Below are 144,179 nucleotides of genomic sequence, written 5' to 3' on the forward strand. Positions count from 1 at the left end.
GACGCCATTTACCAAACAGAAATAACAGTGTAGTTGTTTGACTAGCGACATTTCACAGGAACTTCGAATGCCAAATAGTTGCTCTTCTTCGCCTCTCTTATGCAAGTCTCATTCAACAAATGAAGCAGATGAATCGTGGTGGCCACTATTTACCAGTATCTGCCTCTGATTCGAAGAGCGTAGTCCATCCGGCTCCAACCAGTTGGCACTTGATGGTTGCAGACACAATACCGCTTTTACAGTGTTCTACGGACGCCAGTTTACGGACGCCAGTTCATAGACGTTGGTTGCTGATTGGATCATGCCTACGGTTCGATTGGAATTCACCTCACCTAAGGCCGAAAGATGGTGTGCTGAGTTACCAAAACTGGGTGCAATGTAATAAAGTAATATCAAGAACGGCGGCTGTATGTGTAAGTGAACGGCTGAAGACCCGTAGACCATCAATAACAATGATGGACATACAAAAGCTTGTTCAGGAAGCCTGCCAATGGGATTTTTCTGTTAGATAGCCGCACCCATAGGAAAATGGACCCTGTCAATTTATGCAACATACCACAATACCGTCTTAAATTGAAAATAAAGAAGAAACAAATTAAAGATTACTAATGCAGCACGGAAATTTTTTGAATTATTATCTTAAATATAACTATTTCACAGACAACGAAAATTTTGTATGGCGGTGCATGAAAAATTAGTAAAAAAATTGGGGGTGAAAAAATTGATGAATGAGACACTTGAAACAAGCATAACCGACTACATTAGAAAAAGTAAGCACCATTACAGATATCTACAGCTAATTTATTAGTGTTAGATATGATCTAACTTCAGATGATGGGTGGTAATGTCCGAAACTGCTCGAGCAAAAAAGTTTGAATCAGTAAAAGGAGTTTTGTACAAGCAGATTTTGTGGGCATTTACGTGTCAAAAATGACCTTCACCACAGTTTAATCAAATTTGGTAAAACAAACTTCCGTTCTAATATGCTCCTACGAAGATTCGATCACAGCAGCTATAAATTCTTTATACATTGTCCTGGACAAAGTACAACAGTAAACATCTCACTGTTACCACTTTGCAATTGAGTTTCGAAGTGTGCTTAACAAGAATGACAAGCATGATTCCGCACGCTCATGCATATGATATGAGCAACAGGAATTAGTCAGAAATTGCTCCACCGAAAATCTTGTTAGGCTACATGGGAGAGAAGTTGGACGCGAGGTAGAGGAACTTGTGCTGTTCGATCTCCCGAACACGGCGCCAGATCTGCGCAGGGGGTGATGGCGCTGTGACAGTAATTTCTTCCTGCGGCAAGTTTTCCCTTACTACCCTGAGGGGGACACGGCCCAAGAATTCGGGGGCGTGAATATGGAGGAGGCCGGCGGCCGCGCAGATTAGCGCCCTGCCCGGGGCAGGCAGGGAGCCCGAGCAAGTCAAATGTATTCAAATGGCGCCGCCGGCGCTGAGGCGGCCGGCCGGCCGGCCTGCGCTGCTGGGACAGGCGCCGCGTCTCGGAGAGGGTCGCCTCTCTTTGTCACCGCAGAGGGTCGCGAGCTTACCACGTGACGGTAACGTGACCAGTGCTCAAGTTTCTCAGCCCCAAAAAAAGAAAAAAAGGACAAGTGTGAGGTGCGAGCTGGACTCGCACTGTGAGGGCTCAGTACAAACTTAATTAGGTATATCGCTAATAATAATCGAGCAGAAAGTAAAACAGACCCCAACAACTATCCTGGAATCTCTTTATTGACAATAATAAACAAAATTCTGTCTAAAACCCTACTAAACCGAGCAGAACCTCAGCTGGATTCAAAACTAGGAGAATACCAAAGTGGATTCAGGGAAGGTCGATCATGTGATCTTAACTTGAAAAACTCGATGAAATATTCGCATAGTACTTGTAACAAAAGTTATGTCATCACGTTTGTCGACCTTAAAAAAGCCTATGACAGTATAGACCGAGAATCCCTTTTCGAAGTGTACGGCAAGAAGAAAGGAATAAAAGTGAGATAGTGTTAATACCTTCATCCTTCTTTACCTCCTGTGCATTACTGCAGATGACGTGTCACTGAGCACATTTGCACTGTGCATGCATTACACGTGAGGTGCCTCGTTGTTTCCACTGCCCTGTGTGGAATACATAAGTTCTTGCACCCTTCACTAACCTGCTGTCTTCACGATGATGATGTCCCCAGCGCAGAAAACAGCACTCAGGTCGTGGATTCTTTTTCTTAAACTACTTAAACCTAACTAACCTAAGAACATCACACACATCCATGCCCAAGGCAGGATTCGAACCTGCGACCGTACCGGTCGCGCAGTTCCAGACTGTAGCAAACCGCTGTCTTGCGGCATTCATCTGCAGCTACAAGAGTCGTAATTAAGAACTTGCCGGGTCCTGGTGTTTCACTGAATCCTCCACTTGCCAGCATCCTCGCCTCGACCCGCGACCGCCAACCATCCCAGCACAGGAAGTATCCCGACACTCTTCGGTGTACTTCAAAAGCAAACATAGTACTATAAATCATCTGTGGTGTCGACGCTGCCCACATGTAAGCAGTAAGCACAAGTAACAATCTGACATCACGTGAAAAGTAATAACGTAATTAACGCCTAGAGTGGCCAGCTTTGGATGGGCGTATTTACTTAACTATGTACTTACCAGTGTATTTTTCCGGCATTAAAGATGTATAATTTCAATAACATCCTCCTGAGCGTGTGACTGCATCATTATATGTAAGATAAAATCACCGATATTTCGGGTATTGTTTCAGACAGCATTGGTCAGGATGACTACCGGTGATTGGAAGTTATTGCTTTACATAGGCTAGCAGGCAAAATGACATGTCTTTCCACCTGAAGTAAGTGGTCGTCAGGCTGTACCACATGACGTCAAATGTACCGTGATATCTTAAACACATTCACAATAGCCTATATTGGTACGTTAGTAAGCAAGTATTTGTCATCGAAAAACGCCGTTAAATCTGGGGGAGAGGACATGCATGGTGGAACAGCGAAAACGACTAAAGGCTCTCGCCTTCTTGGCTGCCATTTACTGCAGATTGTACTTGCAGCGCAGCGCCACCGCCCGCCGCAGACACCACACTGAAGGCAACAGCAGGTAGCAGTTAGTGCCTTGAAAGGGATCCGTTTCTCGACACCCCCGCCCCTTCACCCCCGCTTTTCATTATTTTCGTATTTCGTAATTTTTACTAGCACGGTCTTGTTGCCCTCCGTTCCATTACCTCGAACAAAAGCTGATTTTTCGCGGAGGATCACAAAGGGATACGATGTTTATTTTATTTTTCTTGAAACCAGCAGCCTCTTTTCTGTGTCCATTGCTTGTTTCCTTTTCTTCTGGGTCCTTTTGAGTTAAAACCAAGGCTGACTATCTTTTTTAATGTCTCGCAGAGGCCAGAGTAGTTTCTTTTCTCCTGAAGTAGTGGTACCAACCTTTAGATTCATGCTCATCTTCTTGTAATTTGAGCTCCAAAGATGCTATGTAGAGGAATAGAGTAACATGTAGAGAATCAAGAACCTTCCCAGTTCTTTCTCGTTGTCCAAAAAGAAAACGTGCAGCAAATAGTAGGCCTTCACTGTTCTTTTTTATCGTCCAATTGTTTAGCCAAGCCGGTGCCACTTCCTCTCGTGGTAAAAATGAATAAAGCGCCAGTATTAACGTCGAAGCAGAGGAGGATTTTTTGGGGAGCTATGCAGCAGGTATTGAATAGAATTGGGGGAAGAGGAGTTTATGGCACAACTTGACCAGATGAAGGGATCGGTTGGTAGGACATGTTCTGAGGCATCAAGGGATCACCAATTTAGTACTGGAGGGCAGCGTGGGGGGTAAAAATCGTAGAGGGAGACCAAGAGATGAATACACTAAGCAGATTCAGGATGTAGGCTGCAGTAGGTACTGGGAGATGAAGAAGCTTGTCCAGGATAGAGTAGCATGGAGAGCTGCATCAAACCAGTCTCAGGACTGAAGACCATAACAACAATAACAATGCAGCAGATCTTGGCGAGTGAATACGCTTGTTCCTTGGGAACAAAAGCTAGGATGATTTCAGTGAGCGAGGCCATTGGCCATCGAAGTATCATGTATACAGGGTGCTCCATTGACAGTGACCGGGCCAAATATCTCACGAAACAAGCATCAAACGAAAAAACTACAAACAACGAAACTCTTCTAGCTTGAAGGGGGTAACAAGATGGCACTATGGTTGGCCCGCTAGATGGCGCTGCCGTAGGTCAAACGGATATCAACTGCGTTTTTTTAAAATAGGAACCAACATTTTTTATTACATATTCGTGTAGTACGTAAAGAAATATGAATGTTTTAGTTGGACCACTTTTTTCGCTTTGTGACAGATGGCGCTGTAATAGTCACAAACGTATAAGTACCTCGTACCACGTAACATTCCGCCAGTGCGAACGGTATTTGCTTCGTGATACATTACCCATGTTAAAATGGACCGTTTACCAATTGTGGGAAAGGTCGATATCGTGTTGATGTATGGCTATTGTGATCAAAATGCACAACGGGCGTGTGCTATGTATGCTGCTCGGTATCCCAGACGACATCATCCAAGTGTCTGGACCGTTCGCCGGTTAGTTACTTTATTTAAGGAAACAGGAAGCGTTCAGCCACATGTGGAACGTCAACCACGACCTGCAACAAATGATGATGCACAAGTAGGTGTTTTAGCTGCTGTCGCGGCTAATCCGCACATCAGTAGCAGACCAATTGCGCGACAATCGGAAATCTCAAAAACGTCAGGTTTGAGAATGGTACATCAACATCGATTGCACCCGTACCATATTTCTATGCACCAGGAATTGCATGGCGATGACTCTGAACGTCTTGTACAGTTCTGTCACTAGGCACAGGAGAAATTACGGGACGATGACAGATTTTTTGCACGCGTTCTATTTAGCGATGAAGCGTCATTCACCGACAGCGGTAACGTAAACCGGCATAATATGCACTACTGGGCAACGGAAAATCCACGTTGGCTGCGACAAGTGGAACATCAGCGACCTTGGCGGATTAATGTACGGTGCGGCGTTATGGGAGGAAGGATAATTGGCCCACATTTTATCGATGGCAATCTAAACGGTGCAATGTATGCTGATTTCCTACGTAATGTTCTACCGATGTTACTACAAGGTGTTTCACTGCATAACTGAATGGCTGTATACTTCAAACATGATGGATGTCCGGCACACAGCTCGCGTGCGGTTGAAGCGGTATTGAATATCATATTTCATGACAGGTGGATTGGTCGTCGAAGCACCATACCGTGGTCCGCACAGTCACCGGATCTGACGTCCCCGGATTTCTTTCTGTGCGGAAAGTTGAAGGATATTTGCTATCGTGATCCACCGACAACGCCTGACAACATGCGTCAGCGCATTGTCAATGCATGTGCTAACATTACGGAAGGCGAACTCCTCGTTGTTGGGAGGAATGTCGTTACACGTATTGGCAAATGCATTAAGGTCGACGGACATCATTTTGAGCATTTATTGCATTAATGTGGTATATACAGGTAATCACGCTGTAACAGCATGCGTTCTCAGAAATGAAAAGTTTACAAAGGTACAGTCGTGCTCAAAAGTATCCGATCGACATGAATTGCATTTCGCCTAATTAGAATGCAACCCACATAGCGCAGCTGTCTAGCAGGTCCTCTAAGCGCCCCTCGGTACAGTCGTTTGACTATTGAAAATGGTTGCAAAAAGTCACCACTAGAAAACACTGCTCTGTATCGCAATAACTCAAGATGTAAAGTAATACCAAGGTACTACAAATATAAGGGAACATCTTATCACAGATAAGACGGTTCTTCAGGCTTGTAAGCTCACATTTATTGCAATAAATGACATACATGAAATGTTACCACTCTCATTATTACGTCAGATAGGTAATTCACGTAGTAAGCTCGTCGTATTCATTATTTCCTCTTCAAAATAACATACCGTACTTATTATTTAACACAAAATGACATTAAAAATTTAAGTTATTCACGAGCAGCTAGTTGAGAATATGTATGAACTTCAAATGACACGACGAACCGTCTCGTTCTGCATATGGATTCAAACCCAGGTCATGCAGACTTAGCAAAGACTTCGTGACTGACGGAAACTAACAGTCATTCCTGACTAGGCATACAGAGAGTGATATACCTCGATTTTAGACAGTATCAGTTAACAAATATCAACTTTAAATTACATAACGTAAACATTGTTAACGGACGCGAATTCCTACCCAGCATCTATTGTCCTTGTTAACGAACTACGAGAGATGTTATCTAAATTGCTTCTTCACAAGTAACTTACTTGAAATGCCGTGAGGTAAAGCTTTGTGTTGGACAGGGATTCCAAACCAGAACCTAATTGGATTGTCGTCGAAGCACAATCAACTGTGACATATCGGATTTTCTCGGCAGTAGCTAGATGTTTTAACTGAAATTACGAGGCGAAACATTATTTTTTTCTTTCCCAGGACTCCAACCAGGCCCCTATCGCTGTTATATTCTAGAGAAAACGAACGTTAAAAATTTTTGTCCACCAGCAGCTCGGAAAAACGTCCTTGAATTTACAATGATTTCGCAAACAGTTCTGTGTCTCACTAGGACTCAAAAAAGTCAGATACCGTTAGTGTTCATAACGAATGAAAATACATTAAAAATCAAAATTATTATCCACCAGCAGATAGGTGTTCTCATGCTAAAGCTTGATAATACATAATGATAGCTTTAGTGCCGGGCCAGGATTCGAACTCTTTCACGCGCAATACATGGAGATGTTGAGGAAAATGCAGTTTTGAACAAACAACAAATTGCAGACGAGCTGTACTTTCACGAAGGGATCAAATTCCGCGTTAAGGGCGGTCTGAGTTGCATTCGTAGATCAGAACTAATTTTATCGACATACCGAAGCTCAAATAAAAAATGGAATAAGTGTCCTGTGACCCTACATAGCGTTTGTTTCATCACTAGAAATAAATAACTAGTATAAGAAAGCATACTGTTGATAGTGTTTCTACTCCTGACTTTATTGTGGTTCGACCTAACATCCATTTGGTAGAGGATGAATATCATGTTTAATATTAATGTCAGACCACAATGCCATTATACCTTCTTCACTTGGCGTAGCCAGAAGAGACCAGAATCTGTCTCTCCTTATCAAAAATCGTCAGCAGAAGTTGGAATTGAACCCAGACCATAAGTATATGAACCTAGCTCTAATCCAAGAGACCACCAAATTCTCTTCTCTATTACTCATTTTTCTATCATGACAATGTTGCGCCATACTGAATGAGAATTCTGTCACACTGACTCCACGTAGTGGTTTGCAGCATGTTCAGAACATTCATTTACTTGGTTCACCGAATCGCTATGAACTAGCTGCCTCGGCTTTCCAGTGCATACATTCGACTGTATCTTGTAATCACCGAAATAAAATCACGTAACTGACACCTACACAGAACTGTCAGCGGTGTAGGATGCAGAAATTTAAACAGGAAGTGTTCCTTTCGACTTGAGCTACTCTATTGCGCTATCTGTCTGTTAAAAACGTCGTGCAGTGCAAAAGAAAAGCTGTAACTGTCTGTCTCTCAGACGTCTAGATCCGGCCATATGCATTATCTCACAGCACTGTGCAATGCGCAAGTTCTGGAGGAATTGTTGTTGAGTTCTGGAGCTGTTGTAGCTCTGTGTCAGCTAGTAGCGTAATGGTAAGCGTCACGCGCTGTTGATAAAACGTCGCGAGTTTGAGTACATTCACTGCTACGTTTTTTAAAACGCCATACTGCTATCTGCTAAAGTTATCGATCTAATGGAACATTGAACATAATTCCCTTCACTTCTCAACCAAAAATAGTCGCATGTGGAAAAAGGGCTAACTTCTGCGACATTTCGTTCTTTTCAGGTTTAATAGATGGCCACGCTGCAGATGCATATCGAAACTTTTGTATTATGTATGGGGAGAGCGTATCGTGCCAAAATACGTCAGAAAAGTATTTTCTACATTATCTGTCGTGTGGCAGTGGCATTTTATTCTTCATAAAACCTTGTTTGACAGCTTTAACTCAGAACAAGTTTTCTACATGCATGTAATCAATAAACTGGATGTGGATTGTTAGACTGTTATAGATAACATCAGAGAATCCGCATATATCGTTGATGATTAATTTCTCTCTCACGTTAACTAATGTTTTAACAACACTAAGAGAAACCGTACGAAAACTGTGCACTGTATTATAAGAAATGCAATAAAACTTCCCACGATAACCTTACGACGAAAGTCTGTTTCAATAAAACTGAGTATCTGTACACAAGCGTGCCTCTATCGGCACGAATTAGTAAAATACTAATCACTTACATTACGATTGGGTCTGTGTTTGATTGGTATGCTCTGTCATGCTCAAGTGGTATGCAAATGTGGAATTTCATAAATAAACTTGTGTATTACTAGAAAACCCAAAATTTGTTTGTCAGCAGCGGAAAGAGGCGCTACCTGTTGTGCAGCAGTGTAAGTTTTTCACCATTGCACTATGAGCCGAAAGTATTTTCTTGCGATTTCCTTATCGATGTGTGATCTGACTGCTTGTAGCTCTTTTACAGAAGTGATAAGAACGTTACAGTCAGCAAGGCTGGAACCGCAAACCATAAGAGACGCTTTCTCTGAGGTTAGCACGTTTCCACAGAGCTAGGGAAGAGGCATGCGTGTAGGTCTCCTCTTACGAGACCAGTAGTGGCTAGAACTCGTAAACCGCTATTTAAAGGACGAGATTAAATGCGATTTTCACGTGCAACGACTTTCCTGGGCTGAAAACCGTAAATTTACAATCTTTTGTTACAGCTCAAGCGTTAATAATAACTCAGATTAGTCAATGAAAATGACAGGAAAAATCACGTGATCTTTGAGGCATAATTTCGTGCACACCAGGAAGTAACTCGTCGACCACAGAGTTGCCAAATATACCTTGCCTTCTTGCCAAATCTCAGTTACATTACCAGCAGGAAGAATACGAACCGATGTGATCCTACAGTGGGCTGGGAAGAGACCATATCTGACGTCTCAAAGACGCGGCTGCTACGGCCTCGAATACGTAATCCGTCTAATTCACATATCTGTAACTGGGTTTACGGACTGGAGCGTAGTCACTAATAATACTCAGAACTGGCTGCAAACTAAGCTTCATAAATCGGTAACTCTCATAGTTGTTTTTATATACCTTTCGTGAGTGTACTCAAAACTAAGAAAATCATTGACGAACGTTTTCGTGCCTCGCCGATAGTCGAGCACAACAAACAAATAAAAATAAAAAGTCTGTGTGCGTGTGTGTGTGTGTTTGTGTGTGTGTGTGTGAGAGAGAGAGAGAGAGAGAGAGAGAGAGAGAGAGAGAGAGAGAGAGGAGAGAGATAGAGTGAGGGAGGGAGATAAAAATAAAAAAGAGTGAGAGAGAAAGAGTAAAAAATTGTTGCAAAGAAACTGAATCATGGTACGTAAAGAAATCCTTCATTTAAATGACACGTTCTACATCACTACGAAACGTCGTATTCATGATCTATGGAACAAGTATTAATCTAATCTAATTTAATCATATCATATTGCTGACTAGTCATGAAGAGGCACGAATTACAGAAATTTTCGCCCATATCCGTAACCAAATTTAAAATTTTTTTAAAAAATAGACGACAGTTTTGTAATAAACTGGGACTCCTTTAAAGACTCTCTGTTAACTAACCACGAAAGACGTGTGATATACCTCCATTCAGAAGGAACAAAGTGTTCATGCATTTAAAGATGAAGCGTATGATGTGAAGTTCTGTGACGGAGATGCGAACCCAACACGCAATCAGATTGTTAACTAAGTAAAATCAAATGTTACGTATCGGTTTTTCTTACCAGCTGCTAGATGTTTGAATTTAAGATAAGGATACAAATTTTTCTTCCTGAGCGACAATCGAACCGCACCGTCCGTTTTTATCATCCACGAACATAGCTTAAGTAACACTTGCTTACTCACCAACAGTAAGATGTGTGCGTGTTTGACCAGAAATAACGACACCTATTGCGATTGTTGGCAACACATGAACAGACATTAAAAACGAACGTTAAATTTCACTAGCAGACTGGTATGCACATGATAGGGCTTGAAATGAAATTATGAATATTTATGTACTGCATCAGGATTCGGACCCACATACTTTCCTTTGGAGGAGACCTAGTGTAGATTGTAGTCTTGGGAAAAGGAACGAAATGATTGAACTATACTGTTCCGAGAGATTCAGATCCTCGAAAGATGAGATACGAATTCGAATCACAGTCCAGCACCAAATTTTTCAACGTCTCTAGTTCAATCAAGTACAAGAAAAATAAGAGCCCTGTTCCTTTAATTAGGTATCGGTTCATCAAATATAATAAAATTTTCTAATGTAAGTAAGTTTACTGGAGACAGTATTTCTGTTTGCCATAACTTCCGCCTATGTCATTTCCCAACGTAGACCGGCTCTGTCCAATTGGTAATGAAGGAACGTGATGTTTAATGCGGATTCTGGATTATAACGCCTCGTCTTGGGGTTCCCAGAGGTAAAGTAAATCTGTTTGTGCCTCTTAAAGGTAAATGCCTAAACCCACGCATTGCACCTGTGATAGTTCGTTCCACCAGATCATTGTGACCACATTTCACAGCCCCAGGAGTGTGCTGTAACGGATGATGTGCTTAGCTTACAAAATTAGTCACGTCGGAAAAAATGTTTGAGTCAGGTCAATCTTTTCGTCTTATAGCACTGCATAAGTATTTTGTCTAAGAGGTATCACAAGTAGTGTTCCTGTGTCTGTGGGAATCATTGGTTGAATACGAGTTTACCACCAATGGGTACAGTACTGCTAAATATTCAAAATGATTATCAACCTAAGTCTGAGTTCATCCACAAACTGAGGCGTATTTATAATAGTGTAGCTAGATTATGTATCCTTGTCTTCTTTGAGTGGGCATTGGAAGACATTTACACACACGTATACAATACTATGAATACTTCGAACGCTGTAGTTATCGTTGCTCTCAAATCTAATTTTAGTAGATCGGAGGATACAAAGAAACAACCAGACCCATGGGTGTGGACAGAAACTAAAGGGCAGATGCGGGCGCTGTGCAGATCTGCGCTTTTTCTTCTACCGATCTATACAAATAATGTGTATAAGTCAGCGTATGCATTGCTTTCATAATGTTTCCCTCTTGTTTAGTCTTCTAATGATGAACTGGTTCCACACCCATGAGTCTGATTGTTTCTTTGTATCCTTCCATCTACTGTCTTTGTTGTTACTGCTCGGTGTTCAACGAGCAATAAATTATGCCTGCTGCCACGAGGTATTAGAACGATGTCGCAAGAAGGATAACGAATTATAATCAAAATATACTGAGATGCCAATTTGTCCGTCTTCATGGTGTTAAGTCGGTAAAAATAGTTGGGTATTATTGCCTGCATCACCGGCATCCCATTGCCGTCTTCTCTTTCGTTTGTGTGCTGCGCATGGTGCAAGAAATATTTGTGTTTTGCCTGCTTCTGTGACGGGTTTCACCCCACTGAATGCGATCAAGCTCACGAATAGACTGCCAATAGAATTACGCAATAATACACTTAAAATGTGTATTTTTGTATTATGTATCCCGATGAAAATGACTGTAAATAGATTATATGCCTACTTGTTTATTAATCGCGCTTCTCGATGCTTTCCTCAGAAAATAAAAAGAAAAATAAAGAGAGGGAGAGAGACAGAGAGAGAAAACAGAAACGTATTTCAAATATCAGCTCGGTGACGCCATGTTCGTCTCGTGATGTAAAGCATGGGTAGTTGATAGGTAGTATCTCGTTGTACTAGCGATATGTGTGGCTACAGGGGGCTCTCTTTTCTTTCTGCAAACAACCAGAACAGAATTCAGTAACAAAGAGGTAAGAAGACCTATGCAGTGCCACAATTAAACACTCAGTCTTTCTTGGTTATTTTATTAATCCTTGACTATCATCTGTAATGCAGTAAACATATTTGATTATTGATTTTTTATTACTACCATTTTCATTGTTATTCGTCGCCTCACAACAGATTTCCTATCACTCACTGCTGCCGATGCACGTTACGAATGGATCAGGATGAATGGAATGTGGGATGTTTCGTCACGGAGAATATACACATTTCTCTCCGCGTCTTATGTTCAGGGTAATATGAAAATCTCAGTACGAGCAGACGACAACGGGATGCCGATGATACAGGCAATAATATCCAACTATTTCTGTCGACTTAACACCATGACGACAGACAAAATGGCGTCTCAGTGTATTTTGATTATAATTCGTTAGCCTTCTTGTGACCTCGTTCTAATACCTCGTGGGAGCAGGCATAATATTTTGCTTTTTGAACACCGAGCAGTAACACACAAAATAGTAGATGGAAGGATACAAAGAAACAATCAGACTCATGGGTGTGGATCCACTTCATCATTAGAAGACTAAACAAGAGGGAAACATTACGAAAGCAATGAATAGGCTGATTAGTATACATTATATGTATAGATCGGAAGATGAAAAAGGGCAGATCTGCGCTTTCTGTCTTAATGGGCATGATTTTTAGTTTCTTCTCTTCTGAATTTTCAAATGAATTGATTATTACATGGCACATAATAATTAGTTAACTGTGTTTCTTACAGCTTGCATTCGGACCAACATTTTTCTACATTCTCGTTCAATTCATGAAATTCTACCTGTGTGATCACAAGACTGCACATAGATGCAATCGATTTCGAGGTGCATAGTCTTTGTTACCTTACTTTTTGTGTCAGGTGGGCAAAGTTTACTTCCAAAAACTTTTTATTGTACTGAAATAATCTTTTGTCACAAAGTAACAAGGTAAGTGTTGTATTTGTATATATTTTTTGGGAAACTGTGATCGTTATGGAATATTATACACCTGAATGTTTGACACAACTGGTAGGAGAAAACGCTGCATATTAACCAAACCACACGCCTCCTCTCCGTATCCTGCCATGACATGAGCATGGGATTCTCCTCACATACCGTTACAAAGCTGTTCCTAGCACAGCTAAGAATTGGCAACACCGTCACAAACATTTGGCAACATTGTGACAGTGCCATCACTTCCACGTATGGTACTGAACTGACTCGCTAAATTCGCTTGATATTCCCTTTCCATTTGAATGACTCGTGCTATATAATCCTCATGTAAACTAAGACACTGAGACTGATAATTCAATTTTTGGCTAAAGAAATGCTGTTCTTCACATAAGTGACAACTTTTATTATCTTTCACGATGTGTTATGAGGCCGAGCGACCAATACCCTGATGGGAGTGGAGTGCTCGCAGCAATGTGTCCGTAGTTCCGTGGTACAGCCAGTGTCTCGTGTCGCAACGGCTCAATGAATTGTCAGTTCTAACCGTGGTAGGAGCCAGCGTGTGCGAGCTTTGTTTCTGATTTATTTGATGGAGCTACGAATTTCCAGAAAAAATTCTGTAACGAAATCGGAAGAGAAACCTTTACACTTCAAGTCCTCTTGATAGCTCGACCCAGTAAGTTGTGTTAATGGTCACAGATCTTGGCTTTCTGACTGTCAAGCTGCTTCACAATACGAGCGTCTCTGAAGAAATTCGAATCGACCGTCAACGATACGAATTTGAATCTTGTTCTTCACATAAGACTCACATGCCAGGGTGACAAGTATGAAGGGAATGAACCTCTTGATTACTGTAGGGCCTATATGCTAAATTTCCATAGTAGCAGTTAGGAAGTCTCTGCAGACATTTACTAACAGCGGCTCTAGCGCCTTAATTTTTCTCTGGGTAGATTCAAATATGGGCAATTTTGTCGCCTTAAATCCAATTGAATATTTTAAATATCACTTCTGAACAGCGTTTACTTCTCCATTAATTAATGTATAGACCTCAAAACAAGCAATATGCCTGAGTGGCTATGTAGCACGTTTGAAAGGTATTGACACTATGTTTAGCATCCACTTACGAGAGGGAATCAAAGAAAGGAACCAAACACATTACACTGCATTTACTCTCTGTGCCTTGACTAACACACATGATTCCATGGAAAAATAAATGATTTGAAGAATCTCTTGTGAAAGGAAAAAGCCGGCCGCGGTGGCCGTGCGGTTCTAGGCGCTCCAGTGCGGAGCCGCGCTGCTGCTACGGTCGCAGGTTCGAATCCTGCCTCGGGCATGGGTGTGTGTGATGTCCCTAGGTTAGTTAGGTTTAAGTAGTTCTAAGTTCTAGGGGACTGATGACCACAGCAGTTGAGTCCCATAGTGCTCAGAGCCATTTGAACCATTTGAAAGGAAAAAGAACAGGATATGACACTTAAATTATAGCGCACTGGATCACAATGAAATTAAATCTGTGCCACATTGATGTATTGCATACTAGTATAATAAAATACTCACCAAATAAAAACGGTTTTATCCCTCCGTTGCAACAGAGTGTGAAACACAAATTGTAGACAGATTTTATGGGTCACCACTCAACAACATAAAAGCATTTCACATCGTCGAGAGTGAGGAGTGGAGCAGACGTCAGCAGAAAGCGAGGCAGCGCAGTGCCGCAGCTGCGTCCGGTAGGCAGCAAACGGGTCGCAGAGAACTATGACGCATGCGGTGTTCAGAGGCGGATGGTCGGCCAAGAAATCTCTCGCTAAAATATTGTTGAACCAAACTATTATTACCAATGTGACAGAAAGCGAAATATTTTGTACTATCGTTTGAAATACACTCATAGCTTCAGCACCGAGAGGAAAGGGGTGATAAAAATTATGTCGACGTGTGCTCTCGGTTGCCAGATGTCGTAATAGCTAGTCCTGCGTTTTACCTCAAGACTACAGTCGCAGTGGAAAATGATGCACTCAGACTGCACTCAAGACTTCCTCCAGGAAGTGACGCAGTCTACAACGTAGCCAGATCGAGCATATTGCCGGACATAGAATTCTGATGGCAGCACGATTGTATTGTCCACCTTACGGACAATTTTCTTGTTTAAGACTGTATTTACAGCACATATTCCACGTTGAACAACCAGAAAAATTAACAAAACAAAATTATTTTATGAGAGCAAAATTAGCTACAGCGTTCGAAGTATTCATAGTATTGTATACGTGTGTGTAATGCCCACTCAAGGAAGACGAGGATACACAATCTAGCTACGCCTCAGTTTGTCGATGAACTCAGACAGATTGATAATCATTTTGAATATTTGGCAGTACTGTACCCATTGGTGTTAAACTCGTTTTCAACCAATGATTCCCACAGCTACAGGAACACTACTTGTGATACCTCTTAGACAAAATACTTATGCAGTGCTATAAGACGAAAAGATTGACCTGACTCAAACTGAGGGAAGTTTCATTTACAACTTTCGTACCTGGATAAAGAGATTTCCTATTTCAGATATCTCTGAACGTTGCTGCATAAGATGATTTAAGAAGAAACTAAATTCCTTCAGCTACGACAATGTTTAAAGAAATCGTCTTAACGGCACTAAATCGTGTTATGTGAATCGTTTACTGGCTGTACTCTGCCGCATTTCGCTGGTTGGAAGGCAAAAAGCTTACTGACAAATTGCACACAAGGAAAAGGGGGACTAAATGTCTCCCACACGAAGGTCATGTTGTTTTATTTAAATGATTACAAAATCAGCTAAAACGAACAGTGAGGCTGTCAGTATAAGCACATTACTGTTGTCAGAATGATGTTGCACTGCCCAGGGCCTGTAATGATAAAGGGCCCGTTTAGGTTGGTTGGTTGGTTGGTTGGTTTGGGGAAGGAGACCAGACAGCGTGGTCATTGGTCTCATCGGATTAGGGAAGGATGGGGAAGGAAGTCGGCCGTGCCCTTTCAGAGGAACCATCCCGGCATTTGCCTGGAGTGATTTAGGGAAATCACGGAAAACCTAAATCAGGATGGCCGGACGCGGGATTGAACCGTCGTCCTTCCGAATGCGCGTCCAGTGTGTAACCACTGCGCCACCTCGCTCATGGCCCGTTTATGTCAGGCATATTGTATACAGAAGTGGAAGAGAGAGCACCACTAAATTCCACAATCCGCCTGCATTGCATACACACAGAAATTACTGTTATAGTGTACTATTGGAGCTCAATGAGTGAATTGCATATTTTCCGGTGAAAAAGAGCACTGGCAAACAGTCTTCGCTACATTAGGTTACTTAAACTGGTGTCACTCTGAGCTAGAATTTATGATCAGCGACTAAGTATAAGGTCAATGAGTCGGTTGCGGCTTTTGCAACAGTGAAATAATTTCCTACATTATACAAGTTAATATTAAATCTGAACTAATGCGAAAATTTTGAACTTGGATAGCTTACAATGAAAATATTTCTGTTTTTCTGAAAAAAATAGATTTTCTAAAACATTCTCTGCCATACACAACTTGAAACAGGTCACGTCGACCAAATCTTGTGGAAGAACTGACAGCGACGTATAACGGAAGACAGTAAGATCCCTTGGCTTTTGGTTTTGCAGTATTCGACAGCCATTTCTAGGCGCAAGCAAATTAAGAGAGGTGGCGCGTTTCTGTTACCAAGTAACGTCTTCATCAATTACTTTAGTTTTAATGTAATCTCCGAGTAATTGCTGATGTTTAATATTAACATGAAAAGGACTCCGTAGACAGGGAAAGAACCTCTTCTTGGGCAATTGCTTCTATAATGACCAAAAGGCATTAAATGATCTTCAAGCACATGTGTTCCAGCAACGGTATGAAGAAAATGATAGTAACATTGACGGTAATAATCGAATTATCCGGTAACTTCACAATTCACAGTGGATTTTCTCGAACTAAGAAATTTGCTGAATTAGTGAATATTTCAAAATGGCTTTACATCGAGGGTATGATGCCCTGAAGAGTCTTTACATCCTGCTGACATGAGAATAGCATGATCTCCACGTCAGAAGATTGCTTGGTTCAAATGGCTCTGAGCACTATGGGACTCAACTTCTGAGGTCATTAGTCCCATAGAACTTATAATTAGTTAAACCTAACTAAGCTAAGGACATCACACACATCCATGCCCGAGGCAGGATTCGAACCTGCGACCGTAGCGGTCTCGCGTTTCCAGACTACAGCGCCTAGAACCGCACGGCCACTTCGGCCGGCAGAAGATTGCTTCTACTTAACCATTTAATATACTCGCATTTTTTCCGACGTAACTAATTTTGTAAGCTAAGCACATCATCCGTTACTGCACACTTCTGGGGCTGGGAAATGTGGCCACAGTGATCTGGTGGAACGAACTCACAGGTGCAATGCGTGAGTTCAGGCATTTACTTTTAAGAGGCACAAACAGATTTACTTTACCTCTGGGAACCTCAAGACGAGGCGTTATAATCCAGAATCCGCATTATACATCACGTTCCTTCATTACCAATTGGGCAGAGCCGGTCTACGTTGGGAAATGACATAGGCGGAAGTTATGGCAAACAGAAATACTGTCTCCAGTAAACTTACTTACATTAGAAAATTTTATTTTATTTGATGAACCGATAGCTAATTAAAGGAACAGGCCTCTTATTTTTCTTGTACTTGATTGAACTAGAGACGTTGAAAAATTTGGTGCTGGACTGTGATTCGAATTCGTATCTCATCTTTCGAGGATTGGAATCTCTCGGAACAGTATAGTTCAATCATTTCGTTCCTTTTCCCAAGACTGCAATCTACTCTAGGTCTCCTCCAAAGGAAAGTATGTGGGTCCGAATCCTGATGCAGTACAAAAATATTCATAATTTCATTTCAAGCCCTATCACGTGCATACCAGTCTGTTAGTGAAATTTAACGTTCGTTTTTAATGTCTCTTCATGTGTTGCCAACAATCGCAATAGGTGTCGTTATTTCTGGTCAAACACGCACACATCTTACTGTTGGTGAGAAAGCAAGCGTTACTTAACCTATGTTCGTGGATGATAAAAACGGACGGTGGGGTTCGATTGTCGCTCAGGAACAAAAATTTGTATCCTTATCTTAGATTCAAACATCTAGCAGCTGGTAAGAAAAACCGATACTTAACATTTGATTTTACTTAGTTAACAATCTGATTGCGTGTTGGGTTCGTATCTCTGTCACAGAACTTCACACCATACGCTTTATCTTTAAATGCATGAACACTTTGTTCCTTCTGAATGGAGGTATGTCACACGTATTTCGTGGTTAGTTAACAGGGAGTCTTTAAAGTAGTCCCAGTTTATACAAAACTGTAGTCTTTTTTTTAAGTTTAGATTTGGTTACTGATATGGGCGAAAATTTCTGTAATTCGCGCCTCTTCATGACTAGTCAGCAATATGATATGATTAGATTAGGTTAGATTAACACTTGTTCCATAGATCATGAATACGACGTTTCGTAATGATGTTGAACGTGTCATTTTAATGAAGGATTTCTTTACATACCATGATTCAGTTTCTTTGCAACAATTTTTTACTCTTTCTCTCTCATTCTTTTTTATTTTTATCTCTCTCCCTCACTCTCTCTCTCTCCTCTCTCTCTCTCTCTCTCTCACACACACACACACACACACACACACACACACACACACACGCACACAGTCGTTTTATTTTTATTTGTTTGTTGTGCTCGACTATCGGCGAGGCACGAAAACATTCGTCAATGATTTTCTTAGTTTTGAGTACACTCACGAAAGGTATATAAAAACAACTGAGAGTTACTGATTTATGAAGCTTAGTTTGCAGCCAGTTCTGAGTATTATTAGTGACTACGCTCCAGTCCCTAAACCCAGTTACAGATATGTGAATCAGACGGATTACGTATTCGAGGCCGTAGCAGCCGCGTCTTTGAGACGTCAGATATGGTCTCTTCCCAGCCCACTGTAGGTTCACATCGGTTCGTCTTCTTCCTGCTGGTAATGTAACTGAGATTTGGCAAGAAGGCAAGGTATATTTGGCATCTCTGTGGTCGACGAGTTACTTCCTGGTGTGCACGGAATTATGCCTCAAAGTTCACTTGATTTTTCCTGTCATTTTCATTGAATAATCTGAGTTATTATTAACGCTTGAGCTGTAACAAAAGATTGTAAATTTACGGTTTTCAGCCCAGGAAAGTCGTTGCACGTGAAAATCGCATTTAATCTCGTCCTTTAAATAGCGGTTTACGAGTTATAGCCACCACTGGTCTCGTAAGAGAAGACCTACACGCATGCCTCTTCCCTAGCTCTGTGGAAACGTGCTAACCTCAGAGAAAGCGTCTCTTATGGTTTGCGGTTCCAGCCTTGCTGACTGTAACGTTCTTATCCCTTCTGTAAAAGAGCTACAAGCAGTCAGATCACATATCGATGAGGAAATCGCAAGAAAATACTTTCGGCTCATAGTGCAATGGTGAAAAACTTACACTGCTGCACAACAGGTAACGCCTCATACCGCTGCTGACAAGCAAGTTTTGGGTTTCTAGGAATACATAACATTACTTATGAAATGCCACATTTACATACATGTTGAGTATGACACAGCATACCAATTAAACACAGACCCAATCGAAAACTAAGTGATTAGTATTTTACTAATTCGTGCCGATAGAGGCACCCTTGTGTACAGATACTCAGTTTTATTGAAACAGACTTTCGTCGTAAGGTTATCGGAAGTTTTATTTCATTTCTTATAATACAGTGCACAGTTTTCGCACGGTTTCTTTTAGTGTTGTTAAAACATTAGTTAACACGAGAGAGAAATTAATCATCAACGATATATGCGGATTCTCTGATGTTATCTATAACAGTCTAACAATCCACATCCAGTTTATTGATTACATGCATGTAGAAAACTTGTTCTGAGTTAAAGCTGTCAAACAAGGTTTTATGAAGAATAAAATGCCACTGCCACACAACAGCTAATGTAGAAAATACTTTTCTGACGTATTTTGGCACGATGCGCTCTCCCCATACATAATACAAAAGTTTCGATATGCATCTGCAGCGTGGCCATGTATTAAACCTGAAAAGAACGAAATGTCGCAGAAGTTAGCCCTTTTTCCACATGCGACTAATTTTGGTTGAGAAGTGAAGGGAATTATGTTCAAAGTTCCATTAGATCTATAACTTCAGCAGACAGCAGTATGGCGTTTTAAAAAACGTAGCAGTGAATGTACTCAAACTCGCAACTTTTTATCAACAGCGCGTGACGCTTACCGTTACGCTACTAGCTGACACAGAGCTACAACACCTCCAGAACTCAACAACAATTCCTCCAGAACTTGCGCATTGCACAGTGCTGTGAGATAATGCATATGGCCGGATCTAGACTTCTGAGAGACAGACAGTTTTGCACTGCACGACGTTTTTAACAAACAGATAGCGCAATAAGTAGCTCAAGTCGAAAGGAACACTCTTGTTTAAATTTCTGTATCCTACACCGCTGACAGTTCAGTGTAGGTGTCAGGTACGTGATTTTATTTCGGTGATTACAAAATACAGTCGAATGTATGCACTGGAAAGCCGAGACAACCAAGTAAATGAATGTACTGAACATACTGCAAACCACTACATGGAGTCTGTGTGTCAGAATTCTCATCCAGTATGGCGCAACATTGTCATGATAGAAAAATGAGTAATAGAGAAGAGAATTTGGTGGTCTCTTGGATTAGAGCTAGGTTCATATACTTATGGTCTGGGTTCGATTCCAACTTCTGTTGATGATTTTTGATAAGGAGAGACAGATTCTGTTCTCTTCTGGCAACGCCAAGTGAAGAAGGTATAATGGCATTGTGGTCTGACATTAATGTTAAACATGACATTCATCCTCTACCAAATAGACGTTAGGTTGAACCACAATAAAGTCAGGAGTAGAAACACTATCAACAGTAAGCTTTCTTATACTAGTTATTTATTTCTAGTGACGAAACAAACGCTATGTAGGGTCACAGGACACTTATTCCATTTTTTATTTCAGCTTCTGTATGTCGATAAAATTTGTTCTGATCTGGGAATGCAACTCAGACCGCCCTTAACGCGGAATTTGATCCCTTCGTGACAGTACAGCTCGTCTGCAATTTGTTGTTTGTTCAGAACTGCATTTTCCTCAACATCTCCACGTATTGCGCGTGAAAGGGTTCGAATCCTCGCCCGGCACTAAAGATTTCATTATGTATTATCAAGCTCTAGCATGAGGTCACCTATCTGCTGGTGGGTAATTATTTTAATTTTTAATGTATTTTCATTCGTTATCAACACTAACGGTATCTGACTTTTTTGAGTCCTACTGAGACACAGAACAGTTTGCGAAATCATTGTAAATTCAAGAATGTTTTTCGGAGCTGCTGGTGGAGAAAAATTCGGTAGCTGACGTCTCTTTGTGTGCAGTCAACAGCGATATGTATGGGGCTCGATTCCCAGTCAGCACTGAACTCTTCGTCATATTATTTCTAGTTCAAACATGCTCACATGTCGCTGCTGGTGTAACAAACCCATTTTTAACGTTAGTTTTCTCTAGAATATAACAGCGATAGGTGCCTGGTTGGAGTCCTGGGAAAGAAAAAATTAATGTTTCGTCTCATCATTTCAGTTAAAACATCTAGCTACTGCCTAGAAAATCCGATATGTCACAGTTGATTGTGCTTCGACAACAATCCAGTTAGGTTCTGGTTTGGAATCCCTGTCCAACACAAAGCTTTACCTCTCGGCATTTCAAGTAAGTTACTTGTGAAGAAGCAATATTTAACATCTCTCGTAGTTCGTTAACAAGGACAATAGATGCTGGGTAGGAATTCGCGTCCGTTAACAATGTTTACGTTATGTAATTTAAAGTTTTATTTGCTAACTGATACTGTCTAAAATCGAGGTATACCACTCTCTGTATGCCTAGTCAGGAATGACTGTTAGCTTCCGTCAGTCACGAAGTCTTTGCGTAGTCTGCAAGACCTGGGTTTGAATCCATATGCAGAACGAGACGGTTCGTCGTGTCATTTGAAGTTCATACATATTCTCAACTAGCTGCTCGTGAATAACTTAAATTTTTAATGTCATTTTGTGTTAAATAATAAGTACGGTATGTTATTTTGAAGAGGAAATAATGAATACGACGAGCTTACTACGTGAATTACCTATCTGACGTAATAATGAGAGTGGTAACATTTCATGTATGTCATTTATTGCAATAAATGTGAGCTTTCAAGCCTGAAGAACCGTCTTATATGTGATAATATTTTCCCTTATATTTGTAGTACCTTGGTATTACTTTACATCTTGAGTTATTGCGATACAGAGTAGTGTTTTCTAGTGGTGACTTGTTGGAACCATTTTCAATAGTCAAACGACTGTACCGAGGGGCGCTTAGAGGACCTGCTAGACAGCTGCGCTATGTGGGTTGCATTCGAATTAGGCGAAATGCAATTCAGGTCGTTCGGATACTTTTGAGCACGACTGTGCATGTATCACATTGGAACAACCGCAATAAAATGTTCAAACGTACCTAAGTTCTGTATTTTAATTTAAAAAACCTACCTGTTACCAACTGTTGGTCTAAAATTGTGAGCTATATGTTTGTGACTATTACAGCGCCATCTGTCACAAAGCGAAAAAAGAATTCCAACTAAAACATTCATATTTCTTTACGTACTACACGAATATGTAATGAGAAATGAGGGTTCCTATTTAAAAAAACGCAGTTGATATCCGTTTGACTTATGGCAGCGCCGTCTAGCGGGCCAACTATAGCGCCATCTGATTTCCCCCTTCAAGCTAGACAAGTCTCATTCTTTGAAGTTTTTTCGCTTGACGCTTATTTCGTGAGATATTTGGCCCGGTCACGATCAGTGGACCACTGTGTGTATTAACCTGCAAGGAGAACAACTGACGCTGGTCGAGAAATTTAAATACCTAGGCTCTTACATGCAAAGTGATGGAGGAGTCGAGGCCGAAATACAGCACTGGATAAATAGTGCCGCGCGGGATTAGCCGAGCGGTCTATGGCGCAGCGCCCGCATCTCGTGGTCGTGCGGTAGCGTTCTCGCTTCCCACGCCCGGGTTCCCGGGTTCGATTCCCGGCGGGGTCAGGGATTTTCTCTGCCTCGTGATGGCTGGGTGTTGTGTGCTGTCCTTAGGTTAGTTAGGTTTAAGTAGTTCTAAGTTCTAGGGGACTTATGACCACAGCAGTTGAGTCCCATAGTGCTCAGAGCCATTTGAACCATTTTTTATGGCGCAGCGGTCATGTTCTATGCGGCTGGTCCTAGCGGAGGTTCGAGTCCTCTCTCGGGCATGGGTGTGTGTGTTTGTCCTTAGGATAATTTGGGTTAATGAGTGTGTAAGCTTAGGGACTGATGACCTTAGCAGTTAAGTCCCATAAGATTTCACACACATTTGTACATTTGATAAACAGTGGATGGGTGAACTGGAGGAAACTGAGTGGAGTACTGTGTGATAAGAAAATAAGTTGCAGAATGAAAGGAAAGCTTTAAAAGTCTGTGGTGAGGCCTGCGAAGCTGTATAGCGCAGAAACTTGGCCAGTTACAAAAGTGCAAGAGAAAAAGATGGAAGCGGCAGAAATGAGAATGTTGAGGTGGATGAGTGGGGTGACACGAAAGGGTAGACTAAGGAATGAGTACATCAGGAGAACAGTGAAAGTGGGCCCCGTAGGGAAGAAGTTCCATGAAAATAGGCTAAGATGGTGTGCAGAGAAGAGGGGAGTAGTACTTGGGAAGAAGAATTGAAGACCTAGAAATCGACGGACCAAGGAGAAGAGGAAGACCGAAACTCAGGTGGAAGGACAAGGTAGCAGTGGACCTACGGGAGAAAGGATGGCTCAGAGAAGAAGCACTGGATATACCTTTATAGAAGAGAAGGATCCAGCAAAGCAACGCCGACCCCACATGACGTGGTAAAAGGCTGAAATGATGATAATGAACTGTTTACAATAACTCATTTCCTGTCTTAGCTCCCTATTCATGACAAATCCTTCTACCGTTATTCCATTTTTTCCGGATGCTGTTGATATTACCTTAAGTTCGTCAGACCAGAAATCCTTATCTTCTTCCCATTTCGCTTCACTGACATTTCACACACTCCGACTGTAAAATGTTATCCTTTCGTTAGTTATTCAGTGTTTTTCTCATTTTGACCTCCCAAATGGCTGTCCCCTCACAGAGATCCGAATGGAAAAGTAACCCTGAATCTGCTGAAAATTGATCGATCATCATGACGCCCTGACCCTTTTTCACTTGTAGGACACATGTCCTGTGGTTATACCTTTTGTATAATGCAGTTGTTTTCGTCGTTGCTGAGGATAATTTTTGGACTATACAGTGTTGGGATAGGAGCCTGCAACTTGTGTCGAAACCTACAGTTAAAATTTCTGCGACGGGGTCTTTTTCAAGACATCAACGCTCGAGAACTTGTCACCAACCTTGTGAACGTGTTCTACCAGAATGGAGGCATCAACCGAGTGCAGTGGGCTGCAATATGTGCTTCTATGAACCTTACTGGGTATGTTTGGGACACGTTGGACAATGCAGTGTGTCACCACAGGGACGGTTCTCACGCATTCTATAATCTCAAGCCGCTGTCAGTGAGTAGGACATGCTTGAGCTGCAACGTCTCCGCTGTCTTGTTGAGAGCGTACAAAGGAGGATCCAAGCATGTTACAATGCGTGGCTTGTTTCAGTCTCATATTGAATGTTATCCAGCAACAGACCTTAACATTGTACAAAGAAGCGTGCTTTAGAACAGCCAGTATTTTGCTTATCATTTCTTTATTTTGCAGCAAGTGAATTTTTTTAGTTTCATAAGACCTAGTCTTTCACTCCCTCCTCACTTGAATAGGAGCCCACTACATCCGCAGATATGCAGACGGTGAAAAAATTTTGTAGCAGTCTACAGTTATTGTATCAAAAATGCAGTTTTACCCGACAATTGACGATCGTAAGAAATAGAACTCCGTCAGAGAGAACTTTGGAGAATTCAAGACCCAAAGCAAAAGAACAGACAAGACGTTCAAGTCTCGAATATTTCTTTGCCAGAAAGAATTGACACTTGGAACACTGTTTCGCCTGCTGTGTTCAATAGCCAGGCGCGCTCACGACGATAGCGAATTCATGACATTAAAGAGGCGTATTTGTGGTAACAAAGTGGAAACCAAAACTGCTGATTTGGCGTGAGGAGGGTGTGAATTACATAAAGCACGAAAACGCACAGTTAACGATAGTGGGTATCCAGTAGGTACCAATGTCACAAAACCTGTTAGCCAGTAACTCGTAGAAATTTGCAGCAGCTCTGTACAACACTATGGAGCAGCAATGCAGATAGCGCAGTCCCAGATTCTGTGGAGACCTGACGAAAAATGAATGTGTCCCAGTCAATATTTCACTCCGCAGCAGAGCGTGCGCTATTTTGAAACAATCTGCCAGTCTATATACTTGTGTCCCGGAACTCGAACCCGAATCATGCTTTTCGCATTCATTGTTCTCAATCTTACTCCATGGCCTAGGATTTTTTTCCAGACTGAATCTTTCACTCTGCAGTGGAAAGAGGTATTTGCAGAGCAGAAGCTTTGGAAAATGACAACGCCTTAGCCGTTAATAATCACATAACTTTGAGATTATTGGGAAACCTTTGGCACAAACAAAATTTTGGGTAAACAATAAACAAATGAGCCACTACAGCCATCCTGAGCCACCTTAAGATCTACAATCAACAGTATTATGACAGTCAAGGCATCGCACTGTCATATAATATAATAGCGAAATGAACAACATGCAGACAGAACCCCACATTTCTCAACAAGGGACGCAGTCATAAAACACAGTGTGACGGAACTGACCTGGATTTCGTTGCCTCCCGTCGGTGGCACCAATCTGGACACCTCGAAGCTGAAAGTCTACGTAAGTGTGCAGTGATGCTCGTTTAATGATGCACACGCCAGCAACATTTAGATTGCACTATCACACGCCATTACTCCTTGCGAAGTTCTCTTATTAAATACCATGTCCAGTTCATATACTGCGAAAACTTACTAGCTAACTTACGCAAAATCAGCTCCCACAACGCTTAGCAACTACAGTACAGTGGTGAAGCTTAATGCTTAATTGTGGCGCTAAACAATGTTCCTGTTTGTAGGAAAATATCACAGCTCCAGCGTCTTTGATCAGTAATCAAAACGTCCTCAGTTCCGAGTTCGAACAGCGCCACCACTTAGATTTTGAATGAAAGTCATCAGCAATGGTGCCGAAGACTTCCGGCATAAAAAGTCACCCTTATTCAGCAAAAATCCTTGTGAAGGAAAGCAGAGGAGCGGATAGAGGTTCAGGGCACTCTCTTGCTTTTAGGGTGGGGAACTGCCCCTAAAGACGGGAGAACCACCATGTGGGTGCAGAAGGCAATAGAAACCAATGCATTAAAGACACATTATGTGTATCCACAGGCCGTTGGGACTGCAAACGAGAAAATGTCATGATGATCTCTCCATTGGCAAAAGATACCGGGTCAGTCTCCCACTCGGATGTCCGGGAGGGGACTGCCAAGGGGGAGTTGACCGACAAAAAAAGATTGAAGAACTAACGAAAGAACAACGATCCACGAGTCAGGGCGTGGAATGTCAGAAGTTTGAGCGCGGTAGGGAATCTAGGAAATCTGCAAAGGGAAATGCTAAGGCTCAGTCTAGATACAGTGAGCGTCAGTGAAGTGAAATGGAAGGAAGACAAGAGTTTCTGGTCAAACAAGAAAATGGTATAGCGGGAGTAGGAGTCGTCATGAATAGAAAAGTAGAAGTTACTGTGAACAGTTCAGTGACAAGGTTGTTCTCCCCAGAATCGACAGCAGACCAAAACCGACGACAATAGTTCAGATATACATGCCAACGCCGCGAGCAGAGGATGAAGAGATTGAGAAAGCATATGAGAATATTGAACAGGTGATTCAGTGCACAGGTGAAAATCTAATAGTCATAGTGGATTAGAAAGCGGTTGTAGGGGAGGGAGAAGGAGAAATGGTTACAGTCGTATACGGTTGATTAAAAACGAGAGAGGAGAAAGATTAATTGAATTTTCCTATAAATTTTAGCTAGTAATAGCAAATACTCTACTCGAGAATCACAAGAGGAGGAGGTATTCTATTCTCAGTGAAAGCAAGAAGAACTGTAGGATGTGTTAAATGGAATGAATAGTCTAATGAGTACAGAATATGTATTGAGAGTAAATCGAAGAAATGAGAAGTAGAAGAAATGAGAACAGCGAGAAACTTAACATCAAAATTGGGGATCACGAAGTTTAGAAATTCTGCTACCTAGACAGCAGAGTAACCTGTGATACATAGAGCAAGGAGGACATAAAAGACAGACTAGCACTGGTAAGGACAAATCTGCTGGTATGAAACATAGGTCTTAACTTTAGGAATAAATTTCAGAGAATGTACGTGTGGAACAGAATTGTATGATAGTGAGACATGGACTGTGGAAAAACCAGTACACAAGAGAATCGAAGCCCATGAATTGTGGTGCTAGAGAAGAACGTTGACAATTGGGTGGGCTGATAAGGTGAGGAACGAGGAGGTTCTCCGCAGTATAGGCAAGGAAAGGAATATTTGGAAAACACTGACAGGAAGAAGGAATAGAATGACAGGACCTCTGTTAAAGCGTCAGGGAATGACTACCACAGTACTAGAGGGAGCTGTAGAGGGTAGAAACTGTAGAGGAAGCTGGAGACTGGAATACATCCAGCAAATAATTGAGGACGAAGGGTGCATTTTTTTGTGCTACGCTAAGACGAACAGGTTGACACTGGAGAGGAATCCGTGGCGGACCGCATCAAACCATTCAGAAGATTGATGAACAGTGGCTCATTTAAGTCAGTTTGTAACACGAATTATTAGGTCCAACAATAGTTCTCTCCGATGACAGGTACATTCCCCGCTCTTGTTAATTACAACACCGTTCAGTTCAAACATTTAATTTAGCTTACAGAATTCACTGAATTCACTTTTAAGTATCTGAACGTTAAAGTTCTTTAGTTCCGCAGGTCACCGGTGCGCGTATTTTCCCTTATGTGATGGACATGATTGTGACGGGAATTAACGACAGCGCGCTCGAACGTGGAAGTTATTCGCTTACTTGCCAACGGCGGACTGATTCTCGTGGTAGGAGTGAGTCTTATAAAGAGTGGTGTAAGAATAAGCCGCTGTTTTGAAAATTACTTATTTTTAAAAAATTTGGCTAGTTGGAATTTACTCTCTTTCATGAACTACAAAAACCAGTAGAATTTTGGATGAGCATAGCAGTTAGTACATCACAATTTTAGAAAAATTCATGGATACTATTTTTCTTATACATTGTGAATATTCTCATTTTTATGTACGAGCATTATATTTCGAGATAAAATTTCATTTAATCCGTAATTAGTGCATTAATTAAACGATGGTGTTTGTCATACTGAACAGAAAAATTAAGGTAATAGTATGTTGTCGAAGTCCAGCATCTCACAGACAGCATTTACAATGGAAAAGTGGCAGAATCCCTTAACTTAAAATTCAGTTAAGAGGTAAGATAATTAATTTCAGAAAAAATAAAATAGGATGTTTGAAACTTGAAATATTATACTATAGAATGTTGTAGGTCGTTATATTAAAATATGCATATTACCTCATACAAAATCTGTAGAATTGTGCTGTATGAATATTTCCAATTAATGATTTTTCTAGATAACATGCTTCCCAGCCAAACTAATTATACGAATGGATGCAAAATGATCGGAAGAATGTGGTGATTCATGAAATAAAGTTAAATTAGGCTTCACTATGAATTTGAAGGTTTCATGCATGTAATGTACATTACGAAAATGGCTGTTTTAGGAACTGAATTTTGAAAAGAAAGGCTGATTCCACGAGCTGTAACATTGTCGCAAATGTAACAGTGATCCAGAAAGTTTAGAGTAAATTTCTTGTATCTTCCTTGTTGTTTCATTATTTTTGTATTTTTTCGCTAGCTTTGTAATCTTATTCTTGTGTATCTTTATATTTTTGTTTAAAATCACAATAAGAGTGTCTCAGAATTATATACTGCGACTTAACCATTTCCTTTATAACAACTGTAAATTTTACATTAATTATTTTTTAAAGTTATTACATTTTATCTCTCTAACAACTTATACACTTTATAAACCCACAATAGACTTTACCTATTGTATTCCTTAATTTCATTGCTTTCAATAATTATATAATTGACAAATACGTGTAGTCTTAGAGTAGCGACGTCTAATGAGTTCACGACAGAAACATATTTCGTGGCTTGCGTACCGCAGTATCTTATGAACAGAAGCGTTGTCTTGGGCCAAACAATTTTGTGATCACAGATGGAAATATTTTTATTCTAAAAATATGCTAATTATTTTTTCTATTTTATTCTAAAAATATGCTAATTATTGGAAAACTTAACAAATGGGGGCTGCTCGACTTGCATTTCAAATGGACTCGTACACATGAGGATGACTGTTCAAATCCCCGTCCAGCCTGGTGTTATTGGGGCTACACCAATTGAGAATGTGGGGTTCCCAGTACGTGCTCACCATTACACTGCTACATCATAAGACTATGTTGTTTTGCTCGCTTCTGTGATACTAGAGATCTGAATACTGCTCTCGGTAATCGAAAACAGTTATTATGTTATTCGTTACCCAAAATGGTGATTGTGCCAAATGATTGTTCCATGTCCTCTGAGATTCCCACAAGGGGTCAGACGATGCATTTGCGAATGTGGATCGGCCATGAGACGTACCAGGATAGTCCGCGCAGTTGCTACAACGCTGTGTCTCATATGGCGCTGTGATTAGCGTACCAGCATAGTAAGCAGGAGATCTCGGGCTCTTGTCCCGATCCGGTACACGTTTTCACCCATCGGCGCTGACTCCGTGTAATGTCTGACAGCAGTGGTCCTCTCCCTTTCCTTTGAAAGTTCTCCCCACCTTCAAATAGCGTATAATGTTTAACAGCTCCGGATTCTACGTGGCTTCTATTCTTTCGGACATGTCACGCATTCATATAAATACTGCACGGGCACAGTCGTTGCCTCGGTGAATCTTCAACAGAGTTCACTACCGTACATGTCTCTCTGCGTCTAATAATCTAGTGTACACTCTCGTCTGAACACTGGGTACTCTGCAGGCAGTTACTTGGTTTGCGTTGTGCTGTAGGTACTGTACTTTCAGTATTTTCAGTTGCGAAGCCCGCTGTGAGCAAGTGAATTTAACGGAATCAGAACTAATCGTGAAATAGGCGCATCCTTGAGAATCAGTGATGAATTTAACGTATGCAGCGGATTTACTAACGGGATAAATCATTTTGGACCTAGTAGTGAATCTTATAGTGATGAACTGGCATAATATTCATCACTGAAAAGATGTGACAATAAGTTCAAGATTTAAATGCACCTTACGGATTATTACAAAAAACATTTGAAATCATGAAGCATTCAAAACCATTACGGAATTATCAACGTTATTATACATTGTTTCCGACGAGAATTGCAAAACTAATAAATGGTTCAAATGGCTCTGAGCACTATGGGACTTAACATCTGAGGTCATCAGTCCCCTAGAACTTAGAACTACTTAAACCTAACTAACCTAAGGACATCACACACATCCATGCCCGATGCAGAATTCGAACCTGCAACCGTAGCGGTCGCGCGGTTCCAGACTGTAGCGCCTAGAACCGCTCGGCCACTCCGGCCGGCTCGGCCACACCGGCCGTCGCAAAACTGATATTATCAGTTGGCAAAGTGGGGTGGAGTTGCTTAATAATCTCGCACCGGACTATGTGAAATGTCTCGCAACCTGACTATTTGACGATTACAGTGGCTGACTGTCTGAATCAAGAACCGAAGGATCCTAAAGATCTGAGGTTACACTGATGAACATGAGACAGTGAACCTATCATGAATCTAAACCTCAAACTCTTGCTCGTCCTAATATGCTAGAGGTGTAAGCGATACTCATCATAATCTTCGGCGTAATACGAGCAGAGTGAAGGCAGCGCACCTCACTGCCACGAAGCTCATCGCTACGATAGGTCGGCTGAAGATTCAAACACTGGAGCCCAGATGGCTCCTCCAGTTGGTGGCGGAGTCTGCAGGGTGCCGATCTGTGCACCTCCAAGTAATGCGAAGGCTGTACTTTAAGTCCGTGCAAAGCTGCTTCTTCGCTTATCCCCGCCAACAAAATGCGAACACCAGTCTTAACACAATATTCTGCCAAGAAATGGGCAAACGTCAATAATCCAATGAATTGAATTTCCTTCCGCCTTCTCTAAAAAACTTCCTACTCAGTATGAAAGATGCCAGGTCCGTTAGGAGTAGTACCCTTTCTTAATTATGATCGTTACAGGGTTTGCTTATCAATTTTTGATAAGATATGTTTGATGTGACAGTGACTGCACACTCTGAGGTTGACATTTGGTTTCTCTGTAGGGTATGGATCATTCCTTCATTTGAATGTTGTTTCCTTGGTCTGTTTTGCTGCTGCTATATGCAGAGGGAAGCACATTATCATGAAGTGTTTACCATGAGGTGTTTTGGGAGAGTGACGGCCAGAAGAAAGGGGCTCCATTAAGGTTTTTGGTAAAATATCGAAATATCGATATTATTGCCAAAAAATTCGATATGTACAGGCGCTACTTTTTGCACCGACATATCGGTATCAGAACAGCAATGTTGACTGCCGATGCCTTCAATTTATATTATATCTTTTTCACAATTTTCGGTAAACATTTGCTATAGTTCTTTTGAAATTGTAGTAGAACATAATTTTACTTTCACTGTATGAAGGAGTCTTACTTCTTTTTGAGCTTTCATCACGTCCAATCTTCATCTTGACTGAGTGAAGCTAGTATATGTGGTACAAAAGAAGAAGTGCTATTGCACTAGACGATGCTACTGTCAGTGAGACACAAGATTTCCGATGTGAGGAAATAGTGCACCAGTTGCTTTAAAGAACAATTTCTAATGCGGCTAGTGTGTCATTCCTTCGCGTCGCAATTCTGAAAAAAACAGGTGCCGAAAATGATAAACAGTATTTTGAATAACAAGATTGGTCTTTACGGCGGGCGGAGACGTGTGAGGGGGAATATTGACGTAATCGGCGCTCGGCGCTCGGCACTACCAACAGAAACTGCAACTTTTAGCTTCACCACGAAATTTCGACACCATAGCTGATGGGTCGTTGGCACTGGACGAAATGAAAAAAAACTGGGAATTCCACACGAAGTTTTCCGGACAGATCCGATACGTGACGAAACTGTACGACGGACCCATCGGACACCTTTTATTGTGCCACTTGCATGCAGTTACTATTGTTAGCAAAGTGGTTACGCCAAGCGTGAATGTGCACTGTTTTCGTTTCAGTTACTTCTCTAAGAGGGACATGCAGACTGCTAGCTTGTTGACGAACAGAATACCTAATAATAAATCAGTACTTAAATATACAGCTCTAAAACAGGAAATTTACTTGCAATGTGTAGCCAACATTTATCTGCCGATATATCGATATATCGGTACATTTCTGTGATATAGGGAATGGATAGCGATAACCATTATTTCAAATATCGATATATCGAAACCACGATATTTTGTAAAAATATCAACAGTCCTAGTTTCCACACAACAGGTGAGGGCAGTGCGGCTCTTTCACTGAAACTGGACCCCAAACAAGGAGAAAGAATCAACAGCTTAGCCGAATGGGACTTGGGAGTGGCCCAAGGCCAGGGAGGAGACATCCAAAACGTTTTATGCCGAAAGACGACTGCCTTGACTCTCTCTCTCGGTTTTTGACAACGCCTAGCTGCAGTGACCCCTATCTGCAGGCACTGTCACAGTTCGATTTCCAAGTAAAAGCTAGAACCACACAGTGGGGGTGGCCGACAGCGTGTCGTCCAAATGGATAGCATATTTTTTCTGTTTTCTTTTTGGTTCTCATGCCTAGTGATTTCCCGTTCACGCAACAAGCGAGAATTTAGGTTGGAAATCAGTTGGTGATGTCAGAAGACGTAACGAGGCACCTCTATGGGAAATGACTCTATTGGGTGAGTGACTTCTGCCCATCTGCAGGAGAAAGAGAGATTGGAGATATTTGTTTACGAGACGTGTGGAGATATACCACCATGTGCTATTAATAGATATACGTTTTTGACTGTGTCCACATGGAGTAATTTTGGAGTGCAAGGCACACCGTGACAGGAGTTTTTGGGTGGAGTCAGTGGTGGGAAGCAGAGGGGGAGAGTCGATGGTGAGAACCTGAGGTGAAGAGTTGGCGAGAAGCTGAGGCCGAGAGTCGGTGGTGGTGGCACAGTCCGACGTTGGCGACTGATTGCAGGCAGCCCTTGTTGCAGATCTGCACCTCATCACTCATTCGACCTGTACTTGAGTATTGCTCATCAGTGTGGGATCCGTACCAGATCGGATTGATGGAGGAGATAGAGAAGATCCAAAGAAGAGCGGCGTGTTTCGTCACAGGGTTATTTGGTAACCGTGATAGCGTTACGGAGATGTTTAGCAAACTCAAGTGGCAGACTCTGCAAGAGAGGCGCTCTGCATCGCGGTGTAGCTTGCTCGCCAGGTTTCGAGAGGGTGCGTTTCTGGATGAGGTATCGAATATATTGCTTCCCCCTACTTATACCTCCCGAGGAGATCACAAATATAAAATTAGAGAGATTAGAGCGCGTACGGAGGCTTTCAGACAGTCGTTCTTCCCGCGAACCATACGCGACTGGAACAGAAAAGGGAGGTAATGACCGTGGCACGTAAAGTGCCCTCCGCCACACACCGTTGGGTGGCTTGCGGAGTATAAATGTAGATGTAGATGTAGATCACAGTGCTGAGCACCAATTCCACATGATGGCAACACTCTGTGGTAAATATATCCACAGCTGCGGCATTCAGGGATTTCTACAGTTTTGCTATTTATGCTCACCGTGACGTGTTTCTGATTTAGGAGCAGTAGCCTATCAGCTTTTGCGTGTACTGCAGCCGACAACTTTTGCAGTCCACAGTCACTGTCTCGCAGAGTAAAACCAGTCAGATTGCGTTGCCAAAAAAGTTCTCGCAGTAGGTGACATAGTGTAATGCATTCGAACAGGATAGCTTTTCATATAAACTTTGCCTATTGAACATTTCAGTTCTCATTATGTGAGTCATTGATCGGAGATAATTCTGTATTACGTTGTTTATGACAAAACACCAATTCTCAAACGTTTTCAGAAAAATAAATCTATCTGACAAAATGAAACTTCTCTCATGTCAACATCAATAACTCCTACAGTAACTTAATTTTTGGAATTATAATTTGCTTTGTGTGATATTTCACATGATATAAACACACACACACACACATACACACACACACACACACACACACACACACACACGTAGTTAGGTTTCGTTGGCGCTTTGTATAACCTGTGGCATCCCCGAACTCAGTTTTCGGATTGTCGCTGGAGAAGTGTGCATAATTTATTTAAAGAAGCGCTACCGATTTTGCAACGACAGTTACATCACCAGGTGAAATCAATTACAACGTGGTACAAGTGAAATTTTTGTTAAAATTCCTAAAATTTTACTCCATTTAAAAAAATCCCCCAGTTACGAGAGTTTTAATCCATTTTTAAAAAATGTTAATCAAAAATTTATGACAAATATACTCCAGTTGTGATTCACTTCTCCTAATGATTTAACAAACTCTACGAAACCATCCTTCTCAAAAAAAGTTACCCTATAGCTGCGGTGGTATTTTTACTCAACTTGAAACTTTTAGCTGCAGATGCTCCGTTAAGTAAACCTGTGTGTTCAATTTTCGAAGGCAGATCGCGTTGTTAGTGGGTCGTATTCAGTGGCTGGGGGTCTATTTAAAAAAGTGTTGCAATGGCTCTAAGCACTATGGAACTTAACATCTGAGGTCACCAGTCCGCTATACTTTGGACTACTTAAACATAACTAACCTAAGGACATCATAAACATCCATGCCGGAGGCAGGATTCGAACCTGCGACCGTATCAGCAGCGCGGTTCCGGACTGAAGCGCCTAAAACCGCTCGGCCACAGCGGCCAGCGGTGTGTTCAAGGGCACAAACACAGATGATTGTCTAGTATGAACATTCAAGTATGATTTCGAAAGGAGTGGCAGGCTTAAGTGTATCCCGCAAACTGAAGTTACTCCCGATACCAAATGGTTCAAATGGCTCTGAGCACTATGGGACTCAACTGCTGTGGTCATAAGTCCCCTAGAACTTAGAACTACTTAAACCTAACTAACCTAAGGACAGCACACAACACCCAGCCATCACGAGGTAGAGAAAATCCCTGACCCCGCCGGGAATCGAACCCGGGAACCCGGGCGTGGGAAGCGAGAACGCTACCGCGCGACCACGAGATGCGGGCACTCCCGATACCAACAGGTGTGATTCGGCTGTGTATCTACACGGAATGCGGCACAGAGAGTGCAACGATCGTAACAGGACAACTCGCCGGTTCAGTGGAGAGTAGCTTGGAGTAGAGAGCCCGGGAGAGAGCGTAGCGCGACGCCCCCCACGGCACCGCCAGCCGCTGCCGCCGCCCCTGCGTCGGGCGGCAGTGGTGGCGGTGACGGTGACGTCGCCCACCATCGGGTCACCGGGTCAATCGGCGGCGCAGCTCAGCCCGCGCGACACGGCCGCCACTCCCCCTCTCCCACCAAACCCCCGAGGGCCGGCGCAGATAAAAGGAAGGCGTCCCCTGCGAGTGGCGCTGATAGGCGCCAGATTAATGTCGCGCGCTCCCCTCGCTCCGGCTTCCAGAGGAGGAGAGGACATCGATTAAACGGGACGTCGATGCGGCGGCAGGCGGCGTCGTGTGCCGTGAGCCAGCGCCGCGCAGCACCCCCACACGCCTGCGCCTCCCTCTTTCTGTACCGTAGAGCTTCCTCAGATATCGGCAAGTCGTCTTGCGACGCAACAGCATCCCTTGGATTTCATAATACACTACAGGCCATTAAAATTGCTAAACCACGAAGATGACGTGCTACAGACGCGAAATTTAACCGACAAGAAGAGGATGCTGTGATATGCAAACGATTAGCTTTTCAGAGCAGTCACACAAGGTTGGCCCCGGTGGCGACACCTACAACGTTCTGACATGGGGAAAGTTTCCAACCGATTTCTCATACACAAACAGCAATTGACCGACTTTGCCTGGTGAAACGTTGTTGTGACGCCTCGTGTAAGGAGGTGAAATGCGTACCATCACGTTTCTGACTTTGATAAAGGTCGGATTGTAGCCTATCGCAATTGCGGTTTATCGTATAGTGACATTGCTGCTTGCGTTGGTCGAGATCCAATGACTGTTAGCAGAATATGGAATCGGTGGGTTCAGGAGGGTAACAAACAACGCCGTGCTGGATCCCAACGGCCTCGTATCACTAGCAGTCGAGATGATAGGCATCTTATCCGCATGGCTGTAACGGATCGTGCAGCCACGTCTCGATCCCTGAGTCAACAGATAGGGACGCTTGCAAGAAAACAACCTTCTGCACGAACAGTTCGAGGACGTTTGCAGCAGCATGGACTATCAGCTCGGAGACCATGGCTGCGGTTACCCTTGACGCTGCATCACAGACAGGAGCGCCTGCGATGGTGTACTCAACGACGAACATGGGTGCACGAATGGCATTTTTTCGGATGAATCCAGGTTCTGTTTACAGCATCATGATGGTCACATCCGTGCTTGGCGACATCGCGGTGAACGCACATTGGAAGCGTGTATTCGTCATCGCCATACTGGCGTATCACCCGGCGTGATGGTATGGGGTGCCATTGGTTACACGTCCCGGTCACCTTGTAGCCTCCCCGCAAAAATTATTAATGACAATTATTAAATGTTAATCGTAATAGAGCCCAAGTGTGACCTACCAGCAAAAATAAAAGAAAAGTCTATAATAATGAAAACGTGCCAAAAGTTAGTTCCCCACAAGATTACTGAATAATAATGACCCAAATGTTGTTGAGCTCCCACAAAACATCGTAAAATTGAAATAAAAGCGACTGTACCTTCGCTACAAAAATATTGAAAAATAATGGCCCAATGTAAACTCGACACAAAAATTGAGAAATGAAATTTAATCATTAAACCCACAATAATAGGGCAGCAGCGCTGACCTTAGGACCTGTGCAATAATTAATCTGATAAATTGATTCTGGGAGGAAAAGCATAGGAAATATTGTTTCAATTCGAATGATTCTTTTCTTAAAAACGATTGCTTTGAAAACAAAATTATTATTGGGGCATTTGTTGAACAAATTAATTACAATTAACATACATTACATTATCAGATGTGCGCAATGCTGCTTCATTACCTTATTTAACAATATACCTCGCCCCGAACCGTGACGAGAGACCCATGTCGACGCCCGCCGACTCCTCTCACACAACTCCCGACTGAGTACAGCTCGCAACTGAACTCTCACGCAGTCAAGCGCAGACTAGACACGATAAATAACTCTCTGGTCAGAGATTCTGTCATGCCTCGCCATCGCTGGTAATGAATACATATGAAACGTACGCGTTTCAACCTCTTGTTCGCATTGACGGCACTTTGAACAGTGGACCTTACATTTCAGATTTGTTACGACCCGTGGCTCTACCCTTCATTCGATCCCTGCGAAACCCTACATTTCAGCAGGATAATACACGACCGCTGTTGCAGGTCGTTTATGGGCCGTTCTGGATACAGAAAATGTTCGACTGCTGCCCTGGCCAGCACATTCTCCATATCTCTCACCAATTGAAAACGTCTGGTCAATGGTGGCCGAGCAATTGGCTCGTCACAATGCGCCAGTCACTACTGTTGATGAACTGTGGTACCGTGTTGAAGCTGCATGGGCAGCTGTACCTGTACACGCCATACAAGCTCTGTTTGACTCAATTTCCAGGCGTATCAAGGCCGTTATGACAGCCAGAGGTGGTTGTCCTGGGTACTGATTTCTCAGGATCTATGCACTCAAATTGCGTGAAAATGTAATCATCAATTCTAGTATAACATATTTGTCCAATAAATACCCGTTTATCATCTGCATTTCTTCTTGGTGTAGCAGTTTTAAAGGCCAGTAGTGTAAGTTCCTACGTTTGATACACGGATCCAGTAAGAAGAAACTCGTACTTTGCAATAATACATTAGATAATTAAATCACCAGTTCTTCAATCAAGAAATCAAACAGCTCACTCCTAAGAATTACGATGTATATTCCTTAGGGTGAGACAACATAAAATCTCCCAAACGTGTGCTACAGCCGAAGGAGCCACTCAAACGAGAGACATGAAGCACGAAGAACAACTTCAAGTGAGGGCAAACTGTACGGGACACTGGCGAACAGAGCTTCCACAGCAGTATGGATCGCGTACCCATACCTGTAATCCAGTCTCAGTTACACTCGATGCCTAGCCGAATTTCAGAACTTGTTGCTGCATGAGGTGACAACGCCAAACGTCGCAACCTGTATTGTTCCAAATACCCTACGAATTTATTAAAAAATTTAACAATAACATTATATATGCAACATAACTAACTGTTCATTATTTACTGGCATTCTGGTGTAATTTTAATGGTCGTAGGCGTATAAAAGGTGATTTTCGATATACAGTCAAAGATATAACAAAACTACGCATCACGAATGGGACGGTAGACAAACAAATGATCACAACTGCAGAAAAATTCGTTGATTTATTCAAGAGAAAGGGTTTCATAAATTCAGCAAGTCGATAACACGTCGATCCACCTCTGGCACTTAGCCAAGCAGTTGTTCGGCTTGGCGTTGACTGATAGGGCTGTCGGACGACTAACTGAGGGATATCGTGCCGAAGTCTGTCCAGCTGGCGCGTTATATCGTCAAAATCCCGAGCTCGCTGGAGGGCCCTGCCCGTAATACATCAAAAGTTCTCAGTTGGGGAGAGATCCGGCGACCTTCCTGGCCAACGTATGGTTTAAGCACGAAGATAAACAGTGGAAACTCTGGTCGTGTGCTGGCGGTCATTGTACTGCTGCAGAGTAGTGCGGGATGGTTTGCCATGGAGTGCAAAAAAACTGTGTTTAGAATATCTTCGAGGTACCGCTGTGCCGTAAGAGTGTCGCGGTTGGCAACAAAGGGGTCCTACTATGAAAAGAAATGGCACCCCAGACCAATGCTCCCGGTTGTCGGACAGTGTGGCTGGCGACGGTCAAGTTGATATCCCATTCGTCAGGGCGTCTCCAGACAGCCTTTTCGTTTGAAATGTCATTGACTAGAATGGAATTGTCTTCAATGACGAGTTCCGCTTCGAACTGAGCCCCAATGATCAAAGAAGACGCGTCTGCAAACGCCTAGACAGTGGTGGGATACCAATCTGACTGCAGGACACCTTTGGCTGTCATACGCGGCGCTCCTGCTCCACAGCGTATCTAAAAGGTATACTACGCTGTGTTTTGTTTCCTTTCGTGGCAAGCCATCCTGGGTTTACACTCAGCAAAGTAATGTCCGTCCGCTCCGCACACGGCGAGAGCTTCTACTGTTCCCTTCCTGCTTACCAAACCCAACCTTGGACAACAAGATCACCGGTTGTCTCCCCAGCTGACGACGTTTGAAGTATTGTGGACAGATACCTCAAAACAGCTCTATATGTTTTTGGACAGAATTCGACACGATGCCTGAGTAAGACATCCAACAGATCTATCGCTGTCAAGCTGATCAACTGCCTGAATAAGGGCCAAAGGTGGACCAATGCGTAGTTGACTTGCTCAATTGCGAAGCCCGTTCTCTTGAATAAAGCATCCAATTTTTCTGGAGATGTAATCTATTAAAAACAGTCCTGATCACGATTTATTTATTAAGGTGACCGGTTTCGACCACTACTGTGGTCTTCTTCAGACCATTGAGCTGAAACCTCTTTCTGATGGAGAATCACTAATGTGCATGCACATTACATCTGCCGATTTCCATCCCATTCGGTTGATTTCTTTGTAGTGCGTCGTCTATCTTATTTTTTATTTATTTATTTAATTTTAGAGTGTATATTATACAGGAGCACAACACACTGAATATGGGACTCTAGACATCGGACTGTAATAGGGGTAGTCATTGAGTATTATCACATATTGCTGATGGTGTTAGTCCTTCTCTACATATTCATGCCTCATTTGTAATGTATTTCTTCGACAACAATGGATGACTTGGCTGGGAACTTAGTTACCTAAGTCTCGCTATTGAGGCAAGATGCACCTCGTTTTCGTTATCCTGGAAATGCCTTCCATATTATGATTTCTCCCGACAGAAGGAGATGAAATAACCGTGTGTCATGTCAGATGAATACGGGGAGTGAGACAAAATTTGGTAGCCCAAAGCAGCAGCAAGTGCGACTGTGCCCAATGCAGCAAGCAAAATGAGGTGGGTCGTCGTCATGGAGACACTCTCGGTCAGCCTCCCACGACGCTTCTACATCTACATCCATCCTCCGCAAGCCACCTGACGGTGTGTGGGGGAGGGTACCCTGAGTACCTCTATCGGTTCTCCCTTCTATTCCAGTCTCGTATTGTTCGTGGAAAGAAGGATTGTCGGTATGCCTCTGTGAGGGCTCTAATCTCTCTGATTTTATCCTCATGGTCTCTTCGCGAGACATACGTAGGAGGGAGCAATATACTGCTTGACTCCTCGGTGAAGGTATGTTCTCGAAACTTCAACAAAATCCCGTACCGAGCTACTGAGCGTCTCTCCTGCAAAGTGTTCCACTGGAGTTTATCTATCATCTCCGTAACGCTTTCGCGATTACTAAATGATCCTGTAACGAAGCGCGCTGCTCTCTGTTGGATCTTCTCTGTCTCTTCTATCAACCCTATCTGGTACGGATCCCACATTGCTGAGCAGTATTCAAGCACTGGCCGAACAAGCGTACTGTAACCTACTTCCTTTGTTTTCGGATTGCATTTCCTTAGGACTCTTCCAATGAATCTCAGTCTGGCATCTGCTTTACCGACGATCAACATTATATGATCATTCCATTTTAAATCACTCCTAATGTGTACTCCCAGATAATTTATGGAATTAACTGCTTCCAGTTGCTGACCTGCTATATTGTAGCTAAATGATAAGAGATCTTTCTTTCTATGTATTCGCAGCACATTACACTTGTCTACATTGAGATTCAATTGCAATTCCCTGCACCATGCGTCAATTCGCTGCAGATCCTCCTGCATTTCAATACAATTTTCCATTGTTACAACCTCTCGATATATCACAGCATCATCCGCAAAAAGCCTCAGTGAACTTCCGATGTCATCCACAAGGTCATTTATGTATATTGTGAATAGCAACGGTCCTACGACACTCCCCTGCGGCACACCTGAAATCACTCTTACTTCGGAATACTTCTCTTCTTTGAGAATGACATGCTGCGTTCTGTTATCTAGGAACTCTTCAATCCAATCACACACTTGGTCTGATAGTCGATATGCTCTTACTTTGTTCATTAAACGACTGTCGGGAACTGTATCGAACGCCTTGCGGAAGTCAAGAAACACGGCATCTACCTGGGAACCCGTGTCTATGGTCCTCTGAGTCTCGAGGACGAATAGCGCGAGCTGGGTTTCACACAATGTCTTTTTCGAAACCCATGCTGATTCCTACAGGGCCTCCCTTTCGCAGGAGATTCAGACAGTACGAGCAGTCTATCCCTGCTTGGCTCGAGTAACACTAAGTAGCTACGGCCGGACGACTTGACTGGCGTAGCGGCAATAAATTATGTGCAGAAACCTATCTCGCAAATCATTATGCCTATCAATGAAACCCGTACCAAAATCCTTACATTAGTTCCTAAAATTAGCTTTCACAACGAGACAGAAAAATGGAGCAGAGGACTGTAATGTAGTAATACGAAGTGCATTCAATAGTTAATCCAACACATTTTTGTCTGAAAGAATGCTGATTTTGTTCAGGATTCCAATAACCATTTCTTTACCCCCTCTTCTGACTACAAAAAAACAATTTTCAACATAATCTCCGTTCAGTGCGACAGCCTTAGCCCATCATAATGGCTGGGCCTTTATGTCCGCATGGTACCACTCTACTGGTCGACGTTGGGGCCAACGCCTTGCTGCATCAATAATCTCCCCATTATCAACGTACTGGTTCCCGCAGAGTGGCCAGACACATGGGAGCCGGAATGTGCTAGGTCTGCGCTGAAGGGTGTATGAGGAGGAACAGTCCACTGAAGTTCTGAGAGCTCCTCTCGGGTGCGCAAATTGCACGAGGCCTTGTGTTGTCATGCAGGAGTTCGTTTGCAACGAACACGCTGAAGTCGTTTCTTCAATTTCCTGAAGGTAGCACATTACACTTCAGGGTTAATCATTGCACCCTGTGCGAGGACATCAAACAAGATGACCCCCATCAGAGTCCCAGGAGACCCTCGCTATATAACTTTCCTGGCTGAGGGTGCGGCTTTGAACAGTTTCTTCGAAAAACAGGTGTGTTGCACTAGTCAATGGATTGCCGTTTTGTCTCCGGTTCGAAGTGACAAACCCATATTTTATTGCAAATCACGATCAACCTCGTAACGCCCAAGCAACCACGCACAGGTTATCTTCCATCCTTGCTCTTTATTGTCTTCTGTTAGGTGGTGAGGAACCCCAGCGAGCACTTGAGTACACCAACGGTGGACTGGTGTTACAGCACAACCAACAGAGCATCCACTTGAGCGGCGAGGGATTTGGTAGTGATCCATCGATAACCTCGACTGAGAGTGTCCGCACGTTCGAATATTGTAGGAGTCACAGCTGTGTACGGCCAGTCGGCATGCGGGAGGTCGGACATGTTTGCGCGACCTCGTTGCGATGATGACAGACGCTTCGCCCAAGCATTCACCGCGCTGTTTTTCACTGCCATGTCTCTGTAGACAAGCTGCAAGCGCCTACGAATATTTACGATACTCTGGTTTTCCGCCTAAGGCAACTCAATGGCAGGGCTCTGTTTGGAACGCTCATCCGTTACAGACACCATTTTGAAGACTACGTACAGCGCCGTCACCTATCGCAACTTCATGAACTTATAGGTGCTGAAACAGGAATATTCCACGATATCCCACGACAAATTCCGCAGGTTATCAACGGAACTTGGGCGAGAAAAAAATTGTGCATTACTTTTTGAAAACCCCTCACATGTATAGATTCTCCTCCGACGGCTTGTCCCTTAGGATCATTATGTATTAGCGCTACAACGTGGCAAAAGTGGGGGATCTGAGCACTATGGGACTTAACTTCTGAGGTCATCAGTCCCCTAGAACTTAGAACTACTTGAACCTAACTAACCTAAGGACAATCACACACATCAATGCCCGAGGCAGGATTCGAACCTGCGACCGTAGCGGTCGCGCGGTTCCAGACTGTAGCGCCTAGAACCGCTCGGCCACCTCGGCCAGCTACAACGTGGCAGCTCCAAAAAACACCCGTCACTTGCAGGAAGACTGTTCCATCTCTTCAGGACGCCGAGTGGTATGAGTGCAGTACGGAAGAGATGGTTGTGTCAGTGGCGATTCAGACTCACAAATACAAAGAAAATAATACCTGCGTTTATTTTAGTTATGGTTTGCAATAGTACCCATCATGCAGTATGGAGCTATTCCGTACGCCAGTCTCTTGGCCGACAGCGGTGAGTGATACAATGTAAAAGATATTCGAAAGGAGCGGTGATATTTCGAGAAGAATGCGGAATGATACAGGCAGAGACAGACGCAAGTTACAAGACAGACAGAGGCAGCTGTGAATAGCGAAATAGTTCTGATACTCCACGAAGAAGCGTACTGCATACTCCCTTTCTGAGTACTCTCGGTACTAGTCAGTGTCTTTTATGTATTCCCGTCCGCAGCTCGTGGTCGTGAGGTAGCGTTCTCGCTTCCCACGCCCGGGTTCCCGGGTTCGATCCCCGGCGGGGTCAGGGGTTTTCTCTGTCTCGTGGTGGCTGGGTGTTGTGTGCTGTCCCTCGGTTAGGTAGGTTTAAGTAGTTCTAAGTCCTAGAGGACTGATGACTATAGATGTTAAGTCCGATAGTGCTCAAAGCCACTTGCACAATTTTTTGTTATATATTCCGCCTTTTTTCGAACTGACACTGTAGTGATACATTTGCCAGAGTAGCGAGGCAGTATGCGAGCTCGGTTTGTGAAACCTAAGCCTTCTGCTCCCTCCCATATGTCCTGTTGATTACTGCCATGTCCTCCGGTCAGAGGCCTCACATTCCCACGCGAACTGTCTGTCGTCGCCAGTGTGCCACGACAAAGTTGACTTGCAGCGTAATTTCAGCCTGCGGAATTTGTGTCTGGCGCTGCCTGCAGTACATTTAGCTCCCCCTCCCATACGGTGCAGAAGCGCGTTTTGTCGGTGTTTGTTGTCCAGTACCTATTGTCCGATTCTTAATCTGTGCCCAGCTGACATCCGAAGTGGTAACGCTGCTGTACCACGTTACAAACGTGAAACAGCAGGTAGTTTGGAGCTGACTGTAAAGCCGTCGGGCCAGCCGCGGTGGCCGTGCGGTTCTAGGCGCTCCAGTGCGGAGATGCGTTGTTGCTACGGTCGCAGGTTCGAATCCTGCCTCGGGCATGGATGTGTGTGATGTCCTTAGGTTAGTTAGGTTTAAGTAGTTCTAAGTTCTAGGGGACTGATGACCACAGCAGTTGAGTGCCATAGTGCTCAGAGCCATTTGAACCATTTTTAAAGCCGTCGGCACACGGACCGTGCATCCGAACATTGAGCGTTGAGCTTGCCGAGTTTCTGACGTCATAGTGTGGAATAGCACGGTCGGGAGTCTTTCCGAACGTGCAGAGCAATATCGGGCATCTCAGATATTCTGAGCGTGCGTCTGAGCGTTGAGCAATGAGATGGCCAAACGCCACCTACGTCACATGCACGCCGTCTCCCTTCAACACAGAGTTGTGAGGCGCCATATTGGCATTCATTTCAAGCCTATATATATATATATATATATGCCGTTTCTGAGCACCAGCAAATTAAGAATCACTGGAAAACTCGTTGTTACTTGTGTGATTCGTTCCAATAAAGTAATGGGAAACATCATATTCGTGGCAAAATAATTATTCTAAATTGCATATTATGAGAGTAGGCTATTTGAAGGCGGCGACACACTGAAGATTTACCCAAAACGCATTGTTCTTGGTGCAATTTGTTATAATTAAATTTCAATTAGTAACATAATTATCTACGATTAACGTTTTTAGGAAAGGGTAACACAGTATGTTTACGTCCGAAGAACCTGCTGTCGCCGGCACGGTAGCTCAGCGTGTTCGGTCAGAGGGTTAGCTGCCCTCTCTAATAAAAAAACTGAGTTAATCGATCAACAACGAACTTAAACGCATGTCTTACGACGTCCGCCCCTAGCAGATGCAACGAACAAAAGCGAACAAAATGACAGGAAAAAAAGAAGTTAGTTTAGCGTAATGAGTAGAGTCTCTGTCTGCAAAAGTGTTTTCATTTGAGCGGTGGTTCGCGTCGTAACACTTCCCACGATTTTTTTTCCTAACATTTGCGTATTTATTAGGTTCTGATACTTTATTAATAGTTTACTATAAATATATGCTATAATATTTGAGCCGGCCGCGGTGGCCATGCGGTTCTAGGCACTTCAGTCCGGAACCGCGTGACTGCTACGGTCGCAGGTTCGAATCCTGCCTCGGGCATGGATGTGTGTGATGTCCTTAGGTTAGTTAGGTTTAAGTAGTTCTAAGTTCTAGGGGACTGATGACCTCAGATGTTGAGTCCCATAATGCTCAGAGCCTATAATATTTGATGTTATGGAAATATAAGTTCACTTTTTTTTTTTTACTTTGTTCGATTGGCTTAATCTACAGGACAGCTTGCGCTACTGGTATAAAGATATTTTGCTCCTTTTTTCTTTTACGCTTGCTAATTCACTTGTTACAATGATTCTGCTACTGGGTAGGAACAGTGATCAAGTAAGATTGACCTTGGGGTTTTACTAAAATGTGGGAGTGATGAAATAATGTTTATCTTCTGCGGACAAGTATTCCAAATTTGTACCGCACTGTTTGTAACGGAACTTTTATAAGCCTGTGTCTTTATTCATTGGACATGGTACTTTCCTTTTCGTGGACGATGGAGGAAATGTGCGTTTTAACAGAGCTAACGTGGGAATATTGCGCGCGTCCGTTGAGTTAACAATGTGATTTACGAACTAGAAACATCCCTCAACTGTCGCTGGAGTGCGTTGCGATCGCTTATACCATGTTGGGGCCCCACGTACCGTATGCACAAGTCGCATCGTTCCTGCGCGTTCAACAGCACGTTGAACTTGGCACGCTCAACGTTAACGTTCGACAGCACGGTCCGTGTGCCGACGGCTTAAGTCCTACTCCTCGTCCGCCGCTACCGTCGGTGTGCCACCCCCTGGCGCCTTGCTGGCGCAGACTGCCGACTCGGGTCGACCGCCACGCGGCGTGGGAACGGCGAGGCTGCGGACCGCGCGCCGTGTGTGCCCGCGTGGTGTGGTGTGTGGGGCGGTGTGGTGTGGTGTGGGCCACGTGGCCATATCGATCCGCAGCGGCGCTCGCCCACTGCATCTTCTGCCCCGGGTGCAGCCATCCCGTACAGGAATGTGCGCTTCACGCACCGGCCGCTTCATCCAGACTCCTCTGTTCGTGTCTCGGTACCAGTCGTGTCGAACACTACAATACCTACTACCACTTCCTCGTTCCAACCTGAAATTATCCTACACTAAAAAGCGAACGATCCCCTTTAAATTAAACAGAAAGTCAATAATTAGAGAAGGAACCATACTCAAATGTTCAAATGTGTGCAAACTCCTAAGGGACCAAACTGCTAAGGTCATCGGCCCCTAGACTTACATATTACTTAAACTAACTAACTAACTAAATGCTAAGAACAACACACACACTCACGCCCGAGGGCGGACTCGAACCTCCGGCGGGAGGGGCCGCGCAGTCCGTGACAGGACGCCTCAAACCAAGCGGCCACTCCTCGCGGCGAACCATTCTCGAATTCCGCATTCATGACCTCCAACTGCCGAAAACACTAAAATACCTCTGTCTACCTCCCAGCTGTAAATTAACAGGGAACACCATCTCATCATCTAACAAAAATACCACTATAAAACTACTAATTAAACAAACATATGAATTGCATTAGTCCACTATTATTCACACCCTTGGAACCTTTACCCGACCCTCCTTTTTCTATACCAATGTCGCCCGTATATCTGCACCACCGAGTTTCTGTCAGTCCCACCACCTCAACGTCGACCTACCTGTCCCGATTGCAACATACCCTACCCTTCTCCGACTAGAATCTTTCACCAACTCCTCAAATTCTCCTCCATTTACAAGCAGAACAATAACATGTTTGTATATTCAACCTCTCGTCGCCCGAACCCTACTTAGCAGTCTCGCTATGCAACCAAAATAATGCTAACACTTTCTGCAGTATGTACACCTACATACTGTTCACACACTCTTTCAGCGCAACTACTCTCACCGTAGTGAGAGCCTGTCATATCCAACCCTTTCGCACTATACTTTCACAAATCATAGCTCCATTTTCGTTTATCGTCCTCTCCTTCCCTTTCCATAACCATGTCCTCGCCTCCTTCCTAGTCACTCCTATCCCAGTCCCAAGTTTCCTTCTACCATTTCTTCCAAATTTAAACATATCCACTTCCCAACTGACCAGCTTCGTTTCCATTCCAGTCACACAGCAAAATCCTACCCGAAATCGTTTCCTAGTGCTGCTCCTACAACTTTGATCAATACGGTAAACCCTTTCATTCCTTTTATAAAAACTCTGAACAGCTCTAGCCTCTGAACAGAAGGTAAACATGCTTGAAAAATGTTTCATGTACAGTACAACCGTCGTTTTACTTAATTAAAAAAATAAGTAAATGTTTTGTCGTTTTTAATATTTTAAAATTGCGTACATATATTTCAGAAATGCTGTTGTTAGTACAACGCCAACTATTCCGCTACCAAATCATCTTTGCAGTGATGGGTGAGGGAATGAAATCACAATAAAAGAAAAGCACCTTCTTCCTAACACGACAGTAGTTCGGGAGCACAAGTGCTCCATTGCCGTGATACCCATCAGCCAAGTGTTAATGGGAAAATTACATCCCGAATGAGGAAGGAACTGGAGCTTTCTGGCAGGTTAAAACTGTGTGTCAGATTGAGACTTGAACTCGGGACCTTCGAGTCTTGGTCCGGCACACAGTTTTTATCTGCCAGGAAGTTTCATGTAAACACACATTCCGCTGCAGAGTGAAAACGTCATTCTAGAAGGTAGCTGATTGCGTTGAAACTCGGCCGCGATCAGATCCCGGTCACCTTGCGAAGTGAGCTGCGCGAGGCAAATCACACCACACGCTGCGTAAGGGTCCAACTACATCGGCCGTACATGCGCTTTTTCCCTATTTTAAAATATTAGCACTTGGTGTTTGCATTGAAAATGTTTGCTGAGTGATGGAAGGGAGGAGGTAAGTGGAGAAAAGTCGTTTCATTAGTGTTTGTGAAAAATGTTTCATGTTAACATGAAAGTGTATACGAGATTTCACAGAGCACCATGTACCGGGGAACGCAGTTCTCGGTTGATCTACATGAAGGCACTGGAGATATGGAACAATCATCAAAGAGCAATTATACCCAACTGCCGATTTTTATGTTAGTTTTTTTTTTTAGACATCAGCCAACTCACTGCTTTAATGCGGCCAGCCACGAAATCCTCTCCTGCGGCAACATTTTTATCCCAGAGATGCAATTTAATTCTTCGGTTATTTGCTGGATGTATTCCAATCTCCGTCTTCCTCTACGTTTTCTACCTTCTTTTCAGTATTAACCGTGTATTCCTTTCCTCACCGATTCTCCGGAGAATCTCCTCATTTCTTACCTTACCAGTCTACCTAATTTTTAACATTCTTATGACGCTCCAGATCTCAAATGTTTCGATTCTCTTCTGTTCCGGTTTTCCCAACGGCCATGTTCCAATACCGTACAATGTTGTGCTCCAAACGTACAATCTCAGAAACTCCTTCCTTAAATTAAGGCCTATTTTTGATGTAAGTAGACTTGTATTGATCAGGAATGTCCTAATTGCCTGTGCTACTCTTCTTTTCATTTCCTCTGCTCATCATGCTTCATTTTGCTGCCTAGGTAGCAGAATTCTTTAACTGCGTCTACTTCCTAATCCCCAGTTCCGATGTCAATTTTCTCTAATTTCTCATTTCTGCTACTTCTCAATACATCTTTTTTTCGATTTACTCTCAAACCGTATGCTGTACTCATCACATGTTCATTCCGTTCAACAGATCCTGTAATGCCAGTCGATGTGGCCGAGTGGTTCCAGGATGCGTGTGATGCCTTTAGGTTTCTTAGGTTTAAGTAGTTCTAAGTCTAGATGACTGATGACCTCAGATGTTAAGTCCCAAAGTGCTTAGAGCCATTTGAAGATCCTGTAATTGTTTTTCACTTTCATTAAGGGTCCACAACACTTTGCAACAACACACTGTTTACCGCTCTGAGAGTACTGACCAAGGACACAGAACAGAAAGCACACACACTTCCCCATCACACACAGAGACATAAATAAGGAACAAAAGTCGTAATTCCCACTACAGTTTTCATAGCCTTCTCGCAACATGAGATACACTTCTCGCGACACACGCGAACAGTGAGATGGCGTAATCTTCTTGATCATAAACAAAGTGCGAAAGTTTCTTTTTTCTACGCATAGAGTCAGCTACATGCCGTCCAACGAACGTGAGTACTCGAATAACTAAATAACAGCCCAGTACACACCAAAAGTGGTTTCCATAACACTACCACAACCCAAAGTGTATATTGCTGACATACTAAGTTCACCTTTTAGTATTTGTTTACTAGCAGCCGCTCACACAGTTGCAGATGACATGGTATATGCTGAGAAAAAACAGCAACAAAAAAAAGCACAGCAAATATGCCGCAAACAGTGACAATAATTCTTAAAAAACATGCATAACATACAATAAATAAGGTATTATGAAACTATCCATAAAAAACTATATTTCAAAAAGACGACAGTAAAAATGGAATAATGTGTTACTGTTTTTGTATAACTTTGCTATTTTTTGCATGTTTTAGATTTTAAAAAACCCACTGATGATGGTGATATTTTGTCACCGAAACTGGCTTAAGAAATAAATAAGTGAAGGAATAACTAGGTGTTTTGCATCAGGGCGGACTCAATTCTGATATCGTTGTTTCCCTAAGGGTATCAATGTCATCAGCGAATCTTATCACTGATATTCTTTCACCATGAATTTTAATTCCTGTCCTCAATCTTATTTTTATGTCTGTCATTGTCAGTGTTTCTCCTATTTATAGACGTCCCTGTGCTACATTCCTTATTAATTCAAACACTTCATTCTTGGTTTCCTACTGTTATGGTTCCTTCTTGATCCTTATACGTATTACATATTACCAATCTTTCCTTGTAGCTTACTCCAGTTTTTCTGAAAATTTGGAACATCTTGCACAGGTCCACACTGTCGAACGATTTTTCTAGGTAGACAAATCCTATGAATGTTTCTTGATTTTTCTTCAGTCTTGCTTCCATTGTCAACCTAAATGCCAGAACTGGCTCCCTGGTGCCTTCACCTTCTCTAAAACCAAACCAATCGTCACCTTACGGATCAATTTTCTTTTCCATTCTTCTGTATATTATTCTTGTGAGCAACTTGGATACTTGAGCTACAAAATAAAGAAAATGTATGAATGTATCAGGGTCAATCTTAACATTGTGTCCCTTCTCGGGTGACGTAATTCTTACCGCTATCCCAAAGGCCAAATCCTCGATTTCGCGAGCTCCAGACCGATTACCTTAAGCGTTTCAGTCAATCAACCACAGGAGTAGAATGCAGGCATTTCCATTGGTCATTTCCTGCTCTAACTAGTAACACTTATCTGCAAACTGCTGCTTGCCAGGGCTCTACAAAAGTTTTTTGCAACAGGTGCTGGAAAACACACACGATAACGACGAAGTCACTATCTCAGAAGCCAGCATAGTAGGCCTTTAGAATAATCAGTTAAAAGGATTACAAATAGTCCAACCTATCATCGCCAGACAGCCTGGACAAAAGACTTCTTCCTGTCCATATCATCAACCGAACTGACGTCCTAAATATCCAGGAGGCCACTATCTCTCACATTTCATTTCCGTCTCATGACTGATTACTGAAAGACACACGAGGAAACTGTTTTGAAAATCATTATAATTACATAGTGGGAAGCATAGAATCGCAAGGAGAATGTCTTCTCCCTAAACAGGTGGTTGTTCACAGAAGTACATCTTGATGCATGAAGACATAAGAAATTAAAATGTGTTCTACTATTGTGAGCCGGATACGCTGCTCAGTACAAATCAATGATCAAATAAATTACGTGGAATATAAACACAAAACCTATGATCATATAAACTACGTGGAATATGAACACAAAAACACCGGTTCTGTGTACAAAATTGCGTAGTTTGTCATATTCTTCGAGCAACGTCCTTTTCCTCCCTTCCTACCCCGTTCGCTAAAAGTGCTCGGGAAGAACGATAGGAAGGAGGAAGAAATACACTCCTGGAAATTGAAATAAGAACACCGTGAATTCATTGTCCCAGGAAGGGGAGACTTTATTGACACATTCCTGGGGTCAGATACATCACATGATCACACTAACAGAACCACAGGCACATAGACACAGGCAACAGAGCATGCACAATGTCGGCACTAGTACAGTGTATATCCACCTTTCGCAGCAATACAGGCTGCTATTCTCCCATGGAGACGATCGTAGAGCTGCTGGATGTAGTCCTGTGGAACGGCTTGCCATGCCATTTCCACCTGGCGCCTCAGTTGGACCAGCGTTCGTGCTGGACGTGCAGACCGCGTGAGACGACGCTTCATCCAGTCCCAAACATGCTCAATGGGGGACAGATCCGGAGATCTTGCTGGCCAGGGTAGTTGACTTACACCTTCTAGAGCACGTTGGGTGGCACGGGATACATGCGGACGTGCATTGTCCTGTTGGAACAGCAAGTTCCCTTGCCGGTCTAGGAATGGTAGAACGATGGGTTCGATGACGGTTTGGATGTACCGTGCACTATTCAGTGTCCCCTCGACGATCACCAGTGGTGTACGGCCAGTGTAGGAGATCGCTCCCCACACCATGATGCCGGGTGTTGGCCCTGTGTGCCTCGGTCGTATGCAGTCCTGATTGTGGCGCTCACCTGCACGGCGCCAAACACGCATACGACCATCATTGGCACCGAGGCAGAAGCGACTCTCATCGCTGAAGACGACACGTCTCCATTCGTACCTCCATTCACGCCTGTCGCGACACCACTGGAGGCGGGCTGCACGATGCTGGGGCGTGAGCGGAAGACGGCCTAACGGTGTGCGGGACCGTAGCCCAGCTTCATGGAGACGGTTGCGAATGGTCCTCGCCGATACCCCAGGAGCAACAGTGTCCCTAATTTGCTGGGAAGTGGCGGTGCGGTCCCCTACGGCACTGCGTAGGATCCTACGGTCTTGGCGTGCATCCGTGCGTCGCTGCGGTCCGGTCCCAGGTCGACGGGCACGTGCACCTTCCGCCGACCACTGGCGACAACATCGATGTACTGTGGAGACCTCACGCCCCACGTGTTGAGCAATTCGGCGGTACGTCCACCCGGCCTCCCGCATGCCCACTATACGCCCTCGCTCAAAGTCCGTCAACTGCACATACGGTTCACGTCCACGCTGTCGCGGCATGCTACCAGTGTTAAAGACTGCGATGGAGCTCCGTATGCCACGGCAAACTGGCTGACACTGACGGCGGCGGTGCACAAATGCTGCGCAGCTAGCGCCATTCGACGGCCAACACCGCGGTTCCTGGTGTGTCCGCTGTGCCGTGCGTGTGATCATTGCTTGTACAGCCCTCTCGCAGTGTCCGGAGCAAGTATGGTGGGTCTGACACACCGGTGTCAATGTGTTCTTTTTTCCATTTCCAGGAGTGTATGTTGGTTGACTCTTCTTGGAATGTACCCTCTTTCAACTTTCGCAGTGAAACACTCCGTGATGCACAACACCTGTGGTGCAGCACCTGGCGCTAGAACTGGATGACCATCTCCATGACGTCTTACACTTGCTAAACTGACCCACGAGTAAATGCACAGTTAACGTTCGGATCGTCTCCTGTATTGAGATCATCAGATGAGCAACGGTTAATTATCAACAGAAAGAGAGTTTTGTGCGCTACCCTGTTTGTGAGTGAACTGTATTTTCTTACCAGTTAGTTTTTTCCATATCTGTGATGACTCTGCAAAATGCAATGTGCCCACTGGACAAAAGACTGCACAACAACTTAAAAATATTTGTGTGGGTGCTTGCTGCTCGTGCATAAGTTTGCAATTCGCTGCTTATTTCTATTCAAGAATCCTCTACAGTACGGAAGAAGTCGTTAAGAAGAAATTAATTTATATTTGAAAATCCCTCTGCTTTCTGTTGTACATTTTATTTCTGCCGACAGATAATCAAAGAGTTAATAACAATTTATTTCGCTCCTTTCTCTGCCAGAGTCCCTAAAGGGAAGTACAGAACGGTTTTTCTCTTAGAATCGTGATTGTCTTCATTATTCTCAAAGACAGAAAAGGGTACATGGGACTGATGGATGGGGGACCAAGGAGTGGTTTCCCTCTAGTATAATCCAAAAGAATTTCCTTAGTCCGTGCACAATGGCCCTTTTTCACACAGTGTATCCATCAGATGGACAGGTCACTGTTAACAGTGTTACATGCTCTCTCCTCTTGAATAATGTAGAGAGGCCATTGGCACAGAGTTTCGTGATCATTAACTTTGAACCACTCCCTCTGATACTCCCTCATGCCTGCCAAATATTGATGTCGAAAATTTCTTGCACTACCAAAGCTGAAACAATTACGTCTCAGTCAGATCCCCTCAGGTAGCAAGGCGACTGTACTCATACCCCATGGCAGTATAGTCATTACAGTTTAGTTCAGCTGTTTCACAGGCTATTTTAGGGCTACTACTAAGCCTTTAACGTTATTTGTAGTTGGATTTGGGCCAATGTTACGTTGAAGTTATTTATTTAGCAAGTAAACTTCTCTCTCATTGAAAATAAAACAAAACTTGATGAAGAAAGGTAACCTACTTTTGACTGCAAAAAACATAGGTTGCTGTACTGTTATGATCAAAACCAAAGATCCACAGACTGAATTGCCCACTATGGCCCATTTTAAATTCTTAATGCAGCTCAACGTACAAAATCAGCAAGAAACTGAATGACATTCTCATAGCACATACAAATTTGAAGAGATATTCCCAGTACAATGTAGTTTTGAACTAATTAATTGTATACAGAACATTTGGATTCCTTACAGTTAAACTTATATCGTTTGGCATCACCAACTTCTACACAAACACACCTGTCAGGAAACAATAGAAATAATTAATTACCAAATTTTAACTTCATCAGAAATATGTGAGTTCATTAATATGTTAACACTAGAACTATCACGTAACTATTTTTCTTTTAACAACAAAATGTGCCAGCACAATGATGGCCTAACTATGCATAGGTGCAATGCTAGTTTATTTGCTGATACATTCATTAATGACACAGAATGAAAATTCTTTAAGGAACACGCCCTGATAGTTAATAGATAAAGATACTATAAAATATGTTGATTATATGCTAGTTGGTGGTGCAACAAAGTAATTGAGTATCTGGCAAAAGAAATGAATAAAATACATCAAAATATCACCTTCAGTTTTTAATAGCAAACAATCTAAGGTTTAAATTTCCTTGATGTCCACATAAGTAACTCCAACAATAGACATAAATTTGAAGTATACAAACCTCATATTACGAAAGTATGCACAAAATGGCTTCATACAGAGCAGTGCTCAACAGAATGCACAAAGTCCCACTAGAAAAGGCTGTCCAAACTAATAAAACTAAACTCAATAAAGCCTTTGGTTAAAATCGTACCTATGGTTCAAAATTAATAGGTGAGTTAAATAGCAATACTGTTGTGTACGTAGTTCAACTTAGTCAGCACGTACACAACTTTCCCACTAGAGCGCGCCCCACTAAGCACAACAGCACAGGCTCGTCCGTCTCCACACTACGAGATGGCGCTGCCATAGAGTCGGACCAAATTCTGCTTCCGCCAATCCGCATATTAATATGTAACGCAGCCAATGAGATTGCTGCTTGCTTAGAAACCTTTCCCCTCGCGGATCATACTCGCGCAGTGATACATGAACGGGCGAGGTATTATAACGAGTATACAGACCTCCGATTAGTCAGTCTGCATTTGTCTGCACCAGTCTATAGTCAAGTTTCAGTCTGCGCCTAGTAAGATTACCATATTCCTGCACATAGCCATGAAGATAAATGTATAGACACTTTTGTCAAGTATCAGAGATATATGTGAGAATAAGATAAACATACCAATACCAAAGGAACTTCAGATTGCCAATTGTAAATAGCATCCAGAACCAAGTTAAGTAATTTTTATGCTTGTTATTATTTTAATAAATGTGTGTGAAAATTAATCAAGTTCTGTGTAAAGTTGGTCTCCGCCAATCTGCTACTCTAAGAGTGCAAATGTCATTTCCATCGTCTGACCTAACGGCAGAAGATAAACACGCCACGATAAGACCATGAGACATATTGCTGACACTCGCCTACTTCGTTAGAGCGACAAGTCAAATAATCTGATGGTGTGTGTACCGAAGGTCTTACAGTACGCACACCACAAATACTGAAATAAATTCCCACATAACCAACCACTATGAATAACTAGCACAACACTACATCGCAACTAACATCAAAATATGTGAGTATGGCATTTTTAAGAAAACTGTCATAAAAGTCTAACATTCTGCGTGGTGTCTGTTTGTTCTATATCGTGTCTCCCTACCACTTTCGGGCAACGACGCTCTGAGCGTGTTTTTTTAGGGAATTGACTAGTTTAAACCTGGGGCCTGTTGCTGGTAAGGAGACGCCAGACCACACATGACATGTAGAGTTCAGAAGAGTTCAGTGAGACTAGCGATGATATAATCAAATACTTAATGATTTCAGCGTCAGCTCCACTGCACTTCCTGTAAAAGAATCTTAATACTCACTAAATTTAGTGGAAGGGGTTCAAGGCTTTCCTATTTTTAGTTAGCTGGTAAAATAACGTCGAAAAAGCAGTTAAGTTTACCATTGGAAATTTTATTCTACTCACAAAACATTGTTTATAAATTGCACTATTGATAAAAGGAAATGTTTTAATACAGGATGGTAAAATCCCACTGCGTTCAACAAAAATGTGAACGAATATTCCCTGAATGGGTTTCCAAGTTCTACAATGGATCGAAGGATGACCTATGCCATATCACATCTATAATCTAGGTTTAAATTAAGTTTCACAAAAGAGAAAACTATCAAAATGGCCTACAGTGACCCTCAATTATCTTTAATTACTTATCTAACTTGTCATCAATTACAGTGTCTGATGTGACTTCTCAATAACTATATAACAGAAAAATCATTGCATTTCAGATTTTTACTTCAAGTGGCAAATGTGAACACCATGAGCTTTAATTGACGATCGACACTAGTATTACGCAAAAAAGGGGGTGTAACAGATGAGACTTGTGCAGTTCTGAGTGAAGCTTTATGCGCTGTTATGCGGCGTCGTGTGCGTTCATTACCTTGTCGGTGTTCGTCAGGGGGCGACGGGCAGCACAGCTCCGCTCACCTCGCCGTCTCGGAAGCAACTCTCTCCTAACTTCTCCTTACTACAATTTACCGAAGTTGGTTTAAAAAAAACTATCTGGCTGTGTTTTCATCTGACCAATCAGGGTCTCAATGTTAACCTTAAGATCCGCCTACAAAAATTCTGTCTATACAATGAGAAACGTTATATTTTTCATGGTGGGGCAATGTTTTTAAAGTTTGCAACTTAACAGAGACGCGAAAACGTCTCACGCTAAAACTTGCAGCTGGTGTGGTTCTTTTAGTGTTATCGTAAGATCTATACTGTTCTTCTGGAGGGCTCTATCTTTTAACACAGGCTGGGGGGTGGTCCTGACGTAACAGAGACGCGATAAAGTCTCACGCTAAAACTTGCAGCTGGGGTGGTCCTAGCGGTTAGCTGGCGACGTGGGAGCCCGTCCCTTATCGTAGGGCCTTTCAGCTTAACACGTTTCTGCTCTCGGCTTCTGTTCTCGTTTCTCCCCTCGGAACTGTGTCTGTCTCACGGTGGGAAGGTATGACATGCATTTAGGCATTCTTGTGTTAGTTTTTGGTATTCCATTTGCTCACTCGTTACTCGTATTACTTTGGTTAATTTAATGTCATGATTTATTCGGAGCTATGTGACATACTACTGGATTTGCTTATCATGTCAGGGTTTTCATGGAAGGTGTTGGATTTGCCTGACACCTTACATATCATCACCCTTCGAACTTAATTTTTGCACTGAAGTTAGGCAATGATTGAATCGTTGTCTAAGTCAGTCAAAAATTATTCCGTTATCTAAATTTTGTTGCCTACTGTTCAGCCACGTTATTTTGTTCTATGATAGTTTGAATTACTAATTTATATTTTTATATTCTTCCACATTATTATCAAAAATATGTTTATATTGACAAGCGAAGAATATTTTTATTCTATAATAATTATTATTTTTTAATTATTTTCTTTCTTTATTTAATTGTGAAGTTTGTTTTTTAAGAAGTTTGTTATCGAAAGTGAGGAGTCTTTCACATCGATTTTCTTAGAAATATTGTTTTTATAAATGTAGTAATTAAGTAATATCTATTCCTAACACATTTTCTAAATATCATGTACAAGTAAAATGTTTTTGTTTCTAGACACTCATTTCAACATTGTTACACTAACAAATGAGAATTATTTCCAAGAATTGCTTTGACAAAGAAATATACATACACAAGTTTTGAGATATTATCCTAACAAATGGTACAAATGTTAAAAAAAGGGAAAACATCCAACAAGATAATTTTTTATTCTTTGTTTTTATAAGGACAAAATAAGTAAAATATAGTTATTCTTTTATTTTTATGAGGAGAAAATAAGTAGCACATAGTTTTAGTGTTTATTATGCCTTACTTTTGTTCTTTATATACTGTCCATTTCAGAACTAATGACTTATTTTTATCGATAGTCTATTTTTTTCTTAAGTCCATAGTCAATGACTGTTATTTTGTAGTTTATTAGCTGTCTGGTGTGCTTAACTTATTTAGTTTTTCACACGTTTCTTTTGCACAATTCCTACATCACATAATTTGATTTCACACATTCACACAATCCTATGAATGTTGAAGCATGAGGTTGGCGAATGTTTTTTGCACGAAGGTGATGGACTTGAGCGAGATGGATGTGGGCAAGTATTTGGTGTACTGCTTCGTTCGTCGTTCCTTGTTGGCTTTGCAAGTGTGTGTTGCTGTTGTGGAGGTCCCATAATGCAATGGAGCTGTGAGTGCAGAATCTCGTGGTTTACTGGCTTTGTATGCGTGAAAGTAACGCCAGCTCTGTGAAAGTAATGATGACCTTTTTCTTTGGCTGCAGGGGCCCGCTCCTCATTGACATTCTGGAACACAGCAGCAAAATTAATGCACAGTGGTACGTGTAAACTTTGTAAAAATTGAAGCATGCCATCAACCCCAAACGTCCAGTAATGTTGACGAGCGACATCATTCTGTGGCAAGATAACAACTGCCTAAATTTTATCAAAGTTGTTTTGACTACACTACAGAAGTTCATTACAGAAGTTTTGCTGGAAAGCCTTACACATCACCCATATAGTCCCAATCTATCTCCCCCCCCCCCCCCCCCACTCCCCCCTCATGTGATGTCCATATTTTTGAAGAGCTGAAAAGAGACATTCGTGGTCACAGATATGCGTTGGACGAAGAAGTACACGCCTGGGTACAATCATGGTTCCATAGGCAACTGAAAATGTTTTTTTCATGAAGTCACTGACCTTCTTCTCTCACAGTATGCCCTCTCGTTTTTAATGAGGGAAGCTGAAGAAATGTGCCAAGGCCGAGACTTGAACCTGGATCTCCTTGCTTACTAGACAGGTATGCTCACCATTATACCACCACAGCACTATAGTTAACATGGTTACCCTATTCCAACGCCCTCCCTAACATATACTTCAATTTCCTTCTTCAGCTTATTGTCCCCTTCTTTGAGCGTCACTATTGCCAAGACTCTCCAGTGTGGGAATAGCACCACAACGTTGGATGTAATAGGTAAATACCGCCTTTATCTCACGTGCAGGTGATCCATCATTATCACACATAAAAATGACAAATGTATCGAGAAAAATGTAATTATATCTTTCATTTTTATTTGATAGCCCCTCATATATAGTAGTTTCAAGTCAAGTCAGTCAGTTATTCTACCAATATTCATTGTAAAAGTCACTCTAATAGTCAATTCGTAAACTCTGAGTAAGACGTATAGCATTAATTCTTTTATATAAAATGTGCTATACTAGTCGTAATATTCAATACGCATTGCCCTCAGAAAATTCATGCAAAGCAATTTCACTTTTTAAGTTACACAGAAGCTAAACTTAAAAATATTCAGTATACAAGCTGAACTGACTTCACCAGTAGTTGCAGAACCCCTAAGGAAAAGACATAATTTTTCAATGTAAACTGGCATGTCAATCGACAACGTTCCGGGTATTGCGCGGTTATGTGCAATATACGAAGTAAAAGTGTTTGTGTCTCGATTTTTCAACTGGTAATATGTTGTAAATATATAGTGCACGAAGTGTAGAAGTGTATTACTTAAACAAAATTGTTATTTTGCCCAGGGAAGCTGTACCAACTAAACTGCAGTCGATGTATTTACTATGTGCTAGCTGTAGATTAAATTTGTATTACGCCATCTAAATATGGGCGAAAGGCCGAAACGCTATTTATGTGAATGAAAATACATAAAGAAGTCGCTGATTGCAGTATTTCTCAAAATAAAGTGTTATAAAGCTCTGCAGTGAAACTATTTTAGAAGACAATTCATTGTTCTCCCTTTTCTGCATCATCCTCCGCTTGAGTGCCAGTATGATTGATTGAACGAGTGTGTACGTGACTGCTATCTGTGAACTGATTTTACGTAAGATGTAAACGTCGAGACTTTTTCATCTGTTCCGTAGACAGGTGTTTACTTTCGAATCACTGAACTCTTTTCACATTTCTCTCCTTGTGCTTATTTTAGCTTCGTTCAGTTTTAGTTTCTCACCTAGACTCTGTACTCATTTAAATTTTTGGTGAAAATGTTTTAATTAAAACATCTGTGCAGAGCGACCTTGGTCGATACACAAAACTATTCCGTAGAGTCTCGTCTCAGTCTGCGGCAAACATCTTCTGAGATCTCCTACAATTGGAGACAAAACGTGAGAGAATAATTTTGTATGCGACTACGACCACTCAACACGGAAGTTTTAACTACGTAACCAACGGTCGTGGAAGCGTATACTGCATGATCTGTTTTCTTTCATTATCTCTTTCTACACAGCTATTGAATCACGGTGTCTCATTCCCATTCCTCACTACCTTTATCGCCTACCATACTTGTTTACAGTATACTGTTGGCTGTCTCAAACCGAAATCATTCTAGTACCCTCTAAATTGCTCTCATGAGGCTAAATAAGCAACGTTCCCTACGAGGTGTGTGCTGGACCCAGCGATGAAGAGACAGTCGCCATATCGATAGTCCCTCGACAGCCAAGGTGATCAGCGTCACCATTGCACCGCGCCCACCGTCCCACGGCTCATAACCAATATGTCGCATGCCAACGTTCTGTCTTTGGCCTTTACAGGAGCCACTGCAGAGACAACTCGACGGATGAACAGTTAATGCAAGTTGAGTGCGTAGTCTCTTTACGGCCACGTCAGAATTTGAATTTTGCCTTCCACAGACCTTAATTACAAGACACCATCCATACGTGATGAATCGTGCTGCTCTTCTGTGACTCATTTTTATCTTTTCCACAAATCTCAACTGTAGATGTGGTCGAACAAGGGTCTTATAAGGGACCTGTTTCGAAAGTGGATAATAATTCTTAGCATTCTTGCAATATGGGTCTAGCACATACCTTCCCCATGGCTCGATTTATATGGTCATTCCACCTTAAACCACTTAAATCGCATTACATTATACTAATTTATGTTAAGAGTCGGCTGCTATCTACACCACTTCCCTGTACACCGCTGCATCTTCTGCGAACAGACTCTTAGTACTACATGAGTTATCCACCACAAGATTTATCTTCACTTATGTACTGGGTTCGATATGGGGACCAACGCAGCGATTCTGTGTGGCAGAGATTCGACAAGTCCTAGGGTTTTCCGTACGTAAGCGGTACCACGTGTCTTCACACAGGTTAGGCAATGCCCTTAAATTTCCGGCTGGTGGTTTGTGAGCGCGGAGCTGGCGTCCGATAGCGACCCATAGCTCAATACTGTCTCCACTGGCCGACATCCATTGCATAGTGCATGTATCGAGTAGCCGCCGGCCTGTATGACGGCGTATCTGCTCTAATAAGAAGCTAATTCATTCGACCAGGAAACAGGTCTCCACTGATCCGCAGTTTAGTCTTGTTGCAAGTGTAAATGACGATGTTATTTCAACATGGGAACACATAGGATTTGCGCTGAACGGCGTTCTCTGAAACAGGTGCCTGATAGATCGCAGCCTATTATGTTTGACAAATCAGGCAAGTCTCTGACGTCCACATTCCGTGACGTAGCGCACACATCTAAATCTTTGTCGCCTACTCCTCGTTCCACCGTCCCCCAATCACTTTCCATTGATGCTCACGACAGAGCAACGAACAGCCGACAAGTTTTGCCGTTTAAGAGATGCCCGCCCGCTCCCAAGCACTGGGCCACAACAATACGCTCTTCGTAAAAGTCACATATCAGTGGTATTCTCTGGTTCGCTTATATACTTTCCTTACTGCGTGAGGTGCCTGCAACGCTATTAGGCAGTATTCAGTCTCGCGATGGACAGTGGTCACAATGTCATAAAATGATTCAAATGGCTCTGAGTACTATGGGACTTAACATCGGAGGTCATCAGTCCCCTAGAACTTAGAACTACTTAAACCTAACTAACCTAAGGACATCGCAAACATCCATGCCCGAGGCAGGATTCGCCCCTGCGACCATAGCAGTCGCGCGGTTCCAGACTGAAGCGCGTAGAATAGCTCGACCACACCGGCCGGCCACAATGTCATACTCCATCGGTGTAGGCTATACTGTGTGTTAGGGATATAACTGCAGATATTTCTATTGGTGATTGAGGCTGGTGTACTGAACAGCATCACGTCACGTCAGTATTTACGTCATTTTCAGACTAATAATTATAGATAGGCCTATTATAAGGTGTATGTTTTCAGTTTGTTTGGTACCTCCCAGTACAGAGTGACAATTATTGAGCCGGCCGGTGTGGCCGAGCAGTTGTAGGCGCTACAGTCTGGAACCGCGCGACCGCTACGGTCGCAGGTTCGAATCCTGCCTCGGGCATGGATGTGTGTGATGTCCTTAGGTTAATTAGGTTTAAATAGTTCTAAGTTCTAGGGGACTGATGACCTCAGAAGTTAAGTCCCATAGTGCTCAGATCCATTTTTTTTTTTTTTGACAATTATTGAACTGTATGAAAAAAAACGGAAATTAGATACAAACTACGGTGCGCATACGCATTATTTAACGTGTTAAAGTTACAACAGATTTTCTGATTTAGGTTATGACATGTTCGATATGCCTGCCATTATTGGCGATGATGTGGCGCATCCGAATGGCGAAATTCTGCATGACCCGCTGAAGTGTCGGAACACTGATGCAGTCGGTGACCTCCTGAACGGCTGTTTTCAACTGAGCAATGGATTTGGAGTTATTGCTGTACACTTTGACTTCAATACAGCCTCACAAAAAGGAGTGGCATGTGTTCAGAACCGTAGAATACGGCGGGCAATCGAGGGCCATGCCGTGGCCTCAGGGTACTCCAAGCCAGAATGCGGTCTCCAAAGCGCTCCTCCAGGACATCAAACACACTCCTTCTCCGATGGGGTCGAGCTCCGTCTTGCATGAACCATATCGTGCGGAAATCAGGGTCACATTGGATAATGTACATGAAATAATCTTCCGAAACCTTCACGTAATGTTCGGTAGCCACCGTGCCATCAAGGAATATCACACCGATTGTTCTGTGCCTGGACATTGCACACTACACAGTCACCCGTTGAGGGTGAAGAGACTTGTCGATCGCGAAATGCGGCTTCTCAGTTCCCCAAATGCGGCAATTTTGCTTATTGACGAACCCATCCAAGTGAAAGTGGGTTTATTCGCTAAACCAAACCATATGCGCATACTAATTCCCACCATGCCCCACGGTCAACAGTGCAGTTTGAACGTCCTAATGCAAACCGTTCAGAAGTTATGAAGATTTTATTTCATATAGTTCAATAATTGTCACGCTGTATATGCGACAAGAGCAAGCCATTAAAGCTTTTTTTTTCCCTGGGCGGCAGGTCAAGTGTTGAAGTGTGCACACGTGGATGCAAAACGAGTAGTCTATACTGGCTGGCGTAGTTTATGTAGAGGTGTAGTTGCAGCTGTGCAGAAAACTTCTAACACATGTAAAGTCTGTGACTTGTTTGTGGGAAAACTCTTTGACGCAGAGAAAACACAGGTACCAAATAAAAAAATATTTGCACTTATACCCGCATAGTGAACGGCGATAAACAGACTGAACTGGGTATACCTATGGACATGGAAGCTACATGTTGCCATACCCAGCCTGTCATTAAGAACTGTCGTCGACTCAATGCTGCGGCTGCCATTTACTGTCCGAGACCAGCTTAGCAATGCCATGTGACTTTCAGAGAAAGATTTAGTGAGCGATGAAGGCGTCCAAGAAACCTCTTATAGTTAACGAAGCAGATCGCGTGGTCAATTAGTTGCCAATTACTTGGAAGCTTCATGTTCTTACTTTTTCTTCTAAGGAGTTATTTCAGTAGCAGTTTCGAATTCGCCTACCCCCACCCTCCCTCCAAACCTCACTAATGAAATCGCGAGTAAGAAACTAACACCATTTTTTTTAATCACAGTAAATCATACATGGACAAATTTCAAGTTTGGACTGGGAGACAGTAGTGAAAGATGGCGACGTTCTTAAGAAATCACACCAGCTTTCTCCTCAAGTAATTTATACACTCCTGGAAATTGAAATAAGAACACCGTGAATTCATTGTCCCAGGAAGGGGAAACTTTATTGACACATTCCTGGGGTCAGATACATCACATGATCACACTGACAGAACCACAGGCACATAGACACAGGCAACAGAGCATGCACAATGTCGGCACTAGTACAGTGTATATCCACCTTTCGCAGCAATACAGGCTGATATTCTCCCATGGAGACGATCGTAGAGATGCTGGATGTAGTCCTGTGGAACGGTTGCCATGCCATTTCCACCTGGCGCCTCAGTTGGACCAGCGTTCGTGCTGGACGTGCAGACCGCGTGAGACGACGCTTCATCCAGTCCCAAACATGCTCAATGGGGGACAGATCCGGAGATCTTGCTGGCCACGGTAGTTGACTTACACCTTCTAGAGCACGTTGGGTGGCACGGGATATATGCGGACGTGCATTGTCCTGTTGGAACACCAAGTTCCCTTGCCGGTCTAGGAATGGTAGAACGATGGGTTCGATGACGGTTTGGATGTACCGTGCACTATTCAGTGTCCCCTCGACGATCACCAGTGGTGTACGGCCAGTGTATTAGATCGCTCCCCACACCATGATGCCGGGTGTCGGCCCTGTGTGCCTCGGTCGTATGCAGTCCTGATTGTGGCGCTCACCTGCACGGCGCCAAACACGCATACGACCATCATTGGCACCAAGGCAGAAGCGACTCTTATCGCTGAAGACGACACGTCTCCATTCGTCCCTCCATTCACACCTGTCGCGACACCACTGGAGGCGGGCTGCACGATGTTGGGGCGTGAGCGGAAGACGGCCTAACGGTGTGTGGGACCGTAGCCCAGCTTCATGGAGACGGTTGCGAATGGTCCTCGCCGATACCCCAGGAGCAACAGTGTCCCTAATTTTCTGGGAAGTGGCGGTGCGGTCCCCTACGGCACTGCGTAGGATCCTACGGTCTTGGCGTGCATCCGTGCGTCGCTGCGGTCCGGTCCCAGGTCGACGGGCACGTGCACCTTCCACCGACCACTGGCGACAACATCGATGTACTGTGGAGACCTCACGCCCCACGTGTTGAGCAATTCGGCGGTACGTCCACCCGGCCTCCCGCATGCCCACTATACGCCCTCGCTCAAAGTCCGTCAACTGCACATACGGTTCACGTCCACGCTGTCGCGGCATGCTACCAGTGTTAAAGACTGCGATGGAGCTCCGTATGCCACGGCAAACTGGCTGACACTGACGGCGGCGGTGCACAAATGCTGCGCAGCTAGCGCCATTCGACGGCCAACACCGCGGTTCCTGGTGTGTCCGCTGTGCCGTGCTTGTACAGCCCTCTCGCCGTGTCCGGAGCAAGTATGGTGGGTCTGACACACCGGTGTCAATGTGTTCTTTTTTCCATTTCCAGGAGTGTATAAACGAACGAAAACGCGAAACAAGACGTCCAGACGGAGATTTGAACCTTGTCCTCCAAGATAGAGCAGTGTTTCAACAGCTATGGTAACCCGCTCTACGCGAGTGTATGTGATTAGCTACCAAACGTAAAATAAATCAAACAACGACCACTGTCCAAAGATGACATGCTAAAATGAATTTGTGAAATCAAACTTAATAACGATATCAAAAGACCCTTTGACACTTACCCGAAGTAAAAGTTTTACTTTCATGATTCACGGAGAACAGGGCATTTTTCTGTGCTCTACTCAGATGGAGTTTCGGCTGGCTGCTGTTGCCGCGGTGAGTGGAACATCTTCATCATTACATTCTGTTAGGAAGTTGTCAGATAAACACAACAATTAACACAAGAAGTATGTTGGCCCACGTGTTCTGTTTGTCAAAGAGTCAGTTACGCCACAAAAATGCTGCACGCTGCAGTACAGAGCAGACATCAGCTAGTCACACAACAGTACCTGCAGTAGAAGTACTTCGCAATTCCAAAGCAAGAAGCGGTATGCGGAAGTTGATTAAGAAGCTGTAAATTAAAATTTCATAGCTGCTAACTAGTTGCAACGTGAAACAACATTAAATGTAGCAATATTTTCAGACAATATTCATTGCTATGTAGTTGCTCCTCAGTAGAACCAAGCAAGACGCTCAATAAAAAAGGGAATTGAGATTTTAAAGCCGTTTACGATATTTGAATTAATTTTTAAGTATCTGTTGATTAAAAGTAAGCTTTTTAAATAACTTTAACCCATCCCCGCAGCTGGGATAACTTCCACACTTGTGCGATGAGCATCAAGTCAGAGCTAGCTGAATTAGTTCCATGTCTAGTAGATCATTTGCACCGATCAAATGTGAGCTGTAACTATCGTATAGCAGCGAATTTCGGCATATATGTTAATGTGGAACCTGTTTACAATGGAAAATAATTAGTTCCAAATTTGACCATCAGGTGTAAATCTGGCGGTGTACAGCATCTAATCAACGTCTCCGGTGCTCATATTGAACAAACTGTGTAAACAGCACTTAGTAAGAACAACACGTCTTTCTCACTTGTTTAATCTTTCCTGCACACGTCCCGTTCCTAATCCATTATATATGTAAACATTTCTATACGTCTTTCTTCCAGCCACAGCGCGAGATTTGCACCTGGTGACCAAAATTAGAACCAAATTTCTTCCAGTATAAATCTGTTCCGCATTAATGCACTTCAATATCTACCAAATTTCGCTGCCATACAATAATTACAACTCCACTTGATCTCTGTAAGTAGTTGCACTTTAATTATGAAATGAAATGAGCGTGTGGCATTACTGGCCGGGAGGCCCCATCCGGGGAAGTTCGGCCACCGAGTGCAAGTTACAGTCGACGCCATATTGGGCGACTTGCGTGCCGGTGATGAGGGTGAAATCTCTTTATTTCTCAATTTCAGATTCGAAACTTGTTGCTGGAAGGAGCTTTCGTCTACATGAACTGGCCTGCAAAGAGGAAGAGTAGATATCCTGCAGTTTCCGATCACCCGGAGTTGCACCGAAGCAGTAGGTTCAGTGACAAATCTCTTCACAATGCCTCTTGAAGTGAGGACGTGTGATCCAGGCGATGGTGATCCCTCTTGTACGACAAAGCCGCTAAACTCGTCACCACTCGTTCCAAATTCTCCTTTCTTTGTCATCATCATGAACAACACAAGGTCGACATTATAATCCACATGAACACCACAGAGCAAATTGCTCTGTAACAGCATCTGGCCTCAAATAGACAGGTTTTGCAACAGACCTTGAGCTTTCCGATGCTATACAAAAAATAGAAAAAAATCGTTTATTTATTTATTTATTTTTCTTATGTTGTGAAAGTGTTAAGGTTAAAGGAACGACGAACAATAAACTGGAAATATAGAGACATAAAAATTCTGACACATGGCTTTCACCTCCATTCCACTACCTGCTCACTGGTACGGAATTAGAGCCACTGTAAGCATTAGTAGTTTGTCAGAGAGTGCCCCTTCCGCCCCCTTGCCACTCTGCCCACAGTAATTACAAACTGTGTTCCTCGGTGGTGGCGTGGGTGGCCGCCGCCCGCTGCTTGGCAGCAATTACTGTGGCAGTCCTGAGGCGAACACGGCGCGCAGCTGATTGCTGGCTGTCCACGCAGTACCAGGACGCGTGGCGACCCCTCACTCACCGGCCGGCGAGGACGAAAAGTAGATATTCTGTAGTTTCCGATCACCCGGCGTTCCACGACAAGAGCACCATCCGTCTGACCGCACGAGCACAGCAAGGGCTAGCCTACGCCCAGGTTTATAACACCTCTGAGAAAGACCCATGTCTGCTTATCGGTGAAATCCTTTGGAATGACACACTAGACAGTGAAATCACGGAGAGACTAACTTACTGCAAGAACGAATTATGTGACGTACGTATCATTTCACCTGCACTGCCTGACAAAAAAGCATCCAGAAGGTACTTTCGGTGTCATTGTAACTTCGTCTATCTACACTCCACTGGTGGGCACGTAAATTATTGGAGTTACAGATTTCTGTGAGATGTACAATGGTGTCAGAGTATTGGTCGTGTTTAGTTTTGTTCCTAGGCCTGACAGAGAATCTAACAACTATATATGTTTATTGATCATTGTGAAGGGTCCTGAGATGCCGCGTACTCGTGTGAGACAGTGTTATAAACACTGAGAGCCTCCATGCGACAAGCGAGTCAAAAAGTGCAATATGCAGAATTTTAGGGCATTCAGATGTGACAGTGGCCCAGTGTCGACTGAATGTGAATATCAGATTCGGTCGACCACGTCTGTTCACCACAAAGGAGGATCGCCCTATTGTGCACCAAGCGCATAGTAACCATTACTCATCTGTGCCTGTCATTCCAAAAAACCAATGGCACCTTGGAACGTTCTGTGTCATCCTGCATAATTGTCAGGGACCAGAAGCAACCAGACTAGGGAATTGCCGTCCCGTGTATAGGCTGAAGTTAACGTACAATACCTGCTTTTCCTCTCCAGGGGTACCGCCTTATCGTAGCACTGTCCGTGTGGGCGGAGAGATTCGCTTGTACAGTCATGCTCAAAAGTATCCGAACGACCTGAATTGCATTTCTCCTGATACGCATGCAACCCACATAACGCAGGTGTCTACCAGGTCCTCTAATCGCTCTTGGTACAGTAGTTTGACTACTGAAAATGGTTCCAACAAGTCACCACTAGAAAAACTGTTCTGTATCGCAATAACTCAAGAAGTAAAGTAATACCACGATACTACAAATATCAGGGAACACCTTATCACAGATAAGACTGTCCTTAAGGCTTGTAAGCTCACATTTATTACAATAAATGACATACCTGAAATGTTACCACTCTCATTATTACGTCAGATACGTAATGCACGTAGTAAGTTCGTCGTATTCATGATTTCCTCTTCGTAGTAACATACCGTACTTGTTATTTAACACAAAACGACATTACAAATTTAAGTTCTTCATGAGCAGCTAGTTGAGAATATGTATGAACTTCAAATGACACAACGAACCGTCTCGTTCTGCATATGGATTCAAACCCAGGTTATGTAGACTAAGATTTCGTGACTGACGGAAGCTAACAGTCATTCCTGACTAGGCATACAGAGAGTGATATGCCTTGATTTTAGATAGTATCGGTTAGCAAATATCAACTTTAAATTACATAACGTAAACATTTTTAACGGACGCGAATTCCTACCCAGCATCTATTGTACCTGTTAATGCACTACGAGAGCTGTTAAATATTGCTTCTTCACAAGTAACTTACTTGAACAGCCGTGAGGTAAGGCTTTGTGTTGCACAGGGATTCGAGCCAAGAACCTAATCGCATTGTTATCGAAGCACAATCAACTGTGAAATATCGGGTTTTCTCGGCAGCAGCTAGATGTTTTAACTGAAATGACGAGACGCAACATTATTTTTTTCCTTCCCAGGACTCCAACCCGGCAACTACCGCTGTTATATTCTATAGAAAACGAACGTTAAATATGGGTTTGTTACACGAGCAGTGACATGTGAGCATGTTTGAGCTAGAAATAATATGACGAAGAGTTCAGTGCTGACTGGGAACCGATCCCCACACATATCGTTGTTGACTACACACAAAGAGTCGTCAGCTACCAAATTTTTCTCCACCAGCAGCTCAAAATAGCATCCTTGAACTTACAGAATCTCTCAAATAGTTCGGTGTCTCACTGGAAGTCAAAAACGTCAGATATCGTTAGTGTTGACAACGAATGAAAAATGCATTAAAAATCAAAATTATTATGCACCATCAGATAGGTGTTCTCATGCTAGAGCCTGATAATACACAATGAAAACTTTAGTGCTGGGCCAGGATTCGAACCCATTCACGCGCAATATGTGGAGATGCTGAGGAATCTGCAGTTTTGAACAAACAACAGACTGTAGTCGAGCTATATTGTCGCGAAGGGATCAAATTCCGCGTAAAGGGCGGTCTCAGTTGCATCCCAAGCTCAGAACCAATTTTATCGACATACACGAGCTCAAATAAAAGATGAAATAAGTGTCCTGTGACCCTACATACCGTTTGTTTCGTCACTATAAATAAATAACTAGTGTAAGAAAGGTTACTGGTGAAAGAGTTTCCACATTTCGCCACTCCTGACTTTATTGTGGTTCAACATAACGTCTACTTGGCAGAGAAGGAATGTCATGTTTAATGTGAATTTCAGACCACAATGCCATTATACCTTCTTCACTTGCCGTAGCCAGAAGAGAATAGAATCTGTCTGTCCCTATTAAAAATCATTGGCAGAAGTTGGAATCGAACCCAGACCACCATCATAGAAACCTATCATCAGTTCAACAGTCCACCACATACTCTTCGCTGATACTCATTTTTCTATCATAACACTGTTGCGGCACAGTCAATGAGAATTCTGACACACAGGTTCCCTGTAGTGGTTTGCAGCATGTTCAGTACATTCATTTACTTGGTTGGCCGAATCTCCATGAACTAGTTTCCTTGGCACTGTGGTCTAAAATTCACATTAAACATGATATTCCTTCTCTATCAAGTAGACGTTACGTTGAACCACAATAAAGTCAGGAGTGGCGAAATGTGGAAACTCTTTCACCAGTAACCTTTCTTATATTAATTATTAATTTCTAGTGACGAAACAAACGGTATGTAGGGCCACAGGACACTTATTCCATCTTTTATTTCAGCTTGTGTATATCGATAAAATTGGTTCTGAGCTTTGAATGCAACTCAGACCGCCCTTAATGCGAAATTAGATCCCTTCGCGACAATATAGCTCGACTACAATTTGTTGTTTGTTCAAAACTGCAAGCCGGCCGGAGTGGCCGAGCGGTTCTAGGCGCTACAGTCTGGAACCACATGCCCGCTACGGTCGCAGGGGCGAATCCTGCCTCGGGCATGGATGTGTGTGATGTCCTTAGGTTAGTTAGGTTTAAGTAGTTCTAAGGTCTAGGGTACTGATGACCTCAGAAGTTGAGTCCCTTAGTGCTCAGAGCCATTTGAACCATTTTTCAAAACTGCAGATTTCTCAACATCTCCACATATTGCGCGTGAATGGGTTCGAATCCTGGCCCAGCACTAACGTTTTCATTGTGTATTATCAGGCTCTAGCATGAGAACACCTATCTGCTGGTGGATAATAATTTTGATTTTTAATGCATTTTTCATTCGTTGTCAACACTAACGATATCTGACGTTTTTGACGTCCAGTGAGACACTGAACTATTTGAGAGATCACTGTAAGTTCAAGGATGCTATTCCGAGCTGCTGGTGGAGAAAAATTTGGTAGCTGACGACTCTTTGTGTGTAGTCAACAACGATATGTGTGGGGTTCGGTTCCCAGTCATCACTGAACTCTTCGTCATATTATTTCTAGTTCAAACGTGCTCACATATCGCAGCTGGTGTAACAAACCCATATTTAACTTTCGTTTTTTCTAGAATATAACAGCGGTAGGTGCCAGGTTGGAAAAAAATTAATGTTGCGTCTCGTCATTTCAGTTAAAACATCTAGCTACTGCCGAGAAAATCCGATATGTCACAGTTGATTGTGCTTCGATAACAATCCGATTAGGTTCTGGGTTCGAATCCCCGTCCAGCGCAAAGCTTTACATCACGGCTGTTCAAGTAAGTTACTTGTGAAGAAGCAGTATTTAACATCTCTCATAGTTCGTTAACAGGGACAATAGATGCTGGGTAGGAATTCGCCTCCGTTAAAAATGTTTACGTTATGTAATTTAAAGTTGATATTTGCTAACTGATACTGTCTAAAATCGAGGTATATCACTCTCTTTATGCCTAGTCAGGAATGACTGTTAGTTTCCGTCAGTCACGAAATATTAGTCTGCATAACCTGGGTTTGAATCCAGATGCAGAACGAGACGGTTCGTCGTGTCATTTGAAGTTCATACATATTCTCAACTAGCTACTCATGAAGAACTTAAATTTTTAATGTCGTTTTGTGTTAAATAACAAGTACGGTATGTTACTATGAAGTGGAAATCATGAATACGACGAACTTACTACGTGCATTACCTATCTGACGTAATAATGAGAGTGGTAACATTTCAGGTATGTCATTTATTGTAATGAATGTGAGCTTACAAGCCTTAAGGATACTTTTGAGCACGACTGTACATGTGAAGCTGCGGGCTATGCCGCAGGGAGCGTAGTTACCGGCAGAGTCTCCCAAGCCGGACAGATCTCTGCGGATGAACCAAGGTGCCCTGTAAAGCCCATCTCTTCCCGCGTCCCTTCCCATAATGCTTTCCCCCAATAGTCCAGCACCCGACGGCGAAGAGGACGGAAGTTGAATGTCTCGTCCCTGAGATTCTCTGTGGTAAAGTAAGCGGAAGCGGTCATGCCAGAGGAATTGGCTGGAAAGTGGTGCTCTACTGTCCTTGAGCTCGCGGCAGTTCGTTGCTATTCTGGTGTCCGAAATAATATGCGTCATACCCAAGTGCCGTGATGAATATTCCAGAATCTTAGTGAGTGGGTTAATTACTCCCAAATCGAGGTCCATCCTAAGAAAAGTTACGCGAATGGCAATTTTTCCTCCCATTTACCTTAAATTTCAGTGGCAATGGGATAATGAAGGTGGAAGCTCGCCTGAGTGAGGCTGGAAGCTACTATTCTGGATAAGCATGCTTGCGGCAGGTTTGTGATAGTCGTCTTCCCTAAAACTCGCGTGACCACTCAGGGATCCGGTCGTGCATCTGTGAGTGGCAAGTCTATTTAGGATACCTCTGCCCACACTGAGTGGAGAAGGCTCTAGAAAAGTTGGGCTAACATAAATAGTCACATTTGCACCGGCTGGCAATCCGCACCCAAAAGATCACTCCTAATCTGCGGACTAAAACCAGGAAAGAACAATACGACTATGACTATTAAAACATGGAGTGTCAGGGCTGTTCTGGACTCCCCCACCCATGAGTTAGCTAGATTAGATATAGATTTTGCTACCTCAAGTGAAACCAGACTGAACGGCGAAGGAGGCATCAGTGGGGTGAGCTCAGGGTACACTATCTTTTGGAAACGAAAGAATGCTTGAGAACCAAGTACCCATGGCGTAGGAACTGCAATAAATACGAAAATAGTGAAACAACATCGATTAACCCCTACTGCTGTCAATGAAACAATTATGACTTCGGATTCCCCTCGCTGGAGACATCTACGCCAACCTCATCTGTGCCTGTGGTCCCATATTAGGCAGTGAGGAGCCCACAAAGAAACAGTTATACCATCAACTGAGCAATGTTCTTGTAGATTCTTCTTACTAGGTGACTTCAAAGCTAGAGATGGAGGAAAGAATCGTTTTTGCGGAAACATCACCAGTAATCAAGGTGATGGAAATTGCAACGCAAATGGGCTGCTACTTCTAGGTAGCCGACAAGCAGTTCTGCTTACCTAATCGTTGTAAGACCACGTGAATGCAATCCCACTCTGAACACTGGCATCTCGATGACTATGTCTTCACTCGGCAACTTGACAATAAAGACGTCCTGATCACAAAACAGCTTGAAACATCGATGATTGCTGGGCCGATCACAAACTGCTGATTAGCCATCTGAGGCTCCTCGTCCAAAAAGCACGATATTACTTCTCAAATGTTTTCTACATCTACATCTATACTCCGCGAGCGGAGGGTACTTGGCGGAGGGTACTTATTGTACCACTATCTGATCCCCCCTTCCCTGTTCCATTCACGAATTGTGCGTGGGAAGAACGACTGCTTGTAAGTCTCCGTATTTGCTCTAATTTCTCGGATCTTTTCGTTGTGATCATTACGCGAGATATATGTGGGCGGTAGTAATATGTTGCCCATCTCTTCCCGGAATGTGCTCTCTCGTAATTTCGATAATAAACCTCTCCGTATTGCGTAACGCCTTTCTTGTAGTGTCCGCCACTGGAGCTTGTTCAGCATCTCCGTAACGCTCTCGCGCTGACTAAATGTCCCCATGACGAATCGCGCTGCTTTTCGCTGGATCATGTCTATCTCTTCTATTAATCCAACCTGGTAAGGGTCCCATACTGATGAGCAATACTCAAGAATCGGACGAACAAGCGTTTTGTAAGCTACTTCTTTCGTCGATGAGTCACATTTTCTTAGAATTCTTCCTATGAATCTCAACCTGGCGCCTGCTTTTCCCACTATTTGTTTTATGTGATCATTCCACTTCAGATCGCTCCGGATAGTAACTCCTAAGTATTTTACGGTCGTTACCGCTTCCAATGATTTACCACCTATGGCATAATCGTACTGGAATGGATTTCTGCCCCTATGTATGCGCATTATATTACATTTATCTACGTTTAGGGAAAGCTGCCAGCTGTCGCACCATGCATTAATCCTCTGCAGGTCCTCCTGGAGTACGTACGAGTCTTCTGATGTTGCTACTTTCTTGTAGACAACCGTGTCATCTGCAAATAGCCTCACGGAGCTACCGATGTTGTCAACTAAGTCATTTATGTATATTGTAAACAATAAAGGTCCTATCACGCTTCCCTGCGGTACTCCCGAAATTACCTCTACATCTGCAGATTTTGAACCGTTAAGAATGACATGTCGTGTTCTTTCTTCTAGGAAATCCTGAATCCAATCACAAACCTGGTCCGATATTCCGTAAGCTCGTATTTTTTTCACTAAACGTAAGTGCGGAACCGTATCAAATGCCTTCCTGAAGTCCAGGAATACGGCATCAATCTGCTCGCCAGTGTCTACGGCACTGTGAATTTCTTGGGCAAATAGGGCGAGCTGAGTTTCAGGATAAAATTCAACGTCAACGGCCAGCAGAACGAAACTTTTCGGTCTCTTTTGCAAGACAAACTTTTGTATCGACTTATCAGTATGGTAATGGTCTATTCCAAAAAAATGCCATCAACATGGCTGCAGAGGAGGTAATTGATTGGTTTTGATACAAACAAGAAAAATGGTTAGTTTGATGACAACAATGCAAGTTGTTAAGAAACTTATAAGTGTAAAGCGGGATGCTTGCCAATCTCTCTCTCAGTATCCATCCTCCAAGACAACGAAACTATACATTCAAGAGCTCAGGCACAAATGTCAAACTGAAATAACAAAAATAAAAAGCAACTAGTCGCAACTCCGAAGTCTTTCAGATGCCATGGACTTTCGGAGTTTTCATGCTGGAGTAAAAGAAATAAATGGTCCTGTTCGTTCCTCTTCAGGACCCCTGAAAGCCGCCGTGAGCTCGACCATCCTGGCAGTCAGGACATTCAACACAATCTATAATGGCAGTAAAATTTTTGCTAGAACTCTGTTGAATCGCCTACAGACTCTTTCCGAGACTGTACTTCCTGAATCTCAGTGCCGGTTTCACCCCTCCAAATGAACTATTTATAGATCTTCTGCCCATAACAATTGCAGGAGGAATGCAGGGAACAACAAGTGTTCTATGACCTAGAGAAGGCCTTTGCTACAGTGCCCAGGGAATCTGTGAGGAAGGTCTTGCAAATTTTGGCAGCCCTGAACAATTTTTTAAACTGATTCAAGGTTTCCATGATGACATGTCTGGGCAAGGGCTACACCAGAATGAAATATCTGACAAATATCCTTTTACTAAAGGGCTCAAGCAAGAATTTGTCTTCGCACCAACGTTGTTTGCTCTGTTCCTGGCTGCCATGCTTTATGAGACATCGTCTCCAAACAATGCAGGAGTACAGATTTGACGGAGGGCTATTTAATCAGTACAGACTGCGCTCAAATGGTTCACAAGTGTCACTCAGGTAATTGAACAACAGTATGCTGACGACAATGCTTCTCCAGCTCACACTCCTGCAGAGCTGCAACTGTCTGTAAATTATTTCAGTACTGCGTATAAACGGATTGACCTGACCATCAAAATCCAAAAAGTAAAGGTACTAGCACAGCCAACTCCTTGGACTGCCTTTCTGAATCTCAATATCTCTATTTCCAGCATACTTCCTTTATCTAGGAAGTACACTGTCAATTAATTGCTCGTCGGAGAAGGACGTGGAGAACAGGAGCCATGCAGCACATGTTGCTTTTGGACGCCTCCTACATCGGATCTACCTGAATAAAGATCAGACACTATGCACCAAACTGATGGTTTATTAGTTGCTGTTTCTTCCCTGCTCTATGGCTGCAAAAGGTGGACACAGTATCGCCGTGACCTTAAGAAACTTGGACGCTTCAATCAACAGTATCATAGATACATTATGAACATCAAAGCGGATGACTTCGCATCAAACGCAAAGATCCTTGAGAAGGACCGTTATTGGTCACCAACTCAGATGGATTGGGCACGTTGACCGGATGAGAAACAACAGATTTCCTTGAATAATTGTATGTAGTGAAGTGAGCACAGGGAGAAGGCCTCTGAAGCACTATAAGGACCAGTTCAACAAAAACCTAAAGAGTCTAAAAACTTACCCAAATAAAAGGTGCGCGGCAGTAGAAGATCGTTAACACTGGCACGCAACTATCTGAGCTGCTGTCTTCCATTTTGAGCAGGAATTCCTGAAGCAGGAAAGTGAAAAACGTCAGAATGCAAACTTCGTCGGACCCAGCCAAGCCCCTCCTCCAGCTGTTACGTGTAATATATGTAGCCGCATGTTTCATGACAGGATTGGTCTGCTAAGTCATCGTTGGTATCACCGCACCTGAACTGCCATACAGTAATGGAAACGCAGGAGAAAAATGAAAACTCCGATACGAGTACCAGCCGACTATGAACTGCGTTTGGAGTGGTGCTGTGACCTGGAGGCATGAACTTCCGACGCATGGCGCCACATTGTGTTCAACTATGAATCGCGGTACTGCTACACCCCTCATGACCATTGCCGACGAGTATGACGGCGACCTTCCATAATCTTGGAGAGGCACTGACGTGTTACTCCTGACTTCTTAGTGTGGGAAGCCCTCGGGTGCGGCTTGAGGTCACGTCTGGCAGCGACTAAGGGAACTCTTACAGCACAACGGTATGCCACAGGCATCTTGCATCCTGGTGCGTTACCTCTCATGCGACAGTTTCGTGCTGTTATTTTTCAACAGGACTATTCTCGTTCGTAAATAGTAAGTGTCTCTGTGAACTATCACAGTAATTTGAGAGTTTAGTATCCTTTTGGAACATTTTATGGCGCAGAGCACGAGTTTATTTAATTACATGATCCGTTTCAGCCAGTTCAGTGGCCATCTCCAGATCCATAATCCCGGAACTTGTAATATACTGTATTAAACCTTGCATACAAAGGCTAATATGTTGCAAGTTCTCGGTTTATGGATCTGAAGATGGCTCAGACTGATTATCTGTGTAACAAAACTTACAATCCAGCCAATAAAGTGCTCTAAAAAGCTACTACACTCTCAGATATAGAAGATTGCCTCTTGCTTCCACTGACGACGTCAGGTAATCATGTCTGCTAGCTGTTGAGGTACTCTTGTGGCCAGAAAGGTACCCAGATCCATCCTCAATAGAACGTCTTTGGAACGAACCCGTACGTGAATTCCGTTCCAGTGACAGTACTTCAGGCATCAAGGACAAGTTACAACAGTTGTGGGTCAGCTTGTATTGGAAGCCGATACAAAGGCTTTATGATACACTTTCCAACCGAGTCAGTGCATACATCCAGGCAAGAGGGACGCAACGCCATACTGATAAGTGGGCTCATACTGCCACATTCGTTGTAATTTGAATAGATACCGTAATCACCGAAATAACGTCGCATACTCTACAACCCCCTTCGGTTCCTCCACTTTTTTTTCAGACTGTGTGTAATCGGTTTCATGATAAGAACTGTGGCTGATAATTAACATTAAAATACAACAGTTCCTGTTGTCTGTGGAACCACCTTATTGCCACCAAACAGAAAATTATTTACAATTACGTCGTGACTTGTGAAGTTCACAAACTGCTCTGTTAAAACAGTAAATCAGGCGACTGGCATGTTATGAGGGCTCTTGCCCTGACGGAATACTTCCTTCAGGGACTGTACTAGTGCTAGCGAATGTTACATCATTAATCAAGCGAAAGTAAAGTGCACCTCCATATCATAGTCATCATCATCATCATCATCATCATCGTGTATTTGGCATGCACTATAGTATAAAATTCTCTTCCGTTGTTTTCCACCTATCATGGCCTTCAGCTGTAAGCATTTGTGTTGCTCTTTGATTCACAATCTCGTCCAACTCTCCAATTTTCTTCCCGTTTCATTTGCTTGTCATTCTATCTCTCTTAGGAAATAGCAGTATGTATCTACCCATCATATACTGCTAAATCGTCTGTTGTTTTAATACGTGCTGATGGTGGACTCTCTATTAAGACATATTGGAAACTTGGTATTGTAATCGCTACTTAGTTTACCAAATGTATTCCAGGCCACTTTTTTATCTTAGCCGTCCATCCAGTTGTTGCCTTCAACTGCCCCAAATAGAAAAATACCTATACTGGTTCTAAGAGTACATTCGTACTATTTTCTTTCTGAAGGGTTTCCTGAGCATTATTTTGGCCTTATTGTATGGTGAACCCTCTTGTATCCAGCCCTCACTGTCCGGATCTCCAGCTTTTTCGGATTGGGATTTTCCACATTTTTTTGTCAGTGCACTAACTATACGATACTTCATATTCCGGCAATAATAGCAAGTACAGGTAGTGACGACACTTCCAGTAACATCCAGGTCTAGTCCAGGCCAGATTGCAGGCACACAGTTTCTTCCAGCACACATAACCTTCCTCACACACCTCCAGGCAATGTGCTCCTGTCCCCAAAGTGCAACTGCTCGAGGCCACTTCACCAGCTCGTTGTATGCGTCATCTTCTATCAACATGCACTAATTCACTGCCATTATAGGTAGCCTGTCAGTGTTCTTGTGGCTTCAGACCAACACATAGCAAGAAACCTGGTAACGACCCTGACAGTTTAATAATCAACATGATATGCGTACTACTGTTTCACCATTATAACTGAAGGGCTGGAAATAGTTTCATCGTGGCGTTTTGTGTGAGTAACTGAAGACAATAGCCATTGTCCAAGCTCAAATTTTGTGAAAAACGTAATTGAAACACACTCTACATTTCTGCAGTTGACGCAAATTTACAAATGCCACACTCAAGTGCAATATTATTGTAACGAATAGACGCAGTTATAACTAAACCTATCAGTAAAATAACTGGCCCCCGTTATGGAGCCTAAATAAATTCAATCACTATATGGTCAATGACGGAAACTAGTCATAATAAAATGATTATTTATACACATACACAATTTCTTCAAACATAATAAATCATCGGCTATCGTAATTTTTCTGTTTATTTACATTCCCTCGGCAGAGGACGGCTGGCAGTCTCCATGCAACCGCTTTTCAGTCCTTATTTTGATGGAAAACGAAATACATAAAACACATGATAATAGCAGTCAGGAAGTTTTTCAATAATGCCGATGTTTTTGAGATCTTGAATCTTGTGGCAATGGCGATGCTGTTGGCTCGTCGTCATATTTTCTAGGTAAATGATTTAGATGCTGATGAGACTGTAGAAAAAGGAGCATGACGAAAGATGTGAATGGGTAAAGAGAGAGAGAATTTAGATGAAAGGTGATGAGTAAAATTGTAACTGTGCGTGAAAGTGATAGATAGAAGCATCCATTAGGATAGGAAGAGGTAATGTTGGCTGTCGTCCACAGGATGGGTAGATGTCAGGAAAGATTTCATAGCCTGGGAGAAGAAAGTGATGAAATCAGCCTGGGAAAGGATATGGTGATACAGGTGCAGCAACAGTTGTGACAATGGCAGTGACTGGGCATGCAATGAAGTGACCTCTGAATGAGGCACTTTGCAGAGGTGCGACGTGATTAGGCATACGATCAATTAAAACACAAGACAAGTCTCCGACGTTATTTGACAAAATATGGTTCCGTAATCATAATACATGGAGCCCTGAGTACGGTAAGATGTATTTGCCTTGTGTTAACTCCCTGTGCAATCAGACACCAGTCATTGAGTCCACGCCAAATAATACAGATACATACTCGTAACTCTGCAGTATTGATATTGCACCCACACCCTTTATATTCCAACGCCAATAACATCTTGCATTAAAAGTACAGTGCCCTAAACTTCTTTTTCTGCTTTCCTCCCCACCCACATCATTATTGGTTAATCATGACTAAATCTACGAGAGTAGAAATTTGTTAAACTTGTCAGTAAAATTATTATTGGTCGAAATACTCAAGATCTGCTGCAATTGGCCAGCGATATCGCTACACTGGCGGAGCCAGCAAAGTTTTGGAGAGTAAAGTCAGAGCAGACTTGTGGTACATTGGTTGAAAACACATTTCCTTCAGGGAGACTCGACAGAGCACTTGCTTCGTGGAGATCCATGAGTTATTGCCGAGAACTGCAGAGAGGGTTTTCTCTGAAAAAGAACAAAGCGCAGAGGTTGAGCTGGACTTAGAAATGCCAGCCGTTACTGTCTCTGTGTTCCACACTCACACCATTTAAGAGTGGTAACCATGAGCCAATAATGCAATTGCCGAGTCAAGGGACGCAAGATTAGTTAATTCACATCAGGGTTTAATTGCAACGTTTTAACATTTCCAGCCAGTTGTTCAGACTCATCATGCACTTTGGTGATTCTATTGATGTTCGTACTTACTTTTCTGGGGTTTTTTCTTCAAATCACTAACCGTTTATGCCGTCATCGACTGAATCCAAGATTCAGTTTCATATTATATTTACATGTATCCACTCACCTGTACTAAAGCTATACTTCATAATCACAACCCTTTGTCATTTGTTAAATATTTATAAGTTTGGTTCATTGGGTAAATTATTTGTTTGGTGTCTTACGGTAGTAAACAAAACTGTTGTAGTGACCGCTAGATTCCTTTTGTAGTTAGATGAGCCCCTTCATTAATATGTGTAAGGTATGGTACTTGTACTTTCAGGCTTAACTGGATCACCCCACGTAACTTTCAATAGGATGTTATCTGTTGCATGACTTTGTTTCTCTTAAATTTTCCTGATGTTATGGAGCTTTGCTTCCCTGTAGGTCACTGGTGATTAGAATTAGAACACTCTAAAGACGTGCTGAACTGTTCAACCGACACCTCACAAGAGACACACTAATTCTTCTGGTTTTCCTGCTGAAAATCACTCTACTAATTTACTGCGGTAGTTAGTATGCAGCACACATGGTCAGTAGACCCTGATAGTTTGGTGAAACCTCATAGTCCATGGCTAAAGTGCACCTGACGTTGCCGGAACGTTTAGCGAACATTTTGTTTCTAACATAAGTTGTTCCCCACGTTTCGCTCCATAACCCACAGACGTTTGTCGCAAATAGTTCGAAACAACCTGTATATAGCACTAGTGACCAACCCCCACTCTGCACTGGCAGCACTAAGTATCTACAGCTGGACAACTTACCTGACTTAGTGGTAATAAATTATGTACATAAAGTTTCTTTGTAAATTAGTCTCTGTATTAATGAAAATTTTTTCAGAATTCCTACAGTAGATCCTGAGATCAGTTTTCACATTTAGGGAGCAAAACACAGTGGGGGGGGGGGGGGACTTCACATTTTAACGTGTATGGAAGATATGCATAGATTCTAGTCATGCTTCACCGCTCTCCAAAATTGCTGCAGCTGTTTACTTTACAGCTTTCCTCGACAGATACCACTTCCTCTGTAATTGGCCACTCATAGATAACATCATTGCCACGAGACGTCACTCCAAATACTAATTAAGTGTAAACAGATAACAATACATATATTACAAACTCCTCATCACTATAATTATAAATAATACACAGAAACCTTCGTTGTGAATCAATGTTAGTGAAAACCGTAATAAAATCCTTACGGTAGTTCCTGAGCATAGCCTTCACATTAGTTAGAAAAACGTGGGAGGGCTTCAAATTTTATATAAATGGTATGTTTATGTATACATGGTATATGTCTAGTTTATCTGATCGGGTAAGAAAGAAATTTATAACCAGCTTTCACTCCGGTATGGCTTGTATTTGAAATATTTTTAAGCTTAAATTTGTGATTTAAAAATTAAAAATGGTTCAAATGGCTCTGATCACTATGGGACTTAACTTCTCAGGTCATCAGTCCCCTAGAACGTAGAACTACTTAAACCTAACTAACTTAAGGACATCACACACATCCATGCCCGAGGCAGGATTCGAACCTGCGACCGTAGCAGTCGCGCGGTTCCAAACTGTAGCGCCTAGAACCGCTCGGCCACCCCGGCCGGCCTTTAAAAATTACCAATATTACGCTAGTACATAGTTAACTATAGTCATCAGTTCCAATCATTAAGCAGTGATACATTTATATTGTCAGCAGCTCTTCAACCCTCTTCAGTTGATGAGTTACTACATAACGTATTCAAGTACTTAGTTCCTAAATATTCTACAATTTTCTTCTTTTTGGGCATACCATCTGATGACGATTTCATAATAAGTCGAAACTGGTATGAAAACATTAGAGTGATCTGAGGTTCAAATACATAGTAAAAAAAAGGGACATTAATGAAAACGAAGAAAGAAGCACAAAACAAAAACTAAGTCACATACTGAAATCAACCACACAAAGACTGAACTGGTGCACCAACACAAGTTCCACGACAGACTTGTCAATTTAACTGATATGAAATTAACAAAACAAGAAACAGAACTACTTGAAAAGGGGTCCACACACAACATAAACAGGGAAATGCGACGCAAAACAATAGAAAACCTGATCACAGAAATAAAAAAGAAGAAAAGTTGTAAAAAAAAAATTCTGTGCCAACTTGATATTTATGGGGCATAATCGAGAGGTCAGTTCGTGCACAAAATCCTGCATCGGCGATATTTTCTGTTACGGACGTCTATAGAGGCAGCATGGCTCAGTACTTCTGCAGAGGACTTCCATCGACTTGTTGAGTCCATGTGACGTCGATTTGCTGCACGACGCAGGACAAAAGGAGATATTCCATAACTTTTGTCACCTCAATGCATATGAGTATTATTCAATTTTCATAGATCAATCAAATCACATTTTTATAACACGTGAAGTAACACTACTCCGTTATCACCCGCGAAGACAAATTTTCCAAAACTGGAATCTGTCAGTTAACCTTTAGTTAGTGTCAAGCTGTCTGCGTAGGTCAAACACATGGGAATTTTAAAACTAGATATTCTGAATACCTCACAGCCTAAAAAAGTGACACATCACCACTCATACAACATTGAGCCTGATCAAGATCCTCGGGGAAAGCAACAGTTTTATAAAAAAAACTCACAGTAAAGAGCTTCCACATACAGATAGCAGCGACACAAGCAAAGAAAGCCTTGAACGAAAATACAGTACTGGGCAATAAAACACTGTCCGCAACTCTCAATAAATTATACACTGTCACTTCGCCATGTAACGCACAGTATTCAAATATCCTCGAAAAAACAAAACAAACAAAAAGAATTCTTCTCAATCCTCTCTCCGTTTGTTTTTCTATCTCTTTCTCTCTCTGTTATTACATACAGACTCTCTCTCTCTTACACACGTACACTCACACACACACAAACACACACACACACACACATACATACACACACATCGGATAAGTTCTCCTCCTGCAGACAAACCACAATAGTTTTCACCAACCATTCAAAATTAGCGCCACAATGAACAGAAACAAACCCACGAAAAAGTGAGTGTTCGCTCAAATCCCATTTTGCGTAAAAAACGTGTGAGAACAAATGAAAGCTACAGAACAGTGCGTTCATTCGCAACAGTAGAAGAAAACCCACTAAAGATACACAACTGGACGAAAACGCAAGTAGAATAATACACACAACCATTACGACGTACAAGAATTCAAAAAACAAGCAAATTTCTTTATGACTAATTTGCGGATGATAGGCTGTCGAAACGATAAAAAGGCATAGAAACAAGCCTTTCCACGAGTAATGTAATTTCGCATGAGCAGTCGAAACAAACTATACAAAATGCACTTGTTAGACTTTTTACGCCTAAAACAGAAAAACAACCAGATCTTTGTACGATATTTTGCAGAAATAAATCGAGACCCACAAAAGGTGACACATAAGAGTCGAAACATGTCCTGGTTAATAATTAGTCTTTTGCTTAAGGCGGAGTTAACCAATGGCGCCACGGACAGCAGGAGACCACATTTGATACCTGGCGCCAGAGTTTAAAATCACATGCTGTCAACAACCTGTCCACTCAGTGCCCTCTGGATTTTGTCATCGTGAAATTACTGCGCCAGCCTCATATTTTCCGCACAGTTACTAAAAATCCGGGGAAGGAGACCCTCGCTTAGGGCACGGCCGGGTCTACGGCGTATAGGTGATTAGGCCGGGACGCGTCCCTGTGGCGGGCAGCAAGAAGGCCCGCAGCGCCGCTGCCGGCGAGTTATTGGCCGCACCTCCGCGGGCCGCCCGTATCTGCACCCCGGGAGGCGGCGGGGGCGTCCGCCGGGGACGGCAACGGCGGCGGCGGCGGCGGTCCGCCGTTACGGCCCTATTTGCACCGCTCGCTCATTCAACAGGGCCGGCCGGCCCCCGACAGCCACACTCCATCCTAACTACCGATGTGGCTTATCGCTTAATTCCGGCTGTCCTCATATTTCACCTCGTAACCGTGGGCGCGCTTGTATGGCGGCGCTGCTGGTGGTGCTGGTGTGCGGCGTAATCTACGCGCGTGGGCGAGGGGGAAGTGGTGGGGGCAGCACGGGGGAGGAGGGAGGGCGCGGGGAAATGGGGGAGGGGCAGAGTCTGCGAGGGAGCGCCGGGAGATTACCCAACTTGGCCCGTGGCCATAGCTTTAATCTCAGGTCCATTTTATTCCCCCGGTGCGCTGTCCCTCCGCCCTCTCAATATATTAACACGCCTGTTTACGACGGCGCCGCTCAGAGAGTTGCCGCCTCCTCAGCGTGAAAACCGTGCTGCCGCCAGACGCCAGGTGTGGGCGCACCAGCATCGGCAAAGTGTACCCACTGACCGGTCCGCAGTGGAGCGGGCAGAGGATAGCAAACCTGGGAATACTGGGCGCTGCTAAACAGCTCATTGAACGGACCTGTGACTAAATGGCAACGTGTGTCCAGAACTGTCTGCGTGGTTCGTGTTTATTCGTCTGGGGGTGCCAACAAAGTGGACTTCAGCAGATTTGTCGCGCTCGAGTCAAAGGAAGCGAACGTAAAGACCCTTGAGTGATGCAGTAGAAGAATGGAAAGAACCTTATTTCTGTATCGACGAGGGTTGACTCAAAAGTAATGCCTCCACCTCCGTCACTCTTCAACAGTTGGCAGCATTGGTATGCTGCAGGTGCTGGCTTGTTCCGTAGCCTCTTCTCTATAGTTCCAGTCGGCGGGTTAGCATTGAACGCTTGTGTTGTTACAGTGTAAGGACGGAACTCTGCGAGGACGGTCGGTCAATTCGATTTAAGTAACGTGCAGTCATTGAATTCTTGACAGCGGAAGGTGTCACCCCAAAGGAGATCCATCAGAGAATAAAAGCAGTTTATGGTGATTGTGTTTATGTGAGTACTGTGCGTCGTTGGGCGAGTAATTTGAGGCGGGAACATCTGTCCTGTGTGACAAACAAGGATTTGGACGTCCTGTGTCAACAACCACCGAGTTCCACAAGAATAATGTTGACAAATTGATTCAGGACTATCGTCGTATCACTAAGAGAGAAAGTGCAAGCACCATCGGCATTTCACAAGAACGTGTGAGTAACGTTATTTCTTTGCTTGGCAGTCGGAAGATACATGCACGACGGGTGTCCCGGATGCTGACTCCTGAGATGAACGCGCACAGACTTGAAATTTGGCAGGAACTTCTCTCGCGTTACGAGAATGAAGGTGACGCCTTTCTCCATTCAATTGTGACAGGAGACGAAACGTCGATACACCGTTACGACCCACAGACGGAACATCAGTCTATAGAATATCGACACAAAGACTCGCTCCAGAAAAAGAAATTCAAGTCGCATCCCCCAGCTGGAAAAATCATGGCCACAATCTTCTAGGACGCAGATGGTATTATCCATCTAAGATTTCCTTCAGCGTGGAACAACAATAAATTCAGAGCGTTACATCACAACGCTGCGAAGTCTGAAACGACGGCTAACTAGGGTCCGAAAGGAAAAGGGAAACGTTTTCCTGCAGCATGACAATGCCAAACCACACACTTGACGTGCCACCACAGTAGTACTTCAGAGACTGAATCTCACCACCGTAGGGCATCCTCCGTACTGTCCAGATTTAGCACCGTCTGACTTCCGTCTTTTCCCGATAATGAAAAACGATCTGCGGGGACACCATTATGTTTCTGCTGAAGACGTTGAGAGAGCTGTGATTCTGTGGTTGCGGAAACAGTGTCGACTTCTTCCGTGACGGCTTCAGAAAACCTGTTCATCGTTGCCAGAAATGTATCCAGTTGGCTGGTGATTATATGGAAAAGTGAATATTGGTAATTAAAGATGACATTTAAGGATTATTTCTGCGCTTGATTTATTAAAATATTCCCATCGAAACCCAATTAACGAAGGTGGAGACATTAATTTTCATTCTACGCTCGTACATTAATACGCAGCAAGCCACGTTACGGTGTTTAGTGCAGATTGCTTTATGTACCACTATAACTCAAATGTTTTTTTATTTCAGTCTTTGATCACAATATGAATTCTTTAGACGAGACCGGTTTCAGTCCGTAATGATCATCCTCAGATCTTTTTTAAAAATGGTTCAAATGGCTCTGAGCACTATGGGATTCAACATCTTAGGTCATAAGTCCCCTAGAACTTAGAACTACTTAAACCTAACTAACCTAAGAACATCACACACACCCATGCCCGAGGCAGGATTCGGCCCTGCGACCGTAGCAGTCCCGCGGTTCCGGACTGCAGCGCCAGAACCGCACGGCCACCGCGGCCGGCAGGTCTTTTTTACACCATGTCCTAAAGTGATTAGGCCATAATGGCATCGTCAAAACATATAAATATAATCAGCATAGCATCGTCATAAAGATCTAAAATAAGGTGTAGAATAGGCCGCATCGTCCACACAGTCGTTATTGCAACTGCAGTTGCAATAATGACTGTGTGGACGATGCGGCCTATTCTACATCTTATTTTAGATCTTTATGACGATGCTATGCTGATTGCAAAAAATCTTTACCGAGCGAGGTGATGCAGCGGTTATCAAACTAGACTTGTATTCGGGAGAACGACGGTTCAAATCTGTGCCCGTTCATACAGATTTAGGTTTCCCGTAATTTTCATAAACCGCTCTAGGCAAACGCCCAAATAATTCTTTGAGAGGGCATGGCCGATTTCCTTCCCCATGTTTGACACAATCAGAGCTTGTGATCCGTCTCTAACGACCTCGATATCGACAGGACGTTTAAGCCTCTCTTGCTTCCTTCCTTACAAAAATCTTGATGATTCTCCCAGCACCGGATTCTCGTCAACCAACTACTGTTGACCTTCTAAGTTCTGGCGAATGAAAAAGAACTATATAAGCGATCTCCCTCCTCTTAAGGAATCTGCGGTGATGAGGCGCGAGTTGGGGTAGCAGTAGTTAAAACAATGGTGTTTTTCATTGTGGTATGATCTTGTCACGAAATTTCAATTTACCAACTTTCTCTTCTAAATCTAAAATTAATTTTTTGACGCCCACCTGTACAGGGAGAAATTACCATCGTAATAAAATAAGAGAGATCAGAAATCGCACGAAATAATTTAAATGTGAGTGGAAAGTATGAGAATAAGCTGAAGGGGGTTCGATGAGCACTCTGCCGAGTGCTTAAGTCTGAATTTCAGAGTAGTCATGCAGATGAAAACGCAAACAAAATTTTGAGGTAAAATTTACAGAAAAGCCAGTTTTACAGTTTGTAAGTGCAAGAATACGGTTTGTTTAATTTTAAGGAGAAGCAAGAAAAAGAAATGAGGTTCTTACGACGAAGGTCGACTGAGCCACAGGAGGACAGGTAGCGCCGGTGTGACGTAAACCAATACCACTGTACATGCACCCAAGGAAGGAGTACAGTGTGTGACATCACCGCTCTGTCCTGCTGCTGCAGGTGAAGAGGCGTGCGGGACGCAGCTGTTCAAGAAACACATCTGGTGTGAAAAACACAACTGACGTCTTGGACATAGTAATTTTAATGCTTACGGTTTCAATTACATAATGGCCACAGGTTATAATAATTTTATTTGACCTCTGTGCTACTATAAAATGTGTAAACGTTCTAGTTTAATGTGACGGACAGTCATGTTGAAACTAAAACAGTAAAGACGATACCACCATTTTCGCTACGATTCAGAAGCGAGATGTACAGAACAGTTAAGCGCTCATACCGTCTCTTGAGCTTGCTGAAACTTTTGGAGCACGGTGGACGTTGACGGGTGCCCCGCTACCTTCACACTCATCTGATTACCTTCACTCATCTCGCTAGCGATAGGGAAAACCGATCTTGTAAAACCGATCCTACTACTTTCGTTCTGAATAACCGAAATTTTACGGTATTTGCTTGTACTCGGATAAAACATGGTTTTCTTTTTAATTTTTATTATTAACGAGGTAATCAAGCGGTATAGCAGTGTGCTAAAATTTTTATTTTCTTACTAAAGAGACGAGTAATATCAACACTACAAGCAGAAAAACAGGGTACACAAATTCCATCCTGGAGGGGGAGGGGGGGGGTGATGGGTGGGGAGAGGGATGTGAATAGGAGACTGATAATCTTAGATATTTAGGTTCTTCAAACACTAGATCAGCACCAGCATTATGTAATTGACTCCAATAATGAACCTAGTAGGAGATATGTATCTTCTTCTTGTCAGTGTTTTCCACATATTCCTTTCCTGTCCGATTCTGCGCAGAACCTCCTCGTTAATTACCTTATCAGTCCACCTAATTTTCAACATTCGTTTGTAGTACCACATCTCGAATGCTTCGATTCTCTTCTGTTCCTGTTAACCCACGGTCCATGATTCAATACCATACAATGTTGTGCTCCAAACGTACGTTCTCAGAAATTTCTTCCTTCAATGAAGGCCTAAGTTACCCTGCCCAGGAATGGCCCTTTTTGCCAGTGCTATTCTGCTTCTGATGTCCTTGCTCCGTCCGTCATTGGTTATTTTGCTGTCTAGGCGGTAGAATTCCTTAACATAGTCTACTTGGTGACCATCAATCCTGTTCTCATTTCTGCTACTTCTCATTACTTTCGTCTTGCTTCCATTTACTCTCAGTTCATTTTCTGTACCGATTAGACCTTTCCATTCAACAGATCATACAATTCTTCTGCACTTTCACACAGGATAGCAATGTGATTAGCGAATCGTATCATTGATATCCTTTCACCTTGAATTTTAATCCCACTCCTGAACATTTATTTAATTCCTATCATTGCTTTTTCAATGTAGACATAAAACAATGGGGATGAAAGACTACATCCCTGTCTTATATCCTTTTTAATCCGAGCACTTCGTTCTTGGTCGTCCACTCTTATTATTCCCTCTTGGCTCGTGTACGTATTGTATACAACCCGTCTTGATTTTCCTTCAATTTTGCTTCCATTATCAACCGCAACGTCAGAATTGCGTCTGGTATGTCGCCAGACTCATACATTTTGACAGGGAGAAGGGACGGGATGATAGTACATCTGTTAAGACACCAGGGAATATCTCCCATGGCACTAGAGGAGCTGTAGAGGACAAAAACTGTAGAGGACGAAAGAGATTGGAATACATCGAGCAAATAATTGAGGACGTAGTTCGCAAGTGCTACTCTGAGATGAAGAGTTTGGCACAGGAGAGGAATTCGTGGCGGCAGCATCAGAAGACCGATGATGCAAAAAAAAAGGAGATATGTAATGGCAAAAGTGAGGTAAAGTCAATCTCATTGATTCGGGTAAGCATCATATCACCCAGGATACTGCTGCGCCGACGACGACGGGGTCCGTCACCGACAACCTACAGCGCGTGTCCACAAGTTTATCCACGAGACTGTGTGGACCATTTCCGGCATGTCCGTTACCTGAGCCCTAGATATCCCACTTGACAGCAACAAAAGATTGCGCTCAGCTCAACAGTCCTTTGTCTTACTGAACTCTGGCAACGTGACACTACTGAGCGAACGAAAGCCAAAGTACAGGCTGGAAATGAAGGACTCTATACGATAGGTGGGAAGCCGTCTTTCTGCTCGTGCATGCTAAAAATACGTTCACTTGGATTGGATATGAATATTAAAATATCAAAATGTAACATAATTTTTTGTTGTTGTCGATTCACCCTGACAGAGCAGGAAACTTCCAACATAACCCATACTACTGTTACAAAATCACAGAGAACAGCTAAACGTATGACAAAAAAATCAACGCTATGACATAACACAGTACCATTTGTTGTCCTCTTTTTGGTGGCTTGAACAACACTTCAGAAATTAGCCTGTGGTAGACACCCATAAATTGGCAGTAGTAGATCATGCACTGTGATCAAGGAACCATCAAATATATTTATCCAGTATTCTAGTTTATATCAAGGTCTAATCATTATTTGGGGCCGTAAATACTGAAAAACACGAAAACAGGGATTGAAATTGGACATGTTGTGGATCTTTTTCAGTTATCAGTCTTCTGACTGGTTTGATACGGCTTGCCACTAATTCGTCTCCTATGCCAATCTTTTCAACTCATAGTGGCACTTGCAACCTATGTCCTCAATTTTTTGCTGAATATATTCCAAACTCTCTCTTCCTCTACAGTTTTTACCGTCTACAGCTTCCTCTAGTATAGTGGAAGTTATCCCCTGATGTCTTAACAGATGTTCTATCATTCTGTCCCTTCTTATTGTCGGTGCTTTCCTTATAGTCTTTTCCTTGCCGATTCTACGAAAATCCTCCTCATTATTTACCTTATCAGTCCAACTATTTTTCAACATTATTCCGTAGCACGACATCTCAAATGCGTCTGTTCTCTTCTGTATTGTTTCTCCACGGTCGATGTCTCACTACCATACAATGCTGTGCTCCAAACATACATTCCCAGAAATTTATTTCTAAAATTAAGACCTGTTTTTCATACTAGTAGTCTTCTCTTGGCCAGGCCATAGAAAGTAAACAGCGCCTGTTCTTCCCCACTATTTGCGTGAATCCGCGATTTTAGTCTGTGGTCTGATGACGTCAAGACCCGACTTGGGTACATATAAATAGTTAGGCTAGATGAGTTTAAGTCTAAAACTCTTATCTGAGTCTTTAGAGACCCTGAAAAAGTCTGGGGCGTTAAGAGACGTAACTTTATGCACAGAAACATGCATTGGCCGCGCGGGGTAACCGTCACCTTGCCACGGTCCGAGCGGGTCCCCCCGTTGGAGGTTCGAGTCCTCCCTCTGGTACGGGTGTGTGTGTTGTCCTTAGCGTAAGTTAGTTTAAGTCAGATTAAGTAGTGTGTAAGCTTAGGGACCGATGACCTCAGCAGTTTGCTCCCATAAGATCTTACCACAAATTTCCAAACATGTATTGGACCGACGCCTAATACCCTTAATATAAAAATCACCAGGGAATAAAACAAGTATTTCGTCATGACGTGGCCCAGTCCACCAATTTTATTGAAATTGATAGTCGGCATGGAGGCCGACACGCTTACACCAAGAGGCAAATCTGTTTCTTCCGCCACGTCGTGGAGACGTATGTTATCTGTCAGGACAGCAAGAAGTTTTTATTCTGAAGAGCTTGCTTAAATTTATTATAGGCGCTGTAAGAACATCAGGATCGACGTTAAGGGCAACAGGGTACGTAACAGTGTAACCTAAGACTATCGCTCTGCAAACGAACGTCGAGGATAGTCCCCCTAAGTAGGAGCAGGAGAGGAGAGTACTGAGAGGGAGGAGTCGTCCAGGGCTGGCTGGAGTCCAGGCGGCGAGGCGCCCCCTGCGTTTGACCCCATGCGTCTGCGTTACGGCGCCCAGCGGCTCGTAAAGATGGAATTCCGGCCCTGATCTACGACTGCGCCGTCTAATTTATTTTAACTCGGCCCGTGCTCAGACGGCCTCCTCGGCTCGCCGTGCAGCATCGATCATTTTAACGTCCTCATCGATTCGTGCGTCGCAGAGTACCAACGCAAGTCAGGGCACCGAGGGGCACCACCCACTCCGAGGGAACCCCGGCCTAATCAAGTTATGGGAGCGGAAAAACACAAGGGCTGTCTCGCGTCTGGAACGACGCTATCCACTTGTAGACTAATTCGGTATTTCTTACTACTAGGTCGACGATAATCCCAACTGCTGTGCTTTAAACGGCTTCCTCATTATGAATTCATCGAAGACATAGCTTACATAGACTGTAAACAGTCACCGAATTTCATATGGCACGAGCAGAATCCATTTTCCTATATCTCCGTCTTCTTTTCATCTCTTCCTTAAGCATCTAAGTAGATAATTTGGACTTAGACGGGAAAATAATTACACTCTAACACGAAAATAACGACGCACTGCTAATGAATTATCCAAATTGAACGGAAATTGGTTCGTATAATTGCTGAAAAAACAAATGATTTCAGATATATAGCATGATTTATTGTAGAGAAAAAGCTTCACAAATTGGCAAGACAGTAACGCGTTGATCCACCTCTAGCCCTTATGCAAGAAGTTATTCGGCTTGGCGTTGATTGGTAGATTTGTTGGATGTCCTCCTGAGGGATATCGTGCCAAATAGCGCGTTAGACGGTCAAATTCATTAGGTTATCGGAGGGCCGTGCGCATAATGCTCCAAAGGTTCTCGATTGGGGAGAGATCCGGCGACCTTGCTGGCCAAGGTAGGGTTTGGCATGTACGAAGACGAGCAGTAGAGACTCTCGCCGTGTATGGTCGGCCTTTATCTTGTTGAAACGTAAGTTCAGGATGACTTGCCATGAAGGGTAACAAAACGGCATACAATATCGTGGACGTACCGCTGTGCTACAAGGGTGCTGCGGAAGACAACCAAAGGGTCGTGCTGTAAAAGTAATGGCACTCCGGATCATCATTCCTGGTTGCCGAGTCATAGGTGGGCGACACTCATCCTGGTATCCAGCCGCTGTCAGGGGCGTGTCCAGACACGTATTCGGTCTGGAATTTCATTGACTAGAGTACAACCTGCTTCGAACTGAGCCCCGACATCCAGCGAAGACTTGTCTGGAGACGCTCTGGACAGCGGCCAGTGGTATGGCCACAATGCTACCTCCAATTTCAGAATAACTAAATTCTCTCCATCTTAGGGTAATTCCGCTACGGAAGAGAAGAAACATGGAGAACATCCTTCCTTGGAAGCCATGATTCATAGAAAAGAAGAAAGGTCCTTGAACCATGGTACAACACCCTCATTGGCATTGTAGCGAGAAGGAAGTACTTCTCTGGGCGGTATCACTAACGTGGTGTCTAGCTGCTTCGGTAAGTCCCTCGTAGCACAGTAGTAGCGCTCAGTCGCCAAGTTCCATGTAGGTGGTGATCCTGGTAAAGTGAAGTGTTTAGGGATGCCAGTTGTTAATTGTCAACAACATTTGAACTATACTTGCATTAATACAAAAATTGCTTTGTCACACACGCCACAGAAACAGTATTTGCAATATGGCAGCTCTGGACTACGCCGTTATATTCGACCCTTTACACACTTTAACAGAGTTTTCTGACTTTACATAATGACAGACACTGCCCACGACACATGGCGTTCTTATAACTAATAAATTCACTTTATGTCTTCTTTAACATCTGAAATACGCACTCGAGACCTTTCTTTTAGAGCCGCCCAGGTTACTCGACCGTGCATTTTGCGTTGCTCCTCGCAACTAACTTGCCCTGTCTTACCGAAGGACAAGAAAGACCCCCCCCCCCCCCCTTTCTCCATCTGCCAATAAGGACACTTCTCTCGTTTCCTACACCCTTCTGCCAATGGGCGTCCAGATCGCTGTTACTAGGCGGATCTGACGTCACGTTTGCGGACATTGTGACGGAAGTTTTTCTCGTAACACTGTCTCAGATTGTAAGTCGGATCTTGTCCCTACTAAGGTTGCACAACATTGCCTCCTACGATTTCATCTCTAATGTTCCTTGCTGACGCCTAATTGTTAAATGTACATGTAGCCTGTCTGCTACTAACCATTCCAGATTGCATAAATATGCATAATACTTGGCTTAAACACGTGAAGAGAAGGCACATATGCATTACAACGGGCTTTATCGGAAAACAACACACACACAGCAGCATTTACCAATTTTAGCTGTTACCACACGTGTCAATGCAGCTGCGTGTTACGCACACTCGTTCGTACAGTACATGACACATCTGAAACTGAGACTTTGTTATCAGAGCTTAACCGTCTACGCGTTGTATTTACACGAAATACATTTTCAAAGAAGGAGATTCGCGTTGCATTGCATCATGAATTGCCAGAAGATACAAAACATTCGAGCGCAAAGATTATTTTTTGCCTTTAGTCTGAGGAGTGAAATTAAGATTGGCAACTTTTTGAGAGACACCTAATCATTGTACTTGTCTCTCATCCTCCAAGCTAGTTTTAACAAGCCTGGGTTCCGTAAGAGACGAACTATGACGAAGAAATCCAGGAACATAAAGTGCTAGCGTGGCAATTCATGCACCGCCAAGAGGTATTGCACTGTTAAATACAGGTGTGATGAGCATAGACGTCACTCTAAACTAGGTCAGCAATAACATTAGCAGTGCTAACTACTTCCTAGATACGGAACATGGGATTAAATAAGGAGATACCGCCCGCATCTCGTGGTCGTGCGGTAGTGTTCTCGCTTCCCACGCCCGGGTTCCCGGGTTCGATTCCCGGCGGGGTCAGGGATTTTCTCTGCCTCGTGATGGCTGGGTGTTGTGTGCTGTCCTTAGGCTAGTTAGGTTTAAGTAGTTCTAAGTTCTAGGGGACTTATGGCCACAGCAGTTGAGTCCCATAGTGCTCAGAGCCATTTGAACCATTTTTAAGGAGATACCAAGAATCTCTCGTCTCCATGGCCTTTTGTGCCACGGAATTTCGATTCAGCAAAATTAAGGAAACGGTGATAGCGGCGTTAAGACACCGTCAGTCACAGAGAAATGAATCCAACGAAAGCCGGGAGCCCTAGGGCGGGCTCCAACAACTTTCCCGATAGGCTATGCTGGTGCCGCCGGTTTGGCCTGGACTTTCTTCACCGCCACCTTTCTCTTTACACATATAGTCGTGCAAATTTTCGGTTGGGACATACTATTACAGAATTAAATTAAAAAAACAGTAATTATTGAGGTTTCTCTTCTTTACAGGAGATTCCCTCTGCCTCACTCTTAACTTGTCTCGTATTTGGTCGAAAAGAACCTGACTCTAAAGTGTATCATATTCATAACTGCTCATTCTATCTTTAAGATAAGAGAACAAAATACTAAAAATGTGTTCCCAACAATCTTTCTGACAGCCTCACTGCTATAACAAGAAGCGAGAAAAAAAGTTAAGTGGCTCATGGAGACATACTGGAAGAGAGGCCGAACTTGTAAGCAACATAGAAAGGTAGTCAGAATACATCAAGTGTTAAAAGTCTTATGCAAGGGTTACCAAATATGTTGCGACAAACTTCGATGGACTGTAGAGCATGTTTTGAGGAACAAATCGAGATATGAACCCCTGACCAGAAACGTCATCCAACGACGCTACAGAGCGTCCAAGTTATAGGCACCGTCGCCTGCCACTAGGCTACCCCTTTGGCAGGAAACGTGATTTAGTACGCTGACAGACCGTAAGCAGAGCGCCTCGCAATATTGTATGTTATTTAGTGATTGCGACTATTGCCCCAATCGCTAGTGAAGAAGATGGCGTTTGCTGCTGTGTAGAAATACCTTGTCTCCTACGAATACGATGCTCTTTTGCCTCGGTGGACGAAGGTTTTGGTCACAAGTTTCTGTTTCCAGTCAGTTTTTCTCCTGGAATCTTCTAAATTCCCCAGTTTTTTTTCGTACACAGGAAAAAAATAGACTGCAGATGGAAACCCATGTCGGAAAACGTCGTACATCAAGTCAATAGAGCATCACATTCATAGGACACCTAGCATATCTATGCGCTAGCTAGCTCAATCTTCTTCACTGGCGATCGTGGAAAACAGTCGCGACCACTGAACAACAGACAACAGTGCGAGACGTTCCACTTACGGCCCGTTGCCGTACAAAGTCATGTTTGCGGCCAAAGTCGAAATGGTTCAAATGGCTCTAAGCAATATGGGACTTAACATCTGAGGTCATCAGTCACCTAGACTTAAAACTACTTAAACCCAACTAACCTAAGGACATCACACACATCCATGCCCGAGGCAGGATTCGAACCTGCGACCGTAGCAGCAGCGCGCTTCCGGACTGAAGCACCTAGAACCGCTCGGTCACAGCGGACGGCGCTGCCTAAATGGTGACCTAGAGGCACGCACCGGCGCCTATAATTTCAGCGGTCTGTAGCGCCGTCGGATGACGTTTCTGGACACGGGTTCCTATCCTCGATTTGTTCCTCATAACACGCTCTACAACCTTCGAAGTTTGTTGCAACATTTCTGGGACGCATTGCTTGACATCACTCATGTATGGGGACGATCTAGAGTAATATTAAACATAGAAGGAAAAACTTCAACAGCCAAGAACGCTAATTAGACTTTTATTTTTGATGACTGGTCTTGGAAAATCTAAGTTGCCATAGTAGCGTAAGATCTGATGACAAATTTGCCGAAACTGGTCATGAAAAATAAAATTATAAATAGCGATCTTGACTGTAGACGTTGTTAATTCTATATTTCATGTTATAACTCTGTCAAAACCAGAGGGTGATGGCACCCCTTTCAAGTTCCTGACGACAGCTGCTCTCCACAGTCGAACCTGGAGACGACGAGCAGCTGCATCTCTGACGTATTGGGCAATTTCTACAAGACTGGTTCTTCAAATAACTAATGAAGAGGTACAGAATTGAACTGAAGAGCAAAAGGTTGTGGTCAAATGAAATTAGTAGCATAATCTGATTAAAAGAACGGATATATTATTGATAGGACACGTCCTTCTGCTATCAAGGAATTATCAGATAATGAAATGAAATGTAGCGGTGGGGATAAAAATTGGAGAGTTCGACCGAGGATTGAGTATAATGAGCAACTTTAAATGGATGTGTCGTACCAGTAACTCTGCTGAAATGAAGAGGCTTGCACAGGGCAGACTAGCTTGGAGAGCTGCATAGAACTGGCCTATGGACTGAAGGCACAACAACAGTAACAACGGCGTATGTTTGGGACAGCCTGAAGAGTGGCATCCAGTTCAACCATATCCTTTCTACGTTGACTAAAGATTATTTGAGAAATGCATTGTGTGGTTCCTACATTGTTCCCAGTGCTCATTGCCTGAGTGTAGCATTCAGTTCGATACAGTCTTCAGAGATGAGTGTTCAGTTTCTTTTAATATAAAGTGTGTTTTCATCGGTCCGCAGAAGCAGCTGAATAGTCACAGCAACGGACTGCCGTGCTGAGGGTCCATCTTCAATTCGTAATCTTGCCAACAATTTTTACTTATGGAGAAACTTCAATAACTAGCATCCCAGCCTCGTCAGGATAGCTGCGGACTGGCTTGAAGAAGATGCAGCAGCTCCAGTTTGGAAAAGTCGAATTCCGATTCAGTGCTGGATAACAACATGCTCCTCCACAATATGTCTAAATGACTCAATGTACAGATAATGTAATTTCCTTACCCGCGTACAAATGACGAAAGCAGTAGCTTAAGGCATTATTGCGTGTCAGTAACTGTTTCATTAGTTGAACAAAGCACAGTAGCGTGGCGTGTTGTGCGGTGTTGGGCAGGTGCCTACGTCCCCAGTCTCGGGGAGATCCGTGCCGCGGCCGGTGGCTAATTCTTATTAAGGAGCTCGTGTTGCTGATACCTCCGGGGGCGTGGCCGAGAGCTCTAGACGGATGACGTGCCAACACGCCGGCACCGGCGCGTATTTCCGCTTTACTCAGCCGGCTGTGAATAATACGGCCACATTATCCGCTGCGGTATAATCTATAAAATATTTAGAAAACCCGCGCGTGCACGTCGGGGATGCGGTATTTGCATTTAAACGCGCGGAACAAAATAATGTTTTTTCCCCGTGCAAGTGGAAAGCGAGCTCCCGGTATTCGGAAGGGAGAGAGAGGGAGGGAGGCAGGCAGGGCGAGGGAATTTAAATTTAAAACTAAGCCTCTCTCCAGTTTCTCATATTCGTAATGAGAGGGCGAAAATGAAAAATGAACGCCGGGCGGACGACGGAGTTCTATTTTTCCCCGCCCCGGCTGGCACTGGCGCCGACAGAGTCCAAAATGAGGACGGTGCAGAGGCGGCCCCGAGCCGGGTGCGGCTTCTGGGGGCGGTATCGGTGACTGTGGCGGCGGCAGCGGCGGTGGTGGCGGCGGTGGGACCGCGAGGCACCGCCCCCGGGGAGCCGCCGGCCGCGGAAGCGATAAGCGCCGAGGATCGGACGCCGTAATTAAAACCGAGGCTCCCCGCGGCGCCGTCTCGTGACGTCACGGCGGGACTCCAGGCCCCGCGCTTCATTACGACGGGGGCAGCCGGGAAGACGGTCGTTAGGGGGCGGCGTGGGAGCGCGCAGGTGCGGCCGCACTTCCCGCGGCCGAGTTTAGTCACCGCGGCGACTTGAGGCAGGCGGAGGCGGAGGAGGCGTCGCTAGGCACGCGGTAGGGGCTCAGCTCTGACGTGGGGCTGCGTCCTCGCTAGGCAAATAATCGTCACGCTCATGCTCGTATCGCTAGAGACTTCATCCATCTATTGAACATCGTACGGTACGTCGAAACTGTATTTAGAAAGTCAGAAAGTCGCTTGTGGCACTCTCGATATCTGTTGTTGTTGTTTTTTGGGGAAGGAGACCAGAGAGAGAGGTCATCGGTCTCAACGGATTAGGGAAGGACGGGGAAGGAAGTAGGCCGTGCCCTTTGAAAGGAACCATTCCGGCATTTGCCTGGAGCGATTTAGGGAAATCACGGAAAACCACAATCAGGATGACGAAGCTCAGTTGGTAGAACACTTGCCCGCGAAAGGCAAAGGTCCCGAGTTCGAGTCTCGGTCCGGCACACAGTTTTAATCTTCCAGGAAGTTTAATATCAGCGCACACTCCGCTGCAGAGTGAAAATCTCATTTTGGGCACAATCAGGATTGCCGGACGCGGGATTGAACCGTCGTCCTCCCGAATGCGAGTCCAGTGTCTAACCACTGTGCCACCTCACTCGGTATCGATATCTGTATCGAGTTATTATATAGTGGCTAATTTTACTATGTATGAATATGATGGTGAGGGGGAGGTCTTATCTGGTGACGTGATAAAAGAAGATACAGGGCTCGATAGGGAACGGATCCAGCAGTAGAACTGGAATTTAGAAGAGATTTAGAAGACGTAAAATCGAATAAGGCAGAAGGGATGGACAAAATTCTACCGGAATTACTAAAGTCATGGGTGGAAGTAGCAACAATACAATTATTCTCGTTGATGTGTAGAATGTACGTGTCTGGCGATAGAATAGCAATTCTCAAGATTGCAAGAGCCGACAAGTGCGAGAATTATCGCACAATCAGCTTAACAGCTCATGCATCCAAACTTCTGATAAGAATAATACACAGAAGTACGGAAAAGAAATTTGAGGATGTGTTAGATGACGGCCTGTTTGTCCTTAGGATAGGTAAAGGCACGGGAGAGGCACTTTGACCTTGCGTTTGATAATGGAAGCAGAATTAAACAAAATTCAAGACTCCGACATAGGATTTGTCGACCTACAAAAAGCGCTCGACGATGTCAAATGGTATACGATGTTCGAAATTAGGGGTAAGCTCTAGGAAAATACGGCTAATATGCAATATGTACAGGAGACAAGAGGGAATAATGAGTTGACGACCAAGAACGAAATGTACGGATTGAAAGCGATGTAAGGCAAGAATGTAACATTTCGCCTCTGGTGTTCAATCTATACGTCGAAAAAGCAACAACGGAAATAAAAGCACGATTATAGGATGCAAGTTGATAGGGTATCATTGTTAAGAGTTGCTGACGATACTGCTATTCTCAGTGAAAGTGAAAAAGTATTACAGGATCTGTTGGAAGGGATGAACAGTCAAATGAGTTCAGAATATGCATTGAGTGTAAATCGAAGAAAGACGAGAGTAATGAGAATTAGCAGAAATTAGAACAGCTAGAAGTTTAACATCAGGATTTATGGTAATGAAGTAGATGAAGTTAAGGAATTCTGCTAGCTCGGCAGCAAAATAACCCATGAGGATATAAAAAGCTGACCAGCACTGGCAGAAAGAGAATTTATGGACAAGAGAACTCTACTAGTGTTAAACATATGTTTTAATTCGAGGAAAAAATTTCTGAGAATGTGTATTTGGAGCGCGACATTGTATGGTTGTGAAACATGAACTTTGCGAAAACCGGAACAGAAGAGAATCGAAGCATTTGAGATGTGGTGCTGCAGACTAATGTCGAAAATTAGTTGGACAGATAAGGTAGGGAATGAGGAGTTTCTGCGCAGAATCCGAGATGAAAGGAACATATGAGAACCTGACAAGAAGAAGGGGTAGGATGATGGGACATTTGTCAAGACATCAGAGAATAGCTTCCATCGTACCAGAGGGAGCCGTAGGTTGCAAGTGCTGCATCAAACCAGTCAAAAGACTGATGACTCAGAAAAAACGCTTGTGAAGGCCTCGAGCTGGATGGCTCTATAGCCTATATTCGTAAACCTATAGGATCACAATTCTACCGAAGATAGTTCCTAAGTGCTATGGAATTAAGAACCAAAGGTCGGAATAATTTCTTTGTTATTGGTATTAACAACTTATATCTTACGGCACTTAAATTATCTCTGTGGTAAAATTAACAAAGGGTTCGAGTGTAGTTTAGTCATGTATCTAAATCGTAATTTAAAATGTTTTCCACTGTGAATATTTTGTTAGATAATAACATTCATTAGATCCAAAACCAGTCTGGATTCAATAGCGGATTAAATCTTTATCTTTTATTTGCCGAAGCTTCCCTCTCTATGTTTTTCTTATTTCTTTCTATTACTGTTTTCTTCTTTCCATTACATCGGATAATGTTTACTGTATTATTCCTTTTTGTTCCTCTGACCAGTCAAGTTCTCCACATTGATTTTTCTGTAGTGCTGTCACACATTTCTATTAGATGTAGCTATTCACCTTCGTCAAAGATCGTAATGAGGAAACTGCTTACTGATGTCTCTTGAATTCTGCATATTCATTACTACAAATATGGTCATTATTATTGTTATTGTTATTACTATTATCAGTTATATTGTTCTTGTACCACACAAACTGTAATACTGACTCACTGAGGAAGTCTGGTTAGATGTCAGAGATCGCCTGAAAGTCCTAATCTCGCCAGATGAAATAAATGCATAAATAAATAAACGGCCATAATTATGTGCCACTTCACGTCGACCACTGGATAAAATCTCTTTTGGATATTCTGATACATTCATGCATTACGGTCTTCAGCAATACGCATGCCTGTTGGTCACGGCTATTTTCTAATGCTACCTATATGCTTCCCATTATGCCATCATTTAAATACACTGACGGAAAAAGTCGTAACACCAAGAAGAGTTGTGCAGCATAAACGAAAGTTGCCAGGCCCGTTTATACATCTGAAAGATGATATCTATTCACATTTCGCACCAGTCGCGTAAGTGTAGCGCTAGTATCGACACTGTCAGGATGCAAAACCAGGTCTGCTTTAAATAGGCGCTGCAACGGTCGTCATCGTTACCTTTGAGATTGGACGTGGTGAATTGATGTTTGTCAAGATTGCATTAAAGGCAACGAAGACGCCATTACCAACACCTCACTGTGTTAGAATAAGGTGATGTGATATGGCTACGAGAAGTCCGATGTTCCTTCTGCTATGCCGCAGGAAGATTTGACAGGAATGTGGCCACTGTACGTGATCGCTGACAGCGGCAGTCACGAATCTACTGCTGCAAGAAGACACGTGTTGGCGTATGGCTCTTCCGCATCGTACTGCATCTGCAACGTCAATTTGAGCAGCAGTTGGCACCACAATGATACAGCGAACTGTTACAAGTCGGTTACTTCAAGTATTACTCCGAGTCAGAGGCCCTGTAGCGTGCATTCCACTGACCCAAAACTACCAACATTTTCGACTCCTGTGGTGTCAAGCGAGAGCTCACTGGAGGGTAGGGTGGAGAGCTGTGGTGTTTTTTGATGAGAATTGGTTCTGCCTCGGGGCCAATGATGGCAGCTGGTTAGGCGGATAGAGTTGAGAGCGTGCACCTAACCTGACTACGTGCTAGACTCATATTGTGATGCCATTCTTCAACAGCATTCCGAAGAGTGTTTTCTAACAGGATAACGCGCGCCCACATACCTCTGTTGTAACCCAACATGCTCTACAGATTGTCGACATTTTGAGTTGGCCTGTTCGATCATCATACCTCTCTCCGATCGACCAGATGTGGGACATCATCGTATGATAACTCCAATGTCATCTACAAACAACATTAGCCGTCCCCGTATCGACCGACCAAGTGCAATAGGCATGGAACGCCATACCACAAACTGATATCCGACACCTGTAAAACCATTAAGCAAGTACGTCTGCATTCTTGAATTCAACATTCTAGCGGTTACAGTGGTTTTGAATGCACCAGCATTCCATATTTGCAGTGCTCACCTAGCCCTTACGTTAACCTGTGACCATGCACTGTTAATCACTCAAATATGTTACTTAAACAAATGTACTCCTCAACTGTCGTTTTCATTTTTGGTGTTGTGATCCTTTTGTCATTGCGTTTTCTTATTTCGTTGATTGCAGCAACGAACTACCTGTACGACTGTATTGGAAAATGAGACACGGGCCTTGGTTGATACCTACAGTACGTCTTGCTGGTGGTGGCACACAGCTCGTCAGTAATGCGATACGGTAACATGCCTATAGGCGGTGCACAATGTCTCCCCATCGGCCCAACCAGTGTGGCTATCGGTAACGCCATCATTGCCTGGCAACGCACCCTGTGGACATCAGTTACTGTCAACAGTATTGGTACGAGTGCTGCAATCTTTCTAACTAAAGTATCTCACAGAAGTTCAGTCGGATGTAAGTGCTAGTGGCGCACCGGCTTCTCTAGATGTGTCTGGCTGTACATTGCGATTCATCGGATGGACAAAGCCACTTGTGGCACGAGAAAGAGCACATACTGCTTTAGTATTTCATCTCCACAGCTTGTAGCTCTAGAAAATAGCCCGCATCTCGTGGTCGTGCGGTAGCGTTCTCGCTTCCCACGCCCGGGTTCCCGGGTTCGATTCCCGGCGGGGTCAGGGATTTTCTCTGCCTCGTGATGGCTGGGTGTTGTGTGCTGTCCTTAGGTTAGTTAGGTTTAAGTAGTTCTAAGTTCTAGGGGACTGATGACCATAGATGTTAAGTCCCATAGTGCTCAGAGCCATTTGAACCATTTTTTTTCTAGAAAATACAGTGACTTGTGTGTTCCAAGAGTGTTTTCACGCCCGCATAAGAATGTGACGTTTCCATATCAGACCCTGTCCGTAATACTGGCAAGAGTTAACTTGTTCCAGGGGTGAGTCACGTGAATGGACTGCGAGACTCACGCTCCAAGCTAATCGAAAATCTTCATGAAGCAGCACTGCCACATCATTACTGGGTCCACACATAGTGGTGAAGATATCAATTTCGTTGAAGAACGTGGTGCTTTTGCGTGAAGGCCAGGCATCCAGCAGTTCGCCAAGCATGCCAAACATTCTCTTCAAGCTGAAAATATGCGGGTTGTTTTAGGAGGAATAGTAAACATTTCAGAACCTGGTAATATAGAGCAATTCGAGTAAGACATTCCATATGCCCTCAATTTTATTTGTTAGAATATAACCAAACAAAGACTCACAGAAGGTGCTAAGTCAAATGATAAAGTGGGAAGCTCATTTTCATAAATTCCCCCTCCGACATCAGTGCGCTTTGAATCACGGACTGTGGGAAAACCGAAACGGAGGAGATCTGTTTGGTTATTTATTCATTTCAAAGACCTAAACTCTCTTCTTCGAGATACTGAATACTAAAGAACTCTTTCCTTGAACCAGCCATAACAATAATAATAATTAAATCAAAACAGTAATAATAATAATGATAATAATAAAAACTGTTCATTGGGGTTACTTTTTGTCTCTGAAAGAAAATTTTCAACACAGATCTCCATACAATAACTGGGCTCAGGGTGAAATAATGACGCCTCTCATGAATAATTACAGCTCAGTAAAATTATAACAATCTATACTTCACGTAAGAGGGAGTTACAATGACGCCCTATGTGACAGAACGTCTGGAAGTGGTAGGAGAATTGAATAATTACTGAATTTTGACTTGTAATTTTCTTTTTCTGAGTGACAAGAATTAATCATCACAAAGATAAACTTGAAAGCTAATCAGATTAAATGAAAAAGTATTAATATATGTGTCTTAAGTTAAATTTTTGTCGTTTGTGTACTTTCTACTACACTCCTGGAAATTGAAATAAGAACACCGTGAATTCATTGTCCCAGGAAGGGGAAACTTTATTGACACATTCCTGGGGTCAGATACATCACATGATCACACTGACAGAACCACAGGCACATAGACACAGGCAACAGAGCATGCACAATGTCGGCACTAGTACAGTGTATATCCACCTTTCGCAGCAATGCAGGCTGCTATTCTCCCATGGAGACGATCGTAGAGATGCTGGATGTAGTCCTGTGGAACGGCTTGCCATGCCATTTCCACCTGGCGCCTCAGTTGGACCAGCGTTCGTGCTGGACGTGCAGACCGCGTGAGACGACGCTTCATCCAGTCCCAAACATGCTCAATGGGGGACAGATCCGGAGATCTTGCTGGCCAGGGTAGTTGACTTACACCTTCTAGAGCACGTTGGGTGTCACGGGATACATGCGGACGTGCATTGTCCTGTTGGAACAGCCAGTTCCCTTGCCGGTCTAGGAATGGTAGAACGATGGGTTCGATGACGGTTTGGATGTACCGTGCACTATTCAGTGTCCCCTCGACGATCACCAGTGGTGTACGGCCAGTGTAGGAGATCGCTCCCCACACCATGATGCCGGGTGTTGGCCCTGTGTGCCTCGGTCGTATGCAGTCCTGATTGTGGCGCTCACCTGCACGGCGCCAAACACGCATACGACCATCATTGGCACCAAGGCAGAAGCGACTCTCATCGCTGAAGACGACACGTCTCCATTTGTCCCTCCATTCACGCCTGTCGCGACACCACTGGAGGCGGGCTGCACGATGTTGGGGCGTGAGCGGAAGACGGCCTAACGGTGTGCGGGACCGTAGCCCAGCTTCATGGAGACGGTTGCGAATGGTCCTCGCATCCGTGCGTCGCTGCGGTCCGGTCCCAGGCCGACGGGCGCGTGCACCTTCCGCCGACCACTGGCGACAACATCGATGTACTGTGGAGACCTCACGCCCCACGTGTTGAGCAATTCGGCGGTACGTCCACCCGGCCTCCCGCATGCCCACTATGCGCCCTCGCTCAAAGTCCGTCAACTGCACATACGGTTCACGTCCACGCTGTCGCGGCATGCTACCAGTGTTAAAGACTGCGATGGAGCTCCGTATGCCACGGCAAACAGGCTGACACTGACGGCGGCGGTGCACAAATGCTGCGCAGCTAGCGCCATTCGACGGCCAACACCGCGGTTCCTGGTGTGTCCGCTGTGCCGTGCGTGTGATCATTGCTTGTACAGCCCTCTCGCAGTGTCCGGAGCAAGTATGGTGGGTCTGACACACCGGTGTCAATGTGTTCTTTTTTCCATTTCCAGGAGTGTATTATAACATACTAATGAATGTGTGTTTTATTTCATGTCCTCCCACTACAAATATTTCCAGAGAATCACTTCTCATCGGAAGACAAGATCAAGAATAGACTCTGACAATTCTCTTTCTGTGTCTTATCATACCAATCTCAAACAGTCAGAATTAGTAGAAATGTAGGCTTTCATTGGTTGACGATAGTAACCAAAGTGAATAATTTGGGTGTTAGAGATTATTGCATTGCGTGTGTCTAAAGTTTACCTAAGGTGTCTAGTGCTTTTGTGCAAATATAGAGTGTGTACTTCCTAATTTTTGTTTGTGTGTGTAATGGTTAAAATACGTATCCAATACAAAATGAAATAACAAAAGGATTTAGACGAGGCGGAATCGACTCAGAATGTGGTAGTTGAACATGGTGATGCAAGACCTGCATCATCGGTTCAGCCAGATATATCCATTGTGGACAGACTTCCAAGTGTTCTCGCGAATGAGAAAATGCACCAACGAGGGCAGAAGAAGATACTATCACCCGAATGCTAACAGATTTTCAAAAATTAACGGTGCAAGGTATGAAGAGCATACAAGAAAATAACAAAAAACAACTTAAAGAAGTATCGTCACAAATAAAGAATTTGGAAGAAGCCAATAGGAATAACTTAAAAGAGGTATGTACGAAAATGTTAAGCATGGAAGATAGAGTATCTTCCAAGGTGACAACCAGGGATGATAAAGTATCTTCACAGATTTGGAATTTGGAAGAAGCTAATAGAAAAGAACTGAAACAAGTATCTCCACAGGTGAAGAATATGAAGGAAGAAATAAAGGAAGAATTAAATACCGTAGCAAATGAAGTTCAGATCTTAAAGATTCAACAAGAAAATCTTGTCACACAAACGCAATCTTCATTGTATAGAATGAAACACTTGCCAAGGAAGATCAAGACTTGCACAAACTGTTGCTGAAGGAAGATATTCAACAGATGAGAAAAGAAGTGAATGATGTCACTGAAAAACAACAATCAGTAGATGAAAAATTAAATAATTTGTCAACAGTAGTAACCGAAATTGCTTCAGGGTGAAATAATGACTCCTCTCATGAATCATTACAGCTCAGTAAAATTATAACAATTTATCTTTCAAGTGAGAGGGAGTTACACAACGCGCAGTTCATGTTACAGCAGTTAATATTCATTTATTCCATCACTACGCAGTTCATTCTTACGAAATACTATCACTAACAGTCAATATGCTTACTGAAACGACGCTATTTCCATTCTAAATCATGACAAGATCAGTTTACTAGCAGTTAAATGTTCACATAATAATCAATGAACAGTTATGCATGCGGGTTTCCTCATTTATCAGCCAGCTAATGTCTCTCAGCAAAGTCTGCATCAAATGCCACTCAGTGTTACGAAATGCAGTAAGAAAGGCATTTTTCACTTGAGTTGACAAAGCTCTCACAAAAATAACCCATATCGGGTATTAATGATTATGTCCTATTTATACCGTCCCATTTATCTCAAAACATATTGTTGAACACGTGACTGAAATTTTCAGATGCACTGAAGACACTTCTTTACTCTCTCAGAATTAGTTCCCGACTGCTCGATATTTTAGTCTGTGCAGTCACTTTGCCGGCTCTAGAAAGAAGAACAGAACAAAACCATGGTCAATACGCATTGTGGCTGCTGTCGTGCAGCTAGGTATTTCACCTACTTGAACAATCACAAGCCTTTAATAAAGCTGCGCAATCTGCCAAAAATATTATACAAAATAGGAATGCCAGGCAACCAACAACTTCATTACATGTCTGTAGAACTGCAGTGAAGACATTTCTTTCTCTGTATAAACACCAGCTAAATATATATAATGCCTTTCATACAGTTTGTATCTTCCACCACGTGACTGCACAATCGAGTATACTCTTACACATACTTACCAGTCAAAATTTCAAGATTCTTTTTCCCTGTACACTCCATCACACATTCCAGTGACATGTGAAACCGTATATCTTTAACCAAAACGTCTTGAAATAAGTAAGAATGTTCCGTAAATTTTACAACAGCCTATGTCTTTTGTGGTTAAAGACGGTGTTTGAAATATTTAACGATACGGTGTTACCTAGATTTGTTCTTGGTAGTTCCATAGTATCATTCCACTGCGTCAGCTATTCTTCATACAATACAGAAAATTTTCAAGTTTTAAGTAAACTGGCATGGTGTACTACTAAGACAGCGTTTAAATCACAGGCTGGAGTATCATTTAGAGACCCGCTACTCATACCCACTTTGGTACGTCAGCTGATGCATGCATAGAGTGGAAAACAAATATCTCAGACAAATCAGAACATGACATGTACACAAGCACTCAATAACACCGCTTAAGAGTAATTACATACTGCTACGCGACACTATGCTCCAAGAAGAGACAGAAAACAAATTACTTTCTCCGAATTACACCTGGAGAAATTTCGATGACGGAGAAGTAAGAGAAATTTGGGATTTTACACTCTTGCCTTCCACCATTCGCTAATGGTAAAGGAAAGAAGGTAAAACAGTGCAATTCTAGAAATACATTGGTACACACACTGAAAGTAGGCTTCAGGACTGCAGATACTTATAGATGTTGATACCTATAATTTAAGCACTTTGTCAAAGAAGGATCCTATGTAAACATACGAGGGTAATCCCAAAAGTGGGTTCTCCTTTTTTTTTATAAGTACATAGACCTGTTTATTTCTACAATGGTTTACATCAATTTACAGCTTGAACATTTTGCTATTTTTCGACATAATCACCATTTCTGTCGATGCATTTTTGTAGACGCTGTGGCAGTTTTTGTATGTCCATGTCATACCAGCTCGCCGCCATGCTGTTCGGGAAGTTATGAACCTCTTCTTTCACCTCGCCGTCAGAGCTGAATAACTTTCCGGCCAATGTTCTTTTAACCTAGGGAACAGGTGATGGTCACTGGGCGCCAAGTCAGGACTATAGGGTGGGTGGGTAATTATGTTCCACTGAAACTCTTGCAGGAGATCAACGGTTTGCCGAACGATGTGTGAGCGACCGTTGTCATGGAGACTGTGTACGCCCTTGCTCAACATTCCTCTTCTACGGTTCTGAATTTCCCCTTCGAGTTTTTTCAGAGTCTCACAGTACGTGTCAGCGTTAATTGTGGTCCCAGTGGGCATGAAGTCGACCAACAATACCCCTTTCCGATCCCAAAAAATGTTGTCATGACTTTACCGGCAGACTGTGTTTGTTTGAATTTCCGCGGCTTTGGCGAAGAAGGATGCCGCCACTGGCGTGATTGTTGCTTGGTCTCTGGTTTAAAGTGATATGCCCAGGTTTCGTCACCCGTGACAATTGAGTCCAGAAACTTGTCCTGTTCGGCTGCAAGGCAGTGAAGAAATGCGCGGGAAGCATCATCTCATTGCCGCATGTGGCCCTCAGTCACCATGTGCGGCACCCACCTTGCGCACACCTTCCGGTAGTTCAATGTTTCCGTTAAAATTCTGTGAGCGGTGCTTCGGTAAACCTCAGGAACCAACGCTCAGAGATCATCCAGGGTGATCCGCCGATCTTCACGCTTGCTTTTCCCAACCTTCAACTCTGTCTCCCCTGAAATTGACGGTCTCCCACTTCTTTGTTTGTGTGAATTTCGGTCCAACCAGCTGCAAACTCTCTACACCACTTACGAACATGCACGATTCACCATGCACTCCCGTCAATTGGCGATGGATTTCAATCGGCGCAGTGCCTTTTGCGTTCATAGACCGAATAACTGCCCGCAATTCGCACTCGGCGGTAACATCCAACGGTAGCTCCATTCGCAACGGCCGCAAAGCCAAGACTGAGCGCCTCAGTGCGGCGTGCGCCATGTTTACACACAGCGCGTGGAAGCACTCTTCATAACAGTGTGACCAACTGCCACACAAAAATTAAAAAATTAGGAGACCTTACTTTTTGGATTAGCCTCGTATTTACATATAAAATGTCTGAACTAAGTGTCCCAGTCACATCAACTTAACCACTGCCTATGTTCGACGTTAGCGTGCAATAACCACTCATAGACGGTAGGTGGCAGTACTGCCAGTAGAAGCTGTATAAAGCGTGTAGCGGGGACGCGGAAAACACTGCAGCCGTTATCGAAGTGCGGAAACGAAGAAATTTACGTGACGTCCAAAAAGGCACATGATCACTGGCTTTCAGGTCCAGGGTACAAGCAATCCCGAAACGGCTCAGTTTATACACCATTCACGTGCCGCCGTGGTTAAAGTATATGTGAATGACAAAATGACAGTACCGAAAACCGGCGCTGATGTACCTGTGGTGCACGACTGGTAAAGCAACGACTGTGGTGAAGGACTGCTGCAGTGATGTGTACGGGCAAACAGAAGTGCAGCTACCGAGCAACTGACCACCCTGATGAACCAAAGAAGTGACGTGTAGAAATATTCAACAATGACTGATGTTATCAGACTACGAAATGTACAGCTGTGGATACCAGAGGGACGGGCGTGCGAAGACAGCGACATATCGCCTCTGTAATTTCTACTAAGAGTGGCACATATATCTTTTGCGTTCTGGAAAATTTTACGGTGACGGTAAAGCAGGCCTAGCATCCCTATGGCTGAGGGTTTGGGATGAAAACGCTCGACATAAAAAAATGTTCAAATATGTGTGAGTTCCTAAGGTAGGACTCGAAACCTCAGGCAGGAGAGGCCGCACAATCCGTGACATGGCGCCTCAAACCGTGTGGCCACTCTGCGCGGCTCGACATAAATGCATAACTCTGGAATGCCTAGGAGAATTTCAACCACGTTTGGTATGTACATGACTCGTTATTTGTGTAAAATATTGTGAGAGTAAGATTGCACCACTAGGGGTCGCGGTGACGGTGGGAAGAAGTGACACGTAGAAACATCTGAAAATGTACTGGTGGTATTTCGTTCCTATAACTAGTTGACTTGCAACACTTTAAAGTTGTGAAGCCCAATCTGTGACTCATTTGCGTTGTTCAGTGTTTCAGCCTCATCGTCTTACGGGACAAAGGGTCATGATAATGCCACTTGGCTCAGTACCAAAGACAATTTAAAACACATGTAAAGATACATATAAAACAGTGAACAGTCCCCAGACACAAACCTTTTTCTCAAAATGGATTTCGGTTACTGGTAGAACACCAAGGTTCATCAGAACCCAGTTGAAACTGTGGAGCGAAATTCGCCATAAATACGAATGAAGGATGTGACCAAATATATCTGTAATAATTATCTGACATAGAGTGGCGATGGTGATCTGTAGATTTCACTGTTTCAAATTTTGTTAAAGACCTTTGTTTGGCCAAGATTGCAGTATAGGGAACAGCGAGTATTAGTTTCAACCGCTTAAGAAGCGTGTTAGCAGTGTAAGTGTCTTACTTACTCCGTTGATTTAGACAACACACGTTTGATGCTGATTTGAAGAAGACCGTTTAAGCGGTTGAAGCCATTGATTAGATTTATATATATTGTAACCTTTGTCAAATAAATTATTTTAACAAAATCCGCAACAGTCACGATCGATTATTCGTAATATTTTTGTTTCCGATACCCTTAAGTTCTTCATATCCGCTTCTTCATAGTAAACATTTCTCACCGTATGTAACAACTGGTCGTACAAGGAAATACTCGTACCTTCGTTATTCTTGTAATCAGAGAATTCTTAAATGCTCGTACATTCACATACTGGTCCCTATTTGATGCTTGTATTCTTACTCTAAAATATTGTCTCGTCTTATTATCGCTGGTTAAAAGAACACTTAGATAACTGAAGCAGAAGAAGTCCTTGGCGCATTTGCCACAGTGATATTGAAAGGATACAGTACCGCCCGACATTGAAAATAGGTACAACATACTTCATTATTCTTGTTTGAACAACATATTTTTTCTAATGATAACTCAATTTCAATTAATACAGCGAAGCTGGATACCAGTGTGGGAAAGAATGACAATTTATTTATTTAATTGATCACATTTGCACTCCCACAAAATAAATCCCTACATCCAGTTCGGTGAGATCTGTGAAATGAATGATTGTATGGTCGTCAGCTAACCGCAGATAGTGAATGTGAATATATGATCATCTTTGAGACGATCCTTTGGCCACCTTTGGTGGAACCAAAGAGATGAAACTTACCGGAGCTTTGAGCGCCTGAAATGTGGCTGACCTATACGGTAGCATGGTCTTCCCCCACCTCGACAGAGGTGCGAGATGACCTGAAGAACGGCCATGTTTCAGCACTCTGCCGCTGGATCTTGTGCTGTTAAGACCTGTCTTGGGTGTGCTCCGTAAAGACAAAAGAGTGGAGACATGGTATGCATGTGGAATATTTAAGAGTAGTTTGAAATAATAATTTCTCTATTTCAGGAACTTTTGTGGGGAGAATTAAATGTCAGGCAGGTAATATTAATGGGATCGTAGTAATCTTCGGAAGTGACCAACGGTCACAATGAAACCACCTGTAGCAATAAGTTGAAATTCTTCCGTGTCCTTAAGTTACGCTGAATTACTAGCGTGTGTACTATAAGTTGAAATATTTAAGAAATAGCGTGTGCAGGACTTGAAATTAGAGGCGAGTACTTCCACGTGATGAGTACTGTGTGAGTCTCAATCTGTGTATGAGACAAAGGATAAAGAGAAGTACTCGTCCATGGTATCAGTTGAGGACTCGTGTGTGTGATGAATATGTTCTTAATATTACTTTGCGTGATATGTTTCCGTGTGACGCTTGATTCAAACTATAATACTCTGAGAGAGAAGCAAGGTGAGTCAGCCGTCCATCCAGCAACGCCACTTGGCTTGCATTGCACAGGAAGACGTGCATATATCTCCAGAGCTCATAGTAGGAAAGTAGAATTACGAAGTGAGGCAGTGTCGTGTGAAACTGGGATAAATATTAATTGAAGTGGGAAAGCTGAAAGTGATAATGTTGTGACTATTCCCTATGTTGTATTTCATGGTGTAGTGTGGTGTATGTCATGTAATTTAAGTATGTGTGGTTTGCATGGGAGAGTAGTAAGGTAGTTTCAGAGGTAGTGGGTTATGCGTGTTCCTTTTGTACCGCTCGGTCTGGAGGAAAGTTTCGAGATGAGGATTGTGAGAGTCCAAGTGTGAGATATAATAAAAGATCCACCATCCTATCCAGAAAGTGCACTGTAGCGTTAAATAATTACGAGACCATAAGATAGAGAATCACCAATGTAAAGCCATGCCCACTGGGCGGAATTTCTCATGTGTTATTGTTGTAGATTATAGAATTTGTGTGTTTAGGTTATAGAATTTATCGGAATAAATAAGATAGTGAAAAGAAAAAGATTGGTGGCCTTTTCCTTCGAATTGTATGTTGTCATGATATCCAGAATTTATAATGTGTGCGCCATTCATACTCAGTGCGATGGCCACGTGTTGATAAAAGCCGTTAAATAAAAAAAGAAAATGTGGTATTGCCAGTGCGTAGTGAACAGTCAGAGTTCTGTAAATTACTGATAGTCAGATTAGCGTTTCCGTTGCGTATTATTCATACAGGAGGATAACTGGTAACTTAATTGTGAGTACGAGAGTTCATGTTACTCAATAAATAAGAATGAATCCACTCGCTTGGCAGACCACTCATCTTGCAGGCCTGACTGCTTGATGCCACAGTATGAGCAAGGCATGTGGGTGCCTCTCATAATTTCGACCCTGCCAGGATATTTTGCCAGTATATTTTGCTGTTAGGGTTTGCTGTTAAGATTTTTTTATTTTTTTGATGGAATATATTGTGATAGCGCTAAGAAGTAAAATTTTTTTGTTGGCAATTTCTTTCTGGATTGGTGAGGATCTTTTATTTTTTTATGTAATTAATTACTATATCGCCCATGGCTGGAAGATCGTTGTATAATTTTTTTTGCGTAATGTCCGTAGTAACTAGGTTGCAGTCGAAAAGTGTAGTCACCATGGAGGAGAGTGATTCTGGGGTAAACGTAGCAGTACAGCAGGAAGTAGGCGTCGACCTTGGGTTAATGAGCGAGAATGGCAAACACTCAGAAGGGGCTGAATTGTTCAGCGGACCGCGGCTAGGTGATCCTTTAAGCGGTGGGCTTTGTCCACAATCGGGGGCTTTTCCCGACGACGCGGGTGAGCTGGGACTAGGTCAGGTATGCAGTGAAAGTGCAGCTACCCTTAGCGAAGCTATGGTTTCTCAGGCGAACGAGGTGAGCGCGTCGAAAGTAGCAAATGACAATGTGCTACTGCAGTTTTTACAGAGGATGGATAGAGATAATAAGGAAAGATTGGAAGCGATGGATAGAGATAATAAGAAAAGATTGGAAGCGATGGATAAAGATAGTAAGGAAAGATTGGAAGCGATGGATAAAGATAATAAGGAAAGAGATAGGGAGATTAAGGAAAGATTGGAAGCAATGGATAAAGATAGTATGGAAAGATTGCAGGCAGTGGATAAGGGAAATAAAGAGGCAATGAGGAAGCTACACACAGTTATCGATGATCGTCTGTCCACAGTTAATAATCGGTTAGATGAGGGAGAAAAAAATCTGGATGCGTTGAAGCAAGTATGTGATGCCGTGAAAGAAAAAGTCAATAATTTGGAGGTATGAATAAGTGAAATAGAGAGTGATATTACAGAACGTAGGGACGCGTTGCCGGATGAGAGAATCAAAGAGGTAGTGGAGGACTTACTTGCAGATAAACAAGGGGCATTAGAAAGCGTGGAAGCTCAAGTCACCCGGCAGGAAGTGGCGCTAAATAAACACAGGGATGAGGTTGCGGAGGTAGTGGTCAGAATGAATACGATTAGCGCAGGTGTAGAAAAGATCAGTATAAGAGGCGAAACAGGCTCTGGCAGTACGCAGCGCGAGGTTTATAACAACCAGGAGGAGATACAATCACTATTACAGTTTAAAGAGGCACAATTAGAAACAAATAGGAAACATAGGGAAGAACTAGCACAGTTGCAATTAGCGTGCAGAAGCGAAGGTGAAACACCACCAGGTAGACTGCAGAGGGAGAGTGAGATAAATTCAAAAAACGAAAATAGGCAGAAAGAGGAAGACGAAATCGGAGAGTTAGAAGAACGGTTGTGTCGGATAAAACAGGTGGCAAACCCAACTGGGTGTAGTCCAAGCTTGGAAAACATAAATGCGGAAGAAGAATGTAGGAGGCACTTCGTTTCGGTACAAACGTACACTTGTTTTCCGTATCCTGATAATTACGAACATCCATGCCTGTGGCTGTCTCAATTTCAAGATTCATTACCTTCATCGTGGGGACCGCTCCTCAAAGTGACGTTTGTGTGTAACCATTTGAAGCACGAGGCTAGAGCGAAAATGCAGGAAGTTATTAAAGACTGTAGTAGCTACGAGATATTTTGTGACAAGTTTTTAAATGAATTCTGGTCGAAAAGTAAGCAGGACCAGGTTAAGCAAAGCATATTGATGATGCCAAATTGTAACGAAGGTGGTATAAGAGATCCAGTGTCGTCCCATCAGGAAATGCTGAGACGAAATAGGTATTTGGATGTGCCATACGAAACTGGGGAGCTCATTAGGATCTGTATAACGAAGTTGCCAGTGAGATTGCGCAGAGATATAGAGATAGCAGGCAGAGGATTCCGCGTCATTTCAACACTTGTTACAGGAACTTGGTAATGAGAGCAACATCGTAAACGGAGATACGACTCATAGGTCAGACAGAGTCGAGGATAGGAACATCAGAAACTATCAGAATGACAGGCGAGCATGGAATCCTGGTATTTCTTTCTTTTCGTAATAGATTGAAGGATAGGAGAAACTAATCCAACATATCAGCCCTTAGCATGTTGCCTTAAAAACACATGCCGCTGGCACTGAAAATTGTCTATGTAGGAGACATACTCTACTGATATGTAGGAATGCAAATACCATACTTCTGATCAGAGAATAAAACACCAGTAATGGCATCTGTTAGGTTGGTCTCTCAGAGAAAAATTTGCAAATTTTTATTTCGAACACTAAAGTAAAAGGACTGTTTCCTCAAAACAAATCAGTTGCTAAGAAAAATGTTATGTAATAGTGCCAATGAGTCCAGTTTAATTAGTGCGATTTGACTATTGCAGGTACTTAACACGTAATGTAAAAAGTCAACATTGTGATCGAAGTTTTTAAATTAGATGCCATCTGATCTATAGTATGTCATTGTCATAGTGACAGTTATAATGAGGTGCTGCATATGGTTGTTCGGAATCTGGTGTTAGGGAAAGAGACCACTAGCACCAAAGTTTCTAACACTTGGGCTGTCCCATCTCTCCCAGCTTTTATACTCTCTGCACACATTTAATTTTCATGTAAGCTCAGATTCCTAACTAGCAAATTCTTTACTGTGTATAGTGGACCATTCAGAGTGAGGCGGATTGTCCAGGAAAATGCTGTACTGATTGAGACGATCAAGGGAAAACAATCGCGTGGGCTTCATCACGTTTCTAACATCAAATTATGGAAAATTGAAGGATAGATCGAAAGTAGGCAAGTTATGGTGGATAGTCAGTGTATTTATTTGTGGTGCGTAACGTTGTGCGGGTTCAAATCGAACATAAGAATTTTCAGGCGGGATGTCAGGAAGTATGACGGAATAGACTGGTAGAATGAGTCATGAACAGGAGTCGACAGAGTGGTGTATGTACGTATTTTTTGTCATATGAATAACAATCAAGCAGAAACGACGTGATTATTAAAGAGTGGATAAGGATGGTAGATAGAGAAGCGACGTGATAAATAGTAGTGGATAAAGGTGATATTTAAGGAGAGAAGCGACGTGAAGCAGTGTGATAAATAAAGAGAGATTCGACGTGATGAAACAGTGGTAAATAAAGGTGAGTAGAACTAATAATGTGGAGATGTCTTAGAGGTATGTTACAGAGAGGCCTGTGTATGCTGCAATCGAGATTGATGCGAATGGCGAAGGAAGACCAGGAAATGATGGAGTAATCGACGGACGGAGAGCCGAAATACGAATGAAGAGATGAGGACAACTGCACAACGTGAAGGGACGTAAAGGGAGTATGAGATCCAGATGGTGAACGTTGTGGAATACTGACGTAAGATGTAATATAAGTGTATATCTAATTCTTACCATAAGATTTGCAATATGAAAAAAATAACTTTTGTTGTTGTTGTTGTTGAAGCCTGGTACCAGTATAACTAATCAAAACGGTACCAAGAATGTGTACAGTTATTTTGCAGGATGAATAATTTGTGAATTTTTTGTTCTTAGATGAAATGTCACAATTCTAAGTTGATGTTTAGCAGGATGAATAATCGGTAAAGTGAATGCAGAGGTAAGCCGATGGAGAGAGGTGCCAGAGTGAAAGGACGAATTCGGAAACTGGAATGCTATCTCCGAAACAGCTTCATGTGTTATGTGGTTGAGTATAAGGGAGCAAAGGTATGGTATGTTGTCGTGAGTGTGGTGGTGTTAAGGTTAGCTGACTTCTAGACCTATTCTGTTAGTGTATTAATGGATTGAATGAGAAGGAAAATGTGATGCCTGGTGAGTGAGAGTCGTAGAGTAGTGTGATCAATGCGCACACTCCTGTAAAGGGTATGCTACCGATCCATAACTAAAACATTATTGTGTTTTATTGTTTGATTTGGATGAACCTCGATGGCAGGTCAGGATCTGACATCATGTGGATGGTACATACATGTCCTAGAAATGTTGTTATATATAATAAAAAGGTAAAATATATAAAGAGATACTAATTTCAGTCTGTCACAAGCACAAAGGTGCATTGTATGTTGTAGATTTAGAGTCATCAGTTTCTAAAATGTTTATTGTGTTAGGATGTTAAAGTAGTTTACTATTTAATAACATGTGGTAGGTAATTGTGAGCTGTGTAGATTATTTCTTATTTTTTTGTTAGAACACTTTCAAGGGGTATTAATTTCAGTATGTCACAAGCACAAAGCTTCACTGTATATTGTAGTTTTAGAATCAACAGTTTCTAATATTTTCACTGTGATAGGATGTTAGAGTAGTCTACTATTTGATATTGTAATTATGAGCTGTATAGATTGTTTCTTATTCCCTTTGTTTTTTTTTTGTTTTTTTTACACTTTCATGTTTTGTATGAGGGACGACAGGTACAATCAATAGCACAAGTGTGGGCTGTATATAGAAAAGGGATAAATGTTGATGTTGTATGTGTAGAAAACTAGGGTGTATGATTTTACGTTTTTTGGAACAAAGATTCTTCTATTACCAATGTATCTAATATATCATACATCTAATCAATGAGTATTTAAATACTGTAAGAATATCCTTGTGTCTGTAATGTTGCGAGATGCACAGAAGGGTCTGACTGGTTGGGTGTCGTAGCACTGAGGTGCTCATGCAGAACAAGCCCATACCACGTAAGCCAAGCTGACATCGGCATGGGAGAGGCAACAGAGCTGGTGCGCTCCCCACTCCACTGCCGGTCGAGGTACACTCCACGCGCCCACTACAGCAGGTCAACGGCCTGGTGTGAAATGAAATGTCGTGTGGCTAGGGCCTCCCGTCGGGTAGACCGTTCGCCTGGTGCATGTCTTTCGAGTTGACGCCATTTCGGCGACCTGCGCATCGATGGAGATGAAATGATGATGATTAGGACAACACAACACCCAGTCCCTGAGCGGAGAAAATCTCCGACTCAGCCGGGAATCGAACCCGGGACCTTAGGATTGACATTCCGTAGCGCTGACCATTCAGCTACCGGGGCCGGACGGCCTGGGGTGACACGCACGTACCACTGGCCATTCATAAGTTCCGCCACCCTTACGACTGGAGACAGTATCCCACAGAGGCAACAGCGGGTGGTTTCTTCTGCTCAACGGCTCGTGCGGCGGCGCCACGGCAGAATGAACGACGCGGGGTAGAGTCCGACGGGCATTTTTTACCAGCAACTATTAACTAGTACGGGACTGTGGAGCCGTGAAACAAGATGACTGCTCGTATGTCTCCATAAGGTGGAAAGTGAGGGACTGGTGTTTCCACGTTGTGAGTGGTGGAAAAGATTTTGTCTTTAGCAGACAGGACGATTGTTTTGTTTTGTCTTGACCACTGAACGGTGGGATTCATAAACTTTTGGCAGTCACTTGTTAAGTGTGCTTTGTGAATTGCATGTGGGACGCTTGGTATACTTAAAGAGGACAGTTGTCGTTTGGTGACTAATTATTGTATCAACGCAAGAAACTAAAGTGGGACATTGACATTTACGTTTTTTAGTAGGAGACATTTCTTTAATTGGTGCGGGAATAAGTGCTGTTTGTTGGAACTTACGACTTTTAATTACACCATGAACTGAAAGGACAGAACCGTGGGTAATAGTAGTTGTAGGGCCATTTCTGGACGACCAGATTCGTGTGGATGGTACTCTGAGAGTGACTATGACATTTGTGTTTAATGTGTTCAAAATGCCGATTTGAGTGACTTAAAGACTTTCGTCCGGGTAACCATGGGAGAGCTTTGACACCGAGACAGTGTTTCTATGGAACCTGTCAGCAACTTTTTAGACCCCAAGAAAATCACAGAATGAAATGATTCCGTGTGACTCGCAAGATAGGGAATAATGTATTTGTACTTGTAATTGTGTAAATTTTTTTATATGTTTCAATCCTGAAGGGACAGCAAGTGTAATTGTATTTCATTAACATTTGTGTTTAGAATAGTTAGTGTTTGTTTTTTTGTTTGTTCTGGGTTATCAAGTTCACGTAGCATGTTTATTAGAATATTTGGTACAATGATACTTTAATTATTAGCCAGTGGCGTAATACTAACGTAGCAGCTCTTGTTGCATTGGTCAGTAAGGTTGTCACAGGGGACAAGAGTTTGCATTGCACAACAAATATCGGAATTAACTGATGCATTTTGATGTCGTGGACAGTAATGATCTTGTTGGTGCGTTGACTGAAGCCACTTATTTTCATTATCACAGTGGTGATATTTTACATTAAAGTGTAACGAAGGCTAGTCGAAATGCAAGTTCTTGTCGTCTAAATGTGTAACAACAGAGAAATGAGCAGTAGAGTAAGATGCGAGAGCTACTGGTGGATTCAAGTACTTATTGCTAACTATTTATTGCGTGTATTGATCAAAGTTGATGGACTGACTAGCTCAGCAGCAGGTATTTGTACTGGTGGACAAGGATAAGGTTAAACTCACAGTCGAGTAGTGGTGGCAATTGCTTAAGTGATGATAGTTAATGAGGTATGACCTGATGTCTTAGACTGACTATATTACGTAACCAGTATGTAACTTATGGTATATATCATTGTTTTTCTTCTCAGTTTTATTTCTCTGTACGTTGGATGTATATTTTAGAGTAATGATATGGAGCCTGACATTATACATGGAACTAGTGTACACAATTTTTTCCTTTGTTGATTTTGTTTTGTATTTAGACATTGCCGTGTAAAAGATTATTACAACGCAATTTATGAATGTCGGATTACTTGTTCTATGTTTGAATGGTGAGCTATTTAAAATTTCATGAGTACAATTAGTATTTTTTTTAATTGTCATAGAATTAGTGAAGTTTGGATTACTCATAAAAATAACGAAGATCCCAGTAACTAAGATAATTTTTATCTCAACATTATTTTTTTTATTTGTGTGATGTAATGTTTTATTTGTTAAGTGGACTGTTGTAATTTTGTATGTGTACGCTACTCCGGATTGTGGAGAGTACAATAATGCAACAACTGTGTCAATAATTTGGTAAAGTAACAGCAATTGGTCGTCTATTTGAGGTCACCAGGGGCTAAGGTCTCCTCCTGGTTATTTTGATGATGTGCTACGTTTGTTCTAATACAGATTTCTTAAAAAAATGTTCGGAACTATCCTTGCATTGCAAGGATAGTACCGTGCCATTTTTTTCTGCATGGGTAGCAGGTGGTGAAAGGGTACAGTACCGCCCGACATTGAAAATAGGTACAACATACTTCATTATTCTTGTCTGAACAGCATATTTTTTCTAATAATAACTCAATTTCAATTAATACAGCGAAGCTGGATACCAGTGTGGGAAAGAATGACAATTTATTTATTTAATTGATCACATATGCACTCCCACAAAATAAATCCCTACATCCAGTTTGGTGAGATCTGTGAAATGAATGATTGTATGGTCGTCTGCTAACCGCAGGTAGTGAATGCGAATATATGATCATCTTTGAGACGATCCTTTGGCCACCTTTGGTGGAACCAAAGAGATGAAACTTACCGGAGCTTTGAGCACCTGAAATGTGGCTGACCAATACGGTAGCATGGTCTTCCCCCACCTCGACAGAGGTGCGAGATGACCTGAAGAACGGCCATGTTTCACCACTCTGCCGCTGGATCTTGTGCTGTTAAGACCTGTCTTGGGTGTGCTCCGTAAAGACAAAAGAGTGGAGACATGGTATGCATGTGGAATATTTAAGAGTAGTTTGAAATAATAATTTCTCTATTTCAGGAACTTTTGTGGGGAGAATTAAATGTCAGGCAGGTAATATTAATGGGATCGTAGTAATCTTCGGAAGTGACCAACGGTCACAATGAAACCACCTGTAGCAATAAGTTGAAATTCTTCCGTGTCCTTAAGTTAAGCTGAATTACTAGCGTGTGTACTATAAGTTGAAATATTTAAGAAATAGCGTGTGCAGGACTTGAAATTAGAGGCGAGTACTTCCACGTGATGAGTACTGTGTGAGTCTCAATCTGTGTATGAGACAAAGGATAAAGAGAAGTACTCGTCCATGGTATCAGTTGAGGACTCGTGTGTGTGATGAATATTTTCTTAATATTACTTTGCGTGATATGTTTCCGTGTGATGCTTGATTCAAACTATAATACTCTGAGAGAGAAGCAAGGTGAGAGCATAAGATAGAGAATCAGCAATGTAAAGCCATGCCCACTGGGCGGAATTCCTCATGTGTTATTGTTGTAGGTTATAGAATTTGTGTGTTTAGGTTATAGAATTTATCGGAATAAATAAGATAGTGAAAAGAAAAAGATTGGTGGCCTTTTCCTTCGAATTGTATGTTGTCATGATATCCAGAATTTATAATGTGTGCGCCATTCATATTCAGTGCGATGGCCACGTGTTGATAAAAGCTGTTAAATACAAAAAGAAAACGTGGTATTGCCAGTGCGTAGTGAACAGTCAGAGTTCTGTAAATTACTGATAGTCAGATGTACGTTTCCGTTGCGTATTATTCATATAGGAGGATAATTGGTAACTTAATTGTGAGTACGAGAGTTCATGTTACTCGATAAATAAGAATGAATCCACTCGCTTGGCAGACCACTCATCTTGCAGGCCTGACTGCTTGATGCCACAGTATGAGCAAGGCATGTGGGTGCCTCTCAATATAAACAGTGTCATACTTAAAGCGCTGTATAAGAAGTCTTCGTAGTGGTTACATCTCGCAAAGTGTCTCAAATTGTCAATGTGACAACTGCATGGCGCAGGTCTGTTTCCGTCTTCTCTATTCGTACTGTTCTCGCTACCACAGGAAAACAACTAGTTGAACAGTTTTTAAAATTGAGACTTCATGCCGTGCCCAGAAGACGAGCGCTCTCCCGAAATGAATACACCAGCTTTTCCAGTAGTAGACCCAGAGAAGGGCCGCTGTAATGGTATCCAAAAAGGAGCCGGCCGGAGCGGCCGAGCGGTTTTAGGCGCTACAGTCTGGAACTGCGCGACTGGTACGGTCGCAGGTTCGAATCCTGCCTCGGGAACGGATGTGTGTGATGTCCTTAGGTTAGTTAGGTTTAAGTAGTTCTAAGTTCTAAGGGACTGATGACAACAGCAGCTAAGTCCCATAGTGCTCAGAGCCATTCGTATCCGAAAAGGAGATTTTACGCCATTAGTGTGAGATATTTTATTTTACAACGCGCCCCGATTCTCGACCAAGAATTTCTTATGTGAAGTAACTCTCTCGGTGGAAGTCTACACAATTACAGATCATTGACGTAGTTAAATCTGAATAAAGTATTATTTACTGTCCAAAATTACGTTAGACTGGCTGGTTACAACCAAATGGGAAGTGTATTATTTGTGAGAAGAGTACAACAGTTTGGAACTCCTAGTTTTTGTTTTGACTACAGCTGAGCCGTGGTAAAATTTGCTTTTGAAGAATGCGCCGCAGCGCGTAGTGTGAAGCAGTCGCCTTCCGTTTCTGGCGGTGACACCGCTGTGGCAATCGCAGCTTTGGTGTCTCCCTCTGGTAGGAAAGGGGAAAGGTTGCCTGTGCAAGTGCCTTTAAGGGATGCTATGAGCTCGGCAGTTGGTCAGTCTGAGTCTGGTCAGTTGCTCAGCCGGGTCAGTGTGCGGCAGTTAGTGTCTGTCTGTCGTCGGAGTGCTAGTATGTCTGTCGTTTGGATCAAACTTTAAAGCCAGAAAATGAGTCTTGCCACTCCGCCAGTAATCGAACTCAGCTAGTGGTCACCCGGTCGGGGCTGAGTTCCTGCATCTGAGTCTGCGCGTTAGGCCGCCAGTCTGCACCAGTTGAACGGGCAACGGTCATTGGCGGTTGGATCGATCGGTTGGTCGGTCGCGCACTGAGATGTAAGATGACTTGTCCGCCTTGAGCGTCGGCACATGTGAGGTCCCCATGTGAGTCCAATGGGCCGCGCCGTATAGAAAGGGGTAGTGGCTTCGCGGCCGACACGAGAACAGCAGGAGTCAACCCACGACATCGGTCTGGCCGGCGCGAGCTACGAAGCCGTGAGACGAGAGATCGGCGCGCCTTCCTGCGTCCGTTGAAGCGGCTGGCAGCGGACGGTTCGGGAGAGCGTTTTGGGGGTGCTGCGCCAGGTCTTCGCCAGACATCGCAGTTTATTAGAAGTTAAGTGATTCGTGATATGTTGTTTCATTTACTTGTTAAATTCTGCTTGTTTTCTTAGTTTGTCTCTCGTCCCCAGCTTGCTCGTCTGTCTCCCGTCCGCATTTGTTGGTCAGTTAGTGTCTGTGTGTCGGTCTGCTGCCTCTGTCGTGTTTGTCGGATTCGGTGTTAACGAATTTATTGCTTAAGGTGCAAAGGCCGAATTCCTGAAATATGTTTATATCTTGCCTATCATCTTGAGAGGCGATATATGTGTAATGTAGAGCATGTTTGTACATTTTATGTAAGACTGCATTTCATGGATTTTATTTAAATGGTCATTTTAGTGTATAAAGTTGCCACCCTTCTACCGTGAGAGTGCTTTAAAAACAACTTGCACTTTCGGTGGCAAATAATTTTTCAAGTGAGTGTTTCGTACCATTTCCATCCCTCTTACGGGGTGCATAGTTTATGTGTTTGTGCGAGTTGTTAAAATTTTTAGTTTAAAGTAATCTGGTGTGTTGCACCAGTGTAGTCTTTCAGAGACTGTTGTGAGCGGTCGTGACTACGGCCGTGTTAAAAGGGAGAGGCAAGGTTCTCAGCCCGAAAGCTGATACTATCAACAACGACAAAAAATTGTTATTTCTGCCTCTGAATAAATTGTAACTTGGTATTTACAGGGTGCATTCTGATTATAATTTTAAATCTGTTAAAAAAAAGGGCTTTTAGGAATAAAATTTCCTTTTATTAAAAAATAATTTTTTTTTATTTCGTTTCATCAGTTGCCTTTGGCAACTACTTCCATGCTCACATAGTGTGATTAAGTGTGTTAATGTTCTGGATGAATCGCTAGTAAATAAAGTAGATTCTTAAGAAAAGTAATTTCACGGTTCAACAGCTGTACCATTTTTCAACTTACGGACTCCGGTTTCGTTGAAACTGTGTCTGAACAGTTAAAATCTACACGCGCTGAGATAACGAGTAAAGTCTCAATCTTCTCTGGGACCACACCTGAGCAGTGACGTCCGATTCCGGGAGAGAAATGGAAAGGAGACACGGAGAGAAGAACGAATTTGCTGGAGGGAGACGGCGCTGATGGGGAGGAGTGAAGTTTGCGCGGGGACGAGGGAGGGGCGCGTGGAAATTGGAATTGTCGCGCGTGGCAGCTGCGTGCCGCGTGGGTGGCGTCTCGTGCACGGTCGCCAGCCGCCGCACCGGGGGGATGCGGCCGCCGGCTGAGCGTACCGCGCTCGCCTTCGCGGTAGTCAGCGCTCTGCCGACAAGAGGACGCGGCGTAATGGCGAGCCACACACCTGTCCACAGAGACGCCCGTTGCGACTTAGGGGGTTACCAATAAAAGATAACACGGCGAGAGCAACATCATCCAGGTCTCTCAGTGACTACCGGCAGCCAGATGTGTAGATGTTCCATAAACGTCGGCGACGAATTCATCAAAATCAGACCAAAATCAGGGAAAGTAACAGGAAGGCAACGGACGCGCATTTTTCTTTTCTTTTTTTTCTTCTTCCCAGAAACAATAAAAATGATATGACAGATCAGATGAACGGAATTTGTACTGTCTGGAAAATAGGTTCTAAGGTGAACTTTAAAAAAACTAAAACAACAATAATGGTATGTAGTAAAGTTAAGTAAGATGATGCTGAACAAAGTAGATTACGATATGAGGCACAAAAAGTTGTAGAAGAGTTTTGCTATTATAGCAGCAAGATAACAGACGACAGCCAAAGTAGGTAGAGCACAAACTGCAGGGCGCTAATAGCAAGAAATGTGTCTCTGAAAAAGGGAAATAGGTCAACACCGAGCATAAATAGGTAGTCCTCTCTGAAAGTATTCTCTGTAGCCTTGTATGCCCCCCCCCCCACTCCCCTCCTTCCTCCCCCTGACCCCATTAGCCTTAGACCTTGGGTGGGGAGGTTTGAGTGCCTCAGCGATACAAATAGCCGTACCGTAGGTGTAAACACAGAAGATAGGTATCTGTTGAGAGGCCAGACAATCGTGTTGTTCCGGAAGAGTGGCGGCAGCTTTTTCAGTAATTGCAGGAGAAACAATCTCGATAACTAACCGATCTGGCGTTGAAACATCGACCAGAACGGCCTTGCTGTGATGGCACTGTGAAAGGCTGAAAGCAAGGGGAAACTATACGCGTAGTTCTTCCCGAAGGCATTCAACTCTACTGTATGGTTAAATGATGATGGCATCCTCTTGGGTAAAGTATTTTGGAGGTAAAATAGTCCCAGTTTCGGATAACCGGGCGAGGTCTGCTCACAAGGATAACGTTATGAGAATAAACATAACTGGTGTTCTAGGAATCAGAGAGTGGAATGTCAGCGCCCTTACCTGGGCAGGGTAGGTTAGAAAATTTTAAAACGAAAATAGTTAGGTTAAAGTTATGCATAGCGGCAATTAGTGATGTTCGATGGCAGGAGGAACAGGACTTCTCATCAGTCGAATACAGGGCTACAAATACAATACCAGATAGGAGAGATGAAGGAGCAGGTTTAATAATGAATAACAAAATGGGAACGTGGGTAAGCTAGTAAGCTACTACGAACAGCATAGTGAACGCGTCATTATAGCCAAGATAGACAGGAAGCCCATAGTCATTAACGTCGTACTGCTTCATACACCAACTAGCTCTGCAGGTGATGAAGAGATTGAAAAAATGTATGATGAAATAAAAGAAATTATTCAGGTAGTTTCAGGGAGACGAAAATTTAGGGGGATTTAAGTTCAATAGCAGGAAAAGGAAGAAAAGCAACAACAGTAGATGTATATGAACGGGGGGAAAGGAATGAAAGAGGAAGCCGCCTGGTAAAACTTTGCGTAGAGCATAATTTAATCATCACTAACACTTAGTTTAAGAATCATCAAAGAAGATTGTATGCATGGAAGAGACCTCGAGACAATGGAAGCTTTCGGATTGATCATATAATAGTAAGATAGAGATTTCGGAATCAGATTTTATATTTTAAGACATTTCCAGGAGCAGATGTGGACTCTGACCACAAGAGAAGAAATTAAGAAGATGGGACCTGAACAAACTGAAAGAAGCAGAAGTTGTTGAGAGTTTCAGAGGGAGCATTGGGGAACGAGTAATCTTACCTGGGGAAACTAATACAGTAGAAGAAGAATGAGTGGTTTTGAGAGATGAAATAAATAGTAAAGGCAGCAGACGACGAAATAGGTAAAAAGAGAAGGGCTAGTTGAAAGCATTGGATAACAGGGGAAAAATTGTATTTAATTGATGAAAAGAGAAAATATAAAAATGGAGCAAATGAACCCAGGCGTCTAAAAAATGTGACTGACAGGAAGGGAAAAATGGCTAAACATGAATGGCTAGACGACAAATGTAAAATTTAGAAGCATATCTCCCTAGGGAAAATGTTTTATCACCACCCTACGTTGCGGGAAAAGAAAGTGTCCTAAGAGCAAATATTATTTGAAAAGCCCAGTGAGACAATCTTGCATACCCATTGGCACTGTCATGAGAAGTCTTCGATAGAACTGACAAGTGCAGAACAAACGTATAGTCCCACTGGCACCAACATGAGGAGTATTTGGCATTACTGACCAGTGAAGGACAATCTTGTACTCCCACTGGCACCAATAGAGAAGTGTTTGATATCACTGACCAGTGCAGGACAATCTTGAAATCCCACTGGCACCAACACCAGAAGTATTTGATATTGGCTACAATGAGGAGGTAGCAAGCTCAGAATGTGCTAAAAAATAGTCCAACCACAGTGTAGCAAGAACCTAAGCACTCATTACAAACATGTCTCCACGAGACATCCACAGCATGTATAGTCTTAAGTGCAGTACAGGCTGTTCTCAACCCAGTAAGACCTGTTAAAATGGATTAGTACAAACTTTCAAAATTTATCAATGCAAAACCACGGTACATGCCAGGTTATAATCAAATAGAATATGAGAGCTGACAGCGGCTCCCATCGAAAATATTTCAATATCTGTACAGGGTGCAAGTAAGGTACAAATGCTTCATATAAAACAAGAGGATATGCCCAGGAAATGAAGTACAATAGTGAACTAGTATACATATTACATCGACAAACAAAATGACAAAGGTAATTACCCTACACAGCAAAAAAAAAAGAAAAAGAACAGGATACAGTACATTTTGATACTGACGAAATGGCTTAAAACTAAGCAAATAATCGATTTTCAAAAGTATTTACAAAGTCCACGTGTCAGAGTAATGTGCAAACTAAGTTGCTGCGTGAGAAGTATTTTTGACCTTAAAGAGCAAAAATATCAGAATACAGTACATCTTAACACTAAAGAAGTGGCTTAAAACTAATCAAACAATCAGGGTAGCAATATCAACAAGAAAAGAGCATACATAAAGTCCAATATGTCATAGCATATTCAAATAGCATGGGAACACCCCGTTACATTCAGTGTAATATGCAAACGTAGTTGCAGTATGACCAGAATCGTTGCATGCAAAGCTGTAGTGGAGGCACGGGAAAATAGTTAACAAGAGCAAAGTATGTCACATTCGCTAATATGAGTAACACAGTTCTATAAAATAGTTGTTGTATGCATTCAGAGAAGTGTGCAAATGTAGTTGCTTTATAATAAGACACTTTCTATATAATTGCAAGAACTTCTCTCTATTAACATAAAAAAGCATTTATACTATATCTAGTCTTTCTCTGCAGAGCAAACACTCACAAGGGAAAAAACAGGAGATCCACTAACAACGGGAACAAATAGGACATGAGAAGAAAAAGGAATGTTTGTATAGTGCATTACGCCTATTGTACCTGTGGAAACAAGTAATTTGAAGTTATTCGTCATGCGTCAGTCAACGTAGCAAAAAGAATAATTTGGCTAAAATAATGAATATATGTCAGACTTGACAAGATAAATATTATCACATAGCAGGAAGAGAGTAATCATCAGGCAACAAGAATTTAAGTATCCAACGACAAATCACCGTAGAGAAAAAGACACCAAGACTAGCAAAGCAGCAAATGACTTAAAACGTAACCCTAATCTCATACCTTCTAGACCAGGAAAGAATATCATCATGAAATCCCAAAAAAGTATCATCATCGTCTACACAAAGCCTCTCCTTGAAATATCTTCAAGAAATACATTATAAAGACTCATTGTAATACTAGAAATACGTATAGAATATCATAAAGATCACACCATTAGCCGACAAAGGCAGATTTTGACCTGTTCTCAACCCAGTAAGACCTGTTAAAAATGGATTAGTACAAACTTTCAGAATTCATCAGTGCAAAACCACGATACATGGTCTGCCAAGGCGTCCGCCTCATGACCATTACCTGAACGCTTACCATTTACTTCCGTATGTACCAAGCTGACTGTACCAAGCTGCTGAAGTATGTAGATCTTTCATTCCTTATCATTCCTTACCAAAACTATGGTAAGACGATGGCAAAAGTAGGAAACACTTAAAAGCACAAGGTGGGTCTGTAACAGTTAAGTACATATGATTAAAATGTGGTAGTGGTAAAAACAAGTTGTAAGACTAAGGTTCACGATAAACATCAAAGAAAATATATGCCATAGTCTATAATGTAACTGCCTATAGATAATAAACCAATGGGCAACGCTCTCTACAATCTATCGAAAATACAAGACAAATAAAGCATAGCATGACCTGCATACAACATCCTTGAAAAGACAAAGCATGAGTATAGAAAAGGAAAAGAGAGAAGTAAGGTTTAGTAGTAGTATCAGTGGTGCGAGTATGTTGTCTGTCAAGCTGTGTACGTGTTTCCTAATTTATTCAGTACACATGAGAAAATAATAGCTTCCACAAGAACAAATAGCCCAGATAATGCAATAGGCAAGAAAAAAATGTCATAGTATATAGTAGTAATTAGACCAGAAATTTACATTGCTATAAGATGTAGCACGGCTGTAGCCTGTTGTGTTGCTCTCATAGAGAAAAAAAGAATTACCAAGTATATCCAGGGTTGCACAAAAATATCAAGAAAGTGACAACTGTATATCATACAAAGAAACATAAGTGCAGTAGAAAATAGTTGCAGAACAGTTACTATTGCCAACCGGCCACGACTAATTCATACTCGTCTTTTATACTTATGAGCAAGAAATATCATCACGTGAAATAATATCGACTTTGACGAAAACAAGATCACTAAGCCCTAACCATTAGTTCAATAATCATCATCATCTCACCAGTAACTTCACATAACACATTATATACGTAAGCCACATAAATCATAATCATATACCTTATTAAAAATCATCAGCAATCATCATCATCATCAAATACAGAAATATGCAGTAAACTTCATTATACAACTCATGTGAAATACATAAAAATAAACTCCCTGTTCTGTCTACATCAACTGTCTTTCACAAGAAAAACACCTCATAGCCATAAGCATAAAACATCGAAATACTGTATACAAAACACTTGCAATGACAATAGATCCTGAGAAAAAGAAATTGTAGCTCTCAGCAAATATTCTTTCTGACAATGGACAAAAAATGTACGAAAGCAACAGGGTGTGCTCACAGTACGGGTCAGCAGAATTAAATTGGGTAGTGTTCCAGTCGATATTTCTATTTGAAGAAAGATAATGCAGGCAGCTGATATCTTGTTCCTCGCTAGAGAGGCTCTGATCAAAATTAAACAAATTTATTGTCGTCGTTTTGTGATGTAAAACAAGATTTGTTAAAATCTAGCACTGCTTTATGTCTGTTTAAGAAATCGATGCCCAGAATTACCTCAGTTGTAATAATGGAACGATAAGAAAGTTCGCGAAAAATGTGTGACCTTGTGTAGAAAATTGTAAATGAGCTCTTATCAGGTACAGAACCATTTATTTTGATTTTATTAATAAGTAACATCGATCAAGCATCATCAGAATTGCACCGGTTGAATGCATCGTCACTCATGACAGTAGCGGAAGAACCCGAATCCAGAACTGCTTTTAATACTTGTTTGCCAACTTCAATGATAATAATATATTCAGAAAAATGTTACAGAGGTTGTCCCGTTTCACGTAACAGTAAATCCCTGATGTTCTCTAAGCGGGTCATGTGCTCTGTAATGTGTGCAGAATGCGATGTAGCTTGAATAATTGAGATTACCTTGTCGCGGGTGAAAATATGAATCTGAATTATTTAGTGAGCGAAAAGCTATTTACAATTTGTACAGAAACCAGATGGCAGTTGTAAGAGTCGAGGGACATCAAAGGGAAGCAGTGGTTGGGAAGGGAGTGAGACAGGGTTGTAGCCTATCCCCGATGTTGTTCAATCTGTATATTGAGCAAGCAATAAAGGAAACAGAAGAAAAATTCGGAGTAGGTATTAAAATCCATGGAGAAGAAATAAAAACTTTAAGGTTCGCCGATGACATTGTAATTGTGTCAGAAACAGCAAAGGACTTGGAAGAGCCGTTGAACGGAATGGATAGTGTCTTGAAAGGAAGATATAAGATGAAGATCAACAAAAGCAAAACAAGGATAATGGAATGTAGTCGAATTAAGTCGGGTGATGCTGAGGGAATTAGATTAGTAAATGAGACACTTAAAGTAGTAAAGGAGTTTTGCTATTTGGGGAGCAAAATAACTGATGATGGTCGAAGTAGAGAGGATATAGAATGTAGACTGGCAATGGCAAGGAAAGCATTTCTGAAGAAGAGAAATTTGTTAACATCGAGTATAGGTTTAAGTGTCAGGAAGTTGTTTCTGAAAGTATTTGTATGGAGTGTAGCCATGTATGGAAGTGAAACGTGGACGATAACTAGTTTGGACAAGAAGAGAATAGAAGCTTTCGAAATGTGGTGCTACAGAAGAATGCTGAAGATTAGATGGGTAGATCACATAACTAATGAGGAAGTATTGAATAGGATTGGGGAGAAGAGAAGTTGTGGCACAACTTGACTAGAAGAAGGGATCGGTTGGTAGGACATGTTCTGAGGCATCAAGGGATCACAAGTTTAGTATTGGAGAGCAGCGTGGAGGGTAAAAATCGTAGAGGGAGACCAAGACATGAATACACTAAGCAGATTCAGAAGTATGTAGGTTGCAGTAGGTACTGGGAGATGAAGCAGCTTGCACAGGATAGATTAGCATGGAGAGCTGCATCAAACCAGTCTCAGGACCGAAGACCACAACAACAACAACCACAAAGACTGGTTGTTATTACAGTGCCCTATATTCCTGTAATAATGATTAAAATTTCTATTTTACTGCTTATTTCTGTAGTGATCTTGAAAATTCTGGACACCGCCATAAGAGTTTTGCTGGTACAGCTGTTGTCTGTGGTTACGGAAAGTGTTCCTGTGTACAGAATTATTACCAGAATCATTTTACGAGAATGACTGCTGCTGTGACAGCTGTTCCGGCAAAGGTTGATATATGTCTGGTTCGGAATTAACATAATGCTGACTAGACTGGTTTGAATATTGTGATTCCGCTGTTAGTAGTTATTAGGAAGACTTTGGTTCTGCTGAAAATAGCGTCGCTGGTTCATCTTCATCTTCTCTTCAGGTATTAGGCAGGAATTGCCTGTTACGGTATCCATCTCTGTCGTAGTCTTCCTCTGTCTGTTTCCCATGGCACTTACAATTTCTTCTGTAATCCTGGATTTTATCATTGAGGCTAAGGATTTGCAGTTCTTCCATAATATCTTGATTTCGTAGCCTGTCTTCTCTTGTGCAACCGTTAACACCTCTAAGGAATTTCATTTCTTGTGCCTGAATCCGGCTCTCTTGCTTCTTGGTAATCCCCCATGTCTCACATCCATAGAGCAGTGTGGGAACTGGAACCGTTTTGTAAAATTTAATTTCAGTGTCTTTCCTGGTTTTGTTTTTTAGGTTTCTGTTAATTGTTCCACATACCCGACTGAATTTACTAAGCTTAATTTCAATATCTCTGTTGTAGCCATATGTCATTTCTCATCCGAGGTAACTGAAATGGTTTACTTGCGCTAAAAATCTTCTGGTCTATCACTGTTTTGGTTCTGATTGTTTCTTTCCCCATGAAGGTCATTGTCTTAGTTTTTCTTCTGAAATTTCCATATTGAGTTTCGCACTTACTCGTTTTAGCAAGTAGATTCATTTCTGAAGGTCATCTTCCTTATCTGCTATATAGTAAATTATTTAAAGAATGTTGCTGTCTAGGTAGATGCCTTTCTGAAATTCTGATTTCCGTATATGTCTTACTTCATTAATGTAAATGTTGAACAAAGTTGGAGAGATGGAGCAGTCTTGTCGTAGCCCTTTGTTAGTTGGTATCTCATTAGTTGTTTTACCAGTGAGATCCAGAGTGATATTTGTGTCTTGATATAAACTTTTTATCGCATTTACTAGATGTTTTGGATATCGTCGATTTGTCATTATTTCCCAAAGCTTCTGTCTATTGACATTGTCAAAAGCTTTTTAAAAGTCAATAAAAGCAATGTGTGTTTCTGTATTACACTCTCTCCGTTTCTCTATTATTTGCTGTAGAATAAAAATTGCATCTATTGTGGAGCGTCCTTTCCTAAAACCCATTTGTTCCTCATGCAGTACTGCTTCAGCTATGTTTTTAAGACTTGTATTTCATATCTTAGCATACACATCGTATGCTGAGTCCAGTATACTTATTCCTCTGTAATTACTGAATAGGCTTTCATCTCCTTTTTCATAATTGATTCCACTCTAGCTGTTTTCCAGTCTTTGGGAATACTCTTCTTCTTCCACCATTAGTTGAAGAGATGTAGCAGTCGTTACTGTAGCATCATTCTTCCATATTTTAATAATTCAGCATTAATGCCGTCTTTTCCTGTGGCTTTTCTGTTCTTAAGTGATGTTAGTGTAGATATTAATTCGTCAGACTGTGTTTCATCTAATCCTATTTCGTCTAGTTGTTCAATTTCAGGTTTTTGTGCTGTATAATCATGCCACAATTTGCTGTAATGATTTATCCACTGTTCTTCTTTAATACTATTTATTGGTATCTTCTCTCTTTCTGTTGTGTTTAAGGTTTATAAAACCTTATATGCCATTTGTTGTCTTCCGCGGATATCACGTTGGATATTAGAGATAAACCTATCCCAGTGTTCCTGATGTGCTTTCCTTGCGTTTGTAACTTTGCTTGTTCTTCATTTAATCTCCTTTGGTACAGGTGTCTGATACTGTCCTCTTCCAGCAAGTATACCTTATAATCGCTTTGATCTTGTTAGTTTATTATTTGTTTAGTTATTTTCTTCCATTTTGTAAAAAGATCTATTCTGGAATTAAGTAAGGAATGGTCTGGTCGTATATCTTGTCCTCCATAAAAACTTGTATATCTTACTTGGCCCGCTAGCTTATCATTTACTAAGACTTTGGTTCTGCTGAAAATAGCATCGCTGATTACGATTAAAATTCTAGTTGTTAAAATTCCTGTCACATCTTTCATTCCCAAATTAGTTACTCTTATTGTGACTGAAAAATGTACCAGAATGACCACCGTTGTGTCTGTAGTGAAAATTTCGGTTGTTGTTAGAAAGGTTATTATTATTCTTCTGTTGAGAAAACGACTGATCAATCTCAAGTAATTGTAAAACGTCATGACAAGCTTGTATGTCATATGTTTATTGACCTGCTCTTAACGCACATTTCAGAGTTCCTGGAAGTTTTGAAATACAAACGTGGATCAAACTTGACGGGCTGAATGGCTGGTTTTGTTGTACCATGTATTCAAAGTATTGTGTTAACTTTTCAAGATTCGCGTTGTTGAAGTTCGGTAAATTTATCAATTTGTCTTTTACAGCACGCTGTGTCGTCTCAGACTAGTACGTCGCGAGGAAAGCGCTTTGAAATTCTTCAAGTGAAAAACATTGGCGTGCAATAGGTCGCATTCTCCTTGACACTTCCCCTTCCAAAAGCTATAAATAAATTCTAATTTATGAGAGACAGGCCAGTTTGGCGGCAAAGAAAAGGTAAATTGCTGAATCCAGTCCACGGGATGTAGACAATTAGGACCATTAAGAAATACTTTGAATTTTATGACAGATAAAAAATACATGTAGCCGAAACCATCAGTTCTAAAATTATCAGACGAATGATGTCGGTTGAAAAAGGTGCGAGAGTTGTCATGTGATTGTAAGCGTCTCTTTCTCTGACCAATTTAGTAAGCTGAGATTGCCGAGAATGTTCTATATTCTGTTCGATACAATGCGCGGCAAAGTTGTGTGAGCAGTCCTGAGAAATGGTATCTTCTTATTGTCAGACAAGCGAACATTAAGTTTATTACGTTCCTGGTTCGTTTGACGATTAATTTGCATCTGTCCCTGCCGAAAGTTTTCAAGTGACTGAAATTCTTCAGTGTCAGTGAAGTGTACCGGTTGTGTACCTTCAGAGTGATTGTCATGATTTAATTTTAATTGTGCTACAGTGTCGGCGAGTTCATCATATTCGGGTTTCAGATTGTGGTATTGGTCGTGAATTTTCGTAGTATCATTTGTCGTTGTCATGTGCTGTAGTTAGCTCGCTTAAACGATATGTGACATTGGTAACCTCTGTTGAAATATCATTTAAGCGATTTGTTAAATCTTTGTAACTGTCTTTTAATTCGTCAGAGTACCTTCTGATTATCACGGAGTGCATCTAAAGATTTTTTTGCTCTTTGAGTTTGTGATTAAGCTCTTCCAGATGAGTGGCCTGTGCATCTAAACGTTCTGTAAGAGAGTCATGATTTTTAGTACATTCATCACTAAGTTCTTGAAATTGCTTTGTAGGGGACTCATTAGTGTTTTTAAGGTCGTCAAACGGAGTCAATTGTTCATCAAAACAGTGGATTGTTCGTCAAAACGTTCATTATTCTGTTTTTGCATTTCACCTACGAACTAAAACAAATGATCGAACTGAGCTTGCGGCGAGAAATACATATTGTGTGTAGTCAAATGAAGCTGTTGCGTAACAGCTCTGTCGGAAAAATTCAGTAAAGGCTGGGTGTCGGATTTTGGCAAAGATAATGAATCTTCCTTATTTATGTGTGTGATATTAGTATTCTCTGAAAATAAAATATCAGAACACAAACATTATTATCTGAATGCGTAGTCATGTCAGTATCAAGAGTGTCTACAACGTTCGTGGCTTGACTATCCGGTTGTAAAGACACAACGTCTTGCATTATTACGTCAGAAATATGGTTAGTAGTAGTAGCTACAGACTGATCAGCAAAGGTATTGTCGCTGTTGGCTGCATTTTGCAAATCAGATTTTTGCGAATTCATCGGAGTGCGTGAATTGCTGACAAACGTTCTACGCGGCATGATAATAGAGAAATATAAAAACAAATCACAAAATCACAGATGTAAAAGACAACGTCGAAAAAAATTTCAAAGCTGAAAACCAAAACACAGTGTTGACAAAACATGCATTGTGCTAAAGTACAACAATAGTTAAAGTGAGAGATAGCAGTATGCAATTTCTGACTGTTTCTCAAATAATCCCTACGTCGCCCGTACCGTACAAGAACATCGCTAAATGAAAGTCATCTAAATAAATAAAAATATGGACCGAAGTACTCTGTGATTGTTAGCCTGAGCTGTAATAATAAATGAACTGTCGTAATCTGAAGCCGAATCTACTCTGTAAAAGTAGTTATTTGTCATAATGAAAAGGGAAGTATTTCATACTGTAGAAGTTAGCAGTCTGACTGCAAGAATTACGAACAGTATAAACTGCCTGATTAACTTGGACATGAAGCCTAGAGTAATTGGCTACGTAAAATTGGATCTCCGAATAACGTAAGTTGGCCCTGATTGAATAAATAAAAAAATCATAATCTTTTCTCCTTGCCTCTATTCTGCGCAAATCTGAATAACGCGTTGCAATACTGCTCTGTCTTGAGCGCCGCTATGCTAAAGCAGCAAATTACTGTATCTACACAGAGACACTCGAGAGGTGCAATGAGTTCTGTGTTAATTGCAAATCGAACAATTTATCGAACATATTTGGTTGGATGAGCCATTAAAAATAATTGTAAGAGGAAGGGTGGTAAGAAAATGAAATATGCACAAAAATGACAACACTATGTGTGTGCTTTCTTTTTCTACTGAGAAAAAGTGCTCATCAAGGCAGATTTAAAATTTAATGAACTCTTCAACATCCAAACAACACATTTTCCTACCTCTCAAATCTAACAATTTTTAGTACAATAACCAAGTTAGTTCGATGTCACAACAAAAGTGAAAAAAAGTAGCATCATTATTGTATTTACCTGACAGTCAATTAGATTTCTTCCTCCACAAATCAGTTTCATAGTTATGTTTACTGAATAAAATGATAAACTGAGACATTAAATTTGAATCATAATATTGCCATAGCTTCCTAACTAACACTAAGGTAAAGAACAAGAAAAACCATAGGATGTTGTAATGAGATATTTTTACAAGACTTTACCTGTCTTTTCAAATTTGTAAATAATTGCTTAAAACTGGCATTTATATGCGTACAAACAGTAGAGTGCGTTTCTCCTTCTCCATAACAGAAAGCTCATCGATGATTCTCAAACTTCAACGAAACACGTCTGCACAGTAGAAGAAAAGATTGTGTTATGCTCAAGACGGACCCCTTCCAAAAACAAACTTAGGACAAGGTTTGATTACAGAAAACAGATTCAGTTGGATCTAGGTTGCAAAGGTTCTACAGAGATGAAGATATTTAAACAAGATAGACCAGCATGGGGAGTTGCAGCAAACATGTCTTCGGACTGAAGGCCACAACTAAATCATCGAATACGCAACTACTGAAAACACGCGGGCCTAAACAGATGGGCTCGAAGCTGCATAGAAGACCTCTGGTCCCGTGTTACCGATTGCAAGCTGCTCAGTGCCCGGGCAGTTAGCGTAAAGAGGGACACTTCAGTAACAGGCATATGTAACTTTTGCAACTGCAACATTAAAACGAAATTGTTTTGGCACACATAAATCATGTCTGTCTGACTAGTCTGGGATGTGTTGAAGCAGCGAATTGTCGACTTGTCAACCGTCATACTGTTGGTCTCTGCTGTTAGTCCACTTCTGCTCTACCATCATTCCGATAAGATCGCCTGCCAACAGGATACAGTCACGGCCTCTTGGGCCATGGGTGTAACTGAGGTACTCTTAACCACTGAGGCACTAGGGCTCCTGTCAGCGCTCATATCGCCAGCCAAATTCTGGTCCGGGGTTCGGTATCCGGTCGTCTGCACACGTCACGTGTCACTTTTTTTTTTTTTTGAGTCATCGGTATTCTGACTGTTTCATGCGGCCCGCCGCCGATTCCTCTGTCTTTCTCTACAGTTTTTACCCTCTACAGCTCCCTCAGTACCGCGAAAGCTGTTTTATGATGTTTTAACAGATGGCCTATGATCCTGTCCCTTCTTCTTGTGAGCCGGCCACGGTGGCCGTGCTGTTCTAGGCGCTGCAGTCCAGAACCGCGGGACAGCTACGGTCGCAGGTTCGAATCCTTAGGTTAGTTAGGTTTAAGTAGTTCTAAGTTCTAGGGGACTGATGACCTAAGATGTTAAGTCCCATAGTGCTCAGAGCCTTTTGAACCATTTTTCTTCTTGTGAGTGTTTTCCATATGTTCCTTTCTTCCCCGATTTTACTCCCTCATTCATTATATTATCAGTCCACCTAATTTTCTATAAAACTTCTGTGCTCCTCACCTCAAAGGTTTCAGTTCTCATCAGTTCCGGTTTTTCCACGGTCGTTGTTCCACTATCGCACAATGCTGTGATCCAAACGTTCATTCTCAGAAATTTCTTTCTCAAATTAAGGCCTATGTTTCCTCTCCGGGAGACACCACCTTGACGAAGCACTGTCCGTGCGGGTGGAGAGGCTTGCATATCAGTGTGAAGCTGAGGGCAATGCCCCAGCCAACGGATCAGGCTAAAAGTGTCCCACAACGTCCTGTATTCCCTATACACTCCTTGTCCTATCCAATTCCCTTTCCCAACCCAAGATGTGATGCAATCAGTGCAGAGGGGTGTGTCGCACATGGGAAGACGTGTTGCAAACGGAGCCTCAGGGATACCGGGCGACCTCCCTGAGTAAATAGCCATGCACCATGCAGGGTATTTGTGGTGTGGGCCGTGTAGACCCCCAAATCTCGTGGGACCAATAAGAACACGATTAAAGAAAATAAAGAAAAAACAAACTGAAGGACAAACTGAGACCTCAGACTCGCAAACATCAGGATCAGGACCGATGGAAGGCATTCACACTACTGAATCAGGGTCTAGACCTGAGCCAGTAGTGGAAACTGTAACCGAGAAATTGGACCAGATCAAGATTAAAGTTTTGTCTGGGGCCCAGACGAGGAAACTACTCAGAGAACAGAGGAAAAACGAAGAGAAAGAATGCCTTCCTAAAGACAAGTTTCTCAGGTTCAAGGGGATATGCAGACCCCACAATGTCGAAGACAGGCAGCAAGAGGATAAGGGAGGAATCTAAGACTGCCTCCTCCTTGGATAAGCGAGCCCAGAAAAAGCTGAGACAAGAAATAGGAAAACAGACCTATAGTACTGCAGTCTCGGTTTTTAAGATGGCAGTTATCCAGGGACCCTATTTACTGGTGGCCATCACTTCGCAGCAGGAGGAACCTGTGCAGATTCCCTTTGAAAAGATTGGGGGGGGGGGGGGGGGAGGGGGGTGCTGGTCCAGGACCAAGGGTCTGTCTAGATCGTGGTGCCCTAATTTTTTTCTGTGAGGGGGCTTAAGTTGCCCATGATATACCCGTGAGAAGTTGCGAAGCTGCTGGTCAAGACGGCAGCAGAACTTCTTAAGACCGCAAAGGTATCAATATGGGTATCAAAGATCCTTAAGGACGTCTCTCCATGCATCTATGTAAGAAATGGAATTTCTTTCATGCCAATGATGGATTTCTGCTCCAGGGACCTAGTGACCATTAAAATGCAGCAATGTGAGGAAGATATCAGGAGGGAAATTATTTTGGCCTCAGCATACCTTCCTTATGAAGACAGCTCTCCTCCTTCTTCGGAGGTGAGGAGACTGGTAGAGGCTTGCCATCGGCAAGGTGACCAACTGCTAGTGGGATGCGATGCCAATGCCCACAACCTAGTGTGGGGCAGCAGGGACACCAAAAGTAGAGGTGGGTACCTTCTTGAATTTCTTTTAGCTAACAACTTGGAGGTTCTAAACAAGGGCAATGAACCTACATTCGGGAATAGCAGAAGGGAAGAAGTAATTGACATAACTTTTGGTTCCATGATGATGGGCAGCTATGTCAAACAATGGTATGTGGTGTTAGGGCCATCGTCATCGTCCCACATGTACATTAAATTCAAAGTTGAATTGGGAATCAGACAGACAATGTATAGGAATCCCAGGAAAACAGACTGTGAGACATATAGGAGGGACCTTGACTTAGGCTTATCGGAAATTAAAACCTCGATAAGGAATGCAGTAGAGTTTGAGGAAGTAGCAGAGGCTTCTACCTCTGCCATAGTGACTTCACATCAGGACAACTGCTCAACCACCAAGAAGTGTACAAATTGGAATGTGCCATGGTGCAATAATAAGTTAGAAATTCAAAGAAAACGGGTACAAACACTGTTTAACATTGCGAGACGTAAATGACAATGGGCAAAATATCGTGAGGCCCTTGTCAACTACAACCTTGCAATCAGACAAGCAAAGTAGACATCCTGAAAGGCATTCTGTGAGGAAGTTGAGAGCACGGCTGCTCAAACCAGACTTCACAGAATCCTCACTAGAGTACCAATCAATTCAGGAGGTACGTTGAGGAAGGAGGATAGGGAATATTCAAAGACAACACATGATATGCTGGAACTGTTCCACAAAGCCGGCCGCGGTGGTCTCGCGCTTAAGGCGCTCAGTCCGGAACCGCGCGACTGCTACGGTCGCAGGTTCGAATCCTGCCTCGGGCATGGATGTGTGTGATGTCCTTAGGTTAGTTAGGTTTAAGTAGTTCTAAGTTCTAGGGGACTGATGACCACAGATGTTAAGTCCCATAGTGCTCAGAGCCATTTGAACCATTTTTTGTTCCACAAAACTCAATTTCCTCAATATGCTCTGCCGGACAGCTCAGACCAGAATGTGATCCCGGAGAGACAATGGTTCTCAGGCACTCGAAGAGAAGTGGGAGGACTTCAATAAAACCCAATGGGCGCTTGGTACATTCCAACCGTTCTAGTCACTGGCCCTGATGGAATTTTTCCAGCTCTCATGTAACAGGCAGGAGAGAATCTCATAAGAGTCCTATGCAGGTTATTCAGGGTTAGCCTAGCAGTAGGAATCATTCCCAATGTTTGGAGGGCAGTGAAGGTTGTCTTCATTCCAAAGCCAGTGATAATTGATCATACCAAGGCCAAGGATATGAGACCAATCAGTCTGTCCTCCATCATTCTCAAAACATTGGAAAACTGGTTAATGTATACGTTGGGAAGAGGAGGCTAATTAGGGCCCCTCTATATTCAAACCAACACGCATATCAACCAGGTAAATCTTGTGAGACAGCTCTCCACCAACTCGTTGGAAGGGTGGAGAAAGCACTTCACTTCCAAGAAGTATCCGGAATAAGGGGAACCAGCCCGCATTCGCTGTGGCAGATGGAAAACCACCCAAAAACCATCCACAGACTGGCCAGCTCACTGGACCTCGACACAAGTCTGCCGGACGGATTCGTCGCGGGGACCAGGCACTCCTTCCCAATCTGAAAAGCCGTGCATTACACCACACTGCTGAGTGGGCGGGCTACCACTGTGGTTAGACCCAGGATTTTCTGCGGGGCCGTAGTGTGGTGGAAGAAGGTAGAACAGCGGGTTGCAGCTAAGGAGCTTGCTAAGGTGCATAGACTGGCCTGCTTAGCCATAGTAGGCGGAATTAGCAGCACACCGCTGGGATGGATCTCCACTACACCTTTCAGTCAAGATGGAGGTAGCAGCTGTGGCATACAGACTTAAAACTGGCAAAAACTGGATCTCATCGGGATATCCAGAATCACACACTAACATAGTGAGGTAAACATAGGAAAGGCTGGGGAAATGGCTGCCGACTGTATAATGACTCTCATCTGCTTCAACAAGCCTTACAATATAATATCTGGAAGCAGGGAGCAGTGGGAAAAAAACAGTTCGACACTGTATGGGGGACATTGTTTGGTTCACCGATGGGTCGAAAACAGGCCAAGGCGTTGCGGAGGGGATGTACGGGGTTCAGCCAAGACTGGAGGGTATCATCTCTCTAGGAAAACTGGCCTTGGTATTCAAAGCTGAAATTATTGCAATTAGGCCATGTGTGGAGGAGAATATGCATAGTTGATACAATGACCGTAACATCTACATCTATTCAGACAGCCAGGCAGCCCTGAAATTACTGGCAGCTCCTGCAAAAAAGATCTAAGGTTGCTGCAGAATGCCACAGGACTCTCGAGGAGGTAGGGGAAAACAATACGGTAAACCTAGTGTGGGTCCCTGGCCACTCAGGGATCTGTGGTAATGAACAATCCGACAGATTGGCCAGGATGGGGGCAACGACTCCATTTATTGGACCACAACCTGTCCTAAATACGGAACTGTCTCAGAAAATAGCATGTAGAATATTGGACCAAATTCCATAAACAAAAACACGGTAAGGTAATGATGCCCAAGCCATGTTTTAAAAGAAGCTCTGCAATCCTGAGATTGAACAGGAAAGAGACCAAACTTATGACTGGACTGGTGACCGGCCACGGGAATTTCAAAAAACACCTACACTCAATGGGTACAACCGAAGAAGACCCTAAATGTAGGATCTGTCATGAGGGTGAAGAAACTGCATCAAACCTAATCTTCGAATGTGTGGCATTGGAGAGCAAAAGACACAGAATCTTCGGAACAATTAGACCTGAAGAAATTTTGTCTAACAAAAAACGGGTTAAGGGACTCCTTGCACTATTTGAGAGCATTGGTTGGCTTTACTAGATACACAAGGAGCGATACCGCACAACAAACTCGGTTCCGGTGCGGTAAGTGATGGGTTGGACTTAAGCTGTTTTAGCTTCCCTGTCAAAGTCAAATCAAATCAAATCAAGGCCTACGTTTGGTACTAGTAGACCTCTCTTGGCCAGGAATGCCTTTTTTGCCAGTGTTAGTCTGCTTCTTATGTCCTCCATGCTCCATCCATCATGGTCAATTTTGCTGCCTAGGTATCCTTAACTTCACCTACTTCGTGATCCCCAATTCTGATGTTTTCTCGCTGTTCGAATTTCTGCTATTTCTCATTACTGTCTTCTTTGATTTAGCCTTAATCCATTATCTGTATTCATTAGACTGTTCAACCCATTCAGCAGATGCTGTAATTCTTATTCACTTTCACTGAGGATAGCAATATCATCAGCGAATTCTTTCATCCTGAATTTAATTCCACTCTTGAACCATTCTTTCACTTCCGTCATATCCTCCTCTATATGTGAGCAGTCAGCGCAGCAGAATGCCATGCGAAGGGCCCGGGCTCGATTCCCGGCTGATTCGAAGAACTTTTCCGCTCGGGGAGTGGGTGTTGTGTTGTCTTCCTCATCATATTGAAACAACCCGTTCGAAAAATTAAGAATGACAGTGCTGGTAAAACTATTACGTTTTTTGATTTTCAAATAGCTGAGCAAAACTGAACGTACTCAGACATTTCACTCTTTACTTATTCTGATCAACAGTAAACTGACACACATTTTTTTTTTTAGCGCAACGCAATCTGACTTTCAATAATCCTTACAAAAGAATGGCCCTGACTAACAACAACCTATACCTTTCATGAATCACTTACCTCACAAAAATCTTCGTTACTCGAACTACTGCAATACAGTGAGCACCAATACTGCCAGCTAAATAAAAGATTCTAACTACTGAAGGCACTAACTACTGATAGGCATATAGTTAGCAAAAGAAAGATTTTGATGGAGAACAAACAATGTATTTACTTTAATTGTGTTCAAAAGTCATTATATATATATATATATATATATATATATATATATATATATATATATATATATATATATATCAATTCATGACATCCGGTCTTACAAATTTCGTTTTTCTGACGAACACACGTCCAGACCGTCCGCTCTCAAAACTCTGCCATCTCTCTCCCC

Source organism: Schistocerca serialis, chromosome 1, assembly GCF_023864345.2.
Source record: "Schistocerca serialis cubense isolate TAMUIC-IGC-003099 chromosome 1, iqSchSeri2.2, whole genome shotgun sequence".
Lineage (NCBI taxonomy): Eukaryota > Metazoa > Arthropoda > Insecta > Orthoptera > Acrididae > Schistocerca > Schistocerca serialis.